Source organism: Chiloscyllium punctatum, chromosome 19, assembly GCF_047496795.1.
Source record: "Chiloscyllium punctatum isolate Juve2018m chromosome 19, sChiPun1.3, whole genome shotgun sequence".
Taxonomy (NCBI): Eukaryota; Metazoa; Chordata; class Chondrichthyes; order Orectolobiformes; family Hemiscylliidae; genus Chiloscyllium; species Chiloscyllium punctatum.
The window spans coordinates 75,314,269-75,458,447 of NC_092757.1; the positions used below are offsets into that span (position 1 = coordinate 75,314,269).

The 144,179-nt window shown below is 40.4% G+C and overlaps 2 protein-coding genes across 22 annotated transcripts in view; one reads left to right on the forward strand and one right to left on the reverse strand.

The window, feature by feature from the left end:
* Positions 1 to 29,676: 29,676 nt before the first annotated feature.
* On the forward strand, positions 29,677 to 95,507 carry pipox (pipecolic acid oxidase). Of its 2 annotated transcripts, none has more exons than XM_072589691.1 (8): positions 29,677 to 29,828; positions 46,193 to 46,341; positions 60,114 to 60,327; positions 68,405 to 68,587; positions 79,590 to 79,739; positions 84,220 to 84,375; positions 86,566 to 86,641; positions 93,980 to 95,507. In XM_072589691.1, exons 1-8 carry the CDS (start codon positions 29,706 to 29,708, stop codon positions 94,108 to 94,110), a joined length of 1,182 nt encoding a protein of 393 aa, XP_072445792.1. In that variant the 5' UTR covers positions 29,677 to 29,705; the 3' UTR covers positions 94,111 to 95,507. The 2 variants fall into 2 exon arrangements, with proteins under 2 accessions (XP_072445792.1, XP_072445793.1); XM_072589692.1 differs by lacking the exon at positions 93,980 to 95,507 and adding an exon at positions 87,093 to 87,145.
* A 14,556-nt stretch (positions 95,508 to 110,063) lies between these two features.
* Positions 110,064 to 144,179, reverse strand: part of myo18ab (myosin XVIIIA b) — a 289,512-nt gene continuing 255,396 nt past the window's right edge. For 16 of the 20 annotated variants that reach the window (XM_072589709.1, XM_072589707.1, XM_072589706.1 and 13 more), the window contains 8 exons: positions 137,791 to 137,874; positions 135,666 to 135,803; positions 129,697 to 129,882; positions 127,987 to 128,126; positions 127,222 to 127,266; positions 120,626 to 120,748; positions 118,707 to 120,091; positions 111,956 to 112,108 (listed from right to left, as the gene is read on the reverse strand). In XM_072589709.1, the coding sequence (XP_072445810.1) occupies positions 118,708 to 120,091; positions 120,626 to 120,748; positions 127,222 to 127,266; positions 127,987 to 128,126; positions 129,697 to 129,882; positions 135,666 to 135,803; positions 137,791 to 137,874 (2,100 nt within the window). In that variant the 3' untranslated portion in view covers positions 111,956 to 112,108; position 118,707. Of the gene's footprint in view, positions 112,109 to 118,706; positions 120,092 to 120,625; positions 120,749 to 127,221; positions 127,267 to 127,986; positions 128,127 to 129,696; positions 129,883 to 135,665; positions 135,804 to 137,790; positions 137,875 to 144,179 lie in introns of all 20 variants that reach the window. The other 4 variants (XM_072589699.1, XM_072589715.1, XM_072589710.1 and 1 more) reach the window with 3 other exon arrangements.

The window sequence follows — 144,179 nt, forward strand, 5'->3', positions numbered from 1 at the left end:
CTTTAAAACTTCCTGCCCAAGTGATTTGGCATGAACATGTAATGAACTAAAGGATGTAATCACATGGTCAACCCCCACTGCTCAAGTGGAAGTCCATCTGGTGTTACACTCGTCCCATACTTAGTCTCACATAATGAAACTTCCATCCTTGAGCCATTCTTATGCATTATACCCACCGGTGGACAGAGTAATTACAGCACGACAAGTTCACCCAGCCAGTTTCTATTGTAAGTGAAGATATAGGAAGTTATAATGGAAAAGAACTTGACAAATGCTACTCTGAGACATACATTTTTAATGTGCTTTATGTATAAATTTTGAATCAAGCATATACCTAAAAGTGTTTTAATATAAACAATGGAGAAAGAAAGCTGACCATTTCTTGCTTGTTTTTCATGAATTGGCTACTCCTTAACTGCATGAGGTCGGCTTTTACAAATAGATGTCAGCTTACGTAAATTAATAATACCTATCTGATCTTGGGATTTGCCTACTTAGACAGGTTTTACATGAAGAAACTGAATGTTGTCTTTTCAAGAAATAGCTTTACACATCTCTATTTCAACAGTAAAACATCACAGAAACAATTGAGAGGAAATTTGAATCGAGGTATTCAAGACCATGAGGGGTGTAAACAGAATAGACAGAGAGAAACTGCTCCCATTGGTGGAAGGGTCAAAACCTGAGAAGACAGATTGAAAGTAACTGACGGAAGAATCAAAGGCAGTGAGTGGTTATGACCTGGAATGCATTTCCTGAAATGATGATGGAAACAGGTTCAGTTTTCATTTTCAAAAGGGAGTTCAAGACCTGAACGGTGTGAAAAGGTGCAGGGCTATGGAGAAAGGGTGAAGAAGTGAGTTTATTGAAATTGCCGTTGCAAAGTATCAGCATAGGTTTAATGGGCCAAATGTGCTGTTTCCATTCTATGATTCTAAATCATATTCCAGATCCCAGGCTATCTGTCAGCAATGCCACAGGCAATCTGCCAGGTACATAGTATTAGCATGTGTACTCTGTACTCCCATTGTCTAATTCCTGAGAAAATGTCAGAGATAAACAGTGAGAGATGTGGGTCATTGTGTTAAAATGATCAAATGATCGACCCCCCGCCACCCCCACCCCACCCCTTGAATGAATGAGCATAATTGAAGAGAAATTAAACTAAACAAATCTGAATTTGGCAATAGTTGGATTTAAAAAATCCAAAATTTATTAATAATTCCACTCATTCCCCTTTCTATTGTTGGATTATAATAGTAATTTGCATATTGCAAATGAACTGTTGATTGCAATAACTTGTGGATCCAGGAGGAAGGAGCCAAAATTGTTAAAATTCCTCGCTGTATCTCTTTAGATTTTCTTGAGCAACATCAGCTTGTTGTTCAGCTAATTTGCTGCTACCATCCTCTTTTATTGACTGGGTTTGAGCACCTACTAGGTTTATTGTGATAGAGGAAAGTAGTGAGTCAATCTTAATGAGAAAAGGCTCTTCTCTTAAACAAGTTGTATTTTAATGCATGATGGCAATCAGGTACAAGTCACATTATTAATGTGTACATTAAAACTAAGAATATTGGAAGATATAGATATGGGTCTTCAATCTTCAGGATTATAATTAAGGGGAAGCTACATTATCACGAGGAGGAAGGTCAGCTCAGTTGGCTAGCATGCACTTCAAAATAATACCAACAATGCACGTTTGATTCCTGTTCTTGCTGAGGTAGTCTTAAACCTGGCTCCTCCCACTGCCCTGAGGTTTGAATGGCAATGACAAAGCACCACTGAAAAAAAAACTACAAGGGAAAACAGCTTAGGGTGAAAAATCAGCCATCGATCACAACTGTGTTGTGGTTAGGCAGAAAAGTCTTTGATAAAAATGTCTCATCTAATTATTACAGGTTTTCCCACTGAACTGATATTCTTGTGAAATGTTCTGATGAGTGGAGGATGTTCAGCTTTGACAAAATTTATCATTTTACAGTAATACTCAAGTTCTGTGTGACCAAATGATTATTTATATTACATATTATTATCATTTAGGATGAAGACTTTAAAATAGAGTTAGATGGATGTTAGTCACTTCTGTGAAGGTAATTCTTATTTAAACAGTCAGGAACGTAATTGGAAAAGTGATTTAAGTGCATTTTTCCAAGATACCATGTGTTCTAGTCAAATGCCTGGCAGGATTCCTGTGGCATTACTGGATTGAGCAGTCATTTTGAGAGGTGAGAATGCAAGAGCAGAGATATACCCTGAGGCTGTATAAGGCTCTGCATTTGGAATATTGTGAGCAGTTTTGAGCACAATGTCTAAGGAAGAATGTATTGGCATGGGAGGGCTCCAGAGGAAGTTCACAAGAATGATTCCGAGGATGAAGAGCTTGACAAATGTGGAGTGCTTGAGAAGTCTGGGTCTGTACTTGATGGAGTTTAGAAGGATGAAGAGGGATCTCATTGAAACTTACAGAATAGAATGGATGTGGAGAAGATGTTTCCACATATAGGAGAGACTAGCACTCAAGGGCATAGCGTCAGAATGAAGGGATGGCCCTTTAGAACTGAGATGAAGAGGAATTTCTTCAGTCAGAGGGTGGTGAATCTGTGGAAGGCTGTGTGTGGGGCATATCAGTGTCTTTAAGATAGAGATGGATATGTTCTGATTAATAAGGGAAAAGGGGTTTGTGGGGAGAAAGCAGGAGAATTGAGTTGAGAAACATATCAGGAATGGCAGAGCAGAATCGTTGGGTCAAATGGCTTAATTCTACTCCTATATCTTATGATCTTATGGAATGTTTATACTGCTGAGTTTATGATAGATTACAGACTGTTGGGTTAGCTTTTCAGTTCAGCTTGGAAGAATCAGGAGTTCAGCTCAGAAGGGGCAATTGTTTTTTCCTAGCAGGGAACCAAGTTTTCAGTCGATGGGAAACAGACACTCCAATTGAAGTACCTTTTTTGAAGCTTGCAAGCTGAGAGAGTCAGTATAGATGGTTTCCATGTTGTTAGAACTTAAAAAGTTTAGGCTATCGTACTCAGAAAGGAATCATAAAATTGTCTCAACAGCCCAAGGCAAAGAAACTGGGAAAAGACGGTTAATAAAGAAATTAAAGCATTGAGAAGAACGTTATTTCCCTGGTATTGAGTATCTGAAAAAAGGGTAGTGTTGGGTTGGAATATTGTTTTGCTGCTTGTACTAAGATCTATGCAATTGTCTTTGCTTAGCCTTATGTTGTGTTGTTAATGACATTCACAGCCTTGTGTGACTATGTTGCTATGACAAACCATCACCATAATCAACTGCAAAAATTAAACATATGATCAATCCAGTTTCATTCTGGGATACACATTGTGCAGCATGACCATCATCAGGGATCCCAACAACTAAAGTATTGGAAAATGGAAGTTTACAGATGACATCAAAATTGGAAGTGTAGTGTATAGCCAAGTGGGTTACCTTAGAGTACAACGGGACCATGATCAGATGGGCCAATGAGCTGAGGCATGGCAGATGGAGTTTAATTTAGATAAATGTGAAGTGCTGCATTATGGAAAGGCAAATCAGGGCAGGACTTACACAATTAATGGTAAGGTCCTGAGCAGTGTTGCTCAACAAGGAGACCTCAGAGTGCAGGTTCATAGTTACTTGAAAGGGGAGTCCCGGGTAGACTGGATAGTGAAGAAGGTGCTTGGTATGCTTGCCTTCATTGGTCAATGCATTGAGTATAGGAGTTGAGTAGGCATGCTGAAGCTGTACAGGACATTGATAAGGCCACTTTTGGACTATTGCATTCAATTCTACTCTCCCTGCTGTAGGAAGGATGTTGTGAAACTTGAAAGGGTTCAGAAAAGAATGTTGCCAGCGTTGGGAGATTTGAGCTGTAAGGATAGACTGAATAGACTGGGGCTATTTTCCCTAAAACACAGAGACTGAGGGGTGACCTTATAGAGATTTATAAAATCATGAGGGGCATGATAAGGTAAATAGATAAGATCTTTTCTTGTGGTGGGAAGCCCAATACTAGAGAGCACAGGTTTAGGGTGAGATGGGAAAGATTTAAAAGGGACCTAAGGGGCAACGTTTTCATGCAGAGGGTGGTGTGTGTATGGACTGAGCTGCCAGAGGAAGTGGTGGAGATTGGTACAATTACAACATTTAAAAAGCATCTGGATGGGTACATGAATAGGAAGGGTTTCGAGGGATATAGGCCAAATGCTGGCAAATGGAACTAGATTCATTTAGGATATCTGGTCGGCATGGATGAGTTGGACCAAAGGGTTTGTTTCTGTACTGTAAACTCTTTAACTCTATTTATCACAAAAAGGATGGCAGGAAACTTGAGTTGGATAATATTAGTTGGGCTGAATGGTCTGTTTCTATGCTTTATGTTCTACGTAATTATATTCCTTTAGTCAGTTGGTTGGTTGGCTGCTTTACAAAACAGAGTGATGCCAACAGCCTGGATTCAATTCCCTCTCTGGCTGAAGGACTCTCCTTCTCAGCCTCTCCCCTTGCCTGAGGCATGGTGACCCTTAGGTTAAACCATCACCTCTCTGATGAGGGAGCAGCCTTGTGGACTGCTATGACTATAGTGACTTTACCTTTTATTTATATTCCATTTCTAACATTATATAATTACAATTTCTGAATGACGTATTTTCTTCATCAAATTCTGATCAGAATGATCTCTAAATCTTGAATATAGGCAGGCCATTAGTGTCTATTCTGGATTTATAGTGCTGGAAGAGCACAGCAGTTCAGGCAGCATCCAAGGAGCAGCGAAATCGACGTTTCGGCAGTCAGTGTCTATTATCAACTCCACAAGAGAAGGAATAACAGGCAGGACCCTGAACAGAATGGTCCCTCTTTACCTTTCCCGATTTCATCCAGGAATGAATGGAAAGTATCTGGTAGCTGCAGCCCTATGTTTCAAAATGTAGAGATTTTAAACTATTTTCACAGAGTGTATAACCTTAAAGGAATTACAGTGTAAAAGGAATACCAAGTCTTAGTTCTATCAGAAACCTTGCTCGAGTTCCTGTGAATACCAATAGAGGAAATGAGAGTAAATTAGAAATGTGAGTCATGTCACTATAACAGCCCAGTTCTTGCCCTCATATGCTGAGGATATGTGACCCAGCAGGGAACAGTGGCATACTGATACGTTACCTGGTTTAAACATGTATAAAATTATAGAATCACTTTTCTGAAGCCCGTTAAGATGAAATGGTGAAAGCCTGTTAACAAAAATTCTGTGTTTAAACTGTGTCAATCTGGTGAGTAATGATTTACAGTTTAAAATGAAAAATACTCATTAAACATTTTTTGTGTAACATCTATAATGTTAAAATGCAGAACACTCCGCTTGGATGCATAACCTGTCAAGAATACAGTTTAACAGCTCAGGTTTTCTCGTTTCATGTCTATAGAAAAATGACTCAACTCAATTAAGTATAAAATAGAATGGTAATTTGTATATATGTGGCAGACGTAAGAATGTTTAAGCAGCAAGTGTTGCCAAACTGTCAGATTACTCTCTATATTTTCTAGAAGAAGGATCCTTTATCAGTAGCTTTATTTTTTTCAATTTAAAAATGTAACATTGGTTATCAGTGAAGGAACTGTTTGGATTCTGTATTCTAAAATATAAGGGCTAGTATCAGAGAGCAGTTTTTTTTAAAAGAACTATTTCGACACATCATTGTCAAACACAGGCTAATCATAAGAGATTTTAATCCACATAAAAATAGAAAAAAAATTTTTGATTGACAAGGTAACCTGGATTAAGAGTTCGTAGAATGTTGTTTGATTGTTTCTCAGAGTAGTATACTCTGGAAACAGCTCGAGAGCAGATTGGTTTTGTATAATACAACAGGACTAATTAATCATAGAATCCCTACAGTGTGGAAACAGGCCCTTTGGCCCAACAAACTCACACTGACCCTCCGAAGAGTAACCCACCCAGACCCAGTCTCCTACCCTATTATGCTATATTCACCCTTGACTAATGTACCTAGCCTACACATCCCTGAACACTATGGGTGATTTAGCATGGGGAATTCACCTGGCCTGAACATCTTTGTATCGTAGGAGGAAATAGGAGCACCCAGAGGAAAGTCATGCAGACACAGGGAGAATGTGCAAACACCACACAGACAGTCGTCTGAGGCTGGAATTGAACCCGGGTTCCTGGTGTTGTGAGGCAGCAGTGTTAACCACTGAGCCACCATGACACTCATCAGAATAAAGGCATTGCTAGATAACAGCGAATTTTACACCCAGTTTGATCTGGAGAATAGTGGGTCTAAGACTACCATTTTAAACTAAGATAAAGGCAATTATTTGGGCTTTCAATTTAAGCAAGTTGCAGTGATCTGCCAGTGAATGAGACTAGGGGACAGATCAATACAGGAGCAGGGGCAAACACTTAAGGAGATGGTTCAGAATACACTGCATACATATATTCCTACTAGAAAGAAAAACTCTAAACAGAAAGCTAATTTTTTATGGTTAACTAAAGAATTTAAGGAAAGCATCAAGTTTAGGGGAAAAGCATATAATTATGCTAAGTTCAGTAGCAGGTCAGATCATTGGCACAATATAAAGAACAGAAGAGAATGACTAAAAGATTAATCAGGAGAATGAAATTAGAGTAGAGAGAAAGCTAGCCAGAAATGTTAGGCAGATAGCAAGAATTTCAGATATTTTAATAGCAGATATTTTAAAATAGAAACAGTAAATAAAGGCGTGATGGTCTGGAGAGTAAGAATGAATATTTAATAGTAATTAATAAAGAAGTAGTGGATAAAATTAACAGTTTTTTCCAGTTTTCTCTACAAAATAATATAAAAACATTCCAGTAATAGCTGTAAGTCAGGAGATATAAGGGAGACAGCTTAGTGAAATTGCAATCATTGGAGAAGCAATCCTGCATAAACTGATATGACAATGGTCTGACAAGTCCTAAGTCCTGATAGACTTTATCCAAGGGTCTTAAAGGAGGTGGCTAATAAGATTACAAATGTGTTTGTGTCAAATCTCCAAAATGTACTTGATTCTGGAAAAGTTACACTGGAAAAGGCAAATATAAATCCATTATTCAAGAAAGGACAAATGTAGAAAACAGGAAAGCTATAGGCTAGTCAGCCTAATAGCTATTTTGGAGAAGGTGCTTGAATCTATCATTACAGAGATTAGAGATGGGCACTAAGAAAAACTCAAGATAATTGGGCAAAGTCAGCATGGTTTCATGAAAGAGAAATGATCTTTGATAAATTTATTGGAGTTCTTTAAAGAAGTAACATGTGCTGTGAATAAAAAGAAATCTGTGGACATCCAGATTTTAAGACTTTGATGTCCTTGACCTGAATTCATTTAAGTCAGAGATGCGGACAAATTTCTTTTCTCTCAGCTAGTTTGACACTTTGAAATTCTCTTCCTCAGCGAGGGTAGAGGTGGATCATTGAATATTTTAAAGGCAGAAATAGATACGTTGTCAACTAACAAGGGTGTTTCTGGTTATCATGAGTAGGTTGGAATCTGGAGTCGAGGTCATAACAGATCAGCCACAATCTTGTTGAATGGTAGAGCAGGCTAAAGGGGCGGAATGGCATTTTCCTAATGCTGCTCTGAAAACATGTACCTGTAAGTTTATTCAGTCATTTGACTATACTTAGTATAATAAGGTTGAAATCCATCTGGAAACATAATTATATGCGCAAGTTTTAGAATAAAATAAGTGGCATGATTTTCTCTGTCCACAAATGTAACGATTACAGTGGTATCTGTCCACTGATGGCAATACCTACTGTACAATAATTGCATCAAACCTGATTCTCCACATTTAGTTCTACCTCATCTTTGCTGCTTAATGCAAAAAGTTCTGTTTGGTGTGAAATAACAATTTACAGGAACATAAGTATGACCAAGTGAATGTAATCTAACTTCCTGCATGAGAAATCATGTGATTAAAGTATACTTTAAATCATGATTGACATATATTTAAATAGGAGAAAGTGAGGACTGCAGATGCTGGAGTACCAGAGTTGAAAAATGTGATGCTGGAAAAACACAGCAGGCCAGGCAGCATCCGAGGAGCAGGAGAATCGACGTTTCGGGCATAAGCAATTGACCTATGCAGCCGAACGTTGAATGCCTTAAATGAGAAGTGTTCTCTCTTTAGCCTCACTTCTTTATCACAGCAGAAAGCAAGCAACTGAAGGCAGTTGGAGAGATATCTCTGACATCAAACGCTATATATTAGTTAGTAAACCATCAACATTTTCAGTATTATACTATTTGTGTGCCTTCCGTCTCAGTAAAAACATATTCTGATTGATTTCTGCTATGTGCTAAAGCGCTGACCTGGAACCACCTTTCTAATAGCTTCTGTTTTAGCTAAAGCTGCAGTTCTGAGTTTTATGCTGCAGATTCTTTCAAGGCACCAGGGGAGTGATTACATTGGCACCTCGTTTTTCATTAAACTGAACAGTATGCAGGTGCACTGATTATGAGGACTTCTAGATTTATTCATTTCCCAGAATCTGAAGAGTAGCTTGTAGTCACTTTGCGTTGCTCCATAGGCTGCCATGGAGCTGGTGGACTGTACACAATTAGGGATCAGTATTCTATTGCATGTTCCTCCCATGCCAAGCCTATTACATTCTAATCTTCTGCAACCTCTCCATTCAGAGCATGTTATTTCGAGTTGCTTTGTTCCATACTGTGGCTGTGAGCAATGACAGACTTGGAACATTTGCCTCATATGAAATCCTAGTTCATAGCATGACTGCTTTATCAGCAAACACCTGCACAGTGCCATACTGACAAGGCACAATGCAGCTAACAGATCAACAACAAAACAGCCGCTGATAGACTGAAGTTATTATTCTGAACTTGGAAAGATCAGGAGATTCCCTACTGAATCCAAAGAGTTGATACAATAAGTTTGCTGTATTTAAAATTACGTAAAGTAGCAATTGAAAAGTTCACATCAGCTTGTGTAATTTAAACAGCAGGTATATACAATCAGTACAAACAAGAAAGTGTTTCAGTCGTTATGCATGAGGGTGCAAACCATTTTCATTAAGGAGTATTACATTCAATGAGAAACAGAGCTAGTGTTGAAATCTGAGAACTAGTATAATGATAATGTGACTGGATTAGCATTCCAGAACCCTGGCCAAAGTTCTGAGATTGAATCCCATTCATGCAGGTGCAATTCAATAAAATTGGGAATAGAGAGCTGGCACAATGCTGGCCAAGTAATCACCATCAATTGCTGTAAAAACCCATCCGATTCACTTATGTCCTTCAGGGATGGAAATCGGCCATCCTTACCTGGTCTTGTCTACATGTGTCTCTAGGTGCATGGCAATGTGGTTGATTTTTAACTACCCTTTGGGTAGTTAGGAATGGGCAATAATGCTGACCTAGCCTACTACGCTTGAACGAACTTTTAAAAATTGTGAATGTGGATGAGTAGTTTGAATCTCTGCCGGAGACTCCCATGGTTGCTCTCTTACAGTGGGGAAGATCGCAGGAAGGCTTTCTTTGTTTGTTTTCTTTGTTTTCTTCCAACCACAGGCTACTCTATGGCTAGAGCTTTGAACAGCTTGCAAGTGGACTCCCCTCACCCACTCCAAACAATCTCCTTCTATACTTGCTGATCTCTGTTCCTTCAGGTCTAACCTTGACTTTGTTATGAGACTTGCTGATGAAGGTGGTGCTGTTGTCATCAGACAAGCCAATCTCTAATTTACAGAGGCTGAGTGTCATAGGTAATGGGCTATTTGCCAGTGGGCTATGATATCCTATATATTGTTCCCAGAACTGTCACTGACCTCTCTCCTGTTGGAGATCTTCCCTGCACATCTTCCCTATATCTTCTTAATTAAAAACAGTTGGTTCTGCTATAACATGTCTTTCTTAAATTGGCTTTAATGCAATTGAAGAATTTAGACCGTTATTTGTAAAACATGAACTTTCCCTACCTATATTGGCTATAATGCAATTCTGGCCCCATTTTTTAAAATGGCACGACTATTGCACGATTTTCTTGTAATGCGAGATCACATGGGAATGGAACTATCGCATTATATCAGAACCAGCTGTAGGACAGTCTTGGCAAACCCATCATTTCAGCCTGTTCCCATACCACTTATTTTAATTCTTCCTGATTTCACATTATTTTCTCTCCCCTTGACCCATCTCTTCCTTACCTACATTTATGGTTCTTCGGACAGCTTTTCAACAATTTCCCATTTCCTGGCCTTAACCACATCCACTTCACTCTGGACATCCAATCCCTCTGTATCATCTGTCATGATAGTCTGAGGGCTCTCCACACCTTCCTTGAGTGAACAGCCTCCATCTACCATAACCCTTCTCTGTCTGACTGAGCTTCTTCTCTCAGTTAACAATTTCTCCTTTAGCACAATGCAATGTTCTCACTGTCAAATCTGATGATGTCCTCCAGTACATTCTGTTTTTATCTCCAGAATCTACTTTTGATATGGTAACGAGGGAGTCTGGGGCATCAGGTGAAACCCATGATTCTGTCAGTGTTATTGTGTCGGGCTGTGGCGTGCTCAGCCTGCTGGTCAGCTTTTACAATGTTGGTTCAGGTCCCCATATTTTTTCGGGGAGTTCTTCGCAGGGATGCCGAGGCTGGACATACATTTTTCATATCCAGTGCCTAGGTTGACGATGGGTAGACTGATTTTACTCTTCTTTCATTTTGAAGAAGTTTGATACAATTGAATGGCTCTCTCAGCAGAAGGCACTTAAATCTCAATTATATTGCTGTGGACCACAAGTTGGCCACAAAGTGTAAATCCAACAGATTTCTTTCCCTAAAGGACTTTAGTGAACCAGGTGGGTTTTGTGACAATTGAGTAGTTTAATTGACCCTACTAACAATTTCAGATTTTACTTTTTATTTATTTAATCAACTACATTTCAATTCCACCAGATGGGGAATGAGGTTTTGATATTAACGCATGTCTCAAGATAATGTATCCAGATTTTTACTACGCATATAAGAACGGAAAGTCATAACAATACGCTGCAGTTCTGCCAGCAGCTATGAAAAAAGAAACAGTGTTGAAGCTTCAATTCAATCACCCTTTAATTTTGATTTTATGGATGATTATTCCATGTACATAGCCATTACCCTACCATACTTGTGATAAGAAATAAATGTTGATAGTAGCAAGGGCATAGACTGTACTCTGGAGGAAGGACTTCATCATCCATCATCATGAGTGGTTCATCAATATGATTACTGAGTAAAGTGGTTGAGTCCTGAAGGACAAAGTTTCTAGATTGTGCTGTAGAAGGTGGTGAGACAAGCTTTACCAAGGAAAAGCATACCTGAGCTCATTTTCATCAACCTACCTCTTACGGGTCCATATGTTCATGACATTATTGTAGGAATAATCACCATCCAGTTAATGTCTTCATACTGAAGATATCCTCACCTGACATTACATTGTCCTGGATGAGGTAGCTTCAGATTAGGCTCAGCAGCCTTGTGAACCATCAGCAGCAGAAATGTATTTCTTCACAGTCTTTTATCTCTTGGTCCAAGATATCCCTCACTGTATGGTTACCATGAAAATTGGAACAATGAGGAGTGGAGGAGAATGCACTGGGAACAATATAAGGTATACTGAAAAATTATATGCCAACACAGAGGGTTAACTAAGCAGGATCACATACATTTTAACCATGGACACAGTATGATATGAATAAAGCTAAGTGATCACACAACCAATGGATCAGAGCAGAACTCTACTACACCCAGCTTTGGTGAACAAATAATCAGAGAAGGAGGCTCCTAAACATTTCCATCCTCAATCTACAATGATGGCACAGTTCAGCACCTGAGTCCAAGAGACAAGATGGAAGTGTTTACAGCATTTTAGTCAGAAATCCCAACTGGACAATTCTTTCCTCAGGTACCCATCATCCCAGCTATCAGTCTTCAGTCAATTTGATTCACTCAATAGGATATCATGAAGCAGCCTTGTGCAATGGATAAAACTGAGGTTAAACACCAGTGTCAAATATCAGCAAGGTGAACAAAGAGGTCATTGATACTGCTATCAAATGGCAATTACTCAAAAATAAGCTGCTCACTGATGGTCAGTTTGGGTTCCATCAGGACCACTTGGCTCATTACATTTCTTGTTTCAAGGTTGAACAAATAGCTGAATTCCAGATTTCCATCGAGGCCACTAAAGCTAACGAAATGTGACATCAAGGAGTCCCAATGAAATTGACTCATCGTGAATCTCTACTAACTGGATGGAGCTAGCATGGGAAGATGGTTATAGCTGTTCAAGCTCCTGGATACCATTGACAGTGCTGTTCAGGACCACATCCTAGACCATTTTCAGTAGCTTCATCAATGTCCACCTTCCACCATAAGATCTAAACTTGGGATGTTTCTTAATGTTTATGCAATGTTTAAGCCTATTTATGCATTCTCAAATAATGATGAGTTTTATGCATGTACAAAGTAAGACCTGGACAACATGCTGGCTTCAGCTGTTAAATGTAAAATAGTTTTGATGCCACACGGGTAACAAGCAATGGCCATCTCCAATAAGAAAATATATAATCACACTCCTTGACATTTAACAGCATACCCCATCTCCAAATCTCCCATAATAACCATTCAATGGTTCACTATTGACCAATCTAACAGGATCAGCAACATATATATTATCAGAGGCTGGATTTTCTGCACTAAGTGATTCCTCATAGTCTTCCTTATCATCCACAAGGCATAAGTCAGAGATCTTCTCCAATTGCTTCTATGTATTGAAGAAGTGTTCTTCAAGAGGCATTCCCAACATAGACGATTTATATCCAAGCCAGTCAATAAGATAAAAAAGAAACAGACAACTTTCTTTGTGCAGAATGTCTGCTGATGTTCCCAAAATGGTCTTAGTACACACATGGAGAACCTCTGTCAATACTGCCAGTGATGTAACTCTGTCCTGTTTGCTAATATCTATTGTGCTTATTTGGGTGCTGTCATATTTTTACTGGCAGGGAATTTTACAACAAGTGCATGCACTGAACATTCTGCAGACACAATGTGGACATTTCAGGGGTGACAAGAGACACCATTTTCTCTGTGGATAGTGTTTATTAACTCCTCAGTCTTACAGCTCCAGCCACACAGCAATCCCAAATATTTCCCTTTTATACCCCCTCAGTCAATTAATGAATCAATTAATTCTGTTCATCTGCTCAGCTACTTGCTAAACATCACCTTCCCAAGGGCAGTTAGTAATGGGCAATAAATGCTGGTCTTACCAGCAAAGCCCACATGCCATGTCTGAAGAAAAAGCATAAAATAAAATGACATGGTATAATGTTGCTACTAATTTATTAATTAGCCAAAGTGGCTATGTGCAATAAATCTAATATTGTATTTAGTCTTTCCATGCCACAACGTGATTTTCCAGTTGGTTTGCTTTAATAAGTTTTCACTAACACATAGTTCTACTTCAGAATCTGTTCAACCACCAAAGACTTCTTCCTCACCAAAATTTTATTTGCAATGGCATTCCTAATGTGATACCAGTCATCAAATTAGTTGGCACATTCAATTCTTTTTGAGCAGGTTAAGTCAATGAACCCAACTGTTGAATCCATCCATCTCAAGGTAACTTCTGTGTTGTTGCAACCAACTGCTATGCAAAGTTACTGCTGTTACATAAATCAGAAATCCTTATTCGTATCTTGAAGGTATTCCATGAATTTTGGAGCTTCAAGTGCACTCAGCAAGAATGTGGTCCCAGAGGTGAGAAGGAAGAACATATATTATACGATATGTATATGATAACTTTCATGACCTCATTGTACCTCAGAACACGTTACAGTAATTTCAGTACTTCTAAAGTGTCATCTTTCAGTTGTAGGGAAAAGTGGCAACCAATTTTCTGCATAGCACAGTTTTACAAACAGAAATTTAAAAAGGTATTCAGGAACCTGAATAACTCCATAAAGATCCATATCCCATCACCAAGTCACCCTTTATTTATGCGTGGGGAGTCCTTGACAATGATCCAGCTCCTTCAGAGCCAGCTCTCAGAGGGAACAGGATGTCTGACACTTCTGTTTATATCTGTCAGCCAGGGCTCCCTGATTGAACCTGGTTAACAGCCCCAATCAGGGAACTCATATTCTATGAGATCCACCTGGCTGACCTCATTACAATCACTACAGAAACCCAATTAAGGAATGTTAGCCAAGAGGATAAATGTAGATTAGGCTTAGGAGAAATATCGGCTTTTCTTCAAATAATTCCATAGACTTTTCTCGGTTTACCAGAGGGGGAAAATTGGGCCACAGTTTCACTGTTCATCTGAAGGACATCACTAAAGCAATCCTTAGCAACACAGCATACAGTGAAATGTTCACCTGTAATACGTCCTTATAAGGCCCACAACTTTCTGACTCAGAGACCTGTATACTGCTACCCAACCAAGGCTGGTGAACTGCAAGCTGGCCATCCTGTAGTTTAGTTTTCAGAGTAAATTGGAATCAAGCTGCCCCATCAGTTTTGCTACAAAGCAAAGCAGATTCTAAAACAATAGTTGTGAACCAAATTTAATCTGCAGAAAATTTAGCTCTCCTGAAATTTCAAGAAACAGTGTGAGAAGAGTGTAATCATACGGTTGTTATTGCAGTCTGGTTGGAATATGTCATGAAACACACTAATACAATGTGCAAAGTTTTACACTATACTTTTTACATTAATAATGGCTTGTATATGGTGAGTCACATTGTATTCTGAAACAAAAAGAACTCAGAACACCAAAGAAGTGTCAGTGCACCTGAAATTTTGATTCTGCGTTTTCTCCACAGATCCAGCCAGATGTGCAGAATTTCTCCAGCAATTTCCGTTTTTGTTTCAGATTTCCAGCATCTGCAGTTCTTTATTTTTTTTATGTTGTATTCTGGTTTGGACAGTTTGCTGCATCAATTCTCCTTTCTCCGTGCTGAATCTAGGGCCTATTTAAGCTGTAGCTAAAAATGTGTTGCTGGAAAAGCGCAGCAGGTCAGGCAGCATCCAAGGAACAGGAGAATCGACATTTCTGGCATCAGCCCCTCTTCAGGAATGAAGAAGGGCTGATGCCCGAAAATTCGATTCCTGAAGAAGGGCTGATGCCCGAAACGTCGATTCTCCTGTTCCTTGGATGCTGCCTGACCTGCTGCGCTTTTCCAGCAACACATTTTCAGCTCTGATCTCCAGCATCTGCAGTCCTCACTTTCTCCTCCTATTTAAGCTGTAGTATAGGATGAATACGTCTTGCATAACAATTGCATGATAGTAATAGGCATAATCACTTAGGAGCTGCGCAGCTCTAATCTGCTCCTGTCAGGAACACATAGAGATGTTCATTGCCTCCACTCAGAGGAGGAGGATCATTACCACATTGGGTGGAGCTTAATGCAACATCAACACTAACACCTTCAAAACCATTAACTTATATTCCATCTCTCCCCAAACTTCTTCACCAATGTTAACCATGATAAATTTACGTATATCTCTACTTTTATGTTACCACTACCCATCTCTGACACACTGACACTGACTCTTAGCAACTGTTGCTTGGCTTGCTTACTCTTTGCGTTGGCTTGACTCATGTCTCTTTAGAGTATCCATACCTTAGAAAGTGAATAGACCCTGGTGTTCTAGATTTGTTCCTCTCCTCTCAGATCTGTCTGTGAGATTTTCAGGTTTCTGCTTCCAACAAAATTACATTTTTCTTGGACTGTAAAAGGTCTGGCAAAATTTCATCAAGAATTCCAACAACAGTTCTGTTCCTGATGAATTCTTATTTCAAAGTTTCATAATTTCAGTTTTCCATTCATCTGCAGAGATCATTAATGAAGTCGTCTATGGATTTCCTTGGAAGCTGAACTCTCCTTGTTAAATCTTGCTTGTTGAAAAATTGTTCTCTTTCAGATTGAAGTAATCATCAAAAGCTTTTGGGTATCAACAAAAGTGTCTGCACTCTCTATAATGTCTTGGCAATCAATAACAGTTTTGCTGTGGGAATACTGAAAACTTGTACAGCCTTAGCTTTAAGGCAGAACCTTACCAGAAATGTACGTAGGGTGGGGGAAGTCAAAACTAGAAGGCGTAGTTTAGGGTGAGAGGGGAAAGATTTAAAAAGGACCTGAGGGCTAACCTTTTCAAGCAGAGGGTGGTGTGTGTATGGAACAAGCTGACAGAGGAAGTGATGGAGGTGGGTACAATTGCAACATTTAAAAGATATCTGGATGCATATGAATAGGAAGGGTTTAGAAGGTTATGGCCAAATGCTGGCAAATGGTACTAGGTCAGACTGGGATGTTTGGTCAGTGTAGATGAGTTGAAGCAAAGGTTCTATTTCTATGCCATATGACTCTATGATTGTAAATTGGCTAAGTGTTATGTTTTGTGAATTTCATTAAGGATTTCTCTCCATGAGATATAGCACTATTGCCTGGAACTTATTAACTATGCTCTACCCCAATGGTTCCAGCTTTATCCTATTTTTTCCATCCATTGCAGGCAGAAGGATTGCCCATTGCGGGGACCTCCTGGGTTTTCTGGCACTTGCCATCTTTAAAGCTAGGCTGTGCACCCATTGGCTGCTCTGCACAGTTCATTTTATTTGCTCCAAACATATTGGACAGAGGGCAATTGGCGCGCTGCTTGATCAACAGGAACCTGAATATCCTAGTGGTGGTGGTGGGTTGGGGGGGGGGGGGGGCGCGGGTCACATATGGTCATTGATCATGAGCATTCCCTGAGATATTGACAATTGATGGAGTCCTGAGCAGAAAGCAATGAGCTGGACTCACCAGGTTGCCCCTCTAACATTCATGTCAGGAATTGTCACCATTATGTTCCTACCCAGTAACTGGGAGATTAGAAAACTGTATATCAATGAGGTGAGACAATTATAATAATGCTATTAATGGATGGTACTGCATGGAAATAGGCCTTTTGTCGCTTACTGGTGAGGATCAATGGTTGCCTTCAACACTTGATTGGAAATGGGTACAGTTTACTCTGGTGTGGCAAAGGCCTCACTTGCAACCTCACACAATTCTCCCAACATTTTCACCAATGCCCATGTTATTTTGGGGCTGGGAGGAGTCAAACTTTAGTGTTTCATTATGAAGCAATTTTTAATATACCTCCTCCAGAATGCCTAGTCTTGTGTTCTGCACGGTCCACCTCTGACATTAAATCTTTGTGAAAGTTGTATTTCTCCTTCTGTTTCTTTGCAGAGTACCAATTCATTTTTATTACTGTAAAGCTGTTATAAATCTTTAGCACTTCAATACTGCTTGTAATCTGCTGTCCTTTAAACTTATATTCTTGGATTAATCAATACTGTTTTCAATTCTTTTGCTTTGAAGTTTCCTGAACTCTACTACAACAACACTATAGTAATGTCTTTGATTCTTTCTGTATTGCAGTAATACTGTATGATATTATTCAGTAAAGCTTTAAATTACATTATCTAGTGATTCTATCGCATCTTATTGCTTGTAAATTCTGTTTCCATCCAAACTGTTTCTCTATTTGGCTTGTTGGGTTTTCACACCTACTTAATGATCAAAACATTGGTTTCCCAAACTTTTACAGGGCTTTCCCACCTCATGTTGGTAAAATGGAATTTTCCAGCTGATTCTTCAGTCAAATGGAGGTTTTCCCACCTTAACATGATGCAAACATGATACATTTCTTTTTGCACAAATTTTTAAATCAGGTTCTCTAGCTGTGATTGTTATAAGTCTTCCCATTGAAATCCCAATTGAATTATTGAGTCCTGGTCCTATAAAATCTTATGTTTTTAACATTTCTTTTTTTCCTAGACACTTTCCCTAAATTTTCTCTTTTCCATCTGAAATAAATTTGAATTGCCTTCCCAATATTGCAGCCCTCGGATAAATCACCTTTCTGGTCCTTTCTCTATCCGTTGTAACTGAACCTAATGAAGCCTATGCAGATATTGGTAATGCTTATTTTTGAGAGGTAAGTTTTTTTTTACTTGTTTACCTTCGACCCTTGTCTTCCTGGTCAGTGCATAATTTTCCCCTTTCCCTCAGGGATACCTATCTTTACTCCTGAAGCCCTCACTTGCTCCTTACAGAATCTCCTTCATTAAGACCTCTATATGTTCTCAAAGCATGTGTTTTCTTTATTCTTTGCTTAGCCCACAATGTTCTCCTTGCACCTCTTACCAGCTTCTTGTTGAAAGTTTGTCTTTGGAGAGCTGAACTTTCTCTGTTGCTGCTGTCACATCTGCTGCTGACTACTTCTCCATTTATATATTACAAATGCTAATTGACCTTGTCACCTTAAAGCAGTAAACTCTTAAAGTGGTAAATTCACTTTTCTTCAAAAATGTTTTTCTTCATTCTTCAGGAAGAAATGGGTTCTGCCTGCCCATTACTGATCACATACTGTATCTTGTTTTGGGTAGTTTGTCGCCACCAGTCCTCCTTTCTCTATGCTGAGTCTTCAGCCTGTCTAATTAACAATGGTTGAGATTAGATCATTGATGAAGCTAAACAGAAGAGGTACTTCTCTTACATAACAGAGCAATCTATTGCATGATAAAAATAATGTATAATTTACATTAACTTGCTAAGTATAATTACTTATATTATCAGGAGCATACAGAACACATTTGCTCACATCTCAGAACTCATACAAATTTCATTTCCTTCCACCCAAAGGCTGTGTGACATCTTCATCTTGAATGAAGGTTAATGTAATATCAATATTATTTCTTCAGAGCCATTACTTATACAACATCACAATCATTATCTTATATAATATCTTACACTTAATATTATCCAATTCTAACACCTTCTTCCACATCCTACAAATGGAACAGAATTATTTTGGTAAAAGTGTAAGGGTGCTTGCTGGTACATAAAAAGGAACAGAAGCTGAATGTGAATGTGAAATCAGGAAACAGTATGTCATATTTTCTGAATTAACTATAATTGTGTAAATTCCATACCAGTTAAAAAAAAACTTTGTTCCTGAAACGAGGTATTAACATCAAGATAAATAAAATAAATTTAAATGGGGAAAGAATGGATAGATGCTAACATAGAAATAGTTTCATTATTTAAATATTGCATGCCCTCAAGTTAAACCAGTAAATCTTTGTGCTAATGCAATAAATTCTCATGTGTTTTCAGTGTCAAGATCTCCATTAATAAAAAGATTTTGTGCACAAGATATTGCAAATGTTTTGGGGCAGACATTTGTTAAAGGTTTGAGTTATAAAGAAAGGCTGGACAGCCTGGGGCTTTTTTCACTGGAGCATAAGAGGTTGAGAGGTGACCTGATAGAAGTTTATAAAATAATGAAATGTATAGATAGAGTTAATGGTTGTTGCCTTTTCCATAGCATAGGGGATTTCAAGACTAGGTGCACATTTTTAAGGTGAGAGGCAAGAAATTTAAAAAAGACAGAAGGGGCAATTTTTCTACACAGAGGGTGATTCTAGGGTGGATGAACTTCATGAGGAAGTAGTGGATGTGAACATTTAAAAGACATTTGGATGGAAACACGAACAGGAAAGATCTGAAGGGGTGCAGGTCAGGAGCAGGCAGGTGGAACTAGTTTAGTTTGTGATTATGTTTGGCATGGACTGGTTGGACCAAAGAGTGTGTTTCCATGCTGTATGACTGTATGACTCTATGACAGGCGTGAAATGGGTGAAACACTTAGAAGCTGAAAGCTTGGGCAATGTTTCAAACTGGATTCATTCAATGTATTTCCTGTGAACTACAGCCACTAATTTGTATTAGTGGCATAATTAGTATTATCTTTCCTTTGTTGCAATCACTTTATTTTCAAAGAAGAGTCTGGCACAGTCTTGAGGGTCTGTGAAGAATCAGTCTATGTAATGAATTTCAGAATCTACCTCACAGGTTAATCAATCTCTGAGAAGAATAAAACACCCTAATGTCTAACCTCATCCCTTTATCTTCTCTGTGTGACTGGCTATCAGTTCTATTCCAATTTTCCCCACACACTTGATTTGCAAGTGGTTGATGCCCTTAATAATTTTTAATAGTAGACTGGCTGCTAGTAGATCATATTTCCAACAAATCTGTACACTTCTAAAACTCTGGTAAATTGTTTCGATAAGAGATTAAAAATCTTGAGAAAAATACGGAAATCCAAACAAAGACCATTGCAAGTGAAATCTTGGGATAATGCAAATGGATAAAAGAGAAACTGTTATTCATATTTCATATTATTTTTAGATTATAAAATTTGTTTAACTTCCTCCCCCATTAATTCCTTCCTTTCGACAGGACTGGTATAACGGTCAAACAATTGACATTTAAATAAATGTGATATTCTATTTGATGTATTTGATGTAAATGTGCTATTTTGCCATAAATAGTATTGCTGACGGATTTCTTTCAACCCTCTGCTGGCAAGAAGTGAATCACTGTTCCAATTCCAATTCTACTTTATGGCTTTTGCTCCATTTGTTCCAGGAGTCCATCCATTTTAAGATGAACTGCCAATCACTGTATACACACAGCCTTCAATTTTCAGTGCTATGTGCAAAGTAATTTCCTAATAATCTTACCAAACCTGCACAAGGGGACATGTTTATATGAAGAACTAACACCTGACTAGACATGCAATTTTGTGGTCCTCTCAATCACTAAACTCTATGCTGCTGGCATTCATTTGACATGCACTTAGTTCCAATGTGGATCTAAAAATATGTGCTCAGAATAATATTTAACAGAGGCTCTCATCGATTCTAACTTTTCAATTGTTAACCTATATTCAAGGTCTTGACCAAATGCTTCCTGTACACCACAAATCTGTCCGTGGATCCACACTTAAGAGTTCCTTCTGTTTTCGCCATAAATTAACTTCTGACTTCTGGCTAGGTCATGAATTGAATACAAAACAGATGTAGTTCAATAAGCATTTTGAATATAAACATCTATTGATGAAAATAAAAAAACGTAGATTGATGAGATATATCTCGCCAAGTGCGCAATGCACTGCATGCAACTTCAATTTAGAAAAGGACACATTTCTGCATTTAGTCTTAGAAATTACTAATGATCATATTTCCTGAAAAAATACACATAATGCATGCGTGACATTTTGTGGACATGTTACCATGGGTATGAGTGAACCCTTGTTTTCATAATGTCATAATGTCTCCGTTAGAACAATGAGTAAACAAAAGAGATACATTTCTCTGCTAACAGAAGTATTTTTCATTACCAAGTTATAGTTCTACCTGTTATTCCTGTTCATTTTGGTAGATGACTATTTAGATAATATGCTTTTTTTAAATTTTTCCTGCCAAACTGGACAATTTCACAATTCCCACATTATACTCCATTTGCCACGTCTTGGTCTACTCCCTTACACTGTTTTCTTCTCAGCTCCTTATGTCCTCCTCTTAACCCAATTTCCTACCTACCCTTGTGTCATCAGCAAATTTGGCTGTTCCATTATCGATGTCATTTATAAACATTACAGATCCCTGCATATTTCCTGTGCAATACCACTTGTTGCATCTTCCCAATGTTTTTCCTGTTAGCCAGAAGATCTTCTATTCATGCCAATATGCTGCCAATACCCTTGAGTTTTTAATTTCCTTGTGACAGCTTATCAAATACCTCCTGGAAATCTAAGTACAACATTTTTCTCTATCCACAACACATGTTACCTCCACAAAGAGCTCCAACTGATTGATAAAAGATTATTTCTCTTTACAAAACCATGTTGAATCTCCCTGATTACCTTAAATTTATCCAAGTGCCCCGCTATAACTTCTTCAGTGATAGCTTCTGACATTTCCTCTTTGACAGATGTTAAGCTAACTGACTGTTGCTCCCTTGCATCTGCCTTCTGCGTTTATGAATAAAGGAGTTAAATTTGCTATATTCCAATCTAATAGGATGGACCCTAAATCAAGGGAAATTTTTAAAAATTAAAACCAATGCAGTTCCTAAATGACCTTCAATGATGTTCAAGAGGGCCAGGGCACTTGTCAGCCTACAGCTCCAACAACTTACTAAGTACAACTTCTCTGGTGAGATTGAGAATTTCTTGAGTTCTTTTCTCTTGCCTATTTCCTAATTTATTGCTGCTTCTATGATGTTACTTGTATTCTCTATATTGTCTATACCTGTTCCCTTGTCCCTTATCTCTCAAAACTAATTACTATTAAGCTCCTCTTCTACATCTTATTCCAAAACAGGCTCCAAACATGTACAAATCAATTGATTTTACCGACCCTATCAGACCTTATACTGTTTGGAAATTTATCCGCATCTTGCTTCTCTCATACATATCCTGATAATAAAATCTAAACCGTTGTGTCTACTTAGGTGTTTGGAGTCCTGCGATTGACACACTTATTTAGTCTCAGTCACATTGTATGGAATATGAATCTCCTTAATTAGCTATCCATGTCATCTGTTGAGTGTCTGTCTTGATGCTAATTTTGAACAGAATATTTCTACGTTGTCTGCTTTAAGATTTGCCCTAAAGCAGTTTGTGCTTCATATCAAGAGATTGTATTACCCCCTAATTCACAGAACCCTCTTTTCTTCATCTAACTAAAAAGCGATCAATGGATGCAAATATTTGGCACTATGCTTAAACATCAATGTAATCTTTTAAATCTTCCCAAAATTTTAGAGTGCTCATTTTGTTTGATTTGGAGATGCCGGTGTTGAAATCACACAACACCAGGTTATAGTCCAACAGGTTTAATTGGAAGCACACTAGCTTTCGGAGCGACGCTCTTTCATCAGGTGATGCTTGTGTGCTTCCAATTAAACCTGTTGGACTATAACTTGGTGTTGTGTGATTTTTAACTTCATTTTGTTAGTGTCAACTCAAATTATAGTGGGAGAATTTGCAGATATTGTGCTGGTTGCAAGCAATTTGATAATTTCACATCAGAAATTTTCATGAGTAGGTACTGATTTTCCACCACTCAGTGTGTCTAATGTTAATACACATTTTGCACAGTTATTAGATTTATTCGGCCCCAGAGCATATGTAGTACTGCTTTTACTTACTCAGGGCTGTCTGGAAGAAGCAGGCCATCAAGAGGTCATATGTGGTATTACATACCTACTGACCAGATAATATTTTATTACTCAAGTGAAAGACTACACTAATTTACAAACACAAACTTCATTTGCTGTTTCTTTCTGATTCCCATATTCTTAAGAGAAAAGTGGATGGATGTGATGAGTGCATGTGATGAGAAGTGAATAATTCACCTCTTCCTGCAATTATCAGTCCTCATGCTGGGGAATCACTGGTTAGTGTTTGAAATTAGACTAGGTCAATACTCTAGACAACATTGCTCTTTTGCCAAAGAGGAAATGAATGCTTTGTAAATGAAGTAAATGAAATGTTTGCCACTGAAACTCCAAAGACACAATTGTATCAACAAAACTAAAATCCGTCACACTTTCAGCGAGCTTTTAACTTTTCTAAGGTGACCAAGGAGTCACGTAACTGATCTAAACCCTTCAAGACAAAGTTAATAAAAACAACAAATACAAGGTGGAAAGTGCAATTGGTAACTAAGCCACAATTTAAGTTTCTACGACAAGGAAGCTACCACACAAGCGCTTGAAATAATTAAAGTTGTAACAAGGAGATTGAAGCATTTGTCATATGCAATGTGCATAGAAATAATAGAATCCCAACAGTGTGGAAACAGGCCCTTCAGCCCAACAAGTCTGCATCGTCCTTCAGAAGAGTAACCCAGTCAGACCCATTCCCCTACCCTTTTATTCGATATTTACCCCTAACTAATGCACCTAGCCTGCACATTCCTGAACTCTATGGGTAATTTAGCACAGCCAATTCACCTAACCTGCACATCTTTGGACTGTAGGAGGAAACCGGAGCACCCAGAGGAAACCCATGCAAACTCAACACAGACAGTCGCCCGAGGCTGGAATTGAACCCAGGTCCCTGTGAGGCAGCAGTGCTACTCAGATAGCCTATAACTTGCACATTCTGACCCATGAGTTTATTGTACACAGTGACTGTAGCCAGCTACATAACGTAGCAGAGCACACAATGCTAATTCTTTTTATTCAATCATCATGTACCATACGCTCTCCTTTCAAATCAAAAATAATGCAATCTACCTTCAGTAGATTAGAAGATTGACTTGCAGGAGAACATTGTCAAACATCCTTCATACTTGATTCCAATGCATGGACCTAAAGACAGTAGATAGTGATGTTCATCAGCACTTCTGAGTTGGTGCTAATGTAAGAATGGCAGCTGTGAATATAAGGTGCCCATCAGTAATATTCAATTCATCCTTTGTCTGAACTGAATTCACAAGACTATTCACTATAAAACAAAACATACCATGTAGTCCTTACTGGTTAGACTAAAATCGAGTTAGACCAATTAGAACATTCCATATTGCGTGATATTGAAGCCTTAGAAAATGTTCAGAGGAAAGTCATAAGGATGATTCCCACTGAAAACACTTTAGCTATCGAGCTTTAGAGACATGTTTATTTAGGATAAATTAATTGAGGTCAGAAATATAGCTGGATACTTACAAGAAAGCGCCAAATAGGTTTCTGTCTGGAGTGAAAGACATGTTATATAGGGAATATTTACTAATAACATAAATACGTGTTAATATGGTTTTCCGGGACTCATTTTGATTGTATATAGGAACAGAGAGAAAATACCTAGATTTGCTTTATCTGTTTGATTTTTTAAAAAATCTGATTTTATTCCTTCCATAACCATATAGGGTCGAGTGAGAACATGCACTTTCCTCACCTTTCAATAAAGGGAAGGTGAGATTCCATAAAAATGATAAAAATGTAAAAACAATTAATCAAAATAATTGTTTTTAGAATACCATTTCAGAATTGTCTTGGAGAATTAATTGTGTTTTCAATACTTATACTTCTTCAAAGAAATCGATACCTACCACTGCCAGGCAGTTGTTCTTCAAGTTGGAAAAACTGGACAGCAATGTACTAACTGTCTGAATTCAATCAGTTTGCCCTTTCTGTTTCCGAATTCCCAAAGTGGTACAATTTCTGTCCAGTCACAATGATCCATGGTCTCTACCTATGTTGGTATTTCAACGTTTTCCCATTGAGTTAACATTAGGTTTGCAAAGAAGCAAAACATCTCATTTGAATTTCAATTACAATCTTCACAAGCAAAAAGCAACTTTTTCTAAATCAAGCTGCTCAGTAATGTTTATCCTCTATTGTTGGAGAGGTAGGAATGATCACAGTAATATTAAAACTCCTTTTTTGCAACTAGTGTCAACTTTATTGTCATAATGAATAAAATCTGTAATTCTGACATATTATGGCCAAATGCATGAGGGATTAAAGATCAACAATTGTTAGGAGTACCTGGGGTACTGTATGGTCTCCTTATCTAAGGAAGCATGTTCTGGCTATGGAGGGAGTGCAACAAAGGTTTAACAAACTGATTCCTGGGATGTTTGGACTGATGTATGAAGAAGGATTGGGTTGGTTAGGACCATACTTCCTAGAGTCTTGAAGAATGAGGGGAAATCTCATTATGAAATTCTAACAGGTTTAGGGCAAACTCAGGAAGGATCTTCCTGATGACCATGCAGTTCAGAACCAGGGGTCACAATCTAAGGTATACAGGGTAAGCCATTTAGAATTGAGATGAGGAGAAATGTTTTCACCAGAGAATGGTGAGCCTGTGTAGTTCTCTGGTTGAGGCCAATTCTTTGAATATTTGCAAGGAGGAGTTAGACGCAGTTCTTAGAGCTAATGTGATCAAAGGGTATAGGGTGAGGAATAGAGTACTAAGTTAGATTATTGGCCGTGTTTATATTGAAGGGTGGAGCGAGCCCAAAGGGTCATAAGGCCTACTCCTGCTCCTACTGTTTTTGTTTCTATATTTTCAATGTTCCTGTTATTTTCCTATGACAAGAGATAATGTAAATCTTGAACATGTTCTTGCATTGTTTCTTTAGCAATGGATTGGGGTATTGTTTCTTTAACAATGAATTGGGGTATTGTTTCTACATGTTACCAGATCTTCACTTCATTAGGAGAAAAGCCTGTCCCTGGTGAGAGCGGTCAATAATTGAATCAGATAAGTGGATAAGGTTCAATACTGGAAACATACTTTGTTATGTTGTTGAAATGTTCTGGCCAAACTGATGCTCTAGAAGGTATTGCAAGGGCTCACTAATTGAAAGGAAAATTGTTCAGGGTAGTAGTAAGCAGAATTTAACAGTAAAAGCAGTGCAGCCTTCTTCCAGTTAGACCTTATTTGCATTAAAAGTTAAATTTCTAACTCAATAATGATTTAACCCAAATGTTGATTAATGATAGTTTTGATTTATGAAATAAGCAGAAATAATAATCCTTAAATCGAATATTTTTACTGTGAGGTTATGAATATAATTTGAGAAATGCATGACAAATCACCATTAGTCTTTGGGTGTCAGCCTACTCAGGACAAATTTAATTACAGACCTATCCATCCACAACCAAATGAAGTTAGCATTCAGCATTTTCCAATATAAAGCTTGTGTCAGCATCTACTAAGCACTCTGAAAACCTGACAGTTGGAGTGAGCACAAGATTATACAAAACAAAAGCAATCTAAAAGGATGAAGACACTTCACATTTGCTAAAGTAAACAAACAGACAGTAAAGAAGAAAGGAACGAAAAGCAAACAGCAATAATCACAGCCATTGTATCAAATCACTTCCAGTTGAGCACAGATTAGACTAAATTTTTTGAGCAAATAGACTCTGGACTTTTAACTCGTTGTTGTCAAAGCTCCATTGTGCATACCCTGTGTTCGATTCTGGAGCCAGCCTATTTTGAATGTCTTGTGGATGCTTTAAGTAATTTTAACTAGCTTAGTGTGAGAGCTTACACATTGATGAGGGCTAGGACCCCTGCAAACTGCTGCAGAAGCAGCACCTTAAAAGAGCAGGCAATGAGCTCAGAATAATTTCTGAAAGAAACACCAACAATGCTCAGAGTTTGTCGGATCTCCCACAGTAACTTTGATGGAAGATCAACTGAAGCTCAAGGGAAATGATTCACACTGAATTACTGCCAGATTTATTGTAAGCAATCAGGAAAGCTGTACTGAAATGGCAGATAGGAGCGTAGGAATAGGAGGAGATCATTCAACCCACCAAGCCTGCCCCACCATTATATTCAAGAACATTAGATACAATAAGGAATCTTCTGGAAAGTATGGTTTTATCTTATCTGCCATGGGAGTGCTCTGTTATGAACATGTCTTGGACTGCTCCAGCTACACTTATGGATTATACTTCTCCCACAGACATAAACCCAAATGTTTGTCTTGTCCTGGCTTCTAAACTCCCCGGGTTCCCTAGCCCATCAGATTTCTAAATGATACTCTTCGAGGCTGCGTTAACTTCCAGTTTCCTTTCCTTTACATCTTTGGCTTGTTGTTTCAGGGTAATTCTCTCTCAACACACAATGATTTAAGGTATACATTGCACTGAATTCAGCTCCCTTCTGCAGGGTTTCTCTTTTCCTCTTTGACTCTCAATTATTTCTCCATGCTCCGCACTAGTGTCATCTTTTGCATCATCATCTTTAACATATTCATTTCCCATTACACTACGTCAGCCAAAGTGCCTCAGTTCATCATTGTTCTCGAATAAACAAAAAAAGCAGAAGAATGTTCTTCTGTTGATGGCAGGTGGGACTGGTACAGGCGAACACACACATTTTTGCAGCAAGTATTTAACTTATTATTTAAGTTAGAAGGTTTTGTTTGCAAAAGAGCGAGCGCTATTCAAAAGAAACAGAAACTGCTGGAAAAAGCTCAGCTCACTCCATAGATGCTGCCAGACCTGGACGTTCCTCCAGCAATTTCTATTTTGGTTTTTTTCAGTTAGAGTCATAGAGTCATCAAGTCATAAAGATGTACAGCACGGAAACAGACCCTTTGGTCCAACTCATCCATGCTGACCAGATATCCTAAATAAATCTAGTCCCATATCACTTCAATCCCTTTCTATTCATATACCCATCTAGACACCTTTTAAATGTTATAATTGTACCAGCTTCCACCACTTCCTCTGGCCGCTCATTCCATACACACACCACCCTCTCCATGAAAATGTTGCCCCTTAATTCCTTTTTAAACCTTTTCCTGCTTATTTTAAACCTTTGCCTCCTAGTTTTGGACTCCCCTACCCTGGGGAAAAGACCTTGGCTATTCACCCTATCCATACCCCTCCGGATTTCATAAATCTATGTAAGGTCACCCCTCAGTCTCTCTCCAGTATCCGCAGACCTTGGCGTTAGTACCTGAGGTTTTGGGGAGGGGATCAGGTTAGGCAAACGTATATTTGAAACATATAAGGGGATTTTTTAAAACCAAAAAACAATTCCATCCTAGGCCCTGAACCCCGTGGTCACTCAGAACTTCTTCCCAAGAGGCTCCCATACCCATTTCTCCGGCACCTTTTGGGAGACATTGTCTCTCAGAATTTTGTTTTGAAAAGAACAAGCTCATTCGGAATAGTTTGAGGACTTTGTGCTTTACGGTAAATAAACTTGAAAGTGGGCGGAAAAGTGACAGAACGAGAAACTTGCAGGTGTTTCTTTAAACAAGAAGTGACCGGAAGAACACACAACTGCAACTTCTAATTTTTATTTTCATTTCCATTGAGGGGGGGAAAATGAAGAGATTACCACAGACTCTCGCCACAATGATAATAAAACGTCTATCTCCAACAATGATAAAGCGGAAAACATGAATGGTTGGAATCGAACGGAACTTACTATACTGTCTCACTTCAAACAGCAAGCGGGACTATACCCAGGGTTTCAAATGCTGCCACCCCCTCTACATTTTAAAAGCCCTCCTTGAACCACAGGTGAAATAATACTTTGAAACTAAAGTTCCCAATCAGAGTGATCCATGGAATCCTCCCCCTTTATCAAAAAGTGTATTCAAAGACTGTGCTGTGTAGAAGTTACGTAAATGAGCAAAATAATATTCATTGTGGCTCTCGCTTTCCAGAAAGGGTGTATGTTTAAGCCGGTTCCCAAATGAGAGAGGCCAGCCTACTTGAAAAGGAGTTGAATCGAAAGCCAAAAAGATGGGCAAATAATTGCAAACGCTTGGAATCTGAAAGGCAGAGAATGCCAACTCGCCTGATTGTAAACACGAAGAAATATTAACTTCTCTCTTTCCCACTGCTGTCAATGAATAGACTCCGAACTACGACAGAAATTGTGTGTGTTTTAAGTTATCTTGCTCAGAACAAGCCCCCTTTGGAAAAGGTGGGCTTGTGTTTGGCAGGAATTCTAGCCCAGCAAGCGAACCACCCCATCATACTGCTGATTCTACACAGACACCACCCTTACCCAGTGGCAAGATCACTTGCTGGGTAAGGCAGTTAGTAATTTACAGGGAAATGTATGCTCAGGGACTGCCAGCAGAGCACGCACTAATTCTGTATTCTGTAAATTACTCCGTCACGTGTTATTTTTAGGCAGACATTGTAATTGCATCTGTCCTTTAATCAGTAACGACCATTTTAATAAGGTGACCTTTGAGAAGACACGTGACTCCATAAACATTTGTCAAACTTTCGGGAAGATGGCTGCTCAGAGAAATGGTATGGACAACAATTTTGATACGATAGTCATTGGAGCAGGAATCCAGGGATCTTACACTGCTTATCATCTCGCTAGAAATAACAAGACGCTGTTAATAGATCAGGTATGAATGTTCAAGTGAAGTCATTCGCTGAGGTCTGAAATTTCATCCCCATGACATTCAGCAGCTTAAATCAGTTGTTGGCCAATTACCAATGCAGGGATTTATAAGTAACAGAGAAACCTATTGTAACTTCAATTTAAGCTGCGAATTCAAATGTACAATTTTTTTTTCAACAGCAGCTGTCAGGAAGAGAATTGAACTTTTTTGTACCTCCTTATCTTCACTCTGAATAGAGGGTGAGGAGTTATTTTAACAAGTATGTGTAAACGTGCACTGAGGTAAATCGGATAAATGTTGAGTTACACAGCTGTTATATTGGCTGCAGAGTTACCAACAGAGTATGGTGAGGTTTGCATAAAGTTGGGTTATTGACTGTATTTTGTTGGTGGAGATTAGAGTAGTGCTGGAAAAGCACAGCAGATCAGGCAGCATCTGAGGAGCAGGAAAATTGACATTTTGGGCAAAGGCCCTTCATCAGGAAAGGGCTTTTGCCCAAAACGTCAATTTTCCTGCTCCTCTGATGCTGCCTGACCTGCTGTGCTTTTCCAGCACTACTCTAATCTCCAGCATCTGCAGTACCCACTTTTGCCTGTATTTTGTTGGTGGAATTCCATCAAGGTCACCATTGCTTTGGGAGTAGTAAACATTTTTTCAGTTTTAATGGACCTGTTCAGATGTCTTGCAACACATCTCTGGAACAGGCAGATTTTGAACTTCTGTTGGCCAGCTGACCCACAGAGGAAGGGACATTGGGGGAGCTGTATAATGATTGGGGGGAGCTGTATAATAGGAAGGGGTCAGATTCAGCTTCTATAATGTGGGGATGGAAGGTTCATTAGATTTGTTCTGGTGGTTGTATCCTGTAATTCTTTTCACCATTCTCAAATGGTTAACCAGTGACTTCAGACTGTCACTTAATTGTCTTCGCTGTAGGGTTTTTTGTCGTCACCAATAATATTTCTAGTTCTGATGACTGACCATCAAACGTACCACACACCAACTCTCTGAAAGACCTGCTTATTCATAGTCCGTGTCTTTACTTGACATACATTTAAATTTGTCTTTTTCAAAGGCCAACTTTGGCTCACTGGTTCCTCACTTTTCTACTGTGAAAGAGGTTATGGATTTGAAGGGCCAGGTCTAATGTAGATTTTAGAGCTGTGTACCATAGTAACGGTTTGTAAAGTCCAAAAGTACAGGATATTCACATTCACAAACAACAAGGGTTCAAAGGATAGATGGCAGTCACGCTGATATGGAAAAGGCAGTAAGGCAAAATCTGAACATTTGAAATCTCAGCTGAATATACCAGAATTACTTCGAAGGGCAAGTCGTGGAAGGCATCAAGTAAACATTTCAAATCAGTTTATCTTTACTTTGGATTTCACAGAAGACCATTGACCTGAAACATTTAGTCAAATGCAAATCAGGAAATGTTGATGATTATTAATGTTAGCCCACAGTCAGTTATTGAATCAGTGCTCCTTCATGTCGGATATAACAGGGAGGAAGCACTCAGGGTGACAAAGGCACATAATTTAGACTGAAAGGGGGACTTTGATGTTCAGGATCAATGGTTGATCAGTAACACTATTGTTGACTGAATTGGCTGAGTCCTAAAGGACAAATGTGCCCAACTGGGCTGGTAGGCAGTGGTAAAGAAATCCAACATGAGGGAAAATCTAATTGACCTTGTCCTTATCAAATTCCCTGTTACAGTATTGGTGGGAGTGATCACTACAATATTCTAATGGAGGCAAAGGGTTGAACATTGCCAGAAATTGGCTAATTGTCGTATTTGTCTAGTTCCCTTCTTTTTGGGAAGGGAAGGCGCTACCCTCTGTGAGACCACAGAGCTTTTTCAAGCTATCCTCAGAACTCAGCTCATTAACTATGGTGCCCCACTCATCAAATGCTAACTTGACAAACGTTTCAACTGGTTATACCAGGCAGATCAGACAAATTTAATTCATCATGAATTTGACATTTTCATTGCAAGTATGGGCCCCAGCTCAGGGACACCACTGGTTCCTAATGGCCTCAATGCTGCTGCTTCTATCTGTCATCAGATACGCCACTGCTAGAGTCTTTCAAGCTGACACCGCTGGCAGCTTTCTCTCTGTCTGTCTGTGCAAAACCACCCAGCTAAACCCAGTACAAAAATATACCTCCTTGGCAACCTATCCCCACATTAATGTGGCACCACTAAGATTTTCCAAATAGAGATTCCAACCAATTATGCACAATCTACAAACCTGTCTTTAAAAATACATGGCTAGTTTAAGGACTTGCTTATGTTTGGCTTTTCAAATCCTTCTTTCATCTGGCACTGACATCAATATTTTAAACCATTTGTGGAAATAACTCAGCTCTACCAAGAAATTCAGGAAGGGGTCACCCATTGCTTATGTTTACTCACTTCCACCTTGTGCATCTTGATGTAAACAAGTAGTATCCTTTGAATGGGTAATTATCTTAGGGATGTTTTCCAGTTCCTCAAGACCAGGATTTTCATTTTAAATGTAAAAATGTAATTTTCAAAAACTGCAAGTTACATTTTTGAAACAAATATTCGTAACAGACTCCACTTCAGTTCTTAAATGGTATTTCCCATCTTCATAAGAAGGATTGCATTGTTTGTTGCTTTTGCCTTGTTAGAGGGGACTTCAGACACCCCCCCCCCCGTGTGAATCTGCTGTAAATAGGTACAGAGGGTTTGTAGCCATTTATTTTTATTTCTCCCATTTTACAGAACACTTTCAGTAGTAGTTTCTGTTAAGTTTCTTTGTCATTTCTCTGAAAGCTTAGTTTTATCTATTAAAATTTAATGTATATCTAACTCAATATCGTCAAATGTGTGCTAATTCACCAGAAACTGACAGACATTGAAGTGTTACAAAGCTCAGGTCAGGCAGAAACATTCGTAAGAGGAGAAGAATGTAAAAAGAATTGTGCATCGAAATGTTTGAGAAAACATCAAGGCATCTAAATAAAATTTGATTGGGTTTTGTGATTGTCAGCGAGTTAAGTTTAAACTTATTGATCAGAGTTTTTTTTAGGCAGTATTTGCACATTTGCAATATTGCAGGGCACAAATTGAAGAAGCCTGATCAGGAGATCAGCATTCATCAGATCCAGACGACCTGACAATGACTGAAGGAAATGGTTTTATGGGCTCTGGGCCAATATGACCTCAGTTACAGGGCTGCATGGTGTCTGTGAAACCTGTACCTTAGGGCCAGCACTGCCGGTGGTAATGAAGGGTCACCTCTGCCTCAGTGTTTCATTTTATGCTGCATTCCAGATTGGGAACTAACTGCAGTGCTGAAAATATGTTGCTGGAAAAGCGCAGCAGGTCAGGCAGCATCCAAGGAGCAGGGGAATCGATGTTTCGGGCATGAGCCCTTTTTCAGGAATCAAGGCATCTAAATAAAATTTGATTGGGTTTTGTAATTGTCAGCGAGGTAAGTTTAAACTTATTGATCAGAGTTTTTTTTAGGCAGTATTTGATTCCTGAAGAAGGGCTTATGCCCGAAATGCTGATTCTCCTGCTCCTTGGATGCTGCCTGACCTGCTGCGCTTTTTCAGCAACACACATTCAGCTCTGATCTCCAGCATCTGCAGTCCTCACTTTCTCCTCTAAGAACTAACTGCAGTGTCAACCTGTGTGCTAATTGCACATTTATCAGTAATCATTTATCAGCATAGGTCAGCATAGCTATCCATTTAATCTTCTTTAACATTGAACAGTCATAATACAATTCTGTGTGACTGCATTGTTGCTTTCCCCAAAATAAAGCCAATTATTCAGATGATAATTTGTCGGGAGGTAAATGACAGAGGGTAGATCGTGTTAAAGGGAACATTCCCTTTTTGGTGGGATGTGACAAGTGCTGCTTCCTTAATGCAGCTGTACTGAGGCCAGGGTGGTACTAAAGCATTGAGAGGTGTATACCCATATGGCATTTACAAATGACAGTACATTCATAGGCACAGTAGATTGTGTAGATGGGAACAGTGTGTTAGAAAGGGGCATACAGTCCAAGATTTTGGAGGTCAATGTGAGAAGTGCAAGGTCATAGAATATTAGAATCTCCAGAACAGAAAATGTCCTTCAGCCCATTAAGCCTGTACCGTCAGTAATATACCACTATCTAAACCAGTCTCAATTTCCTGCAGTAGGTCCATAGCCTTGAATGTTCTAACACTTCAGGCGCTCATCCAAGTACTTTTAAAGGTTGTGAGGCTTCCTGTGTACCCCCTGCCCCACCCACCGTTGCATTCCAGACCCCCATCACCCTCTAGGAGAAAAAGCTTTTCCTCCAATCCCCTCTTGCCTTTCCCTTGAAAATAATGCCCCCTCATTATTGACCTTTCAGTTAAGGGGAGCAGCTGCTTTCCTTGCAGCCTGTCCATACCCCTCATTGTCATATACACCTCAATTTGTTCTCCCATCAGCCATCTCTACTGCAAAGAAAAGAACTCAAACTTAACCAGCCTCTCTTCATAGCTGAAATACTCTATCTCAGGTTAGATCCTGGTGCATCTCCTGTGCACAACATCCTTCCTATAGTGTGGTGACTGGCCATACCTGTACACAGCTGCAAAGTTCTGCACAGTTCCAGCAATGACCTCCCTGCTCTTAGAACCCATACAGTTTGGAAGGAGGTAATTCGACCCATCAAGTCCATACTGACCCTCCAAAGAGCATCCAATGCCAGACCCACCCAATCCCTCTACCCCTGCATTTCCCATGGCCAGTCCACCCAGCCAGTACGTCCCTGGACACTATGGGCAATTGCGAATCCACCTAATCTGCACATCTTGGAGTGTGGGAGGAAACCGGAGCACCTGGAAGAAACCCACGCAGACACAGAGAGATTGTGCAAGCTCCACACAGTCACCTGAGAGTGGGCTGGAACCCATGTCCCTGGGACTGGGAGGCTAACTACTGAGCCACATGCCACTCCTATGATCCACTTTGGATTCAAATCAGGTCAATCAAAACATTTTCTTCATGGAAAGAGATAACAAGTAGCTGTAACTTGCACTCCTTTTGAGTGAAGGATAAAGGGTGCCATCATTTTCTGACAGGTTTCTCTTCCTGGCCCACAGTTCCAAAAGAAGGAATGTATGTAGATTTTGGCTCCAAGGCACACCTTTGAATATAGTAGATAATTGACAATGCTGTTGAGCTGATCTTTGGAAGACAGGGAAATGTAATGAAACAATGTGTATGGGCTGTAGTCAGATTAAAAAGTAAAAGAAATACTGGTTTTCTGTCCGATTTAATTTTCAAGTGGGTTTCAATTTTGACAGCCTTTGCTTCTACCTGGGTAAAATGCTGCAAGATTCAGGGAGATATTTGCTTCTGTAACTTTCTGGCTTTTAGCTAGACTCTCTCCAAAATATTTGTAGTGCCTGCTGAAGATTCTGTACTGACGCCTGGTAACAGAATATCTTTCGTCTATCAGCAAGTCTGTTCTGGCAACAAGTTGAGATCGAGCCTCAGATGCAGCAGGTACTAGAGGGAGAGGGAAAGAAGTGAGGTGCGCTCACTCGTCCAGAGTGACATTGTCTCCAATCTTCCATGAGGGTGCATATAGAGACTGGTCTTCACTAGTGAGGGTGATTAGACAGTTGTGTCACCACTTCAGAATTAACAACCTTACATCACCCGCAGTGAACTGCTGCTGTGAGCACAGCACCGTATACTGCAATAAAGGTCACGACAGCCTTCAGCCTTTATATCTCTGGCTCATTCCAGATTATCACAGGGGATTAAGTATTAACTCATGTCTGTATTGAATAGCTGCTGTCAGGTTTGCAAAAGCTACTTTTCCCCATAAACTCACCAAAGGTGCATGAACATTTTAAACTCTTATCACCTTTTAAAGAGAGGTTGGTTAGAGTGCGGAACATGCATGTCCCTGTGAAAATGAGAGATAGAAATGGCAAGATTAGGGAACCATGGATGACAGGTGAAATTGTGAAATGAGCGAAGAGAAAAAAAAACTTATGCAAGGTCTAGGTGATTGAAAACAGATAAAGCTTTGGAAGAATATCTGAAAAGTAGGACCAATCTGAAACAAGGAATTAAGACGACTAAAAGGGGTCTTGAAATACCTTTAGCCAACAGGGTTAAGGAAAATCCCAAAGCCTTTATTCATATCTAAGGAGCAAGAGGGTAACTAGAGAAAGGATTGGCCCACTCAAAGACAAAGGAGGAAAGTTATGTGTGGAGTCAGAGAAAATGGGTGACATTCTTAATGAGTACTTTGCGTCGATATTCAGCGTGGAGAGGGACATGACGAATGTTGAGTTTGGGTAAAGATGTTTAATTACTCTAAGTCAAGTTGGAATAAGGGAGGGAGGAAGTGTGGGTATTCTAACAGCCATTAAAGTGGACAAGTCCCCAGGGCCAGATGGGATCTATCCCAGGTTATGGAGGGAAGCGAGGGAGAAAATCGCTGGGGCCTTAACAGATATCTTTGCAGCATCTTTGAACACAGGTGAGGTCCCGGAGGATTGCTAATATTATCCCCTTGTCTAAGAAGGGTAGCAAGGATAATCCAGGTAATTATTGACCTGTGAGGCTGACATCAATGGCAGGGAAGCTCCTGGAGAAGATATTAAGGGACAAGATCTATTTGCATTTGGAAGAAAATAGGCTTATCAGTGATAGACAGCATTTTTTTTGCAAGGAAGGTCATGTCTTACCAAGTTAATAGAATTCTTTGAGGAAGTGACAAAGTTGATTGATGAGGGCAGGGCTGTAGACGTCATGTGCATGGGCTTCATTAAGGCACTTGATAAGGTTCCCCATGGCAGGCTAATGAAGAAATTGAAGTCTCATGGGGTCCAGGGTTTGCTAGCTAGATGGATAGAGAACTGGCTGGGTAGCAGGAGACAGAGAGTCGTAATGGGAGTTTCTCAAATTGGAGACCTGTGACTAGTGGTGTTCCACAGAGATCCATGCTGGGACCACTGTTGTTTGTGATATAAATAAATGATCTGGAGAAAGGTATAGATGGTCTGATTAGCAAGTTTACAGATGACAGTAAGATTGGTGGAGTAGCAGATAGTGAAGGGGACTGTCAGGGAATACAGCACAATGTAGATAGATTGGAGAGTTGGGCAGAGAAATGGCAGATAGAGTTCAATCCAGGAAATGCAAGGTTTGGAAGATCCAATTCAAGAACGAACTATATGGTAAACGGAAAAGCCATGGGGAAAAAGGCTTTTTTTTTTAAGAGAGATCTGGATGTTTAGGTCCATTGTACCCTGAAGGTGACAACACAGGTCAGTTGAGTGGTCCAGAAGGCATACGGCATGCTTCAGTTCATTGGACGGGGTATTGAATACAAGAGTTAGAACATAGAACATAGAACAATACAGCACAGAACAGGCCCTTCGGCCCACGATGTTGTGCCGAACTTCTATCCTAGATTAAGCACCCATCCATGTACCTATCCAAATGCCGCTTAAAGGTCGCCAATGAATCTGACTCTACCACTCCCTCGGGCAGCGCATTCCATGCCCCCACCACTCTCTGGGTAAAGAACCCACCCCTGACATCTCCCCTATACCTTCCACCCTTCACCTTAAATTTATGTCCCCTTGTAACACTCTGTTGTACCCGGGGAAAAAGTTTCTGACTGTCTACTCTATCTATTCCTCTGATCATCTTATAAACCTCTATCAAGTCACCCCTCATCCTTCGCCGTTCCAACGAGAAAAGGCCGAGAACTCTCAACCTATCCTCGTACGACCTACTGTCCATTCCAGGCAACATCCTGGTAAATCTTCTCTGCACCCTCTCCAAAGCTTCCACATCTTTCCTAAAGTGAGGCGACCAGAACTGCACACAGTACTCCAAATGTGGCCTAACCAAAGTCCTGTACAGCTGCAACATCACCTCACGACTCTTGAATTCAATCCCTCTGCTAATGAACGATAATACTCCATAGGCCTTCTTACAAACTCTATCCACCTGAGTGGCAACCTTCAAAGATCTATGTACATAGACCCCAAGATCCCTCTGTTCCTCCACCTGACCAAGAACCCTACCATTAACCCTGTATTCCGCATTCTTATTTGTTCTTCCAAAATGGACAACCTCACACTTGGCAGGGTTGAACTCCATCTGCCACTCCTCAGCCCAGCTCTGCATCCTATCTAAGTCCCTCTGCAGCCGACAACAGCCCTCCTCACTGTCCACAACTCCACCTATCTTTGTATCATCTGCAAATTTACTGACCCACCCTTCGACTCCCTCCTCTAAGTCATTAATAAAAATTACAAACAGCAGAGGACCCAGAACTGATCCCTGCGGAACTCCACTTGTAACTGGACTCCATGCTGAATATTTACCATCTACCACCACTCTCTGACTTCTACCGGTTAGCCAGTTTTCTATCCAATTGGCCAAATTTCCCTCTATCCCATGCCTCCTGACTTTCCGCATAAGCCTACCATGGGGAACCTTATCAAATGCCTTACTAAAATCCATGTACACTACATCCACTGCTCTACCCTCATCCACATGCTTGGTCACCTCCTCGAAGAATTCAATAAGACTTGTAAGGCAAGACCTACCCTTCACAAATCCGTGCTGGCTGTCCCTAATCAAGCAGTGTCTTTCCAGATACTCGTAAATCCTATCCCTCAGTACCCTTTCCATTACTTTGCCTGCCACAGAAGTAAGACTAACTGGCCTGTAATTCCCGGGGTTATCCCTATTCCCTTTTTTGAACAGGGGCACAACATTCACTACTCTCCAGTCCCCTGGTACCACCCCAGTTGCCAGTGAAGACGAGAAGATCATTGCCAACGGTACTGCAATTTCCTCTCTTGCTTCCCACATAATCCTAGGATATATCCCGTCAGGCCCGGGGGACTTGTCTATCCTCAAGTTGTTCAAAATGTCCAACACATCTTCCTTCCTTCCTTCCTTGGCAGGTCATGTTACAATTGTATAAGACTTTGGTTCGGCCACATTTGGAATACTGCGTACAGTTCTGGTTGCCACAATACCAGAAGGATGGGAATGCTTTGGAGAGGGTGCAGAGGAGGTTGCCTAGTATGAATGGTGCTAGCTATGAGCAGATTAGGATTATTTTCATTAGAAAGACAGAGGTTGAGGGGGGACCTGATTGCGGTCTACAGAATCATAAGAGGTATCAACAGGCAAGACACTTTTTCCCAGAGTGGGAAACTCAGTTACTAGAGGTCATGAGTTCAAAGTGAGAGGGGAAAGGTTTAAAGGAAATATGCATCAATAGTTCTTTAAGCAGAGGGTGGTTGGTATCTGGAGTGTTTTTGAAAAGTGTGGTGCTGGAAAAGCACAGCAGGCCAGGCAGCATTCGAGGAGCAGGAGAATCGACGTTTCCTGAAGAAACAGAAATTACTGGAGAGATTCTGCACATGTGGCTGGATCTGTGGATCCTGAAGAAGGGCTTATGCCCGAAACATCAATTCTCCTGCTCCTCGGATGCTGCTTGGCCTGATGCGCTTTTCCAGCACCACACTTTTCAACTATTGTCTCCAGCATCTGCAGTCCTCACTTTTTCTCCTAGTTGATCTGGAATGTGTTGCCAGCAGAGGTGATAGAGGCCTGCACGATAGCATCATTTAAGATGTATCTAGACAGATATGTGAATGGGCAGGGAGCAGAAGGATACAGATCCTTGGAAAATAGGTGACAGATTTAGATAGAGGATATGGATCAGCACAGGCTTGGAGGGCCCAAGGGCCTGTTCCTGTGCTATAATTTTCTTTGTTCTAACTCTCCCAAGTCTAGGAAGCCATGTCCTGAATCAATGCCCCCCCGTCCAGGCTGTTTTCGATTTGTCATGTCAGTTGACACAGCCACCAATGGCAGGTGAAGGGAGGGCAGTTTGCAGCAAAGGCCATTGTAAAGAGGATAGAATATTTTGCACTGGAAGTATATGGAGTTTGAGGGATGAAGGCGTAAAACCGTGAAGGGAGTTAAGCATAAGGAAGAGACATTTGAACCTGAGGCACTGGGAGAGTGGGGGTGGGGGTCAATGAGGATAGGAGAATTGGGTGAATGAGATTTTGAAGCTGTAGGGAACTTGCTAAGAGGAGTAGAGCGAAGGAGCGAACATCAAATTGGGTGGGTTGGTGGAGAGAGGTATGCCTTCCACCTTCCCACCACCACTGACTGCCAGCAGTGGGCATGGTGGTGGACACCCTCCCATCCTTAGGCCAGTTGAGGACCTCATGGTCATTAAGGGCTGGGGAGCGGCAGATGATCACTTCACAATGTGGGAAGACCAATGGGTCTGCCCTTTCAGGCTCCATATGGATCTCTCCTGATCAGCTATGCTGTGGCTTAAGGAGGGCAATTGTAGCTGCAAGATATACCCACCACCAATCCTGCCAGCAGGACTGCTCCTTATCCCAACTTCCTGAGACATATTTGACTGTTGTAGGGAATCCCACAAATGTAGCTGTAGTTATTACTGGGCAAGTCAGACCCCTGACTGAAATCTGTCTTGATAGATCATATTTTATTTTGTTTTTATTTAACATTGTGATCTTTCACAGAAACACAAGCATGCAATGATGCAGATTTATTTTGAACAATTAAGCAGAAGTTTATTCCTAAACGTTTATTAAAAGCAATGAAAATAAATTTTCTATTTATTAAAATAGAAAAAAAATTAAACTATTTACATATTACACAAGTTGAAAGATTTTTAAGCATAAAGGAAAACATAATCCCATCTATCCCAACACCATCACATTACAGTACTTAAAGACCAGAGAGAGTTCCCTTCTCTGTCATATTAGTTTTGACTTATTGGTTTCTTCAGTTCCAGTCTTGTGACTTTGATAGCCTTTTTCTTAATTAGCCCCACAGTGATCCTGAATCTTCTCAGCAACAAGTAATACCTTCAGGATTCTAACCGAACATGTCTGGTGTAGAAAAAAGCGAAGACTACAGATGCTGAGATCAGAGTCGAGAGTGTGGTGCTGGCAAAGCACAGCAGGTCAGGCAGCAGCTGAGAAGCAGGAGAGTTGATGTTTCAGGCATAAGCCCTTCATCAGGAATGGACCTGAAATTTTGACTCTGCTTTTTCTCCACAGATCCAGCCAGATGTGCAGAATTTCTCCAGTAATTTTAGTTTTCATATCAGATTTCCAGCATCTGCAGTTCTTTTTATTTTCATGTTGTATTCTGGTTTGGGCAGTTTGCTGCATCAATTCTCCTTTCTCCATGTTGTATCTAGGGCCTGTTTAAGCTGTGGTATAGGATAGATTACTGGTGAGGTGAAATATGTCTTGCATAACAATTGCATGATAGTAATAGGAACCGTTTACATTTCCTTGCTAGGCATAATCACTTAGGAGCTGTGCAACACTCATCTGCTCCTGTCAGGAACACATAGCGATGTTCACTGCCTCCACTCAGAGGAGGAGGGTCATTACCAGATTGGGTGGAGCTTAATGCAACATCAACACCTTCAAAATCACTAACCTATATGCCATCTCTCCCTAAACAATTACTCGAAAGGTAACCATGATAAATTTACGTATATCACTACTTTTTTTAAATTTCAAAAACATACTTAACTCATAAAACTATTTGGATCTCTATACAATTGGTCATGCCATTCTTGTGCACACATTACATTGCTTTACCTCCAGACATCGAAATTTATTTTTCCTATATACAAGTCTGTACATTTACTGTCCAGCTCTTCTGTTGAGGCGTCAGTGGACCCCAAATGACTACGTGGGCCCCCTGTTCTTCTTAGGCAGGCAGATGTTACACGGTGGTCTTTCCCCACTGTGCCTTGGCGGCAGCTGCCCCAAGCTTCAGCGCGTCCCTCATCACGTAGTCCTGGACCTTGGAATGTGCCAGTCTGCAACACTCAGTCGGGGTCAACTCCTTCAGCTGGAAGATCAACAGGTTTCGGACAGACCAAAGAGCGTCTTTCACCGAGTTGATGATCCTCCAGGCACAGTTGATGTTCGTCTCGGTGTGCGTCCTGGGGAACAGACCGTAGACACTTTTATGTTACCAAGACCCATCTCTGACACACTGACACTAACTCTTAGCATCTATTGTTTTTGGCTTGCTTACTCTTTGCATTAGCTTGACTCATATCTCTTTAGGAGTAAGTGAGGACTGCAGATGCTGGAGATCAGAGTCGAGAGTGCGGTGCTGGAAAAGCATAGCAGGTCAGGCAGCATCTGAAGAGCAGGAGAATTGATGTTTCAGGCATTAGCCCTTCATTCCTGATGAAGGGCTTATGCCTGAAACGTTGATTCTCCTGTCAAAACTCTGACCGACAAGCAGATCCAATGACCAGCTAGACTTCTCCCTGAGAAAACCAGGGAGATGATTGCACTGCTGGACCAGACCTGCTGGGTCACTGAGAGATTTTCAAATGACAATGACTCTCTGAGTACTGCACAGCTTTGCTCTGCAGAACAGAACCACAATTTGGCAAGAACGTGTAGCATGACAAGGGAGTAAACACTGATGTCAGAGGATGGCTAGAAACAAGAGGGCTTCAGCAGTTGCCTGCAGTCAAAATGTTTTGCAGTGCCTTAATGATCATCAGTGCTACAATCTCCATGGCCCTACGTTAGCTGTCACTTCCAGTATGTCCCCAAGACAATTCACAAATCGACTGTGTCTTTCCAGAGGTAGCACTACAACTCCTAACATTATGGCCACCAGCTCTTTCTGCACACAAACATTCAAAAAGATTCATACCATTCCCCTTCTCCAGGTCTGCTGCTGCTGGTTTCAGTACAGGAGCTAGAAAAAATAATTTCACATTCAAATTGATCTAAAATGCTGTCGATCAAACAATCCCATAGCAAGATTCTCATTGAAAATCATACAAATTTCAGAGTATTGATTTGGTATTAATTTGCTGCTGCGTCTTGTGGTTACGTTCTTGTGGTTACAAAATACAAAGTGTTTCTCCACAGTGAAAAGGGGGAAAGCAAGAGGTGACCTGTTGGGCAGTTCAAAAGATATACTTGATCTTGGGAGCGGACCTTTTGTGTAGATTTACACCACGTGTGCTCTGCCTGAAGGCAGGTCCTTGCCTCACCATTTGCTGATGCTTCATCCTGAGCTGGTTTCTTGGCCACTTTGTTGCCAATAGTGATTTCCCATTGCTGCCTCTTCTCAGTGACCAGCAGAGGAGGCAGGTCTCAAGTCTACTACCGCTGGAATAGTGTTTGAATCAACATTGTTATTCTGAACCATCTCACCATCTAACCAATTGAGCTGTCTCCCGTTGTGCAGAGTACGTGGTGAAGAAAATAATGATGGTCAATATTGTATTTCACAGTGACTTACATGTCAGATTGGTGGCTTCAGAATGAATACATCCAGCCAGCTGTTTTAATTTGTTTTGTGCTTGTCTCTATTCTTTTACAAATATCCAGAAACATTCACACACATGGGAAATGGCAGCAGTTTATGAATACCATTTTTAATCTGTTACCTTTTGTTTTAAGGAAGGGTCCATAGCGTTTATCCTTTTTTGCTATTTTCTCTACCCACCATGAACAACTCAAAACCAATGTCAGTGCTGGGAGGTAGTTACCCTTTTCCTGGCATCTGTCAGTGCCAATCCATTGTCAATTGTTAGAGTTCAATGGGTCTGTCTCAAAGTTGCTCATTATCCCTTTTGGCAGATGTCTCCCAACAGCACAGCTAAAACTCAAACCCATCATTTGCAAATTATTAGCTCTACTCCATGTTCTTGCCAAATGCAAACATGTGAGTTTTGTGAATTCATTGTAACCTACTGATTACCTAAAACAAAACTAAACAACACCTGTCATCTTACATTATATATTCTCCCTGATTATAATATGATTTTAAAAATTGTAACAATAAGTTATTATAAAATTTCCCCTCAAAAGTTATTAACGTTATCAATGTTTGTCATACTAAATAGTGGCAGTCATGTTTTTGTTTTATTACATGAAGACACCAGCATTTGTATAAACCTAATTTGATCACTCTAAACACCCTGTGATTCTAGCAACCTCTATGGGAACAAAACAGAGTTAACATTTCAAATCATCAGAAGCATATTAACTTTGTTTTCTTTCTACAGATACTGACAGACCTGCTGAGTTTCTCCTGCAAGTTTTGTTTTTGTTGCAGACTCCAACATCTGCAGTTCTTTGTTTTATGTGGGCATCATGAGGTTTGCTTCAGTTCCTCAATACAGCTCAATGGTATGTGCTACAATTCCTCATATAGACAGCCTATAGGAGCAGGAATTTAAGCACAATTCCAGAATCGTCTCATATGATTTGAGGGTGGTTAATTCCATGAAAAGTTTCATTTGTTTAGAACAGTAAGAGTGAAATTGGACCATGCATGCAGTAGTGAAGCAATGGCAGAATTTTCATCGCTTCAGTTTCTCTTTTCCATCCACTCGGGAAAATATTGCCAAACATTTATATTTAACACAAGTAAATAGACCCAATTTCACCCCATCACTTCAGGGAATATTACTATCAATGCTTCTGACGAACCCTCTATCTAGATATCTGATTTAAAAGTAATTCTTAGATGTATTTCAGTGAATTTTCAGAAGCCATTATGTCCTTTAGAGATTTGTCAGGAAGCACAAGCCAATAACAATGTTTCATCGTAGCTGTATGTGTCAGGGGTGTCAAGCCTAAATCATTTTATGTCTCTGGATCATTTTGATCCAGTCACATGGGGACCAGTACAAACTTCAATCAATGCCTACATTTTTATCGTGGCTAACAGAGAGCAGCACTCTGTTTATTGATGTTGGTGTTTCACCACTTTTCAAAAAAAAGTTTAAGATGAATGATGTATTTTCTAAGTTTCATTTACTTATAACATCTTTAATCACCCACAAAAGCTACCTATATGAATTGCTGAACATTTAACAGCTTACGTTTGCACAGTTAAAGGTTGTGAAAATGTAACATTCCTGAAATGTGCCGGCAATGTTTAAAAGCTGGATGGATAAAGCACATAAGAAATGAAGCATATTTTGAAAAGATTGTTAGTTTTTGGAAGATGATTTGCACCAGATGTATGTTAGTATTTAAATTGTTGCAATAGTTTTAAGGTTTTACAATATTCTGTAAGAGAAAGTTGACAAACTTAGTTACTTTTTAAAAACTGCATTATTTATCACTCCTATCCCTATTGCAAATTATTCACACCACACAATCTTCACACATCTTGTAACAGTGCAGTATATAATTCAATTTGCCATATTCCAAGCTTAGCTGGACATCACTATGATGACTGACAAAGCTGTAAGAGAATTAAAAATTATGAAGGATTTAGTGCTCACAGGAGTCCAGTGGGATCCCTGGATGACTGTGGACCAGAATTCTGTAAGTATGTTGTGCCCACCTGAACTGGATATAATCTGTCCAGGAGTCAACAGAATGGATTGATGTGGGAACTACAAGGTTACCAGAGCTCAGTGTTAAAATTAAAATTGTTTTAACATAATATAGGAAAGAGGAGCAGGAGTAAGCTATCCAGCCCTTTAAACCTGTTCAAGGTAGATCTTTTAGGTCAACACAATTTTCCTGCACTATCCCCAAATTCCTTGATTTTTTTTAAATATGTAGTATTTATCAATCTTTGTTTTAAACATGTTCAGTGACTGAACCTCCTCAGGAACTGGGCCAGAGAATTCTGAAGATTCACAACCCTCTGAATGATTAAATTTCTCCTCATCTCAGTCCTAAATGCTCCTTATTTTTCCTGTGGATGTGTCCAAGACAAAAATCGCGACACAAGGGACATTAATGTGCTGAAACAGAAGGCCAATTCCTCCTGAAACTATCGTATAAATGAAACGGCTGTAATTTCAGGAGACTTTTGTTTATTGAGAACTCTTCACTGCATGATGCTTGTCCAAAAGCTTTCTCGTGTCAGCTTGTTCCATAACCCTGGTGGCTGTTGACTCTCAACAGTTACCACTTCCATCCCTATTGGAGAATATGAAAACATTTCAACCGCATAATGTATTATTGTAAAAGTGCAGCATTTGTAAGTTTTACATGCCAACAAGAACGATCATATAATGTAAACATGTTTGTTCTACTCTGCTCTACTTTAAAAATATCAACATGCTTTCATGCTTGGTGTGGTAATCCACAACTATTCTCTAAACTGTGTGTTGTGGTATTGTGCTCTGAGGAATAGATTTGAATGAGCAATTGATTTAACTTATAACCTGCAGTCACCCCAAATTTAGTTAGAGGTATCTATTTTCCATTTTGATCTGATAACTATATATTTTTTTAAAAAACCAACTCTTTATTCTTGTGTGGATTTATCTCCCTACTTCCAGTTTATCCTGCCACATTCCCGTGGAAGTTCTCATGGGCAAACTCGGATTATCCGGAAAAGCTACTCCAAACCTTATTACACAGAGATGATGACTGAATGCTTCCAACTCTGGAAGCAACTGGAAGCTGAAGCTAATGTTGAACTATTCAGGTAAATAAGTGCCAAATATTCCCAGATTGGGGCATTTCAGAAATAAAACAAAATGTTTGAAATTATTCAGCAGATTTTTTAAAATAGGAAAATGAGCTTTTCAGGGTATAATAGGGGAAAAGGCATTGCAAGGGTTAAATGGCGCTAAACTTTTCTATTACGGTACTTTTCTGGCAAATCTCACTGCACAGTATGGCCTGTTGATATCTGACAGATTCAGTATCACATTATTTCTTTCAAGAACTGTCTACAGCCTTAATTTTTGACTTGTTCTGTGTGTGTGGGATTTGTGACTTTGTTCATTTTTAAAGTATTAAATACAAATTCCCCCTTTTACTGTTTATTCACATGAAGCTTTGCTGGATTGCACTCCAAGGTTGCTGATCTACAGGTTAATGACTTCAGTTTGTAGTTTTCTTTGGTTGGAATGAGGAAAATGTTACAACCTAAATTTACTTTGCAGTTAGAACTCCTTGTCTCCTTAAAGACAACAGTTCTGTCCTCAGCCATAAAAACAGTAAACCAGCATAGAAATTGCTTGTGTCAGGTCTAAAAATGGAGCAATCCTATACTTGACCGTAACACTTGCTGTGCACATGGCTAGATGGATTTATTTACAGTTCTAGCTTTTGAAATGGATCCTGGTATGTTTCGGTCTTTCTTAGTGTAGAAGGACTAGGAAGGACATAGATGCGCCGTAGACATGTAAATGAATACAAGAAACAAGGAGTGGGTCACGCCCTCTACTCAAATGACAATAATGCATCAGATAATCAGTTGGACTTAGTACATATAGTTTTCACTGATGTTTAAATAAGATCATAATTATAATGGAATCAGCTGTGAACTATTAATAGACAGTCTTTCTGTACTTCAAATTTATTACTTCTCAAAGTAGTTAACTTTAAAATAAAATGACATTTGGAGTGTAGTGACTATTGTTACAAATGCAAATTCACTATCTTGCCAAACCTCGTGTATGGATGTACTTAATTGAAATTAGTTTGAATGAATGAAGTGAAAGTATGTATGGGTCTGAAGAATAGTTGTAGATCCTCCCTTCTCAAAACTATGCTAATGTGTTCACTGCAGCTTAAACTTTGTGTGATTTTTGAAACACATAATAAATTTTAAAAAGTCAACCTGATAAGAGTTTGGGGCATTCTGCTGAGGATCCCAGTTCACTGGAAGCAAAGGCATTATCAATTTTGTTCACCATGAGATAGCATCACTGAACAAAAACATGATGCAATATAAACATGGCAAAAATCAAAATTGGACTGTCTGAATTTTGAGGTAGGCTTATTAGTGAGGCTAACTGTTAATATAGGGCAAATCAGACACCAACCACATATGCACAGCAAGAAGTGGCTGCACAAGTGGTTTTAACCTTACAGAAACATTTTTGGCAAGAAATTCTGCATTGAAATATGAAAATATAATAGATTTTCTCCTTCAATCATTTCACAATGTTTGTTGTTGGAAAATATGTTCTCTAGTCCGGGCAAATATAGTCCTATGATTCGCATTCCTTTATTCAATTATGTTTTGAGCAATTTAGAAGTTAGTTCCTTTTCCTCTGAAGAATGCAGATCATACTAATTTGGAGTAGGTTCTAGTCAAACCAACTGAGTCACATACTATTGCTCAGTGAGTTTCTGAGTTAATCTTAGCTGTTCTATTTGTACTTTTTTTTTGTTTATTTCTATATTGCACCATATTATACCATGTAGCCAATCTGAATATTGATGAGTAAGTGTTTCTGTAAAATAAGAATGGAAAACTCATTCTTTTCAGCCAACAGCCTTTAACATTTTTAAAATTTGTTTATGTTAGCTGTAAATTTATTTTTTTATTTTAAATAGGCTACATCAGGCTGGAAATAATAAATTTATTCACTTTCTGCTTGATGCATTACTTAAATCACTATTGTTCACTCTGTAGAAAGTAGTAACTGTTCACGTTCTATTAAATTCTCTGTTGAAAATATTAATCATGTACCAGAATGTGAGTTCCTCGTGAATAGATTTCTTTCATGTTAACAACTGAGGCTAAAATTTAAGTAGGTAAAACCCTTTGAATCCCCACTTAAATAGCTTTTTAATGTATTTTGAGAGTATACTTCGTGAGTTTTCAATAAATTGGGGTTTCATTTTTTAAAAATTCTTTCAAAAAGCTCAGAACAGTTCAACTTGCAGTCACAAACACCCAAGGCTGCTTGACATACAACAGACCAGAAATAAATTTCTCATGGACACCATGTTATCTCACAGGAGTAGGTAGATGCTCATTGATTCCAGAGAAATACATCCTGTAATGGCAGCTGGTATTGCAAGGGACCTACAAAATAAACCCCATGTTTTCTAATTATGCAGCTACACCACCAGTATTGTTCAATTCCCCTGGTTAATTAAGTTTGTCTGCTATCTCACTGTTCAGTACTTATCTTCAGTAATTGTGTTTGTAGGATTTCTACAGTTGCAGTCGGGGCTGCATTATTCATTGTACACCACAGAAAAGTAATACTCTTAACAGAATTTTGACTTGCTTTGAATTGCATTCATTAAACAGTTTCAGACTCCCAAATAAAGGGACATTAGTCAAAATCACAGGAACTGCCAGCATAGTCTCTGCACAATATTTCTTTCTAAGTATTGGTATACCTATCCCCATCCCCTAGTTCTACAATGCTATATTAATCAACTGTAGGTTGAAGTGAGTGCCTCAGATATTGAGACCAATATACATTTTATGCTGGTTAGGAGACACGTGCTTGTGAGTGGAAGATTGTGATTTAATGGTAATGCCACCGAGCTAGTAATCCGTAAACCAAGGTTAATGCTCTAGGGTCATTAGCTCTGCTCTGTCCATAGCAGCTGGTGGAATTTAAGTTCAGTGAATTCAATCAGGAACTTAAAGATAGTTTCAGTAATGATGACTGTAAAACTGCCATCAAGTGTTGTAAAAACCATTCGGTTCACCAGTATCATGAGGAGAGGACCGGGCTATCTGGCCCATGAATTGAGGGATCTATTTTATTTAAGTTATGCTCATAGGACAATGCCCCCCATGACAGAGATTAGCCTGTTGAGCCTTTGTTGCAGAGGCCAAGACAGTACACAGTTTTCCAGATGTAGTTTCACCAAAGGTTCCTGTTGTAACAAAAGGCCACATGGCATTTATCATCTTCATTGCTTGTTGGACTCCTGTAATTTTCAGTGATTCATGAACAAGGGCACCAAGTCTTTTTGAAGTTCAGCATTTCTGAACCTCTTACTGTTGAAGAAATGCTGTACATTTCTGTTTTTTTTAATTAAAGTGCATTTCTTCACATTATAATTCACCTCCCAATATGTTACCTGCTCACAAAAAGACATAGAGCTCATTGAAGTTAAGGTTGGGGAGGTATCATTGGCGTATTTATAAATGACGTATTTATAAGGTACTAGGTAGATGTTAATGTAATTAATTCTGGACATTAAAAACCTGGTTGGCAGCTCAGGTGTCTATTGCACACCATGGTCCATTTCCTATCTAGTGAAGTCAATTAGAGTCAGAGAGTAGACCATAAGACAATAGGAGTGGAAGTAAGGCCATTCGGCCCATTGAGTCCACTCCGCCATTCAATCATGTCTGATGGGCATTTCAACACCACTTCCCCGCACTCTGCCATAGCGCTTAATTCCCTGCGAGACCAAGGATTTATCAATCTTTGCTTAAAGACATTTAACATCCCGGCCTCCACCGTGCTCCGTGGCAATGAATTCCGCAGGCCCACCACTCTCTGACTGAAGAAATGTCTCCTCATTTCCATTCTAAACAGAGCCCCTCTAATTCTAAGGCTGTGCCCATGGGTCCTAGTCTGCCCGCCTAAGGGAGACAAATTCCCAGCATCCGCCCTTTCTAGGCCATGCATTATCTTGTAAGTTTCTATTAGATCTCCCCTCAACCTTCTAAACCGTAATGAATACAATCCCAGGACCCTCAGCTGTTCATCACATGTTAGCCCTACCATTCCAGGGATCATCCGTGTGAATCTTCTCTGGACATGCTCCAGTGCCAGTATGCCCTTCCTGAGGTGTGGGGCCCAGAACTGGATACAGTACTCCAAATGGGGCCTAACCAGAGCTTTATAAAGTCTCAGTAGCACATCGCTGCTTTTACATTCCAACCCTCTTGAGATAAATGACAACATTACATTTGCTTTCTTAACCACAAACTCAACCTGCAAGTCAACCTTTAGAGAATCCTGGACTAGCACTCCCAGATCCCTTTGTACTTTGACTTTATGAATTTTCTCACCATTTAGAAAATAGTCCATGCCTGTATTCCTGTTTCCAAAGTGCAAGACCTCGCATTTGCTCACGTTGAATTTCATCAGCCATTTCTTAGACCACTCTCCTAAACTGTCTAAATCTTTCTGCAGCCTCCCCACCTCCTCAGAACTACCTGCCTGTCGGCCCAACTTTGTATCATTGGCGAACTTTGCCAGAATGCTCTCAGTCCCCTCACCCAGCTCACTAATATATAAAGTAAACAACTGCAGCCTCAACACTGAACCCTGCGAGCCACAACTTGTCACTAGCTGCCATTCTGAAAAAGAACCTTTTATCCCAACTCTCTGCCTTCTGTCAGACAGCCAATCCTCAATCCATGCCAGTCACTCACCTCGTACACCATGGGCCCTCACCTTACTCAGCAGCCTCCCGTGAGGCACCTTATCAAAGGTCTTTTGGAAATCTAGGTAGATAACATCGACTGGGTTTCCCTGATCTAACCTACTTGTTACCTCTTCAAAGAATTCTAACAGGCATGACCTCCATTATGAAATCCATACTGACTTGTTCTAATCCAACCCTGCACTTCGAAGAATTTACAAATCTCATCCTTAACAATGGATTCTAGAATTTTACCTACAACTGAGGTTAGGTTAATCGTCCTATAATTTTCCATCTTTTGTCTTGATCCTTTCTTGAACAAGAGGGTTACAACAGTGACTTTGCAATCATCTGGGACTTTCCCTGACTCCAGTGATTTTTGAAAGATTACAACCAACGCCTCCTCTATTTCTTCAGCCACCTCCCTCAGAATTCTAGGATGTAGCCCATCGGGGCCAGGAGATTTGTCAATTTTTAGACCTTTTAGCTTTTCTAGCACTTTCTCCTTTGTAATGGCCACAAATACTCAACTAAGCCCCTTGACTCTCTTTAATTGTTGGGATATTACTCATGTCTCCTGTGAAGACTGACACAAAGTATTTATTAAGTTCTTCAGCTATTTCTTTAACTCCCATCATGAGCTTTCCTGCATCAATTTGGAGCGGCCCAATTTCTACTTTTGCCTCTCGTTTGTTTTTAATGTATTCAAAGAAACTTTTACTATAATTTCTAATATTACTGGCTAGCTTACCTTCATATTTGATCCACTCCATCCTTATTTCTCTCTTTGTTTTCCTCTGTTTTCGTAGTCTTCCCAATCATCTGATTTCCCAGTGCTCTCAGCCACTTTATAGACTCTCTCTTTTTCTATGATACAGTTCCTGACTTCCTTTGGTAAAAACAATGACTGCAGATGCTGAAAACCAAATACTGGATTAGTGGTGCTGGAAGAGCACAGCAGTTCAGGCAGCATCCAACGAGCAGCGAAATCAACGTTTCGGGCAAAAGCCCTTCATCAGGAATAAATGCAGTGAGCCTGAAGCATGGAGAGATAAGCTAGAGGAGGGTGGGGGTGGGGAGAGAGTAGCATAGAGTGCAATGGGTGAGTGGGGGAGGAGATGAAGGTGATAGGTCAAGGAGGAGAGGGTGGAGTAGGTAGGTGGAAAAGAAGATAGGCAGGTCGGACAAGTCCGGACAAGTCAAGGAGACAGTTACTGAGCTGGAAGTTTGAAACGAGGATGAGGTGGGGGAAGGGGAAATGAGGAAGCTGTTGAAGTCCACATTGATGCCCTGGGGTTGAAGTGTTCCGAGGCGGAAGATGAGGCGTTCTTCCTCCAGGCGTCTGGTGGTGAGGGAGCGGCGGTGAAGGAGGCCCAGGACCTCCATGTCCTCGGCAGAGTGGAAGGGGGAGTTGAAATGTTGGGCCACGGGGCGGTTTGGTTGATTGGTGCGGGTGTCTCGGAGATGTTCCCTAAAGCGCTCTGCTAGGAGGCGCCCAGTCTCCCCAATGTAGAAGAGACCACATCGGGAGCAACGGATACAAAAAATGATATTAGTGGATGTGTAAGTAAAACTTTGATGGATGTGGAAGGCTCCTTTAGGGCCTTGGATAGAGGTGAGGGAGGAGGTGTGGGCACAGGTTTTACAGTTCCTGCGGTGGCAGGGGAAAGTGCCAGGATGGGAGGGTGGGTTGTAGGGGGGTGTAGACCTGACCAGGTAGTCACGGAGGGAACAGTCTTTGCGGAAGGCGGAAAGGGGTGGGGAGGGACATATATCCCTGGTGGTAGGATCTTTTTGGAGGTGGCGGAAATGTCGGCGGATGATTTGGTTGATGCGAAGGTTGGTAGGGTGGAAGGTGAGCACCAGGGGCGTTCTGTCCTTGTTACGGTTGGAGGGGTGGGGTCTGAGGGCGGAGGTGCGGGATGTGGACGAGATGCGTTGGAGGGCATCTTTAACCACGTGGGAAGGGAAATTGCGGTCTCTAAAGAAGGAGGCCATCTGGTGTGTTCTATGGCGGAACTGGTCCTCCTGGGAGCAGATACGGCGGAGGCGGAGAAATTGGGAATACGGAATGGCATTTTTGCAAGAGATAGGGTGGGAAGAGGTGTAATCCAGGTAGCTATGGGAGTTGGTGGGTTTGTAAAAAAATGTCAGTGTCAAGTCGGTCGTCACTAATGGAGATGGAGAGGTCCAGGAAGGGGAGCGAGGTGTCAGAGATGGTCCAGGTAAATTTAAGGTCAGGGTGGAATGTGTTGGTGAAGTTGATGAATTGCTCAACCTCCTCGCGGGAGCACGAGGTGGCGCCAATGCAGTCATCAATGTAGCGGAGGAAGAGGTGGGGAGTGGTGCCGGTGTAATTACGGAAGATCAACTGTTCTACATAGCCAACATAGAGACAGGCATAGCTGGGGGCCATACATGTGCCCATGGCTATGCCTTTGGTATGGAGGAAGTGGGAGGATTCAAAGGAGAAATTGTTAAGGGTGAGGACCAGTTCGGCCAAACGAATGAGAGTGTCAGTGGAAGGGTACTGTTGGGGACGTCTGGAGAGGAAAAAACGGAGGGCTTGGAGGCCCTGGTCATGGCGAATGGAGGTGTAGAGGGATTGGATATCCATGGTGAAGATAAGGCGTTGGGGGCCGGGGAAACGGAAGTCTTGGAGGAGGTGGAGGGCGTGGGTGGTGTCTCGAACGTATGTGGGGAGTTCCTGGACTAGGGGGGATAGGACAGTGTCAAGGTAGGTAGAGATGAGTTCAGTGGGGCAGGAGCATGCTGAGACAATGGGTCGGCCAGAGTGGTCAGGCTTGTGGATCTTGGGAAGGAGGTAGAACCGGGCAGTGCAGGGTTCCCGAACTATGAGGTTGGAAGTTGTGGGTGGGAGATCTCCTGAGGTGATGAGGTTCTGTATGGTCTGGGAGATGATGGTTTGGTGATGGGGGGTGGGGTCATGGTCGAGGGAGCAGTAGGAAGAGGTGTCCTCAAGTTGGCGTTTGGCTTCAGCGGTGTAGAGGTCAGTGTGCCAGACTACCACTGCGCCCCCTTTATCCGCTGGCTTAATGGTGAGGTTGGGATTGGAGCAGAGGGATTGGAGGGCTGGGTTGGGATTGGAGCAGAGGGATTGGAGGGCTTCCTCATTTCCCCTTCCCCCACCTCATCCTAGTTTCAAACTTCCAGCTCAGTAACTGTCCCCATGACTTGTCTGGACTTGTCCGACCTGCCTATCTTCTTTTCCACCTATCCACTCCACCCTCTCCTCCTTGACCTATCACCTTCATCTCCTCCCCCACTCACCCATTGTACTCTATGCTACTCTCTCCCCACCCCCACCCTCCTCTAGCTTATCTCTCCATGCTTCAGGCTCACTACCTTTATTCCTGATGAAGGGCTTTTGCCCGAAACGTCGATTTCGCTGCTCGTTGGATGCTGCCTGAACTGCTGTGCTCTTCCAGCACCACTAATCCAGTATCCTGACTTCCTTTGTCAGCCATGGCTGTCTAATTCCACTTCCCCCGCCCCCCCCCACCCCTCGCCCTTTAATTTTTCTTTTCTTTGGGATGAACCTCTGTACTTTGTCCTCAATTACACCCAGAACTCCTGCCATTGTTGCTCTACTGTCTTCCCCACTAGGCTCTGCTTCCAGTCGATTTTCCTCTCTCATGCCCCGATAATTACCTTTTATTTAACTCTAACACCATTACATTCAATTTTGCCTTTTCTCTTTCAAACTGCAGACTGAATTCTACCATATTATGATCGCTGCTTCCACATGGTAGTCCGATCAAGGGAAGAAAGTCTAGCTCGTTACATCGCACTAAGTCCAGAATAAACTGCTCCCTTCTGGCCTCCATCACCAGCTGTTCCAAAAAGCCATTCTGTAAGCATTCCATGAATTCCCTTTTTTTTTTGGATCCACCAGCAACATAATTCACCCCAGTCCATTTGGATATTGAAGTTTCCCATGATCATCATGACCTTGTCCTTCTGACATGCCCTATTTATTTCCTGGTACATCTTGCGCCCCTGGTCTTGACCACTGCTGGGAGGTTTGTACATAACTCCCATTACGGTTTTTTTGCCTTTGTGGTTCCTCAACTCCACCCACCCAGACTCCACATCATCTGACCCTATGTCATTCAGTGCCATAGATTTAATTTCATTCTTAACTAACAAGGCAACACACCCCCTGTATCCACTTCCCTGTCTTTTCGATAAGTTGTAAATCCTTGGATGTTTAAGTGCCAGTCCTGAACCCTCTGCAACCACGTCTCTGTGATGCCTATCACATCATAATCATTCAGGATGATTTGTGCTGTTAATTAATCTATTGTTACAAATACTATGAGCATCAGGTAAAGCACCTTAATGCTAATTTTCTTATCCTCATGATTTCCATCATCTCCAGTAATATATCCTAAGTTATCCTTCCTTTTTACTTTATTCCTAGTCTGCCTTGAACTTAAACCCTGCACACACGCTAACCTGCTGCTTATCTTTCTACTTGACTCCATACTTGCTGTTGCTTTCCCTTCCCCACCCCGACTCTCAAGTTTAAAGTCATAGAAATGTACAGCACGGAAACAGACCCCCTGCTCCAACTCGTTCATACTGACCAGATATCCTAAATTAATCTCGTTCCACTTGACAACATTTGGCCCATATCTCTCTACCCTTCCTACTCATATACCCATCCAGATACCTTTTAAACCACTTCCTCTGCAAGCTCATTCCATACATGCACCACCCTCTGTGTGGAAAAATTTGCCCCTTAGGTCCCTTTTAAATCTTTCCCCTCTCACCTTAAGTTCTGGACTCCCCTACTCCATGGGAAAGACCTTGTCTATTTATCTTATCCATGTCTCTGAAAGGTACTCTGAGGAAAATAGCCATCCAGGGCGGTTAGATAGGTAACATGGGTGAGACCATGACATGTGAAAGTCAGTGCTGAGCAGTTTGAGGTAATGTTGATTTGATTAGATTAGATTAGATTCCCTACAGTGTGGAAACAGGCCCTTTGACCCTACAAGTCCACACTGACGAGTAACCCACCCAGACCCATTTCCCTGTGACTAATGAACATAACACTATGGGCAACTTTAGCATGGCCAATTCACCTAACCTGCACATCTTTGGACTGTGGGAGGAAACCAGAGCACCCAGAGGAAACCCACGTAGACATGGGGAGAATGTGCAAACTCCACACAGACAGTCGCCTGAACCTGGGACCCTGGTGCTGTGAGGTAGCAGTGCTAACTACTGAGCCACTGTGGTAGTACAATCAAGGGAAGAAAGTACCTGTTAAATATACAAATATAAAGGAGGTGTAAGATAAAAGAGACCCAAGGGAGCTCCAGCGGAAATCTTTGAAGATGGTAGAATAAATTGACAAAGCACTTAATAACACACATGGGACCCTGGGCTTTACAATTGACAACACAGACAAAAGCCAAGAAATTAAACTAAACCTAGGTAAAGCAGTAATTTGTCCACCTTGGTCACATGGTGCCTCATCTGGGCAGCAGGTTTTAGAATGGACATAGACAATGCTGGATAGGTTGAGCAGAGCTTGCAGTACGTAGAAAAAGAGGGTTCTAATCAGTGACCCTCTGACAGAACCACCCCAGCATTTTCTGTTTTTATGTCCAATTTTCAGACAAGGTGATGATGGCAGAATTCCTTCTGAAGCATAGAAAATAGGAACAGGAGTAGGCTAGTCAATATGAGCATGGCTGGTCATCCAACACTGTAAAGGATGTTAAGTGAACCAGATGGGTTTTTAAAGACAAATAATAATTGGTCACCATTACTGCAACTATCTTTGTAGTCCAGATATATTAATTAACATTAAATTCCACTTAGTGACCATAAGACAAAGGAGCAGAAATTAGGTCATTCAGCTCATTGAGTCTGCTCTGCCATTCAATCATGGCTGATAAATTTCTCAATTCCATACTCCTGCCTTCTCCCTGTAACCCTTGACAATCAAGAACCTATATATCTCTGTTTTAGGTATACTCAATGACTTGGCTACCACAGCCTTCTGTGGAAATGAATTCCATCGATTCACCACTCTCTGGCTGAAGAAGTTTTCCCTTCTCTCTCTCCATTCTAAGAGATCCTCCAATTGCTCTAAGGCTGTGCCGTTGGGTCCTAGACTTTCCTACCATTGGAAACATCTTCCCAACGTTGACTCTGTCCAGGTCATTCAGTAGTGGTGGGATTTGAATCCTTTCAGACTGTTGTGGTGGGATTTTAATCTTCATTAAACTTCTCCCCATTGAAAAAGGTATGCCGGGTTGAATAAGCTGTAACTGGGCTTTTAATATTGTCCTGACTTCAGGGTTACTGCTGTACAGCCTTGGTGGCCACGGAAGCTTAATTTTATAATCATGAAAGGTCACATTCCTCTCTCATGATAATTAAAATGTACATCATAAGTCTATTTATGATATTTCTATTTCTAGCTTTATCCCATTTAAGGCCAAAGAATTTATTCCACTGTGTAAATTTTAAATTTGGTGCCTTTTTCTTTCTAGTTTGATATTTTCTCGTAGATGACAATATGATTGGTTACGAATAATATTGTGGTTGCTGGATGACCAAGATTCCCGACAGAAAATGCAGGAAAGAAAGATGAAATTCTTGCTAACATGATAGCTAAATTTTTGTGGACATTTTTCTTTGATGTCAGTGATGAGTGTCCATATGGGTGGCACGGTGGCACAGTGGTTAGCACTGCTGCCTCACAGCGCCAGAGACCCGGTTCAATTCCCGCCTCAGGCGACTGACTGTGTGGAGTTTGCACGTTCTCCCCGTGTCTGCGTGGGTTTCCTCCGGGTGCTCCGGTTTCCTCCCACAGTCCAAAGATGTGCAGGTCAGGTGAATTGGCCATGCTAAAATTGCCTGTAGTGTTAGGTAAGGGGTAAATGTAGGGGTATGGGTGGGTGGTGGGTCGGTGTGTGGACTTGTTGGGCCGAAGGGCCTGTTTCCACACTGTAATGTAATCTAAATCTAAAAACCCTCACAGGAACATTTTAAATGGGCTAAGTTTAATTAAAGCTTGACTCATGTTGTAGATGGCTGTTAATTATCGAGCAATCTTTTACTGCAGTAAGATGGATGGACAGATGAGAAAGTTAGCAAAAGGCAGTGGTGGCAACACAAATATTTCCGCAAGGCTCGGGTTAGGTGTGAATATGGAGGGGATGGTGCATAGAATTTTATTCAATTTAATACTTGTGTCAATGGAATCAATTGGTGAATGTCATAAAGGGTGGCACGGTGGCTTAGTGGTTAAAATGTGATTGGTTACCCTGGTTCGATTCCAGCCTCGTACGACTGTCTGCGTGGAATTTGCACATTCTCCCTGTGTCTGTGTGGGTTTCCTCTGGGTGCCCCAGGTTTCCTCACACAGTCCAAAGGTGTGCAGGTCAGGTGAACTGGTCATGCTAAATTGCCCATAGTGATAGATGCATTACTAGGGAGTAGGGGAATGGTTCTGGGTGGGTCACTCTTCGGAGGGTCGGTGTGGACTTGTTGAGCCGAAGGGCCTTTTTCCACACTGGAGGGAATCTAATCTAAACTAATCTAATCTAATCCTAAATGAAGCATGCCACAGTGAAGACCTCTCCATCTCTCTGTCAGGTGCAAACAACTCTTTATCCAAAATGGATCTGTGACAAACAACAATGGATTAAAGTTCTTGTTTTCTGCACTGATATGATGAATTTGTTCCTGAAATCTCAAATGTTTTGTGTTACGGCTCATCATAATGTAAACTCAAAATGCCAGACCATTTCTTATTTTGCCTGTTTTAGGCCATGTTTTATGTTCTCGTCCTACATAGCAGTATGTCAGTTAAGAATCACACAACACCAGGTTATAGCCCAACAGGTTTATTTGACAGCACTAGCTTTCGGAGCGATGTTCCTTCATCAGGTGGTTGTGATGAAGCAGCACTCCAAAAGCTAGTGCCTCCGAATAAACCTGTTGGACTACAACCTGGTGTTACGTGATTCTTAACTTTGTCCACCCGAGTCCAACACCGGCTCCTCCAAATTTATATCAATTAAGACATAGATGCAATTTTAAAAATCTTCATACTGAGTTTGGGTGTAAATATCCTGACTAATTTTTTTATCACCTTCAGTCAATTCATACCGCATTCACATTGCATTCATAAATTGCTTTCTCTGTTTTGACACCCGATATGATTCCTTTCTCTCCTTGTTAGCTAACCTTTCTCAAAGAAAACTTAGCCAGTGCCAATATTGGTTTTACTGAACAGCAGGCAGTATGATATGTTCAGACTTATTGCCTTCCTGCTTCTGCCCTGATGGATGCTGTACTGAACAAATATTCATAGCTGCTATCAATACAGCTCTGCTTTAAAGAGTAGTAAAGGGCTCTCCACAATTTTTTCTTTCCTCTGTGATTAGGTATTCCCATCTTAAGCCACTGGAACCAGAGAGAAAAAAAATATCCAGCAAGGACTTTTGAGGGCTGAATAAGGCCATGGGTGAAACCAGGCAATTCCACCTGGAAGACTTAGTTGAAGTTGCCAAGAAAGAATACCAACCCCACTTTTTCCTCCAGGCAGTCTGCACACTAAATGAGTGGATGAGGAATAGAACAGGAAGCAAATCAAATGTACCCAAAGCTCCCCTAATGCCTCAGCTAGTTAAAGGATTGAATGGTTGATGCAGTGCAACTGAAAAGGTTCCCAGGTTTAATCCCCAGTGTCTGCTGCTAGCTGATCTCACATAGGGTAACATCTCTCTACTGCAATAGGGAAATTCTATTAAAATTAATGAAATTAATCTATCATTTATTCATCACTTGCCCGAAAGTGTCAGTTTGATCACTGGCTAAGATCATTGACCTTTCAATTCCATTAGCACGCACAATGGAGACTCTGATATGAAGAGTCAACACTTGGGTCAAGAATCTATGTTGCCTGCAACTGTACACCAGCAAGCATCAACATCCTCTTAAAAACAAAGAGGAGAACAAGAAACTTCTGCTTTAGTTGTACTGGCATTATCAGGCTAATGTTCAAGTAAAGAAGACAAATGAACACTTCTGTTATAATGTGACTAATCTTGTGTTTATCTGAAGACAAACAGGTTTGTTGGTTCTAGGCAAAGAAGGGAACCCAGAATTTCAAGCCATGAAGTCAACATTGGTCAACAACCAGATTCCAATGGAGAGTTTCACATCTGAAGAACTTTCAAGGAGATTTCCAGCAGTAAACCTTCCAAAAGAAGAATCTGCTGTTCTTGATAAATCAGCTGGGACCTTGTATGCTGATCGAGCATTGAAGTCTGTCCAGGTAATGTACAGTCTTTCACAGGATACTAAATCAGCTAAGATCATTCCCACTGTTTGAACATAATCAAAAATCAAGCAGAATCAGACCATTCTGCTCATAGTGGTGACATTTCTCTAATTAGGCACTGTCTGGTGATTATGTTTTCTTGAGCATTTTTGTGGCTTTTGTTTAGTGAATTCACCTGCCTACCTTGCATGGTTTGAGCATTGTTTCATACCACAATTTCCAACTCTAATCAGACTTCATGATACTGGGACAGCGACAGAATACAAATGAGAAGAAGGAATATCATGGGAATTTAGTAGTACAAGGTTCAAACATGCCAGTTGTAGTTTACCTGGGTGTCAAGGAAATATGATACCTTTTGATCAATTCCTTTGGTGGATATATATCCAAAATCTCTCAAACTCACCAATACAATTCACCCTCACTCTATCCAATGAATCACCATGGGAAGCAATCACTATCCTCTAATATAATATAAAACACAGGATACAATTGAATAGCCTTCTGAGATTTGTCACAGTTATTGGACTGTTTCCTTATCCCATTACTATGGATTCATGAGATAATCTTATTAGCAGTCTCCAAAGTAAAATTCATCTGCTTTAGCTAAACAGGCGTTACCCTGAAGTATTCTGCACAGCAACTGTTTGATATTGATCTCCTGTAAACTTATTCAGGTGATGATTCAATACTAATTCAGCAGTAACTATGTTCTACACAAGTGTATACTTATGAATTAATTTAGATACTTATGACTTAGTTATTAGTGTGTGTATCTTAGTATGGAAACATGCTAAGATTCTATTTTGCATTCACTAAGATTTTATATCATTCACATTCTAAAACTCTCTTTGGACCCAATTTGCCTTGAGTAGAAAAACGCAGAAAATTACTCTTCCTTCACTCCTTCCTGACATTGAGATGAGGCAGCAGAACAAGTTAAGCACATTCACTTATGGCCTAAGTTTGGAATGCTTTTGTTCTTGGGCCTTGGTTATTAGTTGTCTGGAAGAGAATGCTTGGTAATTAAAGGTAATTACTGTCTCTATTGGAATGCTCACAGACCAGTCACAAGGAGTAGGTTTCAGGAGATCATGCAGGTGTGGTCAGGAGGAGAGAACCAATTTGTGGTGCTGGAAGGAGTATTCCTGATACTCAAGGCCTCACAAAGGACCACTGCACACTTGCTTTGGAGGCTCCTGTCTGTCTGCAGACCTGATTCAGTTCAGTATGAAAGGCAGAGCTACTTCATTGCTAGAATTCACAGAATTTTGCTTTTATTCTGTCAGAAATAGATACATTAAAATGCTGGAGAAACTCAACAGGTCTGGCAGCATCTGTGGAAAGAGAAAAATAATTTACATTTTGAGTCATGATATGACTTCTTCTGAAAAACTGGCAGAACCCGCTTGACTAGCTAAAAAGAAGCACTCTTTCATCTCGCAGGGGGCTTGTAAAAGTGCTCACCTTCTCCCTGAAGCTGTCCCCCCCCCCTTCTGTCAGCTACTGGCTTTCCTGTCACATGGTTAAACAGGTCAACTAAGGTCAGACCAGACTCATCATAACCAAGTAAATTGCTAAGCTGCTACCAGTCCCACTTCCATTAAATTGCAAAATAGGTGGGTAGAATTTTAGCTCCTGACCTCGCCCCCAACACACCTATTTTGGGGTGTTAAAATCCAGCCAGAATATCTGAAATGGAAGATGTCCCATTCTCTGGAACAGCATCCCTGTCCGTAATGAGCATTCAGAATCTGGAGGTGATTGAGCAGGGTCAGGTCACCTCAGGGCACATGTGTTTGAAGAAACCTTTGTGGAACATCATTTTTTAAAACAATTTGTGCATCTCGTGACTTTTTGCCTTAAAATATATAGAGGCTTGTGCACACTTCTAGTGGAGTCCCAAGGAGAATCGGGATATCACGCAAATATGGCGAAACCGGGGAATGTAGTGAAACATTGTCCAATATTAAGAAAACTAGATTAGAAACTAACATAGAACATAGAACATAGAAGAATACAGCGCAGTACAGGCCCTTCAGCCCTCGATGTTGCGCCGATCAAAGCCCACCTAACCTACACTAACCCACTATCCTCCATATACCTATCCAATGCCCGCTTAAATACCCATAAAGAGGGAGAGTCCACTACTGCTACTGGCAGGGCATTCCATGAACTTACGACTCGCTGAGTGAAGAACCTACCCCTAACATCAGTCCTATATCTACCCCCCCTTAATTTAAAGCTATGCCCCCTTGTAATAGCTGACTCCATACGTGGAAAAAGGTTCTCACTGTCAACCCTATCTAACCCCCTAATCATCTTGTACACCTCTATCAAATCACCCCTAAACCTTCTTTTCTCCAATGAAAACAACCCCAAGTGCCTCAGCCTTTCCTCATAGGATTTTCCTACCATACCAGGCAACATCCTGGTAAACTTCCTCTGCACCTGTTCCAGTGCCTCCACATCCTTCCTATAGTATGGCGACCAAAACTGCACACAATATTCCAGATGCGGCCGCACCAGAGTCTTATACAACTGCAGCATGACCTCAGGACTCCGGAACTCAATTCCTCTACCAATAAAAGCCAGTACGCCATATGCCTTCTTCACTGCACTATTTACCTGGGTGGCAACTTTCAGAGATCTGTGTACATGGACACCAAGATCCCTCTGCTCTTCCACACTACCAAGTAGTCTACCATTAGCACAGTAATCCATCTTTTTATTACTCTTACCAAAGTGAATCACTTCACACTTAGCTACATTGAACTCCATTTGCCACCTTTCTGCCCAGCTCTGCAGCTTCTCTATATCCCGCTGTAACCTGCCATATCCTTCCTCACTGTCTACAACTCCTCCGACTTTCGTATCATCCGCAAACTTGCTCACCCAACCTTCTAACCCTTCCTCCAGGTCATTTATAAAAATGACAAACAGCAATGGTCCCAAAACAGATCCTTGCGGAACACCGCTAGTGACGGCACTCCAAGATGAACCTTTGCCATCAACTACTACCCTCTGTCTTCTTCCAGAGAGCCAATTCCTAATCCAAACCTCCAACTCACCCTCAATGCCATATCTCTGTATTTTCTGCAGTAGCCTACCATGGGGGACCTTATCAAACGCCTTACTAAAATCCATATATACCACATCTACCGCTTTCCCCTCATCTACCTCCTTAGTCACCTTCTCAAAGAATTCAATAAGGTTTGTGAGGCACGACCTGCCCTTCACAAAACCATGCTGACTATCCTTGATCACATCATTCTTATCCAGATGTGCATAAATCCTATCCCTTACAATTCTCTCTAAGACTTTGCCCACAACAGAAGTGAGACTCACTGGCCTATAGTTACTAGGATTATCCCTACTCCCCTTCTTGAACAAGGGAACCACGTTTGCTAGCCTCCAGTCCTCTGGCACTACTCCTGTCGACAAAGAGGACACAAAAATCAAGGCCAATGGCTCTGCAATCTCCTCCCTTGCTTCCCAGAGAATCCTGGGATAAATGCCATCAGGCCCAGGGGACTTATCTATTTTCACCCTTGCCAGAATTTCCAACACCTCTTCTCTACATATCTCAAAGCCATCCATTCTACTTATTCGTGCCTCAGTATTCATATCGACAACAATGTCCTGTTCCTGAGTGAATACTGACGAAAAGTATTCATTCAGCGCCTCCCCAATCTCTTCAGCCTCCACACGCAACTTCCCATTACTATCCTTGATTGGACCTATTCCTTCCCTAGTCATTCTTTTATTCCTAACATACCTATAGAAAGCCTTAGGGTTTTCCCTAATCCTACCAACTAAGCACCTTTCATGTCCCCTCCTTGCTGCTCTTAGCTCTCTCTTCAGGTCCTTCCGGGCTACCTTATAACTCTCAATCGCCCCTATTGAACCTTCACGCCTCATCTTTACAAAGGCCGCCCTCTTCCATTTAACAAGGGATTCCAACTCCTTATTAAACCACGGCTCCCTCACACGACCCTTTCCTCCCTGCCTGATAGGTACGTACTTATCAACGACACTCAATAGTTGCTCCTTGAACAAGTTCCACATATCAATTACGCTCTTGCCTTGGAATCTACTTTTCCAATCCACACATCCTAAGTCATGCCTCAACGCATCATAATTTCCCTGCCCCCAGCTATAACTCTTGCCCTGTAGTACACACTTATCCCTCTCCATCACTAGAGTAAAAATCACCGAATTGTGGTCACTGTCCCCAAAGTGCTCACCTACCCCTAGTTCTAATACCTGGCCTGGTTCGTTACCCAGAACCAAATCCAGTATGGCCTCACCTCTTGTTGGCTTATCTACATATTGTGTCAGGAAACTCTCCTGCACACATTGCACAAACACTGACCCATCTAACGAACTTGAGCTATAGCTTTCCCAATCAATATCAGGAAAGTTAAAGTCTCCCATAACAATCACCCTATTACTGTCACTCTTCTCCTGAATCATCTTCGCAATCCTTTCTTCAACGATTCTAGGACTATTAGGAGGCCTGTAAAAGACTCCTAACTGGGTGACCTCACCTCTCCTATTCCTAACCTCAACCCAAACTACCTCAGATGGCAAATCTTAACATTGCATATACTTCTTTTTAACAAGAATGGACAGAATTCAGACAGCAAGGGAAAGAAATAATGACTGAAGAGGAAACTAGAAACAAACAAAATAACAAACGCAGAAGCTATTATGGTCCCCACAGAGTTTCAATACTTTTAAAGAGAGAGTTCAATTCCTAGTGTCCAACTCAATGGACCACGCGATAGGATTTTGCATTTTCAAAGTCTTACTGTAATTGTAAAAATAACAAATTAAACATTACTTGGTAGGCAACTAATACATTAAAATACAGGAAGGATACCTCCTTTAATTTCCCATAAAGTGACCAACCCTGCTACGGTCTGTCTGTCTGTCTGTCTGTCTCTCTCTCTCTTTCACATTCTGCATCAATTCAGGGTCTTTCAGTCAGTAAATCTGCAAGCAACAAGAATATTTGCATCTCCTTTTGTATTCTGGTCTTAAATCTGACACATTTCAGTTGAAGTCAAAAAGTGTGGTGGTGGAAAAGCACAGCCGGTCAGTCAGCATCTGAGGAGCAGGGGAGTTGACATTTTGGGCATAAGCTCTTCATCAGGAATCACATGACTGTAGAAGAGGTTATGCTTGAAACATCGACTGTCCTGCTCCTGGGATGCTGCCTGACCGGCTGTGCTTTTCCAACACCACACTTTATGTCTCTGATCTCCAGCATCTGTTGTCCTCACTTTCTCCACATTTCAGTTGGACTTGACCCTAGGGCCGCAATCCCCTATGCACCTACGTCAATTAGGTTCATCCTTGGACAGAACATGTGGCTTCCCACTATTCCATTTTACTTGAATTAAAGGAGACAATTTAAAACATAACCCTATTATAAAACTTCATATTCACATATGGTGCAATTCAGTCCTCTGTTCATTTAAAAATAGTATCACAGATAGAAAGGTTAATAGGCTAAGATTTGTTTAGTAGTTTGTGGGAGGTTAATGTTTATCCATTTCCTTTAATTTGTTGGCAACTATTTTTTCATTAATGGTTCAGTGCTGCTGAGAAATCAAAAGGTTAGTTTTACCAACTTTGCAATGACAAACATAATTTTCACATAGGCATGCACAAGTGAGTAAATTAGTACTGTGTTTGTTTTAAAATTGGTCAGCTAGACTTACAGGAGTCTTATCATTTTAAATAAGACTAGAGATTAACCTCAACACAATGTATTGATTTATTCACCATCAAGATACTGTTTGGTTCATGCAGTGAGTAAGTATCTAAACAATGATTGATTTTTCTACTGTTCATTGTACATTTTCATCAGGATTCCACTTTTTCCAGTAAGGATACGGACTGACTTAACTCTTGATCAGCCAGGCAGAGCATAATAAAGATCAGGCACCACATATTGCTGCTTCTATTAAACTATTAAAGAATATATGCCAGACCTTATCCAAAATAAACAGTTTGGCCAGATCTTTTTTTTCAACTTTTCAATGCATTCTGAAATTAGGTTGGTTGAAGCTATTGTTGATAGAGATTTAATGTTGAAAAACTTCTGGTGCTCAAGGCTTCATTTTGTGAAGTCGACACCTGTTAACACTTAATATGTAATGAGGAATTCCAACCTAAAAGTACAGGTTGCAATGTTTTGTATAGCAACAGATTCTGAGGCAGTGCTGAAAGCATTGTTTTCTTATTGTCCAGAGATGTGTATTTATATGAAGGCAATGACCAGACTGTATGAAACGTCTCTTGCCTCCTCCCTTGACCTCTATGTTCTAGAGTTTCTGCTAGGTTAGACATCCCAAAGCCAAGCATAGGGGAACAGGGAGAGTGTGCAATGGAAGATCTACTGATGGAGTCCTTCAGTCACTAGCTGTTACAAAGTGAGTCTCCTGGTTTTCCTCTTTTGTGAGAAGGGCTTGGGTTGTGTTGTTCAGGTCAAACAATAGTTGGAAAGTTGAGGGTTAGGTGAAGAATGTTTAAGAGAATGAAGCTTGCCCTCCAATGCTGTTGTCAAAACACTTCATTCCAAACAATCATTAAAACAAACTCAGAAAAAACATTGTTTTGAATAATAAAATTTATTGTTCTGTGGCATCTAAGCAGCCATTGATTGATGCTCTTGCTGCTGATTCAATCCAGAATAAGAACTAACATATTTCCCCCCATACATCAGCACCAATCCGAGTTAACGTGATTGCATTAAGCTGCCTGAACTACCTTTTGTTTGATGTCAGAGCTGGATTTAAGAGCTGCTGGCTCTCGCAGTGTTGGTGTGGGTTGGGGGGTGGTGAAGGTAGTGACAGCAACTGAACCTCGTATTGGTGAGAGGACCAACCAAGCTCCTATGGTATAGCAAACGGAGTTAATTGCAGTTTTCAGATCAAGTCTGGTTTGTGGGGAGGACTTGGCAGACAAGAAAGTATGAGGACAAAGGGTTACAAAAATACCATAGCGCGAGAAAGAAGAAGCAAGAGGTCCAACTCGATACGGTGTAAGGAATTGCAAGTTGAATGCCTCAACTGGATATTAGGAATTCTTCAGCGGTGCACTGGGATGTGTGCAATGATAGACTGAATGGTCTCATTCTGCATCAGAACATTTCTGTGATTCCACAAATGCATTAATGCTGGATGGGAAAACCAATTTAAAAGTAATCTTTTGGAAATTAATGTACTGGTCATACTGGAACCCCACGTGGAAGTATATAAGACCAATCAGACTAGTATGTCTCATTCAAACATTTTACTGGCTTTTCCTTCTGAGATGTCAAGGTAAGAGAACAAACTCCATGATCTCTGGGTATGGGGAAGGTTGAAGGCCGTCCACTGAGGGGTGGGAGAAGTGTACTAAAGGATTGGACAAGCTTTTAGATTGCAGTTGTACATGTTTATAGTTAAAGTATTATTGGCCTAATTAGTTAAAACTTAGTAGTTGGAGAAGAAAACCCAGTGTACTGCCACCTCCTGGCAAAGTGTGGGTTACGAACAATTTGAAATCAAACATGAAGATTCATCCAGCAGCTTTAACATTGAGTGGGTGAGTATGTTTTAGGTGGATAATTTTAATACTTTGATGTGTTGGAGCTGAGGTTTTTATAAACGTGCTAAAAATATCCCGGAGGCGACACCTAAACCTGATTGTATTTAAACATCAATTGTGCCTTTTTCTCTTTGAAATCTTCCCCTGCTTGAGCAGGGCTTGTGAAGTGGAAGTTATATATAAAACAGATTAATATATATGTGATGCATTTAACCAATTCTGTTCCACTAGGAAAGTGTGTTAAAGTAATAAAACGTCTGAGGAACTGATTAGTAGACGACTGGAAAATTAGTGAAGTTTAATAATTTAAATAGGAAAGGGAAATGTATAATCAGTGTGAGGATAAGAAATAGATCACTTGTGCTCCTTTGATATGTAGAAATATATTTTCTGGATCGTGGAGAAATAATTACTGGAAATAATGGTGTGTTCTACGTGGTTTCACAAGGCCAAATTAAATATTTTGCAGGATTTGTTCCGGAGGTTTGGAGGTACCATTTGTGATGGTGAAAAAGTTGTTGATATACAACCTGGATCTCCGGTTACCGTGACAACCACCGCAGGAATTTACAGAGCGAAGAGTCTAGTGATTACAGCTGGGCCTTGGTCGAATAAACTATTGAACCTCGTGGGACTGCAACTTCCTCTGAAGGTACAGGGGATTTAATAGATCCAACTCATAACCAAGTAACATCATCCTATCATAGGGCTCAGTCTAAAATGACCTCCAAATACATCAATACAATCAAAGCTGCATTACAGTAAAGTGTTCCAGGAATTTTCTTTGGGTGTAATATATACTGACAGTGTTGTACTCCTGGTAATCAATGGGGAATTATCACTCAATAAACTTCACAGTAATTGCTTTGCGATCATTAATCCTTACTGTAGATGTCCTTCCGCAGATGCTACTAACGGAAGTCAGGCTGCTTCCTATTTTCTGCTCGCCCCAATCTGAGCCCTCATCATTGCACAAACTTCATGCTCCCCCAGATATAGATTCTCTATTGATCTACTGGAATAGGCAATTGAGCTGAAGGGAAGCTCTCCTCTGCACCCTACCCTCTGAATGCATGGTTCACTTTTACACAGTTATAGCTTGCAAACAAACTGTGTTGACTGAGCCAACCTTTTCTCTCCCCAATATTTGGAAAGCATTGCATTATTGCGATGTTTTAAGCACCTTGAAGGTTTTTATAAAGTTAAAAGCACCATTTGAATGCAAGTTGGTGATGGTGGCACTGGGGCCAATGAAAATCACCTGGAAATCCAGCACTCTTGAGAATAATTGGAAGAAGAGGCAAACTGAGAGAGAGGTATGCACACTGAGGAGGAGGGGAGAGAGAAACAGCAACACACACTGGGGCTGGGTGGGAGAGAGAGCCAACGGACATTGGGGCGGGGCGGGGAGGCAGAGAGAAAGAGAAAAGCAGTGTTATGCCTCACAGTCAGTGTGTCAGTATATTTTTAAGAAACACAGTATGTCAGCATGCCTTGCAAGAGACATGGTCGTGGGCGTGTGACCTGAGGGTATATGGGTCTCAGACTCTATCTTAACTTAAAGAATGTTGCTTTTTGGAATGGAAAGTTTAATGTACAGATCTAGGTACTGAAGCATCTGTGAATGTAAATGTACATAATAGAGAACTGTAATATGGGCTCGCTGGATGTTTCAATACCAAGGGCTGCACAGTGGTTAGCACTGCTGCCTCTCAGCACCAGGGACCTGGTTTCAATTCCACCCTCAGGCGACTGTCTGTGTGGAGTTTGCACATTCTCCCTGAGTCTGCATGGGTTTCCTTTGGGTGCTCTGGTTTCCTCCCACAGTCCAAAGATGTGCAGGTTAGGTGGATTGGCCATGCTAAGTTGCCCCATAAAGTCCATGGATATGCAGGCTAGGTGGATTAGCTATGGAGAAATGCAGGGTTACAAGGATAGGGTAGTGGGGGATGGGTCTGGGGGTTGGGATACTCTTTGGAGGGTCATTGTGGACTCAGTGGGCCGAATGGCCTGCTCCTACGCTGTGGGGATTAAAGGTTACCCATGTTTGGATTCTGACGCTATTAGAAATAACAACAGCATTGGTACGTCAGGTGAAAATGGCATACTTTTGTTAAAACCTGCAGCTGAGCACACTGAGGGAGAGTGGGCAGATGCAGCAGCAAGTGGGGAGGTAAACAGGGGAAAAGGCAGACAGAAAGACTGAAGAGACACTGTTCATCTGCTAAGTGTAGTTTTGTGTTTTATTTGAGGAATCAGGCAGCTTTGTTTTTTTTTTGTTGAGGCCAGTGAGTGCCTTCCCTCAATGTGGGTTTTGATCATGTGGTGTGAAATTCCGAAGCAGTGTCAGTGATCCAATATCACATGATCAGATTTCTAGGAATATGTCAAACCAGAGTTGCTAACCCCAGGCAGATGCCCAGAAACCTATTACCATGCAGATGTGCTTTTGAAACAATATTATTTCCCGATGTCTGACACTCTGGCCAATGGATTCATGCACTTCCCCAAATCCAGAGAATATTAGCACAGCTTGAAAAATTAAAGCAGAAAGGAGATTTTGTAAATCTGTATTCTTATTAAAGCTTTGTATGAGAGGCATGTCAACCCGAGAAGTGGTTTGTGGAGTCAGTTGCCTGATCTATTAAAGCGAGCAGGCAGTAACGTAATTCAGAGGAAGGTCCGACCTCCATGACCTCCCATCTGGGACACTGTAACATGAAAGGCCTGAATCAAAAATGCCAGATTATAAAATCTAACTTCAAAGCCAAGAGACTCGGAAAGGGATATTGCTGGAGAGAGAAAACCAATAAAAACGATAGAGCTGATTTTCAGCACCATCTGCAGAAAGGTCATTGCCCTGAAATGTTGGCTCTGCTTCTCTCTCCACTCATGCTGCTTAACCTGTTGGGTATTTTACGCAATTTCTGCTTTTATTTCAGATTGCAGCATCCTGCGTGTCATTTAATCTAACATTTGGTTACATCCTGACTCTAAAGGCTGATAAAAATTGAATGAAAGCCGTGTACGTGTGAATCCTGTAATCCATTCGATGTTTTTCAATTTCATTTACAGTCAACCCTGATCCAAAGCTTACATGAACAAAATCCAAGCTGTTCCTTTTGAATTACTTAGCAAATCTCCAAAGCATCTGATAAACCGACCTAAACAACCTCTTTGGAAGAGTCATTAAAATCAAAGTTCTTTTTTTAATATTTTGATCCCACCAGGATTCAGCTTCTCAGTATTTAAAAAAAAACGTTTCGGTGAGAAAGAGATTGCAAAACCATTGCCTCATCTTGGGGTTCAGGTGACAATAATCACTTGAGCTTCATTTTTGCAATGAATGCTATCATTAGAGATTGATTCCTGATAAATATTCCTAGAGATATCCCGTTTCTTTAATGTTAACTTACACCCTCATTGAACTAAAATTTAAAAAATGCTGGAAATATTCAGTCGCTCAGTCAGGCAGCATCTGTGGTGAAAGTAACAAAATTGATGTTTGGAATTCTTGAATGAGTGGGCTATGGTGAGAAAATTGAGAGAATCTCATGAAAAGTCAGGTAAGGCCTTTCTCAGTGTCAGAAGCAACATTTTCCAAGAGAAATCTGGACATCAAGAGGAGATTCTCACTAGTAAACAGTGAAAGGCTGATTAAACAGGAGTTATTGGTCATTATCACACCATTTTGACTGAATCTTGTCTTACTGGTACACAACTTCCTATTCTACCACCTGCTGGAGAGAAAGCAGATGCTGAGAATTCCTGACATGTAAGTCAGTCTGGGTATCTAGTGATTCCAGCTTTCGGCTTGAACTTTCAGATCTCTACCTCGGACACTTGGCATCAACTTTTCAGGGAAATAGTTTCACTCAGCCCATGTTCACATCAGACACATGTCTCTGCACTGCCAGCCTGCACTCTGGGACACGCTATCAGTTATCATTGCAATGCTGCCATAAGGGTACTATGTACAGGGAGGGGTACCCTGCTCATGGATTGCACCAGGTGCCAGACTGCTCCCTTGGTCTATTAGAGCTCACTTACCTCACTCCTACCTGAGTGCTCACAGCATCGCTGCCTTGCCTTAGCTTTTAACACGTTGCCCCCCTGAGTTAGAGTGAACAGGTGACCGATATTCCTGTCTGGTTTTGCCTTTTAGTAGAGACACAAAACCAGCAGGCTTCTCGTGGTCATCAGCAGTTGCCAGTGAAAAGGGGTGGATATGTTGCTTCTGTGCTCCCTCCGCTCCTCCCCCCTCCCCCCCCCCCCCCCACAACCCCAGCCCCCCAGCCCCCAGCCCCCAGCCCCCAGCCCCCAGCAGTAGCTTCCACTGTGAGCACAATGAGTAGGCTTCAAGCCTCCAGAGACTCCACTCCCAATTCTGAGGATAGCCCTCTGTTAAGTAAAGAGAGGCAGTCTGGCAAGCCTTCAGTGGGGGTGCCCAGGCACAATAAGTCGGTTTAGAATTTAGACAAAAGTTGGGCGGCACAGTGGTTAGCACTGTTGCCTCACAGCGCCAGAGACCCGGGTTCAATTCCCGCCTCAGGCGACTGACTGTGTGGAGTTTGCACATTCTCCCTGTGTCTGCGTGGGTTTCCGCTGGGTGCTCCGGTTTCCTCCCACAGTCCAAGAATGTGCAGGTCAGGTGAATTGGCCATGCTAAATTGCCCATAGTGTTAGGTGCATGGGCAAATGTAGGGGAATGGATGCGGGTCTATGTGGACTTGTTGGGCCGAAGGGCCTGTTTCCAAACTGTAAGTAATCTAATCATCTAATTGGGGCAGGCCAGATCAGGGTCCACCTTAGTAAAGCCCAGATGCTGGGCCACAGTCAGTCCTCAGCTATATGGTCAGGGGATTAGCAGAGCATTGGTTGGGAGATCACTGAGTGTGTTCAGGGGTGTGGTCAGTCATCACCTGGGGCCGTCCAGCCTAGTCAGGAAGGTGGGAGTCGGTGGGGGGGGAGCATATCTGTGCTATGGGTTTTGTGGGCAAGTTGTGACATTGTTGTAATCAGGAAAATGGGAGATCTCCGCACTGGGGATAGGAGGCAGCAACTTGGGATGTGGTGCACATACACGTGCACACACACAATATATCTATATATATATATATATATAAAACCACCAGTGAGGCTGAACAGCTTCCACACGACAAGGCCACAATTGGAAGTGTCCTCAGGATGTACAAGAGATAGAGGAAACCCAGGGTCTACCATCTTCTATGCCATTTCCTCCAGATGAGCAAGGTGCAGTGCCAGTGCAGACTGAGACATTCACAGAATGATGCCAGCTGCTGGGATGTAAAACATGAATGGCTGGCTGGCAGTCCTATCCTGGTGTTTGTCAAGGTGCCAGCTACATTGAAACTACCAACCATTGCCCAGTGATGCCCCTTCTGACTCATGCTGTGCTAATCCCTGACCCTGGCACTGCCGGACTGACCGTGGCCCACCACCCAGACTTTAATATGATGGACAGCCTTGGTCCTGACTGCTCCAAGCAGACGACTGACCCCCTGGATTGATGGTGGCTGCTGCCTTTGACTGTACCAGGACCCCAGATAGCAGTCCACCGTGACTTCACTGAGGACTTTGTGATGTGATCAGTTAGTATTTGTGTATTTGTCACATAGGCTGCTGGCACATGCTGTAGGTATGAGATTAATATATTCTGGATTAGTGATGCTGGAAGAGCACAGCAGTTCAGGCAGCATCCAAGTAGCTTCGAAATCGAAGTTTCAGGCAAAAGCCCTTCATCAGGAAGGGCTTTTGCCCGAAACTTCGATTTCGAAGCTACTTGGATGCTGCCTGAACTGCTGTGCTCTTCCAGCACCACTAATCCAGAATCTGATTTCCAGCATCTGCAGTCATTGTTTTTACCTATGAGATTAATATAGCACTGTGCTGTACAGTAACATATCCAACCATTTGACTGATCACTGGCGACAACCAGGACAAGTTGCCTGGATTGTCTGTGCTAAACTGCAAGGCAATACAGATAGACTAGAACCTTTAAAGTGAGCCTGAGGGGGAAAGGCAAGGCAGGGATGCTGCAAGTATTGAGCTGGATGCTGAGATCGTGCTAACACGGCAAGCAAGCAGCCCAGAGATGTTTAGATTAGGATCCCTACAGTGTGGAAACAGGCCCTTCAGCCCAATAAGTCCACACTGCCCTCTGAAGAGAAACCCAACCAGACCCATCCCCCCACCCTATATTTACCACTAACTAACGTACCTAACATTATGGGCAATTTAGCATGGCCAATCCACCTAACATGCGTATTTTTGGATTGAGGGAGGAACCCGGAGCACCTGGAGTAAACCCACGCAGACACAGGGAGAACATGCAAACTCCACACAGACAGTCACCCGAGGCTGGAATTGAACCTGAGTCCCTGGTGCTGTGAGGCAGCAGAGCTAACCACTGAGCCACTGTGCTGCCCCATGTTGCCTGGTCCAGTTGCAGTCCGTGAGCTGGATGCCAGTCACTGTACCCGATGTTGGTGTAGTAGCAATGCAGTGATAGTTGTCGGTCTGCAGCATGGCAGTGCAGGAGGGTACTGCATTGAATCCAGATGTGCCCATGATGATGTGAAAAGGCTGGTATGGGTCCTGTACTGCTGTCCATGGACAAGCAAAGTGTGCAGCTGCTGCCAGTGGAGGGTGCCCTGAGATGCTGGTGCCAGGTAACCATGATGGAAGGCTGGAGGAGCAAGCAAAGTGCTGGAATCACTGGGTACACACTAATGTTTACGTTGGGAAGACCCAGTGTTCAATATCAACACAGTAGGTCAGACAGTGGGAGCCCGAATATTAATGAGGCAAGGTTCAGTAGTACGAGGGGGATAATGAACAACAATCCATGCTAATAGGCCTTTCAGTGCTCACTAGTGAGAATGTCACCTCGAGATCTGGAAGTTGGTTGTGAAATGTGATGATCCTGGCGTCGAGAATTGCTTGAATTCTCAATCAATTCTCCCAAGGTTCTTGCCAGAGCCCACAGTGTTCAGGCTCTGGGCTAATCCCAACCTATATTCCTCCTCATGACTTCACACATTTGTCCACCAATCAGAGCGCTTCTTGGATTCTTGAATAATAGGACGGCCAATTGCAATTATGGTTTTCATTCAGACAGGCGTGGGAGTGCTCTGCATAAGATTAAATGGCTGAATTTCCTCTTCTGCTTTTTCCATCCCTCTGCCTCCCACACGCTCACTCTTTAACACTCTTTATGTTGATCTCACTGATTAACCTGTGAAATGGTGCTTTCAGTTTTATAATATTTATGGGGGAAATCACATTAATATTGAGATGTTTATTGAAGTCATTAGTTTTCTTTTAAAGCAGTCGTGTAGGCTAGTTGATTTGCCATAGGTTTTTGCACATATGACAAATGGAGGCAATATTTTTCATTTTTGAGGAAACATATGTGATTACATTTGAAACACTATTTCTCTGAAAGGACTATCTCCACTGTGCAGGAGCCTTCAACAGAGATTAAGAAGACTGGATTGTAAATTCTTTTTGTGATTTACAGACTGATACTGTTACAAATGCTGCAAAGGATGGGGGAGAGACAGTGCAAAAGAATCAGTTCTTATTCAGCAAAGCTGTTTTATTTTGGAAGAGAACTAGAAAAGTGTGTTATTATTAGTATTGTCCTGGGGAGAAGGATTAGACAACATATCAGCATTTACACAGTTTATGTTTCTCATGTGAGTTGCCAGTCATTTTCACATATACATCTGCCTTCATGTTCTTCATGGCTGATCGGAATGGATATTGATGTTCTTCACCTTGGCTGGAGATTCATAGTCTTAGGTTAAGGCATTGGCCATTTGGGATAGACCTGTAGAAAAATGTCTTCATGGTGTAAGTCTTCAGAATTCTCAACTTCAAAGGGACATGCTGTGTCATGGAATATATCTATGAATGATATCAATAGATTTTTGCTAGTCAAAGGAATAGCGGGATCAAGGTATAGGTTGGGAAAGTGAGATTGATGTAGGCTCAGGAGAGTTTGGCTTCCTCCTGTTCCTATTTCTGATGATCACGTGTTCACTGAGAACTGTTGGAGATCTTTCTAGGGGTACAGCTACGTTTATGTTTCTTGTGCAGAGATGGGCTCTCCTTCAACTGTATGATTATTTTTTAAGCCACTGACTGTTCTGCAAATTGCTCTCCAGTGTCTCACAAAACTGTTCCCAAATAGTGATCTGGGAATTACGGATGACTGAACTCCATCCTTCTCCATCTGGAGAAGCTCCTGTTTTTGGTACTGTACTCCATTTAATAATGCAGCTCCAAATCAAGGCTTTATCATATTAGGGAAACAACAGATGTTCCTATGCTCCATTACTTTGTAGTGTAGCATATCACTGTATTAATATATCTTGCCAGAAGGCTGCCATTATTTAATGCTTAAAGCCCAGAAACGTGGAGAATGAAACAATATTGTGACTATCCCAAATCATTCAACATGTCTAGCCAATGTTAGAGTGGTGCTGGAAAAGCACAGCAGGTCAGGCATCAGAGGAGCAGGAAAATTAACATATTGGGCAAAATTTCTGATGAAGGGCTTTTGCCCGCAACGTCTGTTTTCCTGTTCCTTGGATGCTGCCTGACCTGCTGTGCTTTTCCAGCGCCACTCTAATCTTGACTCTAATCTCTAGCATCTGCAGTACCCACTTCTGCCTGTGTCTCGCCAATGCTTGAGTCTCACAGACCAGGAAGGTCCCAGGTTTAATGTCAGTTTGATGAGGGTTTTGTTGTTGGTGTTTGGTGATCGAATTTAGGAGATTTAAAGCCATCCAAGATCCACAAAGATAGAAACATGGAAAATTAGAGCAGGAGTAGGCCATTCAGCCCTTCAAGCCTATTCCACTATTCAACATGATCATGGCTGATCATCCATCTCAGTATCCTACTCCTGCTTTTCCCTTTGATTCCTTTAGCCCATAGAACTAAATCTAACTCCTTCTGGAAAGTATTTAACATTTTAGCCTCAACTGCTTTCTGTAGCAGAGAACTACACATGCTCACCACTTTCTGGGTGAAAACATATCTCCCCATCTCCATCCTAAATGTCCTACTCCATATCCTTAGGCTGCGACTCTGCTTCAATGACTGCGAACATCCCCTCTGAGTTTACCATGTTAAATCCTATTAGACTGTTTATAGGATTCTATGAGATTGCTCCCTCAACACATTCTTCTAAACCTCAGTGAATATTGTCCTAACTGATCCAGTCTCTCTTCAAACATCAGACCAGCTATCCCAGGAATCAGTCTGGGAAATCTTTGTTGTACTCCCTCCATAGCCAGAACATCCTTCCTGGAGTTCTGAACTGCACACAGTACTCCACGGGTGGTTTCACCAAGTCATGTACAATTGCAGCAAGATATCCCTGCTCCTGTATTGAACTCCTCTTGTTATGAAGGCTAACATACCGTGTGTGGTCTTCACCCCCTGCTGCACCTGCAGGTTTACTCTCAGTGAAAGGTCTCATTATGCCTCCCCCCTTGCCCAATCTCTCACCCTTCAGGTAATAAACTGCTGTCCTGTCTTTGCTACCAAAGTGGATAACCTCACATCTATCCATATTATACTGCATCTCCCCATTCATTTACCCACTGCCTCAACTTGTCTAAATCACGCTGAAGCATCTATCTATCCTCCTCACGGTTCACCCTCCCACCTAGTTCTGTGTTGTGATTTCCCAGCCTTCACAAGCTGCCCTTATATTGCCAGTAATATTAGCAGCCTACCAGCCAACCAGAGTTCCAACAGCTGTAGAAGCGACTGTGGGCTGAGCCTTTTTCTTTTCTGAGTCTGCATTGCGTTGAGCTTTTTGGAGGGTTAAGACGAGGCATAGTGAGTTCTCACGGTGGTGTCTTGTTGAACTTGCTTCTTTAAGTATGTACCCTGCCCCTGTGATGATACTATGGCTTGAAGAAGTGCATTTTGTCCTTTTTGTTTAATGAAGACAGGTTGAGACAGCAGTCTGCTCCAAAGCCAATAAAGTGAACAGCTTGTGAGGCCTTGGAATAATAGAAGCAGCCGGAACGGGTGGGGTCTTTCCCACCCCAACACCTAATATCTTAACCCGGCACACCCTATAAGTTGCTTACTCACTCACCTGGTACACTGTGTCACCCACTTTCATTTTCCATCATACCTACGATGGGGCAGGAAGAGTCAAGACAGTAATGTGCTGCCCTGCCATTCAACTCCTAACCATGATTGAGGAGAAGATCCTGTCTGACCAACCCCAGGTTGACCTGGACTCATCAGATGCGGCCCTTGATGTAGTGTGCTGGGAACTCCTGACTGGCGGCTATCCCTTTGACCTGACTGAGCTCTGCTGACAACGATGCAAAGATGCTTGGCTTTGTGTCTGTGCTGAATGACTCAGCAAAACAGCAGTAATTTGAACTTGATATCACTGGCTAAGGGGGCAAAGCACTGCCAGACATGGGGGATGGGAGTATCAGGTAGGCTCAGAGTTTGTGAATGCAATGAAAGCAAGTGAACACATCAGATATCCAGCCTGGTCCAGTCCGTGAGTGTGATCCAGAGCACAGTGTCCTTGCTGCAGGGTTACAATGGGAGTTGCCAGTGCAGCTTGAGATGCAGCACTGCAATGCAGAAGAGTCCTGTAAATGGGTCAGAGATATAACAAGTCTTAATGCCTGTCCATTATAACCCTCTACTGCTTGGTGAGCATATTGTCATGCCAATTGTGAAAAGCATAAAAGATGGGTTGAGTTGGACAGGTTGGACTGAAGGGTCTGTTTCCATGCTGTACATCTCTATGACTCTATTAAGTTGGGCCTCCACACTTATTGCCTGATTCTGCTACACATTTTGCCATAGCTGACATCACTCAGACCCCTCCAGGATTCTGTCCTTTGAGTGGAGAAAAGACTAGGTACACATTATCTCAACACCACACCCTGCCTGGCCAGTGGAGATGTTATCAGTAGAGAGCTACCATTGTCCTTTCAAACAGGGGATTTTTACAAGGAAAGGATGGAGGAGGCCAGCTAAAGCCATCCATCTTCACTAGTTTACATCAGTGTAAGTTGTAGTGTTTGAGTTCATTGAAAAATTTACTTTTAAAAGGCACTGTTCTCTATTCAGAGTCAAACCGTGTAGTGCTGGAAACGCTCAGCAGGTCAGGCAGCATCCGAGGAGCAGGAGAGTCAATGTTTCGAGCATAAGCCCTGCATCAGGAATGTCCAAAATGTCGATTCTCCTGCTCCTTGGATGCTGCCTGACCTGTTGTGCTTTTTCAGCACCACACTTTTTAACACTGATTTCCAGCATCTGTAGTCCATTGCTCTCAGTTCAGCCATCGAAGCAGGTGACTATTAATAGCTTTAAGATGTGCTTACCTCTCTGGGGTGACCTGTAATTAAGGATGCAACAAGTTACATAAGTCTGGCAATATTGCCACACCACAGAGTGTGTATTTTACTATCAAAGACCTCAATTACTCCGTTTCTTTGTCACTGCTGAGTTAGTGGCCTCTCACTTGTGTGAAACACTGCCCATTGCTTTGCTGAAATGTCATGTGCCTCACAGGCACATTTATTTTTCATTGTCTGAATTAACCTTTTACCTGTTGAATTGATCACCTTTGTTAGACACTGAGGATCGTGGTTTGTTACTGGAAGGAGAAAGTCCTTGGAACATATGGAATTCAGAAGGGACATCCTTGCTTTATAAAAATTTCTGACTCCATTGAACATCATATCTATGGTCTTCCTTCCAATGAATATCCAGGACTTATGAAGGTATGGATGTGGATATTAGGTTCTTTATTCTGCAAGTACAAATGTGGCTCTGTGTATGATTTTGCTTTTATAACATTCCTGTGAAACATCTTTGGATATTTTATCATGCAAATGACATTATATAAATGGAAGTTTTTCCTGAATGGCAATTGAAGTTATAGTCAACTTTTGATCATCACTCTGAGATTGATTGATTGGGCTGACAGATTCTCCACAAATTGTGTTCATAATAATTATACAGCTGCAGGGAATAGAAAATAGGAACAAATTTCATTATATTGAAACTTGAATGGATAAAAATGTGTGTACATAGCATAGATAATCCATATGTTCACTACTTCATGTGTTATCCGTATAGACAACAGAGAAGAGAGAAATGGGTACTTGATCTGGTCATTTGTTAGATAGTGTTTATTGCAAGACTTCAGTCATTTTATTGATTTCTCTTATGAGTGAGAATCACAATATTATGCCTGCTGTTATCAAATATTCTGTTTATGCAACTGGTTTAGGGATTCTTTTAAAGATTCTTTTGTGTGTTTTTGGATAATTTAAGCATGTTTATTTTGATCCAGAGTACAGTACAGTAGTTTACATAGTGAAGGGATTTAAAAGGATATTTTTGGAAGTTATGCATGTGCTTTCATAGATATAAAAGGATTAAACAATCAGGTATATGAGGTTTATTGTTTTCAGGTGAACAGTCTTCTTAGAAATTCATGAAAGAAATTGTACCACTTTTCCAGCAGGAGAAAATTTAACCACTGCCCCTTGACATTCAATGGCATTACTATCCCTAAATCCCCCACTGTCAATATGCTGAGGGTTACCATTGACCCTCTGTGGTGGATGAAGATCCAGTTACAAATAAAATACATTTGGACAGGTACATGAATAGGAAAAGTTTCAAGGGATCTGAGCCAAGTGGAGGGAAGTGGTGCTCTTGAGAAACATGGTTGGCATGGATGAGATGGAACGAAGGGTCTGTTTCCATGTTGTATGACTTTATCACTCCATAACTAAATGAGGTAGACTAGCCATATAAATAGCGGTTACAAGAGCAGGTCAGAGGTTAGGTATCTTGCAGTGAGTAACTCACCTCCTAACACACATTCCCTATAATTTTTCCTGCCACTGCATGTGGCTCCTGACTCAGTGTACAGCAGTGACTTTTGGTTTCAGAAGCCAATGCATCAGTATGCCAATTGGCATTATTCCTGATGAAGGGCTTTTGCCCGAAACGTCGATTTCGCTGCTCGTTGGATGCTGCCTGAACTGCTGTGCTCTTCCAGCACCACTAATCCAGTATTTGGTTTCCAGCATCTGCAGTTTTTGTTTTTACCATGCGCGGAACCTGCCAGCCTCACAGCTTAGAGGGAATGTTGTTCCTGACTCCCCAAAGCCTGTCTCCTTCTACATTGCACAAATCTGGAGGGTAATGGAATATTACCTGGATGGGTGCAACTCCAACAACACTGAAGAAGCTTGACACCATCCAGGGCAAAGCATCTCACTTGATTGGCACCACATCCACAAACATCCACTCCCTCCATCACCAATGCTCAGTAGCAGCTGTGTGTACCATCCATAGGAGGCACTACAGAAAAACCACAAGAATCTTTAAGCAGCACTTTCCAAATCCAGGACTACTACCATGTCGAAGGACAAAGGCAGCTTATACATGGGAACACTACACCTGCAAGTTTCCCTCCAAGCCATTGACTGTCCTGACTGTGAGAGATATCATATCCTTCACTATCACTGGGTCAAAATCCTGGTATTCCTCTGCTAATAGCCTTGTGTGCGTGTGGACTGCAGCAGTTCAAGAAGACAGCTCACGACCACCTTAAGAGCAACTGGGGATAGATAGTAAATGCTGGCCCAGCCAGCAAAGGCCATATCCCAAGAGCTAAAATAAAGCAGTACAGAAATTAAAAATTGAAGAGCTGGAATATTAATACATACTGTAAATTAACAAGTAATGTTCACCTGTAGGGCAATGTCAAAAGCCTGGATACACGTTTATTATCAAAGTAAGAAAAGGCAATTTTAAATTCAAAGCCATGGATATTTTCATTATAGATTTGACCTTTTGACATTGTCTTCTCATAGATGGAAAAATAAATGTATGCAAAAATATTGTTTAAGGTCTTATATGTATTCATAATTACCATCTGCAAAATATTCCTCTCCTTTGTCACAGTTTTGCCAGCTACCTGTCAGCCTTCTGTGCAATGATAAATTCTTCAGTTTGCCTTTGTAATGGAAACAAACACACAAGACTTGTCAGGCTTCTGTTATACATCCCACCCACCAGGATGATGTTGTATGGCCTCAGTTTGGGGGTCCTAAAACCTATTTGCTAAACTCTCACCCACATGACTCTGCTTCCCATATTGTTATGCATTTTGTAATCTAGCCATACATAATATAACAAGAATCAGACAAAAACAAGAATAGGATTTATTACTTTAAAATGGGCTTTCAATTATTTTCAGCACCTAACCTCAGGTAATGTACCTGAAGTCTACTTGTTTTTGAAGTGGAATTAGGAACATTAAATATTTTTAACGCTGAGTTGGATAGATTCATGACTGGAAAAGGAGTCAAATGTTATAGATGGGAAAATGGAGTTGAAGCCTTAAGCAGTTCAGCTTTGATTCTATCAAATAGGAGACAGGCTCAAGAGGCTGAATAGCGTATTCATGTATGATTTATATGATCTGGACCCACTGAATACCACCACCAGAGGAGTGATTAATGCAATTATATACACATGTCAATGCTATGTAAAATCTATACACAAATTAATGTCTGTAGTAAAATGTTCATGAATTTCTAGTGAAAAGATTTCTTTATATCATTAAAGACAGTGGCTTTGAGTGTTTTTTTTGGAATTAATGCTTAAATCCAATGCAGACCGACAAAAGTCCTCCGACAGCTAGCTGCAAGGATCCTGAATGGAAGAGAGTTAGGTGGTCTCAACTAATTTCACAGCACAGGTCTTTTTTTTTCATACTGGGACATTAACTTGACTGCTTCACTCTGAAAAGCAATAAATGTAATTGGTGTGGGATATAAAAATGTCACTAATGACTATGCAATTAGGGATGGGCAACAAGTGCTGACCTTGCCTGCAACATCCATTTCCTGTGAAAGAATTAAAACTATTCTGCGATTGGAGTTAGGCCTATTGTAGAAGATTTGTTAGATGTGCAAGCAGTGAAGAAACATGTATTGAGGAACATCATCTAAACTGCAAGAATAATGCCAAGGCACTCAGTCTTTATAATCCATTTCATTATACAGAGGGCATAAAGGATACCCTTACTCTATCACTTAGGTTGGAGAGACAACTTGGCAATCAGATATCAAAAAGGAATACAAATCATTTTCATAATACAAAAGAATAAAAGTATTTTGAAGAGATTGCCAGGAAATGGTTGAAATCTCTTTTCTATGGAGTCTAATGTCCTGAATTCTGAAGGTAGCCTTAGGCTTGGAAAGATCACAATTTGATCTGGCAGTGACTTGATGAGCACTTGGCCTTGGTACTGGGATAAATTGCAACAACCATGTCTGTCCTCTAGAGGGACTGTCATTGTTTTATGCCATTATTGAATACCTGTAAGTCCCCTTCCACTGGGGATGAGGGTAATCTATCCTCAATTTAAAAAATAACTTGTTGAAAGGAAATACCACTCCCAGCCTAAAGCAATGAAAATCTTATTTAAATGTGGGTGGTCTGCAGACAGAAGACTTTGCTGGTTTTGTACCTTTGTGGCAATGAGCAGGGTTCTGCATGGTGATAGGGAATGACAAGTGAAAAGTTGCTTTGAGATATCTACCTCCCCAACATGAAGTCTGAAGGGTCAAATTGCAGCAATGTGGTATTAATTCAACAAGAGTTCAGTATGGATTGTTTTTCCCATCAATTTTGTAAGGCCAGGGGGCAAAATAATTATATCTTATTTAATCTAACCACCTGATGAAGGAGCAGCACTCCGAAAGCTAGTGCTTCCAGTTAAATCTGTTGGACTATAACTTGGTGTTGTGTGATTTTTAACATAAATCTTATTTATTTTCGTAAACATGATTGCATGTGATTCTTTTGATACATAGCTGTGCTGTTGCAGTCTATTGTGAATCATATTGGGAACACAATACATTGGGAGACATAAAGAATCAAATTTAATTCTACATTGCCAGTGCTTATGAGATAAAAGGTCATCTCCTCCTTCTAACATTAATGGCCGAAAGGGAAATGTTTTAGTGTAGCTCCAACCTAATTTATAATACATGTGAATACATCGCAGAAATAAATTAATAATGTGGCATAAATTGTGCCTTGGTTTGAATGAGGAATAAGCCCTTTCTGGACATGTATGTATAAGAAAATGTGTGTGTGAGAACATGTGTATGTCAAGAATGTACTCTATAACAGATGGCAAATGATCTTGAACAAAAATTCCCTTTTTAGGTCTGCTACCACAGTGGCAGTGATGCTGACCCAGATGAACGTGATATCGTATTACAGCAGCCTTCTCAGGATGTGAACATTCTGAGCACCTTTTTGTCTAAAGAGTTTCCTGGCGTGGATCCAAAGCCTGCGATTGTTGAATACTGCATGTATACAGTAATGTATCATTCTCCTTGCCTTCATGTAACTAGAAAGGCTTTAAAAGCTATACTGGAGATCTGGTTCCCTTTGATTTCTTAGGATCTATTTTCTTTGAGTTGTGAAAGAAAGAATAATTCCTCATAAATATTAATATCTCTTCAGAATCACTCCTCTGTAAAACCGGTTTCCGGTATTTTAGGCTGTGTTGAAACTTTCATCAAAGGGGCTTTGAATAAAATTGGCACATAAAATGTTAGTACCTTCAAGATCTAAATGTACATCCTACCTTATTACTCCTGAAAAAATAATATTCTAGTTACTTTTAATATTGTATTAAAACAGCAATTATATTTAGTAGCCCTAAAGCATATTTTCTATTTAATATCTTCTCTAAATATACTAAAGAATTGAGAGTGTATATTAATTTAATCCTCAGTCATATAAATACCTGTGGCATATGAGAACAAAATACCATATATGCTAGACTCCTAATTCCCTGGAGTATATTTCCTATAGCTCTAAGACAATCTCCTGTACATTCCTTGCAATTTAATTGAAACATTTTTCTGAACTGATTATGTTATCAGTTTCTCCAAGCCTTTAATCAATTTAATATTAACTTGACAATTGCTAATAGCCCTTATTACATTATATAATATAGTCTCAACACAATGAAAGTATTATGTAACAGATGGAATCAGGTAAGGAAAGGACTATAATTTAACCTCAGGTTTTGGAAGGTATTTAAAATAATCTCACACTTCATTTTTATGGTTTCTGACATTCCTTCACTATCCATGGCATTATATTATAGTCACCACATAAAGCAGAATTGAGGGACATTTCCCCAAACGGATTCTATGCTCTATTTCAGTTTTATCAGTACCACATGAATTGTCAGATGCAAGCTAATACAAAGTACTGAAATATTGATTCAACTTCAGCAAAAAGAAAATTCATTTGATTGAGCCTATGTGAACCATAATGTTATACAGTAGGTCTATGTTACTCACTTAATTTATGATGGTGAGGGAGAATTGTAACTCAGATGGACTGTTTGTTTCAAGGGTAATATTTTCCTGCATGGGGTTATAATTTTTTGTCAAATAAACACATTCTCAAGGCAAACAATAATAATAATTTATTCATAGAAAAGCCTGAAGGAACCACTGTATTAAGGGTTGACTTTCCACGGTTATCAACTTTCCTGATTCTTGTGAACCCATTTAGTTTACAAACTCAAATTGCTGACAGTTTCATTTTTTGAAAGTCTTTTTGTTCAGTGTTTCTGAGTCAGCCCCTGTTTGCAAAGCTCATAAATAACCTGACTTGTGCCTGGAAATGAATTCAACCTTGTTCTGAAATCCTCTAACAATAGAAATGTGGCTTGATGTAAAATGTTTTGAAATGACTTTTCAAAATGCATGCTTCATCGGAAGGCTGAAAAATGTGCAGTTTCAAATGTAAGCAAGATGTGGGATGGTAGGAGAGGCAGTGCAGGTTGAGGAGTGTTAACAATTCCTCACCCGCCCCCCAACTCCTCATTCTACTGGGCAGCCAGCCAGGTAGGCAAATGCTGTGGATGATTTGTTTGCACTGGTCCCATTGCCTTCCCATGGGTCCCAACATTTACAGCAGGGTCTAGCTACTCCGATTACATTATTTGCACTTGACTGCAATTTTCACCTCAGAACTACATAGGGAACCTGTTGCTGCTGCTCTGCCTGACTCTGGACATTGAAAAGAGGAACCAGCATCTGCAGAGGTCAGACATCTTCATGTCTTGCTATTTGGTTTCTCTGGGCTAGGAATATTTTCCCCTTGATGCCACAAGGAAACCTAGATATCATCTCAGTGCCTTTTTAACCTGCTGGCACAGTCCGATTCTTCCAGTCCGTACTGATGATGTCCGATGCTGCCTGCACTCTCACCCCCATTTGGCCTTTTGGGCAGCTGGTACTTGCTACAGGTTCAAAGGACTGACAACAAACACGCAGCAAGGACCAGAGAGGTAAAACCTCAGCCTCTTGTTGGATGGGACTGGATGGTTTTCCATTCACTCTGGCCTTCAACTGCACTGATCCTGTGTTTCATTCAAATCGACGACTCTATTTGCAAGCATTTTTGGTCAAGTTAGGCCCAATAGAGAAATGACACCTGATGTTTTGTTTTTCACACTGAAATCTTCACATTTTCATTCAATAGGTTACCCCAGATTCAGACTTCATTCTGGATTATCATCCAGAGCACAGTAACATCATCATTGGAGCTGGATTCTCAGGTTGGTACAGTTACAATATGAACTGACTGCTTATCTTATAAAATCACATTCTTTTTGGTACAATTTCCTTTTACTGAATTGCAAAAAATCAATATTGTGAATCTTTTCATTGCCAATATCTATTAAAGCATGAAAGTTTTAATTTTGATATGAGTAAACTTTTACAGAATAGATCTCTGGTTGCAGTTCACAATTTTTAAAAAATAAAGAATTATTTTGCAGATATTGTAAAGACTTTTAATTTGAAGAAAAATTCAGAGCTCGGAGGATTGTCTAGTCGGGGGTCAGGGATGGAATAAAATAGATGCTGTACATACGTGAACTAAAATATACTTCTCAAGTAGCTAGTAGCTCTTAGGAAGACTATATAAAAGGAGGCATAATAAAGTTGAAGAGAAGGTGGCCAAAGTTGACAAATTGTGGCCATGATTTTTCTTTCCATCTGTCATAGGCTCCCATTAAGTCAAAGTGACAGCTTCGCAACTGCCCAAGGTAGATTCTCGAATCTTATTCAAACTCTTATGTGAATTGTGTGTTGCCATTTGTGCTCAAATTCCTTCAGGCCAGATGTTCATGGGACAGAAGTTATCAGTCAAAACCCTTGCTGGTGATCTTGCTAATGATACTGTTGAAAAGAAACACTAGAAAACTAGTCTGACAGAGAACTCAGGCAGAACTTTTATTATCTCTCCCCTTGCTGTTGTGCTGGAATTATTGTGACAGAGTTGGCCTGACTTACTTGCACTCCCAATATTGCTTGGAAGCCATGTGTGAATGCATTAAATATGTAGTTCCGACCGGTGATTATTTATTGAAGCTAACCAGGATTTATCCAGAATTTGGTTTACAGTCTTTTTCAACTCCCTTCCTTAATGTCACACAGTCTCTTATCAGCAAACCATCTAGAAGTAATTGATCACAGCCAAGTATAATTTATTGGCTGTTCCTGTAGCTAGTTCTAATTTAGTAACATCAATTTTGTTGTGATAAGCCAAATACTGAATAAGCCCTCAAGCTACAAATCCAATCTGCAGCCAATTTATAATTTAAATAAAAGGTAAAAGCATTGCGAAAGTAAAATCTACTTTCGATTGAAGATTTCCCTTCCGGCTATTTCCTTCTGTCAATCAGGGCTCTGCCAGCTGAGACCAGCACAACTACTATATGTAAGAATATATTTTGTTCCTGTGCTGACCAACAACCTGCCTAATGGATTTATAAATTACACTGCATTGGGAAGTAACAAATGACCATTAAAGAAATTGTGACCATGGCTTTGACAAATTTTATAGGCATTTAATGAAGTGACCATAAATTACATTCCAACGAGACATTACCCAGTATAATTTGGACCAATGTGGCCTCTACATGGTCAATTCAACCTGTTTTATAGCTGCGACTGAAACCTATCCAATGGATTTTCATGCACCCAGTGCAGATCATTACTTTGAATCTAAGTTAACAATACTCAGTCACCTGTCATCAGAAGTTGCTACCTAATATTTAGATGGACAGTTTACACTTTTGCTTGTATGTAGCAGTTTATGTGGACTTTGGGTGTTTAATTAGACCTGGAAATGTGCCACACTGGTTCCTCTCAAAACTGGAAGATCAACATGTCAACGTGGAAAAAAACCTGTGCTGGTGACAGTGAATCCTGTGAGCTGGTGGAAACCTTCTGAGTTGATGCAGTCAGGTGGAAATTCCATGTAGGCAATAGAAATGCCACTTAAGAATGTGGATGTTTAGATTTTTAGTCAAAATAAATTGTAAACCAATTTCACGAAAGCCTAGGAGCATTTGGAAGAACCACTTTGATTTTGGTTTACCCACTGCTGCTTAGCCACTCGTCAACATGAATGTGACTAAATTGCACAGTGGTGAAATGGATCCATTAGAAAGACTCATGGTTTTGTTCATCCTGCAACATTTAGGACTGAATTTTAAAAAAAGATAGAACTGCCATAAACCAGCAACAACATTCTATTCTTACTTCATATAGGCATCACTGGCAAAGGCAATATTTAATTAGCATCTCTAATTGCCCAGAAATTGAGTGACTTGCTGGGCCAGGTCAGCAGACAGCTGAGGGTCAGTCACATTGCTGTGTGTCAGGAGTCACGTGTAGGCCAGACCAGGTAAGGATGGCAGATTTCCTTTCCTGAAGGGCAATAAATAATCAGATTTTGTTTTACAAAAACAGATGATAATTTCATGGCTACCAATGAAGAGACGACCTCATAATTCCAGTTTCATGAGTTAAAGTTAAAGTTCCACCAACTACCCTGTGGGAATTGAATCCTTGACACCAGTGAGTTAGGTAGCTAATTAGAAATAACCACTATGCCACTACCTCCTAATCTAACTGAGGTGTGAGTATGTTGCACTTCAAAATGTTTTGGCATGAAAACACTGATTAACCGAATGCAGTGTAGGGATTGTAACGAGGTCAGCCGGAAAATAGGAGCTCTCTCATTGGGACTGTTCACCTGATCCAGTCTCACACATAGGGATTTGTTTTGTCTTGTTTTGGTTGTGGTGGTCACCCTGCTGACAGTGCATGCTGATTGTCAGCAAACATTGGGCTTTGGCCTTCATCAGTTATATTTCAGATGCTGTAGTGAATCACTGGCGGTGCAGAAGCAGCTCGCTGGTTTAATGAGGACCAATTCGGACAGATTACCTTGCCACTATTGATCCTCAGGTCTATGTGGAGGAAGTGTGTGTTGTCCTCCCTGGCTGACAGATAAGAACAGGTGCGTCAGCCATCCCGTTCACTCTGACACCTGGCTCTGATGGAGCTCGATCAGTGTCAAACACTCTCCTCAAGTGAATAAGGATGACTTGGTGACACGATACCAGCCTGTGTGGAATTATTTCACTCAGGATAGAATGCTCCATTTGTAGGATTACACAATTGATTGTGATGAATTGTCCAACTAGGATGGTATTTCATGCATAATGTATTACTTTGGGAACTTGATGTTTATGAGCACACCCCTGAGGGGATGTTGTGTGTAATATTAGAATGGCTTTTCCTTAGAGACCTCAGCTTTAGGAAAGGGCGCATTAGTCAGGTTGGCAGAACAGAGATAAAGCAGCAGTTCCCTGATTCTTTTAGCCTGCTTCCGGGTGCCTGGAAAACATCCAAATCAATATTAGCTTACCCAAACATGAGAGGGTTCGGAAAAGATTTACAAGAATGTTGCTGGGGTTGGAGGCTGAGGGGTGACTTTCTAGAAGTTTAAAAAATCATGAGAAGCATGGATGGAGTGAACGGCCCAGATGTTTTTCCCAAGGTAGGGGAGTCCAAAGCTAGAGGGCATAGGTTCAAGGTTAGAGGGAAAAGATTAAACAGGGACCTAAGGGGCAACTGCTTTATGCAGAGGATGGTGCGTGTATGGAATGAATTGCCAGATGAAATAGTGGAGATTGGTACAATTACATATTTAAAAGGCATCTGGATGGATACATGAATGGGAAGGGTTTAGAGAGATATCTGGTCAGTGTGGATGAGTTGGACCGAAGGATCAATTTTTGCGCTGTACAGCTCTGATGCAATAATTCTAACCTCGGGCACCCCTTCCTGTCACCTTAAACAGCCATTTGACACATTGTAAATTTGCATTAGGAAGGTGAACTCCAAGTTTCAGTTTCACTCCAGAGAATTCATTATGTGCTCTGCTCGCGTCTGTTATTGCAGCAGGTAAACATGTGGGACTTAAGAGAAGATGCGTCCTTTTTAGATATAGGCTCCCTGTGATCCATTTTAAGTTTAGCTTGTTGTGAGTTCAAGGTAGGTGGAGTGGGTGGTGGTTGGGGGCTGGGAGAAGAAAGTGCTGTCTCCTCTCAGCTAATGCACTAGCCTCCACCTACCTCCCATATAGACCTGAGGATCAAAAGTGGCAAGGTAATCTGTCCAAGTTGGTCCTCATTAAACCAGCAAGCTGCTTCTGCACAGCCAGTGATTCACTACATTGTATGACACATAACTGATGAAGGCCAAAGCCTTCTGACAGACAATCAGCATGCACTGTCAGCAGGGTGACCACTGCAACCAAAATGAGACAAAACAAATCCCTATGTATGAGACTAAATGTATGTGTGTGTGCGCGTGTGTTAAAGTCACAGGCACCTGGAAGTTCCGGGTCTTTTTTTTGCAGACAGAATGTGGGTGTTCTGCAAAGCTGTCACCCAGCCTATGCTTCATTTCCTCAATGTAGAGGAGACCATATTGTGACCAGCAACTACAATGGATCAAGTGAAATCCAGGTGAAGCAGTGCTTCACCTGGAACAGGTGTCTGGGCCCTTGGATACTTAGGAGGTAAACGGGCAAGTGTTACACCTTCTGCGGTTGCAGGGGAAAGTACCATGGGCTGTGGGGGGCAGTGTTGGGAGTTCAGGAGTGGACCAGGTTGTCCTGGAGGGAATGGTCCCTGTAGAATGCTGACAAGGGAGGGAAGGGAGGGGAATGGGTGTCTGGAGGCAGCAGAAATGGCAGCGATTGATCCTCTGGAAGTGGATACTGGTAGGATGGTAGGTGAGGACAAGGGAGACCCTGTTGCTGTTGTGGGAAGGAAGAGCGGAGGTGAGAGCTGAAGTGCTGCTGAGGGCTCTGTCAACTACAGTGCTGGGGAATCCTCGGTTGAGGAAGATGGTGGATATTTTGGAGGACCCCCTTGTTGAAGTTGCCATCATCCAAACAGATGATGTGACAGAGACAAAGGAACTGGGAGAATGGAATAGCGTCTTTACAGGCTGCAGAGTGTGAGGATGTATAGCCAAGGTAACTGTGGGAGCCAGAGGGTTGTAGTGTGTGAGTGGCCAGCCTATCCTCAGAAATGGAAATGGAGATGGAGATGTCGAGGAAGGGAAGGGCGGAGTGCGAGATGGAGCAAGTGAAGGTGAGAGCGGGATGGAAATTGTTAAATGTTTCCAATTCCAGACGAGCGGGGAAAGCCGTACTGATGTCATCGATGTACTGGAGAAAGAGTTATGGGTCGAGGCTGGAAGAGGACTGGAACAAGGAATGTTTCACGTACACCACAAAGAGACAGGCATAACTGGGCCCATTTGGGTACCCATGGCAACCCCTCTAACCTGAAGAAAGTGAGATAAGTGAAAAGACAAGTTGTTCCTTATAGAATATAAGGAATTTACACTGCACTATAAGAATGAATAGAAACCTTCATTACCTACAGATTAAAAGAATTGATGGGTTACGCAGAAACATCGGTCACTGGGGAGAGCCTCGGGAAGGGAGATAATCTTCACATCAGAGCCAAGCCATTCAGAAGAGAGGTTAGGAAACAAAGGCTTGCACAACTGCAAAATAATAACAATTGTTTTTAAACTCTATCAATAATTTATTACAAGCCAAATATTTAATGGTAAATGGAGTGACAGCAGGAATTACAACATAGATTGGCCATGAGTTTATTGAACGGTGGAACAGAATCGATGAATGGCCACAGGAAAAATGGAAGCCTTTCAGCCCATCATTTCTGCGCCTGTAAGAGCAGTTCACTCAGTTACACTCTCCCCTATTTTGCTTGTAGCTCTGCAAATATGTCCTTTTTCACATGATGGTGCAGTTCTCGTAGCATGGTAGGTTAGAGTGAGTCCGAGGCATCTGGTCCAGCAAGATTGGGATGGTGGGTGTCAGGACTAGTACTGTGGCAAGGGAAGGGTGTGGATTGGTTCCCAGTTGGGAGGGAGTAGACAGTCAGAAGCAGATCAGATAAGAAGCAAGGGAAAGGAAAATGCGGGGTCATGTCCAGAGTGGATGAAGGGGGGTGATTGAATCTGGAGGAGAGGAATGGGGCAGTTGAGTTCTGATCAGGACAGCATGTGGAATCTTGGATGGAGAGGACTGTTTCAGGTTGAGGTCTTGTTGCATGAAGGGTCTGGAGGAGGTTGTGTTGGAATGTGCGTATGAAGTAAGTGTGGAATCAATTGAATAGTTCTTCAGGGGTTAGACTATATTTAATTATCCTGAGTAACTATTAACTTCGTCAGAACCATCCAAATTCTGATTTGAATGAAGACTTGCAGACAGTCTCAGACATCGAGAAATTCCCCAATGGAAAATAAAATTTCCAGGGCAACTGCTTGAAAATCTGCCATGATGGGGATTCCATAGCTTCCCCATGTGTACCTCATTAATGCTGGAATAATGACTGACCAATGGAATAATTGAGTCAGTATCTTTTAATCCTCAAAATCCACAATGATGTTATTTACAGCGAGTTAGAGGTTTTAGAATAGTAAGGGTGATTATTATCAGGGTGATTTATCAACAGTGAGCATAGTACAACATCTGACAGCAATTGACTGAGACATTACACACCAGCACTTCTTCAAAAGGATTTTGAGATGAGCCAATATTTTAAAGTAAAATCCTTGAAGGAAGACAGTAGATAATACAAACACAAAGCTCCTGGCTGATCTATCATCCTTCTCCCACCCACTCAATCACCTCCTGTCTGCCTCCAACATCCAAACACAAATATCTGGTCACAAATTCTTTCCTCTGCTCTACTCTGGAATGCTGAACTTTGGATAACTTTAGACAGAAAGTAAAGCAAGAGTTCCGAAGGTGGGTCTACTGGAATTGGAAGATGGCAAGCAGCTCTAAACAGCAAGTATACTCACTCAACAATGGCAGCTAAGGTCTTAATCAACCTGTTTGGAAATGTCCATTACATACGTCCAGTGTAAGTGCCTTCTGGCCCAGAGGTAGTGGGAATTACTACTGTGCCATAAGAGCTCTCCAGAAATCAGAAAAGCTGATCATTCAGAATGGCAGCTACATTGGGTTTACTTCCTTAAGAATAGATATAGAATCCCTACAGTGTAGAAACAGGCCTTTCGGCCCAACAAGTCCACACCAACTCTCCAAACAGCATCTCAAACAGACTCATCCCCCTACCCTATCTCTGTAACCCTGCATTTCCCAGGGCTAATTCACCGAACATCTCTAAACACTATGGGCAACTTAGCATGGTCAAGCTGCACACTTGGATTATGGGAGGAAATCAGAGCACCCGGAGGAAACCCACACAGGGACAATATGCAAACTCCACACAGACAGGCACCTAAGGCTGGAATTGAAATGGATCCCTTGCGCTGTGAACCAGCAGTGCTAACCACTGAGCCACCATGCCACAGTTAAGTTTAAAGTGAGTTAAAAAAGGCTTCTGGAAAAATTGATTTAGCATTAACTCTGTAAAAATTAGTGTCATTCTTGGGAGTAAGTTATGTTCATTACGTAGATTTTGAAGAAAGAGTAAATCATAAGGATATTTAATTTATTATGGATTACTTTTACATTTTAGGTCATGGTTTCAAGCTTGCCCCAGTGGTTGGAAAAATCCTCTGTGAACTCAGCCTGGGAAAAAGACCATCCTACAACCTTTCTCCTTTCAAAATGCATCGTTTTGGATTAAATCTGAAGTCTTTGTTGTAAGGCAGCAGAGCCAGGATATGATGATTTGAACAATACTTTATGTTCAAAGAATGTAACATCTATAATTTTTTGATCAATGAAAATAATAATGCTTGGGTTGGGGACAGAAATTTAACACAGTTTCTTCCAATACCTTCATAATACAAAAAAACACCCACAGCTTTTTATCCTATAAAGATTGTATTAAATTAGAATTTACCTGTTTTCTGAAAGAAGATTACTGACAGCTGGTCATGTCACAATTGTTTATGGGCATTTTATTGTTCAGAGGAAGAGGACACGAGCTTCACTAGCTTAAGAAGGTTTTCATCAGCAAAGTCTTGATAAGAATCAGCTGTAGTCAACAGACTGACTTAAAGGCCAGGGTACTGTGTATAAAAGATAATTAACTGCAGCAGCTGAAATTGAACTCTACTAATTCTCTACCAATTCTTTCAAATTCTGAAACTTCAGTTTAGCAACAGATACTTAAGCAGATTATCCTTTTCTCTTTATTTTCCCTGACACTCCTAGTTTTTATTATTGTGCTACTCAATGGGTCAGAGGATAATTTTTTTTAAAAGAATTATTAGAATTCTAATTCAGAATTATTACATCCCATATTAGAATGTATTATTGTGCCAAAAATCAAGCTATCTGTATATTCCTGTCCCTTTAAGGTGGAAAGATCTAATTGCTTAAATCAATTAAAAACTTATTACTCTTAGGCAGATAGTTAGGTCAATTGAACCTAGAATTATCCAAACATATGACTCCTTAAGTTAATTAAAGCACATATTGGTGGAAAATTATCCCTATAGATTGTAAAATAATTAACTTTGTGAAGAAGCTTGATCCAGAAATGCATGTGTAATGCATAGATTTTTCATTCTAGTTTCAAATATAGTTTAGTGGACAAGAAAAGATTTTTTGTTGATGTGCATGAAAGCTTAAATAGAACTTCTTTGAGTTAGATGAATGGGAAATTATGTACTCTGCCCTCATTCATAATGAAACTGGAGAACATCTCCTACACAAAAGCCTCCTCTTCAGTTGCCTCTGAGTTTGAACTATAAAATTTGGAAACAAAAAGGAAATGTGTGTTCTCTTAAGGAGCTTTGGTATTTCAAAGTTAAATAATAAGTCCACGAGAAAAGCTTTTTCCAATCTAGAAGTCTGGCCAGGCTCACTTTTGCTCTGACAAGAAATCTGATTTCACAAAGCATCTCTATTACTCTAGTAATGTACATTGAAATTATGTTTCTATGAGGGAAAAAGAACTTTGTAGTTTGGATATAACTATTCTGGAATCATATGAATGCATTTATTCAATGGTTTGTATAACTATGGAATCTGTAAATGGAAATAATCATTTAAATGTGGTGTATATAAAGCTTGATAAACATTTGTTAAAAACATTCACTAATCAGCAGTTGGAATATTTTGAGAATGCTACTTCAAAAAGGTTCTTGCTGGAGAGTTGCAGAAGATTCAATATGATGACACCAAAGATGAGAAATTTTAATGATAAAGAGGAACTGAGGAATCATTAACACCACTGAAACAGAGATTAAGATAGAGAGATTTAAATTATTAAGGGTTTAGTGAAATTAATAGCAAGGAACAAAATCAAAAATGTTTAATGTTGTCCCAAAAGGACTGCATGTGACAGTTCTATTTGCCAAACTTATAGGAAGGATGTGATTGCATTAGAGGGGGTGCAGAACAGATCCACCGGGATGTGGGCTGAGCTGGGCTGGGAAGATTCAGCTGTGGAGAGAGACTAAATAGCCTAAGCTTGTTTTCCTTTGAGTAAAACAGACTGTAGGGGAGCCTGAGTTAGATGTAATAAGGGGTATAGATAGGAAGCAACTTTTTCTGTCAGTAGAGGAGTTAATAATCAGGGGGCACAGTTTTAAGGTAAGGAGCAGGAGTTTAGATGGGATTTCAGGAAAAAGAGTTGTGGGTATTTGGAATGTATTGCCTAAAAGGATGGTAGAGGGGAGAACGCTCAAAACATTTAAGTATTATTTAGATGAAAACCAGAAACAATATGGTATATAAGGCTACAGGTCAAGTGCTGGAAAATAGGTTTAGAAAATAGGTGGATTTGGCAAAAGTGGGTACTGCAGATGCTGGAGATTAGAGTCAAGATTAGAGTGGTGCTCATTCCTGATGAAGGGCTTTTGCCCGAAACATCGATTTTCCTGCTCCTTGGATGCTGCCAGACCTGCTGTGCTTTTCCAGCACCACTCTGATCTTGACTTAGAATAGATTGATATTTAATGACCTGTGCAGACATGATTTGCTAAAGAGACAAAAATAGAAATTGCTGGAAAAGCTCAGCAGGTCTGGCAGCATCTGTGGAGAGAAATCAGAGTTAACGCTTCAGGTCAAGTGATCCTTCCTCAAAACCAGTTCTATACAGCAATTTCTATTTTTGTCTGATTTACAGTATCTGTAGTTCTTTTGGTTTTAATGGACTGAAAATCCTCTTTCCATGTTGTAAAACTCTGACAAAATCTTATTTTTACCTCCTTTATTCGCAGAGTGATACAAGGACATGGACCTACAGTTATCAAAAATGTCCCTTTATCAGCATTTCTCACCTTGATGACAAAAACTGTCATTGTTTTCTTTAAAATAGAACCAGATTTGAATATACATGTAGATCAGATTGATTAAAATGCTGACTTTGCTGAATGAGTCAGGATTCAGGTTTGCTTGTCGCCCTCCAGAAGTCCTAGTGAGATCACTGATTCACTATTGTAGAACTTGTTTTCCCATTTGTCTCCATGCGTGTTCAATGGAAAACCTAGTGCAAACTGATGCATCTCAGGCCAGTATTCATTCATTTCTTTCAGGGGTTCAGTGGTAAGAATGAACCTTACAGTAGTGTTCTGCTGGTGCAGACAGGATAGTGTTCCTGCTTTCAAATAGACAATGACTTGATGGGGTGGGGAACTGTCGAAAATTCAAGTGTCTAGTGTTCATGAAGAAAGCATCGACAAATGACAAAAAAAGCTAAAAAAAACCTAATGCTTCTGGAATGTTTGTACAAATTATTTAGTTTTGTTTCTATCTAGTTTTAAAATCCATTCAATGAAAAGCGTTGCTGAATAAAATTGCTAAACCTTGCAGGGAAACTGCCAAAAGCCTTTCTAAATTTTGATTTCCTTTGTTCAAAATTGCTGAAAGGGCTGCAAAGTATCTCATTTCGCAATTGAAGAATGGGCGGTGAAACTGGTACGAAGAGATCAAATCACTGCTGCAACCACTTAATGTCAACTCCAACAAAAAGGAGTTGTTTGAGACTTTTTGAATTAATTTTGCTCACTAAATCACAGAATCATTTCGTTTTGTCCAGCAAGCGTGGGTTTTAAACTGGCTGCAGTCAACTGGAAAAGAAATCCCATGAAATCGGGATTGAGCTGCCTTTGACTCACCCCCTCCCGGGATAAACTCTTTGCTCAGTGTCTCCTCCCGGCAACAGATCGGACATTTGTCACTCAGTAGCGTAAGGGTGTTTTGGAACCCACCATTCCATAACTCAGCACGCTGTTTTGCAAACCAATGTACAATGCCAGTGATAATTTGAAAGAACTCGGTACAGATAAGCAAGTCTGCCACAAGAACTCGTCCTCATATGCAAATCGGCGAGATCCTCCAGTCAAAATGTTTTGCAGTTTTTAAAAAATATTGGCGCTATGTAACTACAATTTTCTTACTTCCATTATCTGTTTGCCCCAAGAAAAATCCAGAGGACTGTGATTGACAGGAATTCCAGCACAAACAAACAATGAAAGACAAGGCACTGAGTACAGAAATATATTCTCTAACATTAACTGTTAAACTTCCAGATGTAATCCCATGCCTGGTCTCAGCTGGGACATATTTTGGATTTCTGTAACAGACCAGAGCATCCATTGCGCTAGGGAGGGATAGTTCAGCAGGAACTGTTCATCCGGGAGGATGACAGTTGCAGTTCAATGATACTCCCACGTAAGTGAGCTGCCTAGGGTTTCAAGCTACATTCCAAAGATTTGAGTATATGATACTCAGTTGTAGGTGTTGGTTTTGGATGAACTGCTAAACCTCTCAAGGGAGACTATACGCGCGCACACACGTACAAATGCTGCCAATTTAAAGATAAAGAGGGAGTTCTACTGCTGCCTTGGATGATTATTATTCCTTGAGGGAACGTCAAAAACAGATTATTAAAGCAAAGCACTGTGGATGCTGGAAATATGAAATAAAAACAGAAAAGGCTAGATCTACTCAGCAAGTCAGGCAGTACTTGTAGGCAGACATTCTGACTCTGGATTAGTGGTGCTGGAAGAGCACAGCAGTTCAGGCAGCATCCAAGTAGCTTCAAAATCGACGTTTCGGGCAAAAGCCCTTCATCAGGAATAAAGGCAGTGAGCCTGAAGCGTGGAGAGATAAGCTAGAGGAGGGTGGAGGTGGAGGTGGGGAGAAAGTAGCATAGAGTACAATGGGTGAGTGGGGGAGGGGATGAAGGTGATAGGTCAAGGAGGAGAGGGTGGAGTGGATAGGTGGAAAAGAAGATAGGCAGAAAAGAAGATAGGCAGGTAGGACAAGTCCAGACAAGTTATGGGGACAGTTACTGAGCTGGAAGTTTAGAACCAGGGTGAGGTGGAGGAAGGGGATATGAGGAAACTGTTGAAGTCCACATTGATGCCTTGGGTTGAAGTGTTCCGAGGCGGAAGATGAGGCGTTCTTCCTCCAGGCATCTGATGGTGAGGGAGCGGCAGTGAAGGAGGCCCAGGACATCCATGTCCTCGGCAGAGTGGGAGGGGGAGTTGAAATGTTGGGCCAAGGGACGGTGTGGTTGATTGGTGCGAGTGTCCCGGAGATGTTCCCTAAAGCGCTCTGCTAGGAGGCGCCCAGTCTCCCCAATGTAGAGGAGACCGCATCGGGAGCAACGGATACAAAAAATGATATTAGTGGACGTGTAAGTAAAACTTTGATGGATGTGGAAGGCTCCTTTAGGGCCTTGGATAGAGGTGAGGGAGGAGGTGTGGGCGCAGGTTTTACAGTTCTGACTCTGTTTCTCTCCAGAGATTCTGCCTGACCTGTTGAGTATTGCCAGCATTTCTTTTTGTTTTATTTCCAAGCGCCCATAGTACTTTGCCTTATTTTGAGTTATCTGACAGTATTTAACTCATTACAGCTTTGAGATTTGGCTGTCTGGCAATAGCTACCAAACTTCATGAAGTGACAACACTTCAAAATACTTTTTGTGAGGTAGTCTCAGATATCCTGAGGACATGAAAGGCAAATTTTTAATGCAACCTCTTTCTTTCAAATGCATCAAACACATGACAGTCATAACACACTATGCTGCAACATAAATACTAACTAATTCTAATAGCAATATTGACGAAATGTGATTAAAAATCACTACAAACTCAAGTTTGGAAATAACTTGCCACTTTGCTGCAAGATTCAATGAAGAGAATTTCACAAATTCTGATGCTTGATTGATAATAAAGGCAGTCATTGTCTGTTTTTTTGAGTGTATATCACATAAATTATGTATTTTAGTGGGCAATGAATAGGGCAGGTAAATATTTAATTTTCTCCTTACTTCTAAACCTGACCTAATTTGCTTTTCTATTATGTTTGATTCCATTAGATAAAATCAGAGTGTTCATTAGGGGAATTAGCTTTGTGTTGCATGTCTAGCAAATTAAAGCTCAAACTCAATAGTTCCAGCTCACATATTGACAGATATGCTCCACACTGCTTTAAAACATCAGACCCTGACCTTCTATCTTCCACATTAAATGGCAATGATTTCACTAGACAAGATTGTAGATAAAATACTAATTTTATTCTTACTTCACCTAAAAGAATATTTTCCCAAACTTGCACAATGTAAACAAGAATTTGTAATCACTGATCTGTTGATTATTTTCAAAAAAACTAGCTGGTCCTTAGATTTATTAATTGATCAATGTTTCAATTAATATCTTACAACTAAAAATGCATTTTTTTTTTCTGATCCTGGCCCTGGCCAAAAACAGGTCCAGACAGCGGGCCTTGGAGGGGGTTGTTAGGGCCGACTGCCTGCCCCTATTCCATGGTTACGTTGGTGTCCTTGGAGAAGGAGCTCGTGGTCTCCACCAACACCCTGGAGTTGTTCAGGGAGAGGTGGGCACCACAGGGAGTGGAGTGCATTATTCCCCCCTCCAACTCTATTTTGATTTATTCCCTGCCCTCCCCTTCACTGTTTGATCACACAGCATTGCCCTTTGTGGAAGGCACTGCTAGTCACTGGCCACTCGGGTGTTTTCCTATCTTCTTGGTGGTGGAAATTGAATAAAAATCCGTACACCTTATGTCTCTCACTGTGTCTCACACCTGCACACACACACCATGGATGCTGGGGAAAAAATAAGCACAAAAGAAAAAAAAATGCATTTTTCTTAATTCATAACTCATTCTGGACTGGCAATAGGTGATATATATTTCAAAGGATGCTTAGCATAACAATATGCCTAGGAATGCAGATATTTAATTTTAAAATAAAAGTGGGTAATCAATTCTTCGATTCTATGACTACCACAATTGGCAAAAAAACAACTCAAGTTGAGTTAGACTCAAGTTACTTTTTGTTCAGTAGAATGCTATGGTTGTTTTGGATAGACTGCATTATTTTTAATCAGCTATATTGCTGATATATTTTCCTAAAATATTGCATCGAAATGATACTGTGTAAAACTGGAGACACCCAGCATGCCTAAAATTTGCTTGAATGGCCAAAGTAAAATGCCAAAAACATGTGCCTGGTGTTTTACAGGGCATGATCCCCTGACTCTCCCACCCTCACCTCCCCCAACAGTCAGGGGCCCGTCTTCAAAAATGTGGTTGCTAAAAACCATTTCATGCTAATACAATGTTAATTGCCTAAATTGAGACTTCCACCTCCATCGGGAGAGGCTTGCAGCTCTGTAAGAACATAAGGATTCACAAAATAATAGGAGTGGGTCACCCAACCCTTCAAGCTCACTTTGCCATTCAATGAGTTAATGGCTGATCTTCTCCTTCAACACCATTTTCCTGCATTATCCCTATAATTTTTTTTACAAATCAGAAACATCAAGAGTTATCAGTCTTGAAAACATTCATTGATGGAACCTCCCCAGCTATGTAGGGTGGAGAATTTCAAGGATTCAGTACTATTTGAGTGAAGAAATTCCTCACAAATGCACTGCACTTATTCTGTGACTAGGTCTCCTAGCTATAAATCAAAACCAAACCATCCTCTCCTCCCCCACTCCCAATGAGGCTGCGTAAACATCCTGTTAATCCCTGGAAGGATTACCTCTCATTCTTCTAAACTCCAGAGATATAGCAGCCCCAGTCTATTTCATCTTTCCTCATAGGACAATCCCTCCATATGTGCATATTTTATTGCACTCCCTCTTTGACAAGTGTATCTTCCCTTAGGTAAGGAGACCAGAACTACACATGATTTGGAGATGTCGGTGTTGAACTAGGGTGTACAAAGTTAAAAATCACACCACACCAGGTTATAGTCCAACAGGTTTAATTGGAAGCACACTAGGTTTCGGAGCGTCGCTCCTTCACTACCACCTGATGAAGGAGCGACGTTCCGAAAGGTAGTGTGCTTCCAATTGAACCTGTTGGACTAGAACTACACCACAGCTCCATATAATTGAAGAAAAGCACCTTTGGCCTACACTCAAATCCTACAGTAATACAGACCAATATACCATTTGCCTTCTTAATTCTTGACTGTACTTGCACTTTAACTTTCAGCGATTCATGAACAAGGACACCCAAATGTTGCTCACTTTTTAAGAAATACCACAAATTGGCCAAGTGTTAATTTTAGGGACTTTCATAGAGTTTCCTGTTTGAGAGGCTTAGCAATTTTTCTCAAACACTTCTCCACAACTTGCATCATTCATTTTGTACCACACTTTTATGGCATTTCACACATGAGTTTTTGCTCAGTAGAAGTACTAACCACTGCTCAGACAGGAAAAAAACACAGAAGTTGCTGGAAAAGCTCAGCATGTCTGGCAGCATCTGTGAAGAGAAATCAGAGTTAACATCTGGTGACCCTTCCTCAGAACACTTACTCCATCCACCTCGGGTTCGGTAGTAGCTATGTTTCACTTCCATTGCATATTTGCAACTCAGCTGGGGGTGGAAGCCAACTACTCATTAATATAAATGGATGCCATAAAGCTTTGTGTTGCTTTCTTTCTTACTTTCCATGACAATCCCATCAGTTCTGAGCTTCCACATATTCTCACCTAGCACCTTCAATTAAGTCTTCATCACCCAGTACAGCTGCTGAGCCCTTGGTCTACAGCCAAGGCATGCACTGTCCCCCTGTCAAAGCCAAGGTATTGACCCTCCATCTCCCTACCACCAATGCAATAACACATATCCTCCAATCCACTCTTATATGCAGAGTTGCCGTGATCACAATTATTGTCTCCTATGAATCCCAGCATACTATCTCCAAAACCCATACTTGACTTTCTCAACTACCCTACCACAATGGTGACACCTCAATCCCATGGTGACTTTCAATAAATAGATGCCAGGACTAATCATGACCCACTCCTCTCACTGACTTGGAAAAACAGCCATGACCTATTAATGACCAAATCTTGGACTAATCTCTTGACTGAATGCACTGGATTTGCAGGACTGACCATTGCCCACTCTCCACATTGTAATGACACAGAACCCTTGACCATAACCCTTCCAAGTGGATGACTGACCCTGTCCAAGCCTTTGGTGTGAAACTAGACACTGCCCTTGATTGACTGTGACGTGATCTCCTGATGACAGGTCACCTTCACTTGACTGTAGACTAATCCCCTTAGACTTTGAAAAATCATTTAGTTGAAGCATTTGCCACGTGAACTGTTTCCACATGCTGTACATGTTACTTACATGTAGAGTACTGTACAGGAACATATCCTCCCCCTTAATGATCAATGCTGACAACTTTCCTGATGAAGGGCTTTTGCCTGAAACATTTTTAGATTAGATTACTTACAGCATGGAAACAGGCCCTTCAGCCCAACAAGTCCATATCAACCCTCCAAAGCACAACCCACCCATACCCCTACATTTACCCCTTCACCAAACACTATGGGCAATTTACCATGGTCAATTCACCTGACCTGCACATCTTTGGACTGTGGGAGGAAACCCATGCAGACACAGGGAGAATGTGCAAACTCTACACAGTCAGTCGCCTGAGGCAGGAAATGAACCTGGGTCTCTGGCGGTGAGGCAGCAGTGCTAACCACTGTGCTGCCCTAATACGTCGATTTTCCTGCTCCTCAGGTGCTGCCTGACCTGCTGTGCTTTTCCAGCACCACTCTGATCTAGACTCTGATCTCCAGCATCTGCAGTTCTCACTTTTGCCAACTTTGAAACCCTGCCTGGTTTTGTGCCTGCACTAAAAAGCAAAACAAGGCAGAAGTATTGTGAAGCAGGTAAACCCAAAAAGGGCAGGCCAAGGTAGAGATGTTAGCATCCAAAGATATGCGAAAGGAGTAAATGCCACAACAGCAAACAAAGGAAGTACACCCTACCTCTGGTGCATAAGATGGGCGACTGTTCCTACACACTAAGCAGACTAGTGGAAACATTACAATGAGTCAGTGACTCCAAAATGCAACATTTAAGTGCATGACTGTATTCTAAGTAAATCAGAGATGTGCCATGATGATGTGGTGAGGTTGATTTCTGATGCCAACCTCCATGGACAGAGGCAGCAGGCAGTCACTACCCATAGAACATACTCTGAGCTATTGGGGACTGCTGGCCAAGATGGAGGACCAGAGGAGCAAACAGTGAGCTGGAGCCCCCCAGGTACCTGTTCACTTTTGTCAGGAATCATTGCCATGTAATTTCTCTTTGCCACTTGGCAGAATAGCAAACTGCAAGTAAATGGAGCAAGAGTAGGAAAAAAGATGCTATTGTAGGAAAATGGGCATCTCACCACTCACTAGTGAGATTTGAATCTTGCCATAACATGGATATATTTTCGGGTGTTGAGTCAATAAATATAACTTTCAACATAAACCCAAATTAAGTTGGGAGTGGAACACAGCCTTTCTGGATCATGGGTGGGGGCACCACACTGCACTGCAAGATCACTCATATGTTGAACCCTTGCAATTTTGCCAAGTGTTGACATAGAACTAGGTGTAACCAAAACTATGAGACAGCGTTTTGTGACATAATGTGAAATCTAGCAAGTCTCTGGTTCATGCATCCTACAACTAAATTTCTAAATTTAGTCAGTTCTCTCACATTCCATGTTCCATGGTAATGTTGTCTTTTTTTTTAATAACAGTTCTTCACTTTATTCACATTGATCAGTTCTTATAAAAGTTTTGGCGACTTTATGAGATTAAATGACTTCCCACCTCTCTCATTCTTGTTGTCTATCATCTTCTGTAATTCCTGACTTGATGTGTCATTGTAGCTATGTTTTCTAACTGCCTCACCCCCAATCCTTTGCCTGATGCCTGCAAACATACATCACCCCTTCCACACAGTGAGCTATCAATTTCTATGTTTACATTTTCTTTCTCTGGAAATCTTATTCAAAATGGGGAAAACTTCTGTTTAATTTGCAAATAACAAAATTGTGCAGCTTTCAAACACTAAAATTGAACCATAGGCTTTTAGAATCAGTAATTATTTCTCTACATCAGTTTTTTATTCATATTAACAATTAATTGTGAACTTTACTTGTATGTGCTATATATACACCAGAGGTTTATGTTATCACTGACTCAGCACTGATATTCAACTGTATACTCAAGGGAGGAAGAAAGTTCAACTGCCATTCTGCTGAGCTTCTGAATTCAGCTGTCCTGTATAGAAATCTGCTGAGTAGTGGTCAGGGTTCATCTGACAATGCAGTGAAAATTACATGCCTCTAGGTCATTCTCGAGCATGATGCTGGCTGAATTGCAGCATCTTCTGGCAGTAGGATAGGAAATGAACGTCTCTCTTTCTCTGCTTTAGAAGTGCATTGTCAGAGAAACACAGAAGAGTGGATACCTAAAGATAAACTACCTACTAGAATTACAATCCTGATGAAGTATATTTTGGCATTTTCAACTGACCATTGCAATACTTCCAAAAATCAAGAAAACCTTGGATATATGCATATTAGTAGATAATTGCATCACAAAATACTGTCAGTGTTTGATCATGCAACTTACATTTTAGGAGACAATTTGTAAAATTACATACTTAATTTGTTTTTAAGTGTCAAGTCAGATTTACTACAAAACATTAAATGCTAATATTTGTAATTAGAATTTTTGGACTTTGAAGAAATAAGACTCATAAAAATACACATTTTAAATCTAAAAGATTACTCCAGAACAGCACTCAACATACATCAAAACAACCCAGATCAAATCTTTGGCATATTTTGAATGATCCTCCGCATTTATCAGAGGTATTTAATATCATTGACAAATTCAATGTAATAAAATCCATAAAAATTGTTGACTTGCTTTTTATCTCCGTCAATAAAAAAACTCCAATGATTTTGGCCAGCATTTCTTCCTTGATGCCAAGATAAAAAAGGAGTTCTACATACAAATACAAAACTCATATTTCCACTCTTTCAAAATAAGTCATTCTATCCAAAGAATAAATCTGCCTGCCTCACAGTTAGCAAAAGTTATACGCATATTTGGGACCTTATGCATTAATAGAAAATGACTGATGTAAACTGTGCAATCACAAAAATGACAGTAAAAAGAATAATTTCTTGATAGTTGCTACTGGAGCATTCGAAGTTCCCACAAGGGAAAACAGAGTTTGTGCTCATTTGAAGTTACAAACACATGGAATATCAATGAATTCTGACATGAGGATTAAAAAGAAACCTCCATATATGACAGCATAAGGACAGATTGAAGTGCTTGAGTACTTGAAGAGAAGTGGTTATTTACCTTTTACTCTGTGTAAATTACACCATAGTGAAGTTGCTGAGATGCTCCATTCACTACTGCAAAGAATGTACTTTCCTTTTTGGTTTTGGCTGTTATAAAAGAGTCAAGCACTCATATTCAACAAGAGTCATTTTAAGATTTTATACTGTATTCAAGATACCTATATATCCTACCATGGCAGCTTACAACTCATAAAACCGCTTCTTCTCAAATGCAAATATATTTTCATACTATTTTGTAAAAAAATCCAGAGGATGCAGGCATTGCTGGTCAGCATTTAGTCCCATCCCTTGGAAAGGTGGTGGTGAGCTGTCGTCTTGAATCACTGTGACCCATGTGCTACCAGTCACTTCACAATGCTGTTAGGGAGGTAATTCCAGGACTTTGACCCAATGACTCCAGAAGAATGGCGATAGATTTCCAAGCCAGGATAGGAACATGCTGGTGATGGTGGTCTCCTGATGTATCTGCTGCTCTCATCCTTCTACATGGACGTGGTTGTGGGTTCAAAAGGTGTTGTTGAAGGAGCTTTTGTGATTTTCTGTAATGCATCTTATAGATGGTGTACATTATTACTAATGTGTATAGATAGTGGAGGGAGTAGATATTTGTGAATTTTGTCCTGGATGGTGACAAGCTTCTTAAGTGCTGTTGAAGCTGCACTCATCCAGGCAAATGGGGAATTCTCCCCGTGTCTGCGTGGGTTTCCTCCGGGTGCTCCGGTTTCCTCCCACAGTCCAAAGATGTGCAGGTTAGGTGAATTGGCTATGCTAAATTGCCCATAGTGTTAGGTAAGGGGTAGCTGTAAGGGTATGGGTGGGTTGCGCTTCGGCGGGGCGGTGTGGACTTGTTGGGCCGAAGGGCCTGTTTCCACATTGTAAGCAATCTAATCTAATGCCATAACAAATAGAGAACGCTGGAGAAACTCAGCAGGTCTGCCAGCATCGGTGGAGAGAGAAACAGACTTAACATTTCAAATCCAGTGTGACTTCTTCAGAACTGAAAGGTATCGGAATTTTTTTTTGAAATACTTTAGAGGCAGAGGAGCAGCAAGACGGCAGAGGATTTAGGGACCTACAGCAAAAGACAAAGGGACTGTTAATAGTGGAGTAAAAAGAAAATATGTAAAATAGGTGTTAATTAAGTTTGAAAGTGAGAGAAGTGGAACATCTCTAATAAAGTGCAAAGTAAACGAGACCCAAACACAACATGGCTACTGGTAGTGGTGTGAGTGGATGGGGACGTTGGGGCTTGTCATTCCAACCTGTTTGGTCTCACCAACGTTGCAGGAGACCACATTATGACCAGTGAATACAGTCGATGAAACTGAAGGAATTACAAGTCAAATGCTGCTTCATCTGGAAAATGCATTTGGGGTCTTGGACATTGAGGAATGGGGTAAGGAGTGTGGACAAATGTTATACCTTCTGCAATTATTCATAGAGTCAGAGAGATGTACATCATGGAAACATCTTTCAGTCCAACTCGTCTATGCCAATCCGATATCCCAACCCAATCTAGTCTCACCTTCCAGCGCCCAGCCCATATCCCACCAAACCCTTCCCTTTTCATTTACACGTCCAGCTGCCTTTTAAATGTTACTATCATACTAACCACCACCATTTCCTCTGGCAGTTCATTCCATACATGTATCACCCGGTGTGAAAAAGGTGCCTCTTAGGTCTTTTTTATATCTTTCCTACCTCTCACCCTAAACCTATGCACTCTAGTTCTGTACTGCCCCACCAGATGGAAGAGATTGTGTCTATTTATCCTATCCATGCCTCTCAAGATTTTATAAACCTCTATAAGGTCACCCCTTGCATGAAAAGGTGCCATGGGGAGTGAGGACTAGACTAGGGTTGCACAGAGGGAATGTTCTTGTGGAATGCTGAATGTGGAAAGAACAGGAAGATGGTTTTGTTGGTAGCATCATGTTGGAGGTAGCAGAAATGGAATAGGAAGATCCTTTGAATGCAAAGACTAGTGGGGTGGAAAATAAGGACAAGAGTAACCCCATCATTGTCAGAAGACGGGGAATGGATAAGGTCAGAAGAGCTAGTTAGATTTTACTTCTTTTCAAGTATTCCATCACATTTGTGACTTGGATATTGTAGATGTGGACAGGCATTTCAGAGTCATGTTTCAAGTTACTTCCTCATAGCCTGTGACCTGCTCTTGCAGCTTTTGCATTTACATGGCTAGTCTGTTCAGGTTCTGGGGTCAATGGTAATGCTCAGGCTGTTCATAGTTGAATTTCAGTGATGGCAACACCATTGAATGTCAAAGGGCGATGGTTAGATTGCCTTTTTGGATATGGTCATTGTCTTGCATTTGTATTGAACAAATGTTGCTTTCCCCTTTTCAACCCAAGCCTGAATAATGTTCAGGTTTTCAGGTATTTGAACATGGATTGCTTCAAAATCTGAGTCATGATAGTGTGGTAGTACCATCACCGCATGGACTGCAGTATTTTAAAGCAACGATTTATCACTAGCTTCTCAATAACAATTAAGGGATGTGAATCAAATGCTAACCTTGTCAGTGACACTCACGTCTCATGAAGCACTAAATAAAAAACAACTCCATATTTATCTGATTGCTTATGAATCCAAAACAACCAAGTTGTGCCTCCTTTCATGCTCGATCATTTATATGTCAAAATAACTCTCAAACTGCCGAAAAGAAGACAGGTGCGTCATCATAGCAAGGATTATGTATCCATTATAAAAGGTCACACTTTTCTAGAACCAGGACGCCACCACCATTGTTCTGGAAGAATTGAGGAGCCACTAAATAAAGCTTGAGCTAATCTCAGTCCCTACAATTTTCTACTCAAGGAATAGCAAGAATCTGCATCTCACAGTATTTCAGAAACACTTACTCCACGCCAACACTCCACAGCAGTGTTGTTGAATAATTGCATAATTGGAGATGCTGTAATTCAAATGAGATTTTAATGAAGGTAGACTCCCACTTCTGGTGGATACTAAACTTCCGATTGCATATTGGTAAGAGAAGGGAGTTTTACTAGTGTCCTGCCCTCTGTTCTACATCATTAAAAATATAAACAGATTAAAATGATCGTTATTTCTAGAATGTTGCTGGGCACAAAATGGCTATGAAACAGTTTACACAACGAGAGTCTGAAGTTCAAATGGAGTGTAGAATTTTTCAAAACCTTTCATTCTTTTCCCAATTTTTCTGATACCCTTTGTTAGAATTCCATAAATCTCCAAGAATTCAGCCCTTAAAGCAGGAACTTCAATTTCAAATTGAAAGCTGCACAAAGTTTGATGGAGTGCTCAATTAAAAACACTTGATTGGTGGTAACCACAACTGACTTACTGATAGGCACATTCAAAACTTTTTCCAATTTAGTTTCTAAACTCACTAAACTACACTATCATCACATTTGTCCTCAGACTGAGACAGGCAAACAACCCAGGCAAAAAATTGAATTATATTACTTCAGTCAGTCACAAAAGCAGCATTCTCAGCTTATGTTTGATGGGAAAATTTGTGAACCACCTATTTATGTTTGATTAATGATAAAATGCATTTAATAATATAAACACTTATTGTACTAAATGAATTAGGTTTTGGAGTTATCCATTAACATCTGGTACCAAGTCTATAAGTCCTATTGCACAAAATATCCAAATACAAAGCTTAATTTCTCAAACTTTAACCATTACTGAATGCAGAGAACAACCCACTTTTCAGATGTATGTAACCTCAATGAAGTACTTAATAGATATAATTGCATTGAGGAAAATTAATTAATAGCTGCAATCATGAAGGATATAATTTTTTAAAAATAGAATCATTTTCAACATGATTTACTGAAAATATGACCTGTATTTAGCAAGTAACCAATGAATCATCACTGCTCCTTGTGGTAAGATCTGTAAATTAACTTGAATTTACTTAAGAACTTAAATTAGGAGTAAACATACCTGAAAACAAAAATGAGACTGAAGTCATTTTTCTGTTTATTCTGTGCTACAATTGTCATAAAGAAGAAAATAATTTGGGAACTTGTAAGACAACCAATAAGTTTATTTTGCCACATAAATAGTCAACAAAAAGTACACTTAATAGAGGACAATATTTTTTTCCAAGTTTGCAATCTTTCAAAGCAATTTCAAACCATCCTCTCTTACACATTTATTCATCTGTTAAAGCTGTTTCCATAACACTATTAGAAATCTTTGAAGCTACACTGTGGAACTTTTGATATCACAATAATCCCATTTGCCAATTAACTGCATAACTTTATACATCAGTGCTATATTATGACTAACTGAATAAAATTGTACCATTTTAATAACATATTACAAATATTAATAAACCTTGCAAAACTGCAATCTGTTTGCTATTACCTGTACTGAGTAAAGAGGTACATAGTCTGCATTCTTGAAAAGTGCACAGTTATATACTGGAAAGTAGGTCTTCATTTAAACTTCATATCAAACACTTATGGCATAATAAGTCAATGAGCATTCAAGGAGAACTATCAGTATAGTGCCTGTAATTACTTTTTAAAGAAATATCTTAATATTCCAGGGAGTCACTTAAATGATCCATGCAATTTGATAAAAAATGAGGGTGTATGTAATTTTTAAAAATGATTTTATTTTGAAGTTCCAGCCTTGATTTAAATGGTCACTAATTTTGAACAACAAACAATAATACTAATGTCTATTTTTTAATTAAAATATCCAAAATCAAAAACAACCATTGTGAAGGAGTGATCTGGAAAACTTTAAAGACAGAAAATGATTTATGTATTTAAGAATCACAGCCATTTGAATTTACAGACCTTGCAACTTCCCAAACTATTTCCACACTGTCATCATGTTCAAGCAAACTAATCCAATTTATTTGTTTCAATCTGTATTTTGATTTAATCAAGATTAAATGGCAGCAGGTTCTTTGACATTAAGGACTGTATCACTTTTTCCATTGAATAACCAAACACAATGGTGAAGAGATAACAAAACATAAATAGCAAATGTATACATTAAAAGAACTCAAAAATTAGTTTTTAAAGAGTTGGCTTTTTCCAATACCCTCCTTTCCTAATTACTTTTTGTCCCTTTAGATTATAAATCTTGACTACAGAAGATTACATATACAACTTTTTTTTTTAACTATTTGTTTTGAAGAGTGAATGCAGGTATATGATATTAAACACATCCTAATATTTGAGCTTCAAGATACAAAGTAAACAGATTGTGCAAGAGTAGGCATTAGTGAACTATCAACACCAAATTTGTTTATTTTCAAAAAGTATTAACATATGCACACATACATCATTTGAGAAAAAGTTTGAAGCCAAAGAGTTCTGGTATTTTGCTCTTATCTGTGTCAATTTTCCAGTCTAGAATTGAGAAATAAAAAACGAATCTTTGGCTCAGGTAAAAATAACTGCATGAAAAAGTCAGTGGTCGCCTTAGACTGCAACCAGAGATGTCAGTTTGAATTAGATTTCGAAAGCAGTGCTGATAAGAAAGATTAGCCATAGCAATAGAAAACAAACCAAGAGAAGAAAGCAAACCCAGAAATATTACAGGCTTTCAAACTATGCAGATGAGAACAGGAAATTCCATACTTGTAAGAAATACCAATCATCGTACACTTTGTAGTGAATTTAAATTTCAAATTAACACAGCCTATCAATACCATGCAAAACTATTACCAAGGTGACAAAGCATCAGGACGTCATGTATTTCATTCATCCCACTTCCAACTTTATTGTGTTACCAAACCCAACATCACCAACATAATATCCCAAGAAATTCAAATGTCATGTACTGAGCTTTTTTGGTTAGTAGGAACCTGTAGATAACAGTTACACTTTTTGCTATGCATTGGATTCCACAATTTTGGTGTCACTGCCACTATTGTTTATTGGTCGCCTGGTTGATATCCTGGACTTCAGGGTATCTTCAATATTGCCCATCTCATCATCAGAATTCATGACAGTGACATGTCGACGATACAATGGAGGGCTGTGAAAAAAATGGAAAAGAATGTTATATTATAAACAATCATTTAACCAAAAATTACAATTTTTTATATTGTATTTAGAATTGTAGCATCAATGCAAAAGCTTTTGCTTTGAAGAAACATCCAGAAATTAGATAAGACTAAGGTCTGATGACTCCAGAATAGTGGAGAATTAGACCGTCTTCTCAGGTTTATTTTGCATAGATGCTATAACTGCTGTGGAAATATCAAGTTAAAACAGTTAGATTTGTTTTGATACCAGCAAACATCATACATCTAACAGTTAGTTCAGGAATAATACTATAACAAAGCAGTAGTAATTTTCTTTCTCTCTGACAATTAATGGAAGAAATGCCAGCAGCAGCTATTATTTCTAATCAACCCTTCTATAAAATCCTGAGTGCAGAGGACATTGTTGGGTTAGAGATTACCAATGAGGGTCAACCATGATCAAAGATTAGACATGGTTCAAATATCGAGAGAGATGAATTTACATTTTTCTTTTCTCCAAATCGAAGTTTTGCCATACAGCGGACTTCATCTGACATCAATTTGAAGAATGACCAAATTTTGCTTGCTAGAGCCAAGGAAGTTACAGGTGATATTCATGGACATTTAAAGTCAGTAGGAGGCCATACAGCCCATCATGTTGCAGCTGGTCACAAAAGATCTAACTATCCTAACCTTATTTTCCAGCTCATGGCCCAAAGCCTTGGAGGCAACTTTGTTTTATTATTCTTCAGAAAATGGGATTTTCACTGGCTGTGCTCGCATTTATTGTGCATCCTAGTTTCCTTTGAGGAAGCGGTGGTGCGATTCAGTATTAATGCCATTGAAAGTCAAGGGGCAATGTTAAATTCTTTCGTTAGAGAAGAGGTGCTTTTTCTTTAGTGAACTTCTAGAAAGACTGTTCACTTGAATGTAATAAATCTCAATCAACAATGGAATGAATGAGATTGGCTGAAGACAGTCATCTGTGACGGTGGAGACCCCCAGAGGAGGCTAACAAAAGAAAGTTTATGTGAATCAGAAAATTTATAGAATATGATAAAGGGACAATAAACTGATGAAGAAAGGGAGAATAGAATATGAATTTAATCTAGAAAATTATACAAAAATGGACTGAAAAAGCTTCTGCAAGTATGTAAAAAAAGAAACATTAGGCTAAAATAAATGTCAGTTTATTAAAGAAAATGCCAGGAGAGTTTATAATGGGGAATAAAGAAATAGCAGAGAAACGAAATTATTACTGTGTGTCTGATTTCACTGAGGAAATTACAAGAAATCTCCCAGAAGTACAGATCTAAGTGGTTAGGGAGAATGAAAAGTTAAAAGAAATTAGCATTAGTAAGATGACTGTACTGGAGAAATTAAAGGGGCTGAAAGTTGAGAAATCTGCAAGACCTGAAAGTTTTCATCCCACAGTATTGAAGGAGGTGGCTGTACAGTAGTCACTGCATTGGTGATTACCTTCTAAAATTCTATAGATTCTGGAACTGGAAGGTAGCAAATGTCACCACACTATGTAAGAAAGAAACCAGAGAGAAAACAAGGAACTACAGACTTGTTAGCCTTACATCAGAATTAGGAAAAATAGTGAAATTTATTACAGACGATGAGAAAATAGGTATCAGGTTTATAATGATCAGATTGGGCATAATGACTTGGATGTGCCGGTGTTGGACTGGGGTGGACAAAATTTAAAAAAAAAACACACCAGGTTATAGTCGAACAGGTTTATTTGGAAGCATTAGCTTTTGGAGCGCCGCTCCTTCATCAGTTGGTTGTCCCCATAGTCAGCATAGATTTGTCAATGAGAAATCAAGTTGGAAATTTTCTTTTTGAAGATGTTACTAACAAAATTAATAAAATGGATATAGTATAATTAAATTTTCAGAAGGCTTTTGATAATGTCTCCCAGGGAGGCTGGTTAGAAAGATTAAAGCACATTGCACAAAAGGTAATGTACTGACAAGGATTAATGATTGGTTAAGGTACAGAAAACAGTAGGAATAAATGGGTCATTCTTGCATTGACAGGCTGTGACTGTGGAATACCAAAGAATTGGTACTTCGTTTCCAGTAATTACAATCTACATCAATGATTTAGAGATGGGGGCCAAATGTAATATTCCCAAATTTGTGAATAATACAAAGTTAAGTGGGAATGAGTGTTGTGAGGAAAATGTAAAGGCACTTCACAAGGATTTAGACAGGTTCAGTGAATGGGCAAAAACGTGATAGTATAATATGGAAAGATATTATGAGCAAAGAGGTTATCCACTTTGGTAGCAGAAACCAATGTACAAAGTATTTCTTAAATGGTCAGGAAGTGTGGTGCACAAAGGGACCCATGTATCCTTGGCAACAAATCACTGAAGGCTAATATGCAAATGCAGCAAGGAATTAGGAAAGCAAAGGGAATGTCAGCCCGTATTGCAAGAGGATATGAGTAACCCGGAGTAGTCTTGCTTCAATTATATAAGTAATTGGATAGATCTCAACTGTAGTACTGTGTGTAGTTTTGATTGCATTATCTCAGGAAACGTACTATCGCCACAGAGTGCAATGAAGATCCATCAGACTTGTTCCCAAGATTGCTGAACAGTCAATTACGAGAGATTGGGTAAATTGAGCCTATATTCTTTACAGTTTTGAAGAATGAGAGGTGATCTCATTGAAATTTACAATATATTTAAAAGGGATAGACAGGGTAGATTCAATTAATAAGATTCCCCCTGTTTTCAGAATCTAAAACCAGGGGACACGGTTTAAAAGGGCAATAGATAGCTTAGATCAGAAATGATGAGAAATTATTTTATCCAGAGGGCTGTGAATATTTAGAATTCTCTACACAGACTGCTGTGGACACTCAAATCTTTGAGTATGTCTAAAGTAGAGATTGATATATTTCTGATTTTCATTGGTGTATTGGGTTATGGTGATGGGGTGACACTGACATGTTTGATCATCTATGAGGAAATTGAATGGAGAGGCAGGCTCGACCGTCTGAATGACCCATGCCTGTTCCTATCTCCTATCATCCACTCAAAATGTCTGGCTTTAGCATGTTGCAAATGTTACAGCCTTATCTTTCTGCTCGGATGTACAGAACTCCCTTATCACTGAGGTTGGGGATATTTGTGGAACCTCCTCCCAGTGAGTTGTTTAATTATACATCATCATCCATGACCAAATGACTAGCAGGACTGCAGAACTGATCCACTGGTGGGATTGCTTAGCTGTGTCAATAACTGGCTGTTTAGTGAATGTCTGGAATTCTCTGCCTCAGAGATTTGTGAAGGCTATTTCACAGAAAGTATTTAAAGATTAAGTAGATAGATTCTTGAAAATGAGGAGTTGAGAGCTATGGGAAGTTGACAAGAATTGAAGTTCAGGCCTGGGACAGATCAGCCATGATCTTATAGAATGGCAGGGCTGGCTTGAGGGGATGAATGCCCTACTCCTGCTACTAGTTCTTATGTTCCTAATGCCTTCTGGCTTGCGAGTAACTAGTGTCTTGTACATTGCTGCTATTGGCATGTCCTCCTTCAGTTCTCATTGAAACAAGCTTGATCCTTTGGCTTGATGGTATGAGTAGAGTGGGAGAAATGCCAGACCATGAGACTGCAGATTGTGATTGAATACAAATCTGCTCCTGCTGATGCCCTGCAGCTTATCTTAGACTCCTAGTATCAAATGCTAGATCTATTCCTTTTGTTTTAAAGTGGTATATCTATCAGCCATCAGGTCTTATCCTCTTTTCATCATTTATGATACAGTAATTACATATTATTTTTAATAAGAAGCATGAAAGCAATATAGAAAATATTGATTAGTATTGTGCATGTTACATTATGGAACAAAGGATTAGTATTGATTGAAAAAGAATTCACCCAACATGCAATTAATTTTACATTTCATGTTAGCCTGCTGTCTGTTTTAGAGACAGAAAAGAGTAACACTTCAATTGCGGCAATAAGTAGAGTGTCTATGGTCAGGTATTTCTCTGTTTGGCAAGTGAATTCTGACAAAAATGGCAAGCAAAATCAGATGGGGTAAGAGAATGACTAGTTGTCCCAAACTCACCTGTTTACTGCCTGGCTGTAACTATTTGACTTAAAATCAACATGGAGAAAGTGAGTACTGCAGATGCTGGAGATCAGAGCTGAAAGTGTGTTGCTGGAAAAGCGTAGCAGGTCAGGCAGCATCCAAGAAGCAGGAGAATCGACGTTTCGGGCATAAGCCCTTCTTCAGGAATGAGGAAGGTGTGCCAAGCAGGCTAAGATAAAAGGTAGGGAGGAGGGACTTGGGGGAGGGGCGTTGGGAATGCGATAGGTGGAAGGAGGTTAAGGTGAGGGTAATAGGCCGGAGAGGGGGTGGGGGCGGAGAGGTCGGGAAGAAGATTGCAGGGCAAGAAGGCAGTGCTGAGTCCGAGGGTTGGGACTGAGATAAGGTGGGGGGAGGGGAAATGAGGAAGCCAGAGAAATCTGTGTAAGATGAGGCACTCTTCTTCCAGGCATCGTGTTGTCATGGTCTGGCGATGGAGGCGGCCAAGGACCTGCATGTCCTTGGTGGAGTGGGAGGGGGAGTTGAAGTGTTCAGCCACGGGGCAGTTGGGTTGGTTGGTGCGGGTGTCCCAGAGGTGTTCTCTGAAACATTCCGCAAGTAGGTGGCCTGTCTCCCCAATGTAGAGGGGGCCACATCGGGTGCAGCGGATGCAGTAAATGATGTGTGTGGAGGTGCAGGTGAATTTATGATGAATATGGAAGGATCCCTTGGGGCCTTGGAGGGAAATGAGGGGGGGAAGTGTGGGCACAAGTTTTGCATTTCTTGCGGTTGCAGGCGAAGGTGCCGGGAGTGGAGGTTCGGTTGGTGGGGGATGTGGACCTGACGAGGGAGTGGTCTTTAGGAAGATGAGGCGCTCTTCCTCCAGGTGTCGTGTTGCCATGGTCTGGCGATGGATGCGGCCAAGGACCTCTCCAAAGTTTGGGAGCAGATTTGTAGCTCGGGTGCTCATTGTTGTGGTTCTGTTCGCCGAGCTGGGAATTTGTCTTGCAAACGTTTCGTCCCCTGTCCAGGTGACATCCTCAGTGCTTGGGAGCCTCCTGTGAAGCGCTTCTGTGCTGTTTCCCCCGGCATTTATAGTGGCCTGTCTCTGCCGCTTCCGGTTGTCAGCTCGAACTGACAACCGGAAGCGGCAGAGACAGGCCACTATAAATGCCGGAGGAAACAGCACAGAAGCGCTTCACAGGAGGCTCCCAAGCACTGAGGATGTCACCTAGACACGGGACGAAACGTTTGCAAGACAAATTCCCAGCTCGGCGAACAGAACCACAACAAGGACCTCTCCCTTTCGGAAAGGCCACTCCCTCCTCAGGTCCACACCCCCAACCAACCCAACCTCCACTCCCGGCACCTTCCCCTGCAACCGCAAGAAATGCAAATCTTGCGCCCACACCTCCCCCCTTACTTTCCTCCAAGGGATCCTTCCATATCCGTCACAAATTCACCTGCACATCCACACACATCATTTACTGCATCCGCTGCACCCAATGTGGCCTCCTCTACATTGGGGAGACAGGCCGCCTACTTGCTGAACGTTTCAGCGAACACCTCTGGGACACCCGCACCAACCAACCCAACCGCCCTGTGGCTGAACACTAACTCCCCCTCCCACTCCGCCAAGGACATGCAGGTCCTTTGCCTCCTCCATTGCCAGGCCATGGCAACATGACGCCTGGAGGAAGAGCGCCTCATCTTCTGCCTAGGAAACCTCCAACCACAAAGGATGAATACAGATTTCTCTGGCTTCCTCATTTCCCCTCCCCCCACCTTATCTCAGTCCCAACCCTCGGACTCAGCACCGCCTTCTTGACCTGCAATCTTCTTCCCGACCTCTCTGCCCCGACCCCCTCTCCGGCCTATCATCCTCACCTTAACCTCCTTCCACCTATCGCATTCCCAACACCCCTCCCCCAAGTCCCTCCTCCCTACCTTTTATCTTAGCCTGCTTGGCGCACCTGCCTCATTCATGAAGAAAGGCTTACGCCCGAAACGTCGATTCTCCTGCTTCTTGGATGCTGCCTGACCTGCTGCGCTTTTCCAGCAAAACATTTTTCAGTTAAAATCAACATGAAGCAATTCCATATGTGCACACTAATGCAAAGACCCTTAATTTTGCCCTGAACTCTGAAGAACATCCTCCACCATGAGACTTTTATTTCTCCCATTTCCCACTCCAGCCATTCAGTAGTCTCTACAAGTGAGATGTTCAACTTGAACCAAATTATAGCTAGGTTTTTGCTGTACCCTTGCCCATTGAACAATCAAAACCATCTTTAACATTAAACTTTTAGTTGTCAGAACAACACTTATTCCATAAAGGAGGCTGTAATTTCTATACTGTCCTATACCCAATTCAATGTACCACTCAGTTCTGCTCTACATTACATTATTACTCCTACAGAATACAGCATGCTTATGATTACAGTATAAACTGCGTAATTTTTCAACTAGTAAGTTTCAGTTAAGAGAAGTGAAGTAAGAATAGTCATGCATTTTCAATGCTACATTCCACACAGAATTCAGATGGACCTACTTTACTCGTCACTCTCTGGTCTGTATAAGTACTTCATCATCACACTGTCTACTTGCTTCATTTTATTTTTGCTGCTTTTCTTTGTTTTCTTTCCAGACTTCTCAGCTTTGCTTTCTTTATCCAATTCATCTTCTGAATTAGATTCTCTCTTTTTTGCACCTCGTTTGATACTATTGATACTTCGATATGAAACTGTGGACCCTGAAGAGGAGGAACTTGACGAAGATTCAGATGACTCAGAGTCACTTTCCTTTTTTTTTGATTTCTTCTTAGACTTCTTAGAGTGTTTCTTGGAAACTTTCTTTCTTTGCTCACTTTCTGATGCAGATGATTCAGAATCTAAACTTCTGCTTTTTTTGCTTTTCTTACTTTGTGGCTTACTGAAATCTAGCGAGGAAGAGGATCTTAACGGGATGGATGGCTGTTTACTTACTTTTTCTTCATCCTCTTCAGTGTCTGGGTCTAGACTTGTTCTTTTGAATGTAATTGGTTTATAATTCAGAACTTCATTAATGGCAGCTTCTAAATCAGGATCCAAATAATTCCTGTGGCTCACGGGTTTTATGTTAGAACTATCCAGTTGCATATCATCTGAAGCAGAAGATCTAGGTCTGGCAGGAACACTATAGCTGCGCCCTACAGATTGCTGACTATATGATGATCTTTCACTTTGCACTACACTGACAGCATCATCATCATCATTCATCTCACCAAATCTACTTCTGGTGAAAGATAATCTTGAATCTGTACGACCACTAAGTGTAGGACTTTGCACTCCTACTTCTGACTTACGGTTGAGCAATGGGCTAACCGGACTGAATAAGTCAGTCTGATTGTCATCAAGTCTTGAAAGACTTCGTCTCAGGCTAGATGAAGGACTGTTTATAGCAAAACTCACAGATGATTTGATATCATCCTCAGCTTCCAAGCCTCGCCATGTTGAAATACGACTTACAGGAACTGATACAGCAGAAACTTTGTCAAAGTCAGGACTAGTCATGGCCCATCTCCTGTCCAGTCCTTTTCTAGCTCGACTTGTGGCCTCTGAATATGCCTGAGAAATAACAGATCCCCTATCATCCAAGTCTTCGACACCTTGGGACTTTTTCCAAGAAGTAACAGAGACATTGTCATTCAAATTGTCTGTACTGGTGGTTTTCTTTATTCTTCGAAAAGACCTATCTGGTGACGTTGATCGTTCCTTACTGAGTGCTGTCAGAAGGGGATCATTACTGCTTTTACCACTAAGAGAATCCTTCATATTCCCTCTTTTACGATAGCTGAGAGAACTCATTACAGAAACTGGTCTAACGTCCTCCACTTCCTTCCCTTCTTTTAAGTCTTTCCCTTCCTTTCCCTCCTTCAGGTCCAAACTAAGAGAAAATCTGGTTAATAGACAAACAGGAAACAAAGAGAAAGAAAATCAAATTAATCATAAAAGTATGTACATTGTACAAAAATTAAACAGCAACAGTAGTAATAGACAATAAAAGGGGAAATAAAAGCAAAAGGCACATGAAAACAGCTTTGAAGTAGATGGTGGTGATGAGCTCAACTTATGAGACAAGGGAGAAGGAAACGTGCAAAGGTTTTAAGAAGTGTCCAATGTCCCACCTGTGACTGAAGAAAATATGTCCAAGTAAATAAGTTAGCAATTTCAGAACAATTCAGAGCAATTTCTATTAAGTATTTTTAAAACTTTATTTCATTATACATAAAAGGAGTATTACTTACTGATAGATACAAAATGGTTAAGACTAAAATGTTGGTCAGCAATATAATTTTTAAATTATATTAATATTCAGCTTTATATTCTGCTAAAATAATACAAGTTAATACATATTTACTTAAATGTTGGTGTTGAAAGCATTTACCATTTTTAAAAAAACCTATTGAATTAATTCAGATTTTCTACTAACCTTGAACTTTTTAGGCTTCCGTCATCTGAATATGTTTTGGCTGAGCCCTTGTTCTTTGACAGCCAGGATTTGACGTCATCGACACGTTCATCAACTTCAGAGTCCGTGTCTGAATCACCCTCACTGTTCCAAGACATGCAGTGAAAAACATGTTTTAATGTTTATGTATCTCCCTTTGAGGCTTGATAGTGCATTCAGGTTAAAAGAAAAGGGAGAATATAACACACACAGTAGGAAGGTGTCCAAATTTATATATATATTGCTTGTGTTTCTTTCCAGCACACAGCAGTTGTTAGTAGCTTTCTGCATTATTTAACATAATGTCATATTTTAACTTTTAATTTGCAGATGTAGTTAGTCAAAGTAACAGGCTTATTAATAGTTATGAGAGAATTGGGCTTTGCCTCGAGCACAGTATTTGTAACCAACACTGCAATGTTTGTGTTATCTACCATAAGAACTAGGTGTGGGTAACATGATATTGAAGAATCCAACAGATGTATATTCCTGCTCCTTTATGTACAAATTTTAGATTCACGGACACAGAAGTATCTGGGCTAGTATTAGGCTATTTGGTTATGAAAAGTAGTGTCATTCCGTCAGTGTCTTATGCTGTAAACTGCCCAAATTAAGATGGAGTTTGAGACCTTTATACCTTCTGGTACTATGCTATGGTCAAGTGCTGACATTATGATACTGTCTCTTAAAAGGTATTTTGATACTGTGTGCCTCTTTAAAGCATAATAATGTACTACTCATAAGACAACAATACTTATAATAGCAGTTATACTAAAAATCATAAGTTCTATCACTATAAACAACAGATCACAATTATTTGTTTCCCTACTAATGAAATTTTAGCTATAAACTTCCAGCTGTGTTAGCATACAAAGTATGCCCCTATTTTTGTTTAATATGTTTTATCCTTTCCCCTCTTGAAACACTGTCATTCATGACTCAAGGGGTTAATTTCTTTTGAGTTTGACATGACTCTTCTTTAGAACTGAAATCAAAATTCTCCAGTTCTGAAGACTAGTCATACTGGACTTGAAGTATTATCTTCTGCTCTCTACAGAGAATTCATTTGTCAACCATGATAATAATGTTGCCATGTTTTGGGGTGTTAGGGCATGAATGGTGAGCCAAGTTCTGTACTCAACCAAGGTCCACATGGTCATGTCCAGCAGAGGTCACCGAATAACTACACGATGCAGTTAGCCCAGCTGTCTGAACAGCTGACTTGCGATGCAGAGTGATGCCAACAGAATGGTTTCAACTTCCGCACCGGCTGAGGTTACCATGAAAGATTCTTCAACTTTTGCCCTTGCTTGAAATATTGTTATCCTTAGATTAAACCATCATCAGTAGTCTCTCTCTGAGGATGAAGGTGTATTGTTCAGTAGGTTTACAGCCACTTCTTCGCGAATAACCATATGGAACAGATAACCTGGGTGAGGATGCCCACTTTAATCCAGAGATCGATTATCCATATAGCTTATCACAAGCCAAGGCTGAATTTTGGGTTATTTCTACTCCAGCAGCTCAGATACATGGAGTGTAAAATTCCAATGCCATCATTTATGATTTTAGTTTGTTTTGTGGCATTTGTGATAATATGCTCAACCACAATAACATTTCTGACATTTAAACATATAGCCCTGCTCTGAGTCTACTCCCTGACTTGAAAGATTTCTGGAAAAATGATATTAGTAACAGCTGAGGATATCATTTGGTTACTTCCAGTGCTCATCATCATTTTCAAGTTATTACTTGGGTTCAACTGGACAATCAATTGTGAAGACACCTAAAATAGAGTGCATACAAAAGTCACGCCTAAAATTTGCGCAAAGGAAGAGGAGTTTTAAGTGCAGATAACTGTTAAACAAGTTCATTTGTATCTTATTGCTGAGAACATGGTTGTGGTAAGGAAGAAATTTTGAATATGAATGCATACTCTACTTGGTTAAAATTCTAATCTTAGACTCACTTTCAAACTGGATGTAAAATTCAGTCAGATTATGATCTTTTCTCCCTAGATGTATTTTTTTTTTCGGAGGTCATTACTTAATCTTGTCATATTTTGCAATATCAAGCCAATTATAGCTTGCTCTCTGGTCACTTCCAGAATATACTGCTCTAAGAAACTAATCTTGAAAGCATTCTATAAACTCTTCATCAAGGTTACTATTTATAATCTGATTTTTCCAGTTAATGTAAGAATTGAAATCACTTCATTATTGCAATCCCTTTACCACATGCACAACATATTTCTCGTATACCTCTCCCTGAATTGTGATTACTGTTGTTATGGGCTCTGTGGATCACACCTTAAAGTGATTTTTTCCCCCTGTAATATTCCTAAAGTACACCTAAAATAATTCTGCATCCTGATTTCCTGAACTAAGTTATCTCTAACTATCACATCAATACCATCTTTGATTAGGAGTGACATTCCTCTGCATTTACCGAGCTTCCAAACCTTCTTGAATGTCATGTAGTGAACTAGAACTGTATAATTCAATGACAGCTTCACAATTTGGTCAGAATGCTCTGCTTTCCAAGACCTTCACTCTAACCAAAGGAGCAACTCATCTAAGAAACTACAGGCTTGCTCCAAATAAGACTGAGAAAATTATGAACTGTAATTATATTGCTGTTTTCTTAATTTGTATCCATTCTTGGATAGGATGTATGGGTTGAGTAAGTGATGATGCATTTTTAAACCTCTGGGGCAAGTATGAAATATAACCGTCTTTTAGTTTAAAACTCAGAAAAACTTGCTGCTGGAATTTTTCAAAGTAGGACAATTACTCTAACAGTAAGAAATACCTCACATACAAAATATACTAATCACAGGCAGAAAGGAAACAAATACTGTCAGTGGCATGGTATTATGTTCCAATTGCATAGTTTCATAGGGAGACAATGGTGTAGTGGGAGGGACAATATTGACACTGGATTAGTAATCCAGAGATCCCAGGAAATGCTCTGGAGACCCAGGTTCAAAGTATGCCATGGCAGATGGTGGAATTTGAACTCAATAATAAAATAAATATGGAATTAAGAGTGTAATGACGACCATAAAACCATTGTCATTTGTTCGAAAAAGACAACTAGTTTGCTTACATCCTTTAGGGAAGGTAACTGTCGTCTTTACCTAGTCTGCCCTACATGGGACTCTAGACTACCAGCAAAGTGGTTGAAACGTAACTGGGGTACTTTACCCAATGGGGGATGAGTCTCTCATTTATATAAATGATTTTGGGCTGAAGGATCTGCTTCCGTGCTATATGAATCTGTAACTGGGCTCGAAACATTAACTGTTTATCTGTCCACATGAATTGCCACATCTGCTGAGATTCTCCATAAATTGTGTTTATTTATCAAAAAGGTAGACTGATAGTCATGGAGGGACTGTAATGTACACATAGGCTGGAAACAGCAGATGGGCAAAGGTAGCCCAGACCAGAAGTCTGGAATGTTTTCAGGATATTTCTTACTTCAACATATTTTGAGCCGACCAGACAGCAAACTAAACTAGATCTAATGTTATACAGTACAACAAGACTGGAGTAATTAATGAATGACCTTATGGCAAAGATGCCCCTAGGTGGTAGCAACCAAAAAAAAAGATTGAATTTTACATTTAAAGAGAGAGAAATGAAACCTAGACCAGTATTTGGACATAGCAGATGAATTGAACGACTTTTTTGTATCAGTCTTTATGACAGAGGATACAAGGTAACATTCTGGAGAAAGCTGTCAATCAGGAAGTGGAATTGAGGGAGGTACTCCAGCAAATTACATTCACTAGAAAGTGCAAATTATTGGAGGCTTAGGCTAACAATTTCTGGGATCCTGATGGACTTTATTGAAAGGTCTTAAAAGAAATGGCTAGTGAGATTGTTGGTACATTGAATTTACTTCTCCAAAATTCCCGAGATTTTGGGAAGGTTTCATTAGATTGCAATTTAGCAAATGCAACTCCTTTATTCAAAAAGGGAAAGTGACAGAAAGCATGAAACTACAGGCCAGTTAATATCTGTTCGGGAAAATGGTGGTGGATGGTGGATGTACTGTACTTACATTTTCAGAACTTATTTCATAAGGTGCCACACCAAAGATCATTGCATAGAATAAAACCTTGTAGTGAAGGTGGTAATATATTGACAGAGAAAGAAGATTGGCTCCCATGAAACAATAGGCATAAGTGGGTCATTTTCTATGTGCACGATATAAGTACGTGGCCACAGGGATTAATACTCAGGTTTCAACATCTTATAATTTGTATAAATGACTTGCACAAAGGGATGGAAGATATGGTCGCTAAATTTGCTAATGTCAATGAAAAGTAGATTATGAAGAGAATATAAGGCATTGTGAAACGTCCAAGAATTCAGAAAAGATTTACAAGAATGTTGCCAGGGTTGGAGGGTTTGTGCTATAGGGAGAGGCTGAGTAGAGTGGGGCTATTTTGCCTGGAGTGTCAGGGGCTGAGGGGTGAATTTACAGAGATGTATAAAATCATGAAGGGCATGGATAGGGTAAATAGACAAGGTGTTGCGTGGGGGCCTCCAAAATTAGAGGGTATAGGTTTAAGGCAAGAGGAGAAAGATGTAAAAAGGAACCCAAGGGGCAAGTTTTTCATGCAGAGTGTGGTGCGTGTATGGAATGAGCTGCCAGAGGAAGTGGTGGAGGCTGGTACAATTACAACATTTAAAAGGCATGTGGACAGGTATGTGAATAGGAAGGGTTTTGAGGGATATGGGCCAAATGCTGGCAAATGGGACTAGATTTATTTAGGATATCTGATCAGCGTGGACGAGTTGGACCGAAGAGTCTGTTTCCATGCTGTATGATCTCTCTGCGTCTATGTCCTTTTGGATGAGAATATAGGTGGCATGATTTGGGGCGACACCAAAACTGGCGGTGTAGTGAATGAACACTGAAGAAGGTTATCTAAGATTACAAACAGATCTTGATCAATAGGGTTAATGGGCTGAGCAGTGGCAGATGGACTCTACAGAGTCTAATTTGGATAAATGCAAGGTGCTGCATTATGGTAATACAAACAAGGGCAGGACTTATTCAATTAAAAGTAGGGCCTTGTGTAATGTTGTAAAACAGAGACACCTAGGGGTTCAGGTATGTAATTCTTTGGAATCTGCGTCATAGGTAGACAAGGTGGTGATGATGATGTTTAGCACACTTGTCTTCATTGCTCAGACTTTTTAGCATCGGAGTTGGGACAGCATTTTGAGGTTGTACAGGACATTAGTGAGTATCCTCCTCTGGAGTACTGTGTGCAGTTATAGAGCCATTGAGCATGGAAAGAGACCTTTCGGGCCAAGTAGTCCATGCCGACCATAATCCTAAACGGAACTATTCCCACCTGTCTACCCACATCCCTCCAAACATTTCTTCGTGTACTTATCCAAAGTATTATTACTTATTTGAATGTTGTAACTGTACACGCATCTACCACTTCCCCTGGAAGTTCATTCCACACACAATCACTAAGTTCCCTGTTATACGAAGGGAATTATTAAACTTGAGAGGGTTCAGTAAATATTTACCAGGATGTGGCTGGGAATGGAGAGTTTGAACTATAAAAATAGGCTGCGACCTTTTTTTCATTGGAGCGTAGAAGGTTGAGGGATGATGTTAGAAAGGTTTAGAAATCATGAGGGGCATAGATAAAATGGATAGCAAAGGTCTTTTCCCTAATGTGGATGAGTTCAAAACTAGGTAGCATAGTTTTAAGGTGAGGAGAAAGATTTAAAAAAGACATGAGGGACAACTTTTTTTTTATACAGAGTGGTTCATGTATGGATTGAACTGCCAGTAGATGCAGGTGTAGTTACAATGTTTAAAAAAAATTTGGACAAGTACACGAGTAGGAAAGGTTTGCAGGGTTAATGGGCCAAGTGCAGGCAGATAGGGCTAGTTTAGTTTGGGAACGTGTCAGCATGGACTAGTTGGACTGAAGGGTCTGTTTCCATGCTGTATGACACTATGGTCACATCCTGTGCGTGAATAAAAGAATGTGGAATTATATTAATGTATTGTGAAACTGTACCTCCTGCACAAATACTATATCCAGGCAAAATAAATTGTATGTATTATGCATAATGGCACTGGAATTCCTATTAGTCACTGCGGTTTTAAAAACTTAGTTACAAGCATCATTGGGAAAACGTAATTGATGCACTCAATTAATGATGTCATTGACAACCTATTAAACACTACGGAATTATAAAAAGTATGCAAAGTGTTTTATATTGGCATTAATATTGTTCATGGTACAGATACTCTTTGTATCACTATAAGTAGTACATTCAACTTCATTGTTCTATTGTTTTTCACAAGCTGATGTCCTTGATATTGACGATTATAGTATCGTATAACCCAAATAAATTAGCCTAAATGATACCACTTCTCGAAAAGGGTAAGAATCACATTTGGTAGAATTATTTTGGTTCTTAGACACATGCACACTTCTGCTTTAAATGTATGTCATGCAAGAAGAAACAAGGTTAACTTCATGCTAAGGTTAGATTTGGATATATTTGAAGTCATTCAGGTAGGGTTCTCACATTTTATTCTTTCTTCTCTGATACTTTGCCACCATATCTTGTAAACTGTAAATAAAAGTAAGCACAAAATGCCCAAAAATAAACAAGTCTGTGATGCAGAAGGGGAGATAACTTGATACACATAAAGAATGTACATAAATGCTATTGTGAACAAATTGACAAATGCAAAAAGAAAATGAAGACAAACTTTCTGTAAACAATAGCTAAAATGAAACTGTCTTTGTTTTAAAAACTACATCTAATATTTTAAAGATAAAACAAATTTGAAACTCCAAGCTAAAGAAAAATGCACATGAATTTCTAAGACACTACTTCTCTAAATTGACTAAATTACTAGCACCTACCATATACACCTCTGAAAACTGTTTCCTGAGCTTCTCACAGCAACACTATGAAATAATGCAGCACAACACTGCTAGTAGAAACACAGCTTATAGTTTCACCTGTAATTTTAAGCGTGAGAAATGTTTTAATCATGCAGCCAAGCATGATTGAAAGGTTGTCTACAATATTGTTCTGAGGCTAAAGATTGTGTGTGTGTGTGTGTGTGTGTGTGTGTGTGTGTGTGTGTGTGTGTGTGTGTGTGTGTGTGTGTTTTAAAATAAAAGTCTGCCCAAAACGTCACAGCAGACAATTGCAAAAGGGTCATATTTTTAATGCTGTTTACACACATTTGCATCTTTGAAACAACCTTTGCCTAGGTAGATATGAAAACAAAACTTGGAAAAACAAAACTTCAAATCATTCTTGAGACAGGCAAAATACCTGTTGATAAGATCTTCATTTTCATCACTCTCCATTTCATCTTCAATTGCTGCTTGCAAATCTCCTATTCTTTTAAAAGCAAGTTTAAGGTCAGACTGTAGGCTCTGATTTGCAGCTTCAAGACTTTCAATATCCATTTCCTGTGAAAGAAACCCAAGCGATGGATTGATAAAGTATCTTTAAATAGGGAAAAACTTACAATCCTTCTTGCCTACTACCTATAAGTGTCTTCAAAGTGTACACGAATACAACAGGCTTCATGGCATTTGAAGCATATTGAGAATAAATGTGAGGTTAGCAAAAACAGAGAGGCAAATTGTCATCTGTACGTGATAGATTGAGAAAAAGAGGGGTACAATGAAACCTGGGTGTCCTTGTACACCAGCCACTGAAAGTAAGCATGCGGGTGCAGCAGGAGTGAAGGCGGCAGATGGTATGTTGAACTTCAAAGCGAGAGGATTCAATTACAGCAGCAGGGCTGTCTTGCTCCAATTGTACAGGACTTTGGTGAGATCACACGTGGAATAATGTGTACTGTTCTGGCCTCATCTGAGGAAGGCTATGGAGCAAGTGCAACGAAGATATACCAGAGTGGCTTCTGGGATGATAGGGTGATCGGTTAGGACCATATTCTCTGGAATTTAGAAGAATGAGGGGGAATCTCATGGAAACATATAAAATTCTAACAGGACTAAACATGGTAAATGCAGGAATGATTCTCCTGATGACCAGGGTAGTTCAGAATGACAGTCACAGTTTAAGTATACAGGGTAGGCCACATAGACCAATGAGGAAAGATTCCTTCACCCAGAGAGGAGAGCTTGTGCAATTCTCTGCCACAGAAAGCACCGCAGCTATAATGTTGAATGTTTCAAGGAAGAGTTATATGAATTTCTTAGAACTAAAGGGATCAAAAGGGTATGAGGAGAAAGCAGGAACTAGGCACTGAGTTGAACTATCAGCCATGATCATAATGAGCATGGGGGAAGTTTCAATGGCTGAATGGCCTACTCTTACTTTCTATTTCTATATTTTCTATGGTTCTACGTTTTCAATGATTCTGGTCATCAAGGTTGGGTCATTCAAATTCACTCATTATTTAGGTTGACATCAAAAATTGCCATTTAGAATAGGCAGCAAATTCTCTCTTTAGCCAAAAGAGATATATCCATGCTTACTATGACGTTACAAACAAAAAACAATAGCCCTAGCAAGGTGATAGCACCTGCAAATGTTTTTTTCTCCCCCTTTCAATATGCATAATAGTGCCTTTTCGTACAAGGAATAATTCTGATGTATATACATAAATCAGAATAGATTTAATTTCAGTACATTTAATTGCATGACTTAGTGACTGTAAATGCACAGTTGCCCAATGTATCTGGAAACTAACTAGAACTCACGAGATAGCTCTGCAAAATTTATGTCCACTCGCGTAAATACACATATTGTTTCCTTTTCAGTTTAGAAGTAACTTAATTAAGCTATAGCTTTGTTAATATTGTTTAATAGTAAAACTCCAGCAGTTGCATTGCTAAAAATTTACATTCTTCAAATATAGAAACTACTAATGAACATAGCATTTTGACAGTTATTTTAAAAAATCACGATTTTTTGCAAAAATACAGTCTCAGCTTTACTACTTTCTATTATTAAGAAAATAATGAATAGACAAGCAGCTGTCCTATAGAAGAATAGATGTTCCCATACCAGCTCATGTTTTTTGCGGCTGGCTTCAGCTTCTTTCTTGCTAACTTCTCCCAGTTCTTCCTTTAGATCCCTGTGCTGCCGCTGCAATCGTTTATTTTGCTCCTTTTCCCGATTTTCAGCAGCTGCCCTCTGATCTCTCTCTTCTCCCAGCTTTTCCAAGTTTTCCTTGAGACGACTAACCAGGGTCTGTGCAACAACAGTAAAAATATAAGCAGCTACTGAAAGAGATATTCTTAGCATCTTTTGATGTCTGGGAATAAACACTATTCTATTACAGGTCTAGTCATCATTCAAACTTTAAGGAATTTTATTTTTCTGGTTAAGATGAGGGAAAATCTTAATTAAACATGATTTTATGTACATAAATTAGATTCAGCCAGTTTTACCTCGCTCCCTAGTTCTCAGCAGCCTTACTGGGTATGAACCTAGACAGGAGTATTCTAGAAAATGGTACCTTGGCATTCAGATATAAACACTGTAACAAAGGTAACTAGAAAACAGAATGAGGATTCTGGTAATGCAACCACTGATAACCTTCCATGGAAATAGGAACTGCTATTAATAGATTTTCCTCACACTAGACCAGAGTGCTTCAAGGTAAATGTAGAGTATGATCTGAAATTGGTTCAGTTAAAAAGAACCTGTATTTAAAAGCAGGCATCACATTTTCCAGAAACATCCCAAATCACTGAAGACACATTTAATTGCACTGAAGTACATCATCAAGTTATTCATTGAAGCTGGCATGCAGATCTGTAGGAATTAATGTCCATTTGATGACAGCAACTCTGAAAAATATTTAATGGTGTGGCTTGTACATCTTAGTTTCTGTAATTTAGTTTGTTAATGTCTATCTTGAACAATGGCACCTATATTAATATTGGATCATAATGATAAATGCACGATACAAATGATAAAATGAAGGATATTCACTTTGATGTACAGATACATTATCTCAAATTCATCTGTCCAGAAATGAGATGTTTTATGCTTTGAGTGCTGCACACTTACAGCATTTATTGGCATTCAGCAGGCATCTTTGACAGCATTTTCTCAATATCCAACTCATTCATGGGGTGGTGGATTGAACCTTTCGCTGAAAATGTGTAATTTGAATACAGACCAGGAATCTACTGTGAGTTTACACATGTTGGGTAATGGGTAATCCAAAATCCAGGAAAAGTCTGAAAACACGCATAACCTCAATCTCAAGGGTGACAAATTCGAAATACATAACATTTTTCTGTACTTCACAGTGATATTTTTTGATTGTTTCAATCATTACTATACCCAATCCATAACTGCAAATACATTTCTAGGAACACTGCTTACCATAATTCAAAATGTAAAAACACTTGATCAATAATTAATGTAATCCTGTTGGATTAAAATCTCTTTTTTTTTTAAATGAAGTAATTACCCCGAATGCAGCTCAGAAAATATTTAAAAGAGCTATCAACAAACAAACAAAGTTGTGTTCAGTTAGAAGGTTTTTGTTTTAAACTGCATATGCCAGCACGTTACCAAAACATAAAGACTCACTCATAACTGAAGAGGAAAAAACTCTCCTGTAATGACAGCATAAAAAGGTAATGACTGCTTAAGGCCAATTGTCGGGGGCTAACTGAGATTTTACAATGAAACTCTTGGGGAAGCAATCTTTGTAGCTGCTGCTGTGGCAGAAGGAGTTTGGGGTTGGGAGTTATAGTGCTCTAGGGAGCTGTTCTGGTCTCAGCTGTAATTTCAGACCACCATTTGAAGAAATTCATTTTCCACAATCGTGGCCCAGCTGCTGAATCTATTTTGTATTTGAAGTTAAAAAGGTTGGGAACAGATGGTGCAGTTTGGGGTGCACTATTCCTCAGTTACTTGCAGAAGCATTATACTGTCACTTGTAATCTGGAAGACCTCATGTTTGCCTTTCAACTTCAAGAGTTCAACTTCCAATCTTAATTCAATGACAAGCCTACCTTCTGATCATTAGTTAGCTAAGGTTAGTGAAAATCCGATGTGAGCGCATTCAGTTTCTGGCACCCATTTGAACTTACTGGGAGGATCCCAAGATTCTAAAAAGCAGCAGTAGAAGTAGGCCATTTGGCCCATTGAGCCTGGCAATCTTAACTCAGGTTGGTCGTGGTGGGTGGTAAAGGGAAGAGAAAGGCAGGTTCTTCCCAACCATTAAAAGCGGGTTGCCTGGAGGATCACATGGGTGCGATTTAACAGGCTGAAATATAGGACAAGCTGTAATCCGGCTGCAAGCAATATGGGACTCAGAACAAACATTTCAGTTTTCCCTACTTAAGGCTGAAATAGATAGATTCTTATCTAGGAGAATCAATGGCTATGGGAAAGGGCAGGAACGTGGATGTGAGGAACGTTGGATCAGCTATGAGCCTATTTAATGGTGGAACAGGCTTGAGGGACCGAATGGCCTACTCAATTCCTATTTCTTATGGTCTCACGGGATGGTCACAAATTATCTGGGACAGTTGTTTACCCTGAATCTCTTTGTGGACTCGACTTTCTTACTTATCCCCAAAAATCTCTGACTTCTTTGTCAATTAAAAATCTATCCAAATCAACTTGGCTTTCACAGCTCTGTGAAAGAAAACTCCAAAAGATAATCAATTATCAGAAAAAGAAATGCTCTCTCATCTCCACCTTAAACGGGAGATCTTTTAATTTTAAATTGTGGCCACTGGTTCCAGATGTCATGAGGGGAAACATCAGTTTTTCTAGTCTGTGCATCAAAGTGAGCAACCTCATCATTTTTCCACACCATACTGCATGTGGCGGATTTTGCCTGTCTTTCTTAACCTATCTAAATCACTTTGTAGACTCTTTGTATCCTCCACACAACTTTCTATATTTACTCAGTTTTGTCTCAAGAGTGAATTTGGCTACAGCATTGCAAGTCCCTTCATCCAATTTACTAATATGGATTATAGATAGTCAAGATTCTAGTACTGATCTCTGTGGTTCTCCACTATTTGCAGTTTGCCAACCTGAATGTAAACCATTTCTCCTACTGTTTCTTCTCATTGCTCTACTCAGGTTGGCACAATGGTACAGTGCTGCTGCTTCACAGCATCAGAGACACAGGTTCAATTCCAACCTTGGGCAACTGTCTGTTTGGAGTTTGCACATTGTGTGTCTGCATGGATTTCCTCCCACAGTACAAAGATGTGCAGATTAAGTGGACTGGCCATGCTAAATTGCCCTGTGATGTCTAGAGATGTGCAGGTTAGGTGGATAAATCTTGATAAATGCAGGGTTATGGGGATAGGGTGGGATGCTCTTCAGATGGTCAGTGTAGACTCTATGGGCTCAATGGCCTCTTTCTGCACAGTAGGGATTCTATGATTCTATGTTAATATAACTGCCACATTATCATCTGCTCTTCTGTTATGCAGGTTTTTGTTTTAAAAGATGTGCTACCTTCGTAAACATGGAAATCCACACACACTACATCTACTCATGCTCTTTCATTCAGCCTGCTTATTACAGCCTTAAAGTTTTTGTGTAATACATTTTTCACATAAAATTTCCCTTACTGAAAACCATGTTGACTCTGTCTGACAGTTATGATGATTTGCTAAACTCCCTAGCTGTATTTCCTAAATAATGCACTCCAGCAATTTCCCAATGACAGGTGTTAAATAAGTGACCTAGAATTTCCTGATATCAGTCTTCCTCTTTTCCTGAATAGAGGTGTTAAATGCGTAATTTGCCACCTCACTGGAAACTTTACAGAATCTAGGTAATTTTAGAAGATTGCCGAGTTTTATGCTTCTGATCGGAGATCAGAGTTAAGAAATTGATGGAGCTACAAATAGAGGAATCTAATGGTTTTCATGAATTTTGGTTAATTAGTTTTGCTTATTCTAAACTAATTCACAGCTCATCTAATCTTGATGGCAGAGAATGTACTGTTACTGTCAAACTTGAAAGGGAAAGTATAACATTAGAGATAGGTGTCAGTGTGTTTGATCCCATGCTCCTTGCCAATTAGAAGCATACAAATAAGAAAAGTGATGGAAACTATGCATTATGTCCTGAGGTTCAACAGAGGGGACTAAGTAATATATAGGAAGTGTTGGAGGTAATAGATCTATGACAACAGGACAGGCACAAATGAAACCAAAGCAAGAATAACAATTGTGCAAAAATACTCAGAGAAGTTAGTGCTTGAATGCCAGAAGAGGAGAAGGCAAAAATCGAACGGATCATTATTCTGTTGTGATTTGGTTTCTGTTATTGTTGGTACATTCCATTCACACTATAATTGCAAAACTAGATGCAGACTTCTCAACTGATGAAATTTGATAGTATAATAAAACACAGAACAATAGAGACAAAAATATTAGCCATATTCACAAGTGAGGGTGAATACTTTTTAAAAGTTGGTGTAGGCTGAGTGGATGCACAGATCATTGTTTTCCTTGTGGATTTCATGCTAAAGGAAGAGAGTAGTGGAAATGAACATTGGTCCTTAAAGTGTGCAACTGGAGAATTACTAAGACAAACCAAGGAAATGATCTGGGATAGGTAATAAATCCGGGACTAGCAAGTGATGCCCTCATTCTGCGAATGATTTTTTTAAAAAAAGGCAGACTGGTACAAATATTTTGGAAAAGTTATGCCTGGGGCACAAAGGAAGGAGGAACATAAATCAATCATGATCACTAAAGAAAACATAATTTGGAAAACTAATGGGACTAATGACAGACAAGTCTTTTGGACTTATTGGCTTACATCCTATGGTCTTAAAGGCAGTGGCTACAGAAATAATGGATAGAGTCAGAGTCAGACTTCATTTATATTCCTCCCTCCTTTGTGTCCCAGGCTTTTCTACTACATCTGGAGTGATTTTTGTCACTTTTACCATTCAGAGGTGCAGAAATATTTGTTCAAGTTGGATAATAAAGGTCATTCGCTACCATCATGATGAGATGAGCTGTAACTTCGTCAAGAGTAGGCAAAACTAATTTAACTAGAGCTCTTGCAAACAGTTAGATTTCTCCATTTGTAGTTCCATCAATTTCCTAACTTTCATCTCAGATCAGAAGCACAAAACTCAGATTTTCTGCTTAAGCCCAATCTCAGTTCCCTACACCAAATCAAATCCCTTATCCAAAATCATTAGCCTTTGCACTTAACACTATTTCTAGTTTCTCTCTAAACCTCTCTACTTTATTGCTAAAATCCTTAACTACTATTTTGCCACATTCACACTATTTCTCTCCTGTTTTATTTTCATCGAATGATCCCCACCTGCACATGTTGGCTTTGACTTGGTTCTACTATTCTTGTCACATATAGTCATCAGTGAAACACATTAGTAATAAAATAATTTTCCAATTGTAATTGTTTTTGATCATGAAAAAACAATAAAACATAAAATACAGAAACAGAATTAGGCCATTTGGCCCATTGAGTCTGCTCTGCCATTCAATCATGGCTGATATATTTCTCAATACGTAACCCTTGATCTTCTTACCAATCAAGAACCTATCTAGCTCTGACTTAAATGCCGTCAATAGCTTGGCATCCACAGCCATTTGCATCAAATAAGTTGTATAAACTAATCACCCCTTGGCTGAAGAAATTCCTCCTCATCTTAGTTCTAAAGGGTCATCCCTTCCCTCTGAGGATATGCCCTTGGGTCAGAGAGTCCCTTACTGGTAGAAACATCTTTTTCACCTCTACTCTATCCAGCCCTCTCAGAATTCTTTAAGTTTCAATCAGATTCTGCCTCATTCTTCTAAATTCCATTCAGTACAAATCCAGAGTCCTAAACTGCATTTAAAGTGGAAATTAAGCTCTGCAGCCACTGATTAGGTAGAGTATGATGTTATTTTTTGTTACTAAGTCACTTCAATCTTAAAGCAAATAGCATGAAGGTGTTTGATTAATCAAGATGGAATGTAAACAAATCTCAATTAAGATTTTGATTTGCAAATGCATACCTCAAGACGTTTGACTTGTGTTTTCTCAAATTCCAGTTTGGTTTCAAGTTCACGAATCTTGGCTTCTTGTCTGCTCACCAAGGATTTATCTACCATGGACTGTTCTGTGAACTCTAGCTGACTCTGAAGTCCTTGTAACTGGAGTAAGTTGCATAGGAAGAAGAATAATCAGTATATAACACAAGTCATATTAATTTAAATGTGAATGCAGCAAATTGAGGGGTAAGTGGTATGTAATACTATTGCTTTGACTAAGCAATAAGATGTATAAAAGACATTTCTGCCAGTGGATGCAATTTTAATCTTTTACAGCAATAAATCACTGTAGTAACAATATGTACAATGTAAAATCATAGCTGCTGTCAGACCTGTTGAGTTTTTCTAGTAGTTTCTGTTTTTATTTGTTTCAGATCTCCAGCATCTAGTTCTTTGTTTTATATGATTGCAATATCGATGGGTGTGTTGCAGTAACTCTTCCCTACCCCAAGACTTCTACCGCCAAGAACAATAACAGCAGCTGGGAGACTATCACTGGTTAAATTTTCCCAGCCCTGAACCGTAGGGGCACTGGTGAGAAAATCTGTTGAGATGGCCAATGAAGAGGCTCTTGATCCCATATGTCAACCAAGCGTTTAACGGCAAGATGAGATTCTCACTAGTGAGTGGAAAAAAGCCTTTCGCATGCATGAAGATCATATTTTTACTTGCTGTCAACTCAATTATACGCAGTTTCCCGTTCTCCCACTCACTAGATAGAAACTAGCCATAAGGACAGCCCTCCAGGTCCCTGTCCAGAAAGGTGGATGCCCATTTTCCTTTGTGTGACATGTCCAGGAATCATATTCAGCAGCTTGGCCTGATGTACAAAATATAGACTGGCACCAAGAATTCTGGTGTATCCCAGCACTGGCAAGTACTTCACCTATGTCAGAATCTTGGAACTCCACAATTTCTGCAACTCCATCAGCAGTTAGAGATGGGAAATAAATGTGCCTTTGCCCACATCATTGATCTCAAATATTCACTAGACTGATTCCAGAGATGGAAGGTTTGTCTTATGAAGAGATATTGAACAGTTTAGGCCTATACTCTCAGGAGTTTAAAAGAATGAGAGGCTATCTAATTGAGGTACATAAAATGCAAAAAGGGATTGACAAAGTAACATAGAAAGGAAGTTTATTTATGTGGTGTACTCTAGAACAAGAGGTCTCAATCTTAGGACAAAGGGTAGCAGATTTCAAACAGACATGAGGAGAAATCACTTATCTCAGAGGATCATGAATCACTAACCCAGAGCATGGCAGAAGCGAGGACATTGATTAAATTTAAGAGGGAATAAATAGATTTGATTTTAATAATGGCTTAAAGGATTATGGAGAGTGGGCAAAAAAGCAGAGTGATGGAGCAAGATCAAGGAATTGATTTAAACACCTTTGCTCCTAGTTCTTAAGTTATTTTCTGTGTAACTTTGTTGTTACACCGAGAAGTGATTTTTTTCCATAATGTTTTTGTAACAGATCGCACAAACTACATCAATTTATTGAGTGAAGGATTCAGTCAATAAATTAGTACCTTTGAAAAGAAACAATTACAAGCAATGCACAAAAGTTTTAAATGAAGAATAGCAGCTACATTTACACTGTGATCCAAAGCCAAAATTTAAAAGCGTTAGCTCCTCTTTGTAAAACAGTCTCATTTTCTTATGTCATGTTGTATTGCACCATGTCCCAATCTGAAAACTGTAAATAGATTACTTCAGCATTTTGTTCAGTTTGGCTTTCACAAAGCAACTAAGTTACAGAGAAGTTCAGGATAAAACCACGATTGTAGACAAAATGGAATAAATTTGTGATTTGTTTAATCTTGCTCGCTGTTTTCAAGTAACGATTTCCAAGAAAAGGAATAGGGTGAATAGTTTGTGGTTTCAAAACTGTGCTGTTTTCTCTCATTGATGGCCATTATTGCATTTTCCATTCAAAATAAGCTCGAGTGAATTCTCTTTGCCACATAGTTAACAAATCAGATGCCCAAATCTAAAGGTTGTTGCAAATGACAAAGGCCATGCAGGCAATCATAGTTCTGCTTGTGAACAACTGTATTATGGACAATAAAATAAGTTACATACCTTTTCTTGTAGTTCTTGTTTCTCTTTATTGGCTTCTTCAAGTTGTGACTGCAGTTCATTGATCTGGGCTAAGTCCCTAGATGACTAAAAAAAATGCTTTATTTCAATTTTGAAGAGGACTAATTTGCAGAGATATGGAGAAAAAATTATAGTGCTGGACAAAAGTGGATATCTCTTGAAAGAGGAGAAAGTGAGGACTGCAGATGCTTGAGATCAGAGCTGAAAATGTGTTGCTGGAAAAGCGCAGGTCAGGCAGCATCCAAGGGGCAGGAGAATCGACGTTTCGGGCATGAGCCCTTCTTCAGGAATGAGGAAAGTGTGTCCAGCAGGCTAAGATAAAAGGTAGGGAGGAGGGACTTGGGGGAGGGGCATTGGAAATGCGATAGGTGGGAGGAGGTCAAGGTGAGGGTGATAGGCCGGAGTGGGGGTGGGGGCAGAGAGGTCAGGAAGAAGATTGCAGGTTAGGAAGGCGGTGCTGAGTTCGAGGGATTTGACTGAGACAAGGTGGGGGGTGAGGGGAAATGAGGAAACTGGAGAAATCTGAGTTCATCCCTTGTGGTTGGAAGGTTCCTGTCTCAGTCAAATCCCTCAAACTCAGCACCGCCTTCCTAACCTGCAATCTTCTTCCTGACCTCTCCGCCCGCTGGACACACTTTCCTCATTCCTGAAGGGCTCATGCCCGAAACGTCGATTCTCCTGCTCCTTGGATGCTGCCTGACCTGCTGCGCTTTTCCAGCAACACATTTTCAGCTCTCATCTCTTGAAAGAGCAGATATAACCATGATGATCTTCATTCTGTCCTTCAAGATTCTATGAATCCATCTTAGATAAAAATACACTTAGTGGCTTAAAAAAAAATTGGCACTGCATATTTAAAGTTACACAGGAGATGCTGTGGAACTGCAGAGTAACAAGTGCAATATCATACAGCATGGAAAAAGACCTTTCGGTCTAACTTGTTCATGCCTATTAAGTTTCCTTGTCTGCATTTAGCCCATATCCTTCTAAATCTTTCATATTCATTTAGATGTCCACATGCCTTTTAAATGTTGTAACTATACCTGCATTCAGCATTCCTCTGGCAGTTCATTCTATATGCAAACCACCCTCTGTATGTATGAGTATATGAACATGAACGAGTATGTGAAGAGTCCTATCAACTATAGGTCAGTTAGCTTAACGTCAATAGTCGGTTAAGCTTTAGAAATAATAATCCTGAGAAAAATTAACAAGTACTTGCAAACATTTAGTTAATCAAAGATAGTCAACACAAATTTCTAAAAAAGGGCAGGGAGTGCCTGTCTGACCCAAATTTAATCTTTGATGAAGTAACATGCAAGGTTGATGAAGAGTTTGTAATCGATACTGTCCATATGGATTTTAAGAAAGTGTTTGATATAATACTACATAAAAACTGAATACTGAAATTAAGCCTCATGGATTAGGAGGATCACTGTCAGCTTGGTTAAAAGGATTGGTGTAAGGAAAGAAAACAGTGAGTCATGGAAAATTGTGATTTGTTAGACTGGAGGATGGTAGACAGTGCAATCATAGAGCCAGTTTGTTTTAAATCTATATAACATACATACATGCATATTATATATGCACTTACAAATGCATGACCTCTACCATCCAGACGGATAGTGCAGAAGATAGATGGGAACACAAAGGAATAGATGGGTGGAATTCTTTTTTTAAAGTGTACCCAGGAGAGCTTTTTGTGCTAGTACGTAGATTTTTTTTATTTCAAAAATATACTTTTCTTAAAATATTTTGATGATCTGTACAACTGGTGGTGCTATTCATAGGCGCACCTTGCATTTCTTTACAGAGAGAGATCGGAATTGATCATTCGTATAAACAGGTCTGTACATTTACCATCCATATATTTAGCGGAGGCTTCAGCAGAGCCCGATTGCTGAGTGGGGGCCCCCTGTTCTTCTTTGGCAGGCAGACGTTACACAGTGGTCTTTCCGCACCGCGCCTTGGCAGCAGCTGCCCCAAGCTTCAGCGCGTCCCTCAACAAGTCGTCCTGGACCTTGGAATGTGCCAGTCCGCAACACTCAGTCGGGGTCAACTCCTTCAGGTTTTGGGCATACCAAAGAGCGTCTTTGACCAAGTTGATGATCCTCCAGGCACAGTTCATGTTTGTCTCTGCGTGCATCCCGGGGAACAGACCATAGAGCACGGAGTCCAGTGTCACAGAGCTGCTCGGGATGAACCTCGACAAACACCACTGCATTCTTCTCCATACTTCCTTTGCGTAGGCACATTCCAGAAGGAGGTGTGTGACAGTCTCGTCCGCTCCACAGCTGCTTCAAGGGCAGCCAGTGGTGCGGCAGAGAGTCCAGGCGTGCATAAAGGATCTCACAGGCAGAGCCCTTCTCACCACCAGCCAAGCCATGTCTTGGTGCTTGTTGGAAAGCTCTGGCAATGAGGCATTTTGCCAAATGACTTTGACAGTCTGTCCAGGGAACCGCTCAACAGGATCAACCCTCTCCTTTTCCCGAAGTGTCTCAAGGACACTACGTGCTGACCACTTCCTGATGGACTTGTGGTCAAAGGTGTTTTGAAGCGAGGCCAGGCCCATCCTTCGCAACATCAGGGACAGGTAGAACCTCAATACGTAGTGACACTTGGTGTATGTGTACCAGGGATCCACGCAGAACTTGATGCAGCCACACACAAAGGTGGCCATCAGGGTGAGGGTGGCATTGTGTTAGTACGTAGATAGCCCGACCAGAGAAGGGCAGGGCTACACCTAATCCTCGGGGATGAAGTCGGTCAAGTGGTTGAACTAACAGTGGCTGACCTTTTTGGTGATAGCAACCATAAGTTTCAAATTCATTACTGGACGAAATAAGGATAGTGTGGAAGTTTCTAAATTGGGAGAAAGCCAATTTCAATATCATTTCACAGGATATGGCAATCATAGACTGGGAGCAGCTACTTGCAGATAAATTTACATTTGGACAGTGGAAGCCTTTTAAAAGTAGCATAGTGAGGGTTCAAGGCCAGTGTGTTCCTCTAAGAGTGGAGGACAAGGGCAGCAAGTCCAGAGAACCCTGGATGTCAAGGGATATTAAGAGTTTGAAAAAGAAATAGGAGGAAACATATGTTAGGTACAGCACATTAAAAACAGGAAGCCCCTTCAAAAGTGTATGGGGATGCTTAAAAAAAAAGGAGGGGATAAAGGGGCCATAAAATATCTTTGTCATATAGGATTAAGAAAAACCCCTAGACATTCTATAAGTATATTAAAGGATTACCAAGGAAACAGTGGGCCAATTAGAAACCAAAGGGGCAACTTGTGCACGAAGCCAAAGGGCATGGGCATGTATAATTCTCCTTTGTGAATACAGATGAAAAAGTGATAATAGCCAGGGATTGCAGGTGGAATGGTAAGGAGGACAAATTAGATACTTTAGCAGGTATAAAGCCCCAGGACCTGATAATATGTATCCAGGCTGCTAAAGGAGGCGATGGAGGACATTGCTGGGACTTGGCGGAGATATTTAATACTTTACTGGCTACAAGTGAACTGCCAGCTGACTGGTGGATAGCTAATGTGACTCTTGTTCAAAAAGGACAGCAGGTTAGGCCAGGTATTTACAGACCAGTTACTCTGATGTCAGTGGTAGGAAAACTGTTGAAAAAATTGTTGAGAGACAGTATTGGTTAATATTTGGAAAGGGAAGGATTGATCAGGGATAGTCAGCACAGACTTGTTAATGGGAGATCCTGTCAGATTAATTTAACTGAGATTCTGAAAAGTGACTAAACCTATTGATAAGGTAGTGCAGTTGATGTGGTTTACATCGACTTCCGTAAGGCTTTTGACAAGGACTCTTGTGGAATCTTTGAAGGTGGCAGAACACATTGAAAGATGTTATGCAGAACATTTACAAAGGTCTGACTAGGATATAAACAGAGTTGAGAGTACAATCCTGGTTTCCATGCTTTAGAAAAATGTGACGGTCCTTGAATGGATGCTGAGAAGATTTACCAGAATAGTGCCAGGGATGAGGGATTTTAACTACACAGTTAGATTAAGACAGTTATGGTTTATCGCCTTGGAACAAAATAGTTCTGATAAGATATAGATAATTATGATTTTATGATTTGGTAAGGTAAACAAGGAAAAGTTAATGGTGCAAGGTCAAGAGGGGCACGTGTAAGATTTGGGTTAAGTAGTGCACAGATGATTTGAAGAACATTATGACACAGCAAATGATCTGAAATTTGCTGCTCATAAAAGCGATGCAAGCAGAGATGATCATTGATTCAAACTGACATTGGATGGGCAGTTGAATAAAATAAACAAGCAAGCTATGGGATATAGTAGGGGAAATGGGACGGATTAGTCTGCTCTACAGTGAGCCAGCAAGGACTCAAACAGGATAGATAACCACTCCTATTCTGAAATGACTAGTCATGGTCAGTTCCTATTACCAGTGTATTACAAATGACAAATTCTTTATCCTGGAGAGGCCTTTAAATTTGTTGTACAAATTCATTAATGGGCTAGATGCATTTAACTTTTAAAGGTGGTTTCCAATTGTGGTCCTTGACACAACAAAGCCAAAGATCAGTTGTTCTAAGAGTGCACACAATAACTGGAACTTTATCAAGTTACAATATGTCTCAAAGTGGTTGAAGAATTGGCAGAAAAGCTACATTAATTCAATGGAGGTGGTCCAAAATGAATCGATTGTTCTTCAGTTACTTAAGGGACCAAAGTGGTAGGAGTCCTGCTCACCAAGAGCTGTTTCTCATGCCAGCAGCACCAGCAGGAGCTGTTAGCAACACTGTATCCCACTCGGATCCAAGATTGGAATAGATCCCAAACAAAAAGTGAGGGAAAACAGGATGGAGTCTGCAGAGTGGGAACCATGGGGTTTGGAGTGAGGGGAATCAGAAGCAAAAACGGTGGGGTGTGTTTCAGGGGCCATAGCCTGCACATTGAAGGATTGCTTGATGGGCTCTAATACTTAATTGCAATGGTACAAGGACACAAAAATATGACGTAGTGATCAGTGGCGATTACTCTTTTAAAATAAAATTAAAGCAGCATTTCAAACCTGAAAAACACAGGAAATACGTCAGCCAAGACTTGAAGCAGTACAGAAGTTACATTTAGCCTAGGGGAAAAATAAATACAATACAATATTGACTGAACAGTTAGTATGGATTCATGGATATTTTCTAATGAACCTATTTAATGATGTTATTACACACACTCTCGAGGAGGTGGGACATGAATCTAGGCCTCCTTTTACAGAGGTACAATAGCACTCCAGTACTGATTTTTGAGCTGTCCAGACTGGTGGTTAGCACAGGTGGAGAGACAGGTCCAAGTTAGGCTGGAGATGCTGCACAATCACCAAGATAGGCTTCAGTGCCAGTTCCACAAAAATAATGAAAAAAAAAGTTAGAGCCACAAATGAAAACAGTAGAGAAGAATTTAGAAAAGCAAAAGGAAACACAACAGCTGCACTGCCACATCCCTACACAGATTAGCCATATAGACTCAGCACTATAAATCCTTTACACATTGATAATATTCGCAGAAGATAAGAAACACCAGGAAGATGACTATCAAATTCCCTCGCAATGAATTGGAAGGCTGCAAATGTCCTATCTGAATTTAAGTATTTTAAGCAAAGAATGGATCTTTGTTTCTTAGATATAACAATTGCAAAACAGATGTCGGTAGTGAAAATAAAGATAGCCACTGGAAATGAGAGATTGTACAAAGTCAACATTGCAGGTCCAAGAGGACCAACAAGAGCATCCCAAACTATGACAAAGACTTCTGGTGCAAGATGGTGGCAGAGTAACAGGCTGCACACAGGCTGTTGCCTGCAGTCCATCCCACTCCCATCTGTTTTCCTTCTTTGTTATACTTTTGCTTCTGCTCTTTTTTTCTCTTTTCTGTGGCAGGTTGATCAGTAGCATTGGTGTGGCATTGAGAGCAGGCCATGAAGAGTGGCAGATGTGGACTCTCCCCACGATAGGAGATAGTGGCAGTGGGGTTGTTCTCCTGCCATTTGGGGCCTGTGGCGGCAGCAGCATCAGCAGAGTTGCTATCCCAGCATTCAGAGCCAGCAGCAGTGGCAGCAAAGCTCCTCCAGTAATTGAGGATGGTGGTGCTGGTACAGCCAGGCACTCTTGATTATAAGGCAAGTGTGGCTTCAATGGTGTCAGTGAAGTGGGCCTAATAGTGAAGAGATGGCGCTTAAAATGGGGTGGTTCCTACATTGGTGGGTCCAGCGCAGGTGGCGGGGAGAAGGTGGAGGTCTCCCTTGAGATTAAATGCCAGGATGGACTAGAAAAGACTGATATTCTGAACTTTAATTTATTCCTATGTCCTATAATGCTGGACTAAT

What these genes read in the sequence shown, in the direction of transcription:
- pipox (XM_072589691.1), top strand. Translation starts at nt 29,706, where the DNA reads ATGGCTGCTCAGAGAAATGGTATGGACAACAATTTTGATACGATAGTC. An exon ending in AATATCCAGGACTTATGAAG is followed by an intron (nt 79,740 to 84,219) that starts GTATGGATGTGG and finishes TTCCCTTTTTAG; the next exon opens with GTCTGCTACCACAGTGGCAG. An exon ending in CATTGGAGCTGGATTCTCAG is followed by an intron (nt 86,642 to 93,979) that starts GTTGGTACAGTT and finishes TTTACATTTTAG; the next exon opens with GTCATGGTTTCAAGCTTGCC.